This window comes from Martes martes (genome assembly GCF_963455335.1).
Source record: "Martes martes genome assembly, chromosome: X".
NCBI classification, from domain to species: Eukaryota; Metazoa; Chordata; class Mammalia; order Carnivora; family Mustelidae; genus Martes; species Martes martes.
This window is the reverse complement of record NC_137897.1, coordinates 40,699,773-40,821,668: the sequence shown is the minus strand read 5'-3', so window position 1 is coordinate 40,821,668 and position 121,896 is coordinate 40,699,773. Positions and strand designations below refer to the sequence as shown.

General features: G+C 50.3%; 7 protein-coding genes and 1 pseudogene across 19 annotated transcripts; 7 read left to right on the top strand and 1 right to left on the bottom strand.

Moving 5' to 3' along the window:
* The first annotated feature begins 23,658 nt into the window (after positions 1 to 23,658).
* GRIPAP1 (GRIP1 associated protein 1) lies at positions 23,659 to 46,920 on the top strand. Its single transcript, XM_080831347.1, has 26 exons — positions 23,659 to 23,727; positions 25,805 to 25,871; positions 25,990 to 26,051; positions 27,223 to 27,249; positions 28,051 to 28,158; positions 32,590 to 32,740; positions 33,557 to 33,741; positions 33,938 to 33,985; positions 34,673 to 34,704; positions 34,807 to 34,854; positions 35,000 to 35,099; positions 36,422 to 36,499; positions 36,705 to 36,797; positions 37,781 to 37,915; positions 38,724 to 38,819; positions 39,080 to 39,292; positions 39,423 to 39,536; positions 40,342 to 40,419; positions 40,527 to 40,622; positions 40,756 to 40,812; positions 40,900 to 40,999; positions 42,727 to 42,857; positions 44,209 to 44,331; positions 44,448 to 44,541; positions 45,276 to 45,430; positions 46,346 to 46,920. Exons 1-26 carry the CDS (start codon positions 23,686 to 23,688, stop codon positions 46,436 to 46,438), a joined length of 2,526 nt encoding a protein of 841 aa, XP_080687473.1. The 5' UTR covers positions 23,659 to 23,685; the 3' UTR covers positions 46,439 to 46,920.
* Positions 31,130 to 31,418, top strand: LOC308359991 (cytochrome c oxidase subunit 7A2, mitochondrial-like; annotated as a pseudogene). Its single transcript has one exon. The product of its transcript is annotated as a cytochrome c oxidase subunit 7A2, mitochondrial-like (transcript).
* Positions 46,921 to 50,180: 3,260 nt separating the features above from the next.
* KCND1 (potassium voltage-gated channel subfamily D member 1) lies at positions 50,181 to 55,439 on the top strand (the record flags this gene model as incomplete). Its single annotated transcript, XM_080795392.1, has 6 exons — positions 50,181 to 51,301; positions 53,011 to 53,173; positions 53,276 to 53,359; positions 53,454 to 53,552; positions 53,829 to 54,079; positions 55,214 to 55,439. The coding sequence occupies 6 exons, from the start codon at positions 50,181 to 50,183 to the stop codon at positions 55,437 to 55,439; spliced, it is 1,944 nt and encodes a 647-aa protein (XP_080651518.1).
* A 4,683-nt stretch (positions 55,440 to 60,122) lies between these two features.
* On the top strand, positions 60,123 to 88,269 carry OTUD5 (OTU deubiquitinase 5). Of its 3 annotated transcripts, none has more exons than XM_080831172.1 (9): positions 60,123 to 60,865; positions 70,808 to 70,901; positions 79,760 to 79,824; positions 79,911 to 80,067; positions 80,166 to 80,314; positions 84,816 to 85,019; positions 86,480 to 86,681; positions 86,773 to 86,886; positions 87,187 to 88,259. In XM_080831172.1, exons 1-9 carry the CDS (start codon positions 60,272 to 60,274, stop codon positions 87,309 to 87,311), a joined length of 1,704 nt encoding a protein of 567 aa, XP_080687298.1. In that variant the 5' UTR covers positions 60,123 to 60,271; the 3' UTR covers positions 87,312 to 88,259. The 3 variants fall into 3 exon arrangements, with proteins under 3 accessions (XP_080687298.1, XP_080687296.1, XP_080687297.1); XM_080831170.1 differs by having other exon boundaries at positions 60,140 to 60,865; positions 87,190 to 88,269; XM_080831171.1 differs by having other exon boundaries at positions 60,140 to 60,865; positions 70,811 to 70,901.
* A 2,972-nt stretch (positions 88,270 to 91,241) lies between these two features.
* PIM2 (Pim-2 proto-oncogene, serine/threonine kinase) lies at positions 91,242 to 95,672 on the top strand. Its single transcript, XM_080794874.1, has 6 exons — positions 91,242 to 91,478; positions 91,613 to 91,722; positions 92,456 to 92,506; positions 94,195 to 94,567; positions 95,037 to 95,213; positions 95,311 to 95,672. The coding sequence occupies exons 1-6, from the start codon at positions 91,418 to 91,420 to the stop codon at positions 95,472 to 95,474; spliced, it is 936 nt and encodes a 311-aa protein (XP_080651000.1). The 5' UTR covers positions 91,242 to 91,417; the 3' UTR covers positions 95,475 to 95,672.
* Positions 95,673 to 97,430: 1,758 nt separating this feature from the next.
* SLC35A2 (solute carrier family 35 member A2) lies at positions 97,431 to 106,718 on the top strand. Of its 4 annotated transcripts, none has more exons than XM_080795235.1 (5): positions 97,431 to 97,865; positions 99,427 to 99,609; positions 103,236 to 103,387; positions 104,294 to 105,024; positions 106,396 to 106,718. In XM_080795235.1, the coding sequence occupies exons 1-5, from the start codon at positions 97,775 to 97,777 to the stop codon at positions 106,421 to 106,423; spliced, it is 1,185 nt and encodes a 394-aa protein (XP_080651361.1). In that variant the 5' UTR covers positions 97,431 to 97,774; the 3' UTR covers positions 106,424 to 106,718. The 4 variants fall into 4 exon arrangements, with proteins under 4 accessions (XP_080651361.1, XP_080651364.1, XP_080651363.1 ...); XM_080795238.1 differs by lacking the exon at positions 106,396 to 106,718 and adding an exon at positions 106,167 to 106,343; XM_080795237.1 differs by having other exon boundaries at positions 97,691 to 97,865; positions 104,884 to 105,024; positions 106,396 to 106,716.
* Positions 106,719 to 106,775: 57 nt separating this feature from the next.
* On the bottom strand, positions 106,776 to 110,906 carry PQBP1 (polyglutamine binding protein 1). 6 transcript variants are annotated; one of them, XM_080795234.1, is made up of 7 exons: positions 110,741 to 110,906; positions 110,197 to 110,281; positions 108,328 to 108,439; positions 107,938 to 108,050; positions 107,474 to 107,737; positions 107,180 to 107,243; positions 106,776 to 106,997 (listed from the first exon to the last, which is right to left on the bottom strand). In XM_080795234.1, exons 2-7 carry the CDS (start codon positions 110,261 to 110,263, stop codon positions 106,841 to 106,843), a joined length of 777 nt encoding a protein of 258 aa, XP_080651360.1. In that variant the 5' UTR covers positions 110,264 to 110,281; positions 110,741 to 110,906; the 3' UTR covers positions 106,776 to 106,840. The 6 variants fall into 6 exon arrangements, with proteins under 6 accessions (XP_080651360.1, XP_080651359.1, XP_080651358.1 ...); XM_080795233.1 differs by having other exon boundaries at positions 110,727 to 110,863; XM_080795232.1 differs by lacking the exon at positions 110,741 to 110,906 and adding an exon at positions 110,422 to 110,591.
* Positions 110,907 to 110,964: 58 nt separating this feature from the next.
* Positions 110,965 to 114,712, top strand: TIMM17B (translocase of inner mitochondrial membrane 17B). Of its 2 annotated transcripts, none has more exons than XM_080795857.1 (6): positions 110,965 to 111,084; positions 111,932 to 112,031; positions 113,047 to 113,110; positions 113,927 to 114,055; positions 114,144 to 114,254; positions 114,335 to 114,712. In XM_080795857.1, the coding sequence occupies exons 1-6, from the start codon at positions 111,059 to 111,061 to the stop codon at positions 114,421 to 114,423; spliced, it is 519 nt and encodes a 172-aa protein (XP_080651983.1). In that variant the 5' UTR covers positions 110,965 to 111,058; the 3' UTR covers positions 114,424 to 114,712. The 2 variants fall into 2 exon arrangements, with proteins under 2 accessions (XP_080651983.1, XP_080651984.1); XM_080795858.1 differs by having other exon boundaries at positions 110,992 to 111,290.
* Positions 114,713 to 121,896: the final 7,184 nt, after the last annotated feature.

Below are 121,896 nucleotides of genomic sequence, written 5' to 3'. Positions count from 1 at the left end.
TACTTGTGATCTCTGTCTGTCAAATAAATAAATAAAATCTTAAAAAAATAATAAAAAATAAAAGTACACTAGATGGGGCATCTGAGTGGCTGGCTCAGTTGGTTGAGCATCTGCCTTCGGCTCAGGTCATGATGCCAGGGTCCTGGGATCAAGTCACACATCAGGCTCCCTGCTCCACGGGGAGTCTGCTTCTCCCTCTGCATCTGCCTCCCTCTCTCTTTATCTCTCATGAATAAATAAATAAAATCTTAAAAAAATAAAAGTACACTAGATGGAATTAACGGCAGATTAGACATTCTGAAAGAAGAGGTTAGTGAAAATGAATGACAGAAATTATCTGAAATGAAATACACAAAGGGAAAAAAAAGACTTAAAAATGATTGTTGATAATAGCCAAGGGATGCCTGGGTGACTCAGTCAGTTGAGCATCTGCCTTGAAATCAGGTCAGAATCCCAGGGTCCTGGGATCGAGCCCCACCCACATTGGGCTCCTTGCTCAGTGGGGAGCCTGCTTCTCCCTCTCCTGGCCACTCTCCCTGTTTGTGCTTTTGCACATCCTCTCTCTCTCTCTCTGACAAATAAATAAATAAAATCTTTTTTAAAAAAATAGCCAAAAGTAAAAACCCAAATGTACATCAATTGATGAATGGATCAATAAATTATGGTATACCCATACAGTGGACATTATTCAGCAATAAGAAGGTATGAAATAGGGGATGCCTGGGTGGCTCAGTAGGTTAAGCCTCTGCCTTTGGCTCAGGTCATGATCCTGGGGTCCTGGGATCGAGGCCCACATCAGGCTCTCTGCTCAGCAGGGAGTCTGCTTCCCTCTCTCTCTCTGCCTGCCTCTCTGCCTACTTGTGATCTCTCTCTCTGTCAAATAAATAAATAAAATCTTTTAAAAAAAGAAGGTACGAAATACTGATAATACTACGACATAGATAAACCTTGAAACATTCTGCCTAGTGATTGGAGCCAGTCACAAAAGACCACATATTGTGTGATTCTATTTATATGATGTATCCAGAAGAGCAAATCTATAGAAACAGAAGGTAGATGTGTGATTGCCTAGAGTTGGAGGGGAATGGGGAATGGCTGATAATGGGTAAAGAATTTTTTTGAGATGATGAGAATGTTCTAAAATTGTGCTGATTATTGCACAACTCTGTGAATATACTAAAAATCATTGACTCATACACTTTACTTATTTTTTTAAGATTTTTTAATTTATTTATGACAGAGAGAGATAGTGAGAGAGGGAACACAAGCCATGAGGGAGTTGGAGTTGGAAGCAGGCTCCCTGCTGAGCAGGGACCCCCCCCCTCCCCCCCCAAGATGGGGCTCAATCCCAGGATCCTGGAAACATGACCTGAGCCGAAGGCAGACGCTTAACCACTGAACCACCCAGGCACCCCAAATCATATGCTTTAAATAAGTGAATTGTATGGGATGTGAATTACATCTCAATAAAGCTATTAAAAAATAATACCATTTAGGGAGGGGGTAACTGGGTGATGGACATTAAGGAGGGCATGGGATGTAATGAGCACTGGGTGTTATGTAAGACTGATGAATCACAGACCTGTACCTCTGAAACCAATGATACATTATATGTTAATTAATTGAATTTAAATTAAAAAATATTTAAAATAAAAAAAGAAACACACACAAAAAAGGAAGAAAAGGTAGATTATTAGATTATTTACAAAAGAATGACAACTTAATGGATAATGTCTCAAGGGCAATAATGGAGGCCAGAATACAGAGAAATAATATCCTTGTCATGCTGAAGGAAAAAAACTTTTCAACCTAGATTTCCATAAACAGCAAAAACTATGTTTCTTTTTTTTAAGGTTTTATTTATTTGAGAGAGAGAGACAGAGTGACCCAGAGCAGGGAGGAGGGGTAGAGGGAGGGGGTGAGGAAGAAGCAGGCTCCCTGCTGAGCAAGGACCCTGATCTGGGACTCAATCCCAGGACCCTGGGGTCATGATCTGAGTCAAAGGCAGCCGCTTCACCGACTGAGCCACCTAGGAGCCCAAAACTATGTTTCCTCTATACAAGCAAGAATAAATAATTTCAGAAAACAAAAACAGAGTTACTGGAGTAAAGGGAAATTTTTTTTTTTAAGATTTTATTTATTTATTTGACAGACAGAGATTACAAGTTGGCAGGGCGGGGGCGGATGCAGGCTTCCCGCTGAGCAGAAAGCCCGATGATGCGGGGCTCCATCCCAGGACTCTGAGATCATGACCTGAGTGGAAGGCAGAGGCTTAACCCACTGAGCGACCCAGGCTCCCCGTAAAGGAACAATCTTAAATTGTCTCCTTTGGGCACATGAAAAATGATTCCAGATGGAAACCTGATATGCAAATAGGATCAGTGAACATTATGATAATGGTAAATATATCTGTAGAGGTACCCAAGGAATGATGATATAAAACCATGATATCAGACTTTTTTTGGCAGGGGGCTAGGACATAGAAGAAAATACTGCACAACAATTCAATAAAAGTATTGAAAGTTGACAGAAAAGAAAAGGAATAACATTTAAAAATTAAAAACAAAAAGGGGTGCCTGGGAGTTTCAGTTGGAAGACCATACAAATCTTCATCTCTTGGTTGCGAGTTTGAGCCTCAGTTGGGTGCAGAGATTACTTAAAAATAAATAAATAAATAAATAAATAAATAAATAAATAAATAAACAAACAGAAAAATATTAAAAGAAGGGCACCTGGGTGGCTCAGAAGGGCCCTACCCACGCCTGCCTTCCGCTCTGGTCATGATCTCCAGGTCTTGGGATCGAGACCCATATCAGTCTCTCTGCTCAGCGGTAAAGTCCGTGCCTCTCTCTCCCTCTGCCCCTCTCCCTGCTTGTGCTCTCTCTGTTTCTCTGTCTCTCTCTCCCTCAAATGGATAAATAAAATCTTTAAAAAATATATTAAAACAAAACAGGAAAAGATGTTAACATATAATTCTGATGGTAAAGAGTTCAAAATAAAAGTTACCCAAATATGGAAGAAAAAAAAAAACCTAAAGGAATTCATCACCAGAGGACCTGCAGTATAAGAAATATCAAAGGACCCTGAAACAAATAACTCATCATATGTTAATAAAATAATAAAATAAAAAATAAAAATAAAACGTTATTATTTAAAAAGCTTTCATCACAAGAAAAATTTTTTGTAGAACTCTGGTGACAGATATTAACTAAAGTTATTGTGGTGGTCATTTCACGGTGTGTACAACAATTGAATCATTATGTTGTATACCTGTCACTAATATAATGTTAAATTTCAATTACATTTCAATAAAAACATTATTAAGAATTGCCAAAAAAAAAAAGAAATGTTAAAGGAAATCCTTCAGACAGAAAGAACATGATACCACATGGAAGCCTAGATATACACAAAGGAATGATGAGCACCAGAATTGATAATTACATCGGTAAACAGAAAGACTTTTTCTTTTTTTTTTTTAAGATTTTATCTATTTATTTGACAGAGAGAGACAGTGAGAGAGGGAGCACAAGCAGAGGGAGTGGGAGAGGGAGAAGCAGGCTTCCCTCTGAGCACAGAGCCTGATGCAGGGATGGATCCTAGGACCCCAGATTCATGACCTGAGTCGAAGGCAGACGCTTAACCAACTGAGCCACCCAGGCACCCCATACTCTTTCTTACTATATATGTATCTTTAAACCATTTTTTTATTTTTAAAGATTTTATTTATTTATTTGACAGAGAGAGAGAGAGAGAGAGATCACAAGTAGGAAGAGGCAGGAAGAGAGAGGAGGAAGCAGGCTCCCCGCCGAGCAGAGAGCCCGATGCGGGGCTCGATCCCAGGACCCTGGGACCATGACCTGAGCCGAAGGCAGAGGCTTTAACCCGCTGAGCCACCCAGGCGCCCCTTATTTATGTATCTTTAAAAGGCAACATAGCTTTAAAGCAAGAGAGAGAGGCAGAGGAAGAACATCATATTGTGAGAAACACTTGTAGAAATAAAATGTAGCAATAAAATATATGGCCATCAACGGCAGAAATGTTGGGAGGGGAGAATGGAAATGTACAGTTTTAAGCTTCTTATACTATAGGAGTGCCTGGGTGGCTCAGTCGTTTAAGCGTCTGCCTTTGGCTCAGGTTATGATCCCAGGGTCCTGGGATAAAGCCCTGCTCAGCGGGAAGCCTGCTTCTCTGGCTCCCTCTGCTGTTTCCCCTGCTCGGGTTCTCTGGCTTTCTCTCTCTGTCAAATAAATAAAATCTTTAAAAAAAGAGTATATGTTAAGTTTATCATACTATACATGAAATAGTACACTAACATTTGATGGTAAACTATAATAAGGTAAAGATTAATAATACGTTAAAGCTAAATGCTAAGGCAACTACTAATATGACAGAGTTATAGCTAATAAATCAACAAAGGAAATAAGAAACTCTCATAAAAAATACCCAGTAAATTCAAAAGGCGAGAGAGAGAGGGAACAAAGAACAAATAGGACAAATAGAAAACAAAGAGTAGATTTAAACAACTATGTCAAAAGTAACAGAGCTTTGGGGCGCCTGGGTGGCTCAGTGGGTTAAAGCCTCTGCCTTGGGCTCAGGTCATGATCCCAGGGTCCTGGGATCGAACCCCGCATCGGGCTGTCTGATCAGCAGGGACCCTGCTTCCTTCTCTCTCTGTGCCTGCCTCTCTGCCTACTTGTGATCTCTGTCCGTCAAATAAATAAATAAAACCTTTTAAAAAATAAAAAAATAAAAGTAACAGAGCTTCAAAATAAATGAAGCAAAAGTTGATTGGATTGCAATGAGAAAGACAAATCCAGGAATAAAATCAGAGATTTCAGCGCTTCTCTCTCAATAGTTGATAGAACAATCAGATGGAAAATCAAGTAAACAGAAAATCAGTAAGGATGTAGGAGAACAGACTAGAACTATCAACCAGCTCGACCTGACTGACGGTTATGGAACATTTCACCCAGCAAATGCAGAATACACATTTCCTCAGGTGCACATAAAAGATTTATGAAGATAGACCATGTTCTGAACCGCGAAACACGTTTGAAGACATTTAAAAGGATTCAGGTCTTACCATGTTCTTTAACCAAAATTGATTTAAGCCAGTAACAGAAGTAGATCTGGGAAGTCCCCAAATACTTGGAAACTAAATAATACATATTTAAATAACCTATGGGTCAAAGAGGAAATCAAAGGGCAAATTATAATGTGAATTATAAAGGGAAATTTTTAAATGAACTGAATAAATGAAAACAATATATCACAGAATGTATGGGGTACAAGTATTTCTAAGCAATACTTAGAAATTTATAGTACAAAAATGCCTATATTAAAGGAAGGTTTTAGGCTCCTGGGTGACTCAGTTGGTTAAGCGTCTGCCTTCGGCTCAGGTCATGATCCCGGGGTCCTGGGATTGAGCCCCACATTGGGCTCCTTGCTTGGCAGGGAGTCTGCTTCTCCTTCTGCCTCTTCCCCACCACTACCCACGCTTGTATGCTCTCTCTCTCTCAAATAAACAAATAAAATCTTTTTTAAAAACTAGAAAAATAAGCAAAAGAAACAAATAATAAAGGTCAGAGTGGAAATCAGTGACATGGCAGATAGAAAAACAATAAAAGATATCAATGAAACCAATATTACTGAGAAAATCAGTAAAGCTGATAAACTTCTAGCCAGATAAGTCAGGAAAAAGAGAAGACATATAAATAACCAATACCAAGAATGAGAAAGGAACATCACCACAGTTTCTACAGGTATTAAATGGATCATAGGAGATACTTGTTAACCAACATTCTTTTTTTAAAAAAAAGATCTTTAGTTATTTAAGATAGAGAGAGCAAGAGAGAGTGAGAGAGCCTCAACGGGGGAGAGAGGCAGAGGGAGAGAGCAAAGCAGGCTCCCACTGAGCAGGGAGCCCAACACCGGGCTCGACCCCAGGACGCTGGGATCATGACCTGACCCGAAGGCAGATGCTTAACCAGCTGAGCCACCCAGGTGCTCTTTCACCAATGTTCCTAGCATTATTCATAACAGCCAAAAGGTGGAAACAATCCAAGTGTCCATCAACAGATGCATAGATAAACAAAATGTGGTAGATGTATATAGTGGATTTGGCCATAAAAAGGAATAAAATTGGGGTGCCTGGGTGGCTCAGTGGGTTAAAGCCTCTGCCTTCGGCTCAGGTCATGATCTCAGGGTCCTGGGATCGAGCCCCGAATCGGGCTCTCTGCTCAGCAGGGAGCCTGCTTCCTCCTCTCTCTCTCTGCCTGCCTCTCTGCCTACTTGTGATCTCTGTCTGTCAAATAAATAAATAAAATCTTTTAAAAAAAGAAATAAAATTATGACACATGCTATAAAATGGATGAGCCTTGAGGACACTATGCTAAGTAAAATAAGCCAGACACAAAAGGACTGTAGGTATTGTGTAATTCCACTTTTATGAGATGTCTAGGGTAGGCAAATTCCCAGGGACAGAAAGTAGAGTAGAGGGTTGGGGGTTGGCAGTTGGGAGAGAATGGGGAGTTATCGCTTAATGGGTACATAGTTTTTGTCTGGGTTGATGAAAAAGTTCTGCAAATACACAGTGGTGATGGTTATACAACACTGAATTTATTTAGTGCTACTGAATTATATGCTTAAATATAGTTAAAATGATGTTTTATGTTATGCATATTTTACCACAATTTAAAAAAAGAATAATAAATAGGAGAATAGTATGAACATCTTTATGACAATAATTCTGGCAACAAATTCCTTGAAAGACACAAAATACCAAGGGTCTCTCAGGAAGAAATAAATAACTTGGATAACACTGTATCTATTAAAGAAATTGAATTTGTAAGAAGACATCTGCCCACAAAGGAAATTCCAGGCCCAGATGGCTTTTTTGGGAAATTCTACCAAATAAGTTAAGGAAGAAATAATATTAATTCTACACAAACTCGTCCAGAAGATTTAAGAGGAGGGAATACTCCCTACTTCATTCTATGAGACTAGCATTTCTCATCTAAACCAGAGAATGTCATTATAAGAAAAGTACTGTTGGGGCATCTGGGTAGCACAGTCCTCTGAGCATCTGACTCTTGGTTTCGGGTTGAGGTTGTGATCTCAGGGTCATGATTCAGGGTTGTGACATGGAGGTCCACAATGTGCTCAGCGCTCAACCTAGAGTCCGCTGAAGATCCTCTCTCCCTCTCTCTCTCTCTGCCCCTCCCCACTGTGCTGTCTGTCTCTCTCAAATAAATAAATACATCTTTCAAAAAAAATAAGAAAAGTACAGTTGACGCTTGAACAACATGTGTTTGAACTGCACAGGTCCACTTATATGAGGATTTTTTTTAATAAATATAGTACCGTACTGTATATGTATTTTTTCATCCTTATGAATTTCCTTTTTTAAAAAGATTTTATTTATTTATTTGACAGACAGAGATCATAAGTAAGCAGAGAGGCAGGCGGGGGTGGGGGGAAGCGGGCTCCTTGCTGAGCAGAGAGCAGATGTGGGGCTCCATCCCACGACCCTGAGCATGACCTGAGCGGAAGGCAGAGGCTTTAACCCACTGAGCCACCCAGGCGCCCCTGAATTTCCTTTTTTATTTTTTATTTTTTTAACATTTTTTTAAATTTTATTTATGTATTTGCAGACAGAGATCACAAGTAGGCAGAGAGGCAGGCAGGGGTGGGGGGGTGGGGAGGGGAGAAGCAAGCCCCCCGCTGAGCAGAGAGCCGGATGCGGGGCTCATCCCAGGATCCTGAGATCATGACCTGAGCCCAAGGCAGAGGCTTAACCCACTGGGCCACCCAGGCGCCCCCTGAATTTCCTTTTTTAAAAAAGATTTTATTTTTATTTTTTTGACAGAGAGAGAGAGTACAAGCAGGGAGAATGGCAGGCAGATGGAGAGGGAGAAGCAGATTCCCCACTGGGCAAGGAGCCTTATGCGGGGGCTCAATCACAGAACCCCAGGACCATGACCTGAGCTGAAGGCAGAGGCTTAACCAACTCAGCCACACATGCACCTCCCTTTTGAATTTACTAGTAACATTTTATTTTCTGTAGCTTACTTTGTTGTAAGAATATGATATATAACACATAATATGTGTTAATTAACTGTTCATATTATCAGTAAGGCAACAGTAGACTGTCAGTATTTAAGATTTTGGGGAATCAAAATTTCTATGTGGATTTTCAACTGTGCAGAGGATCAGTGCCCCAACCTCTGCATTGTTCAAGAAGAGCCCATCGTAGGGGAGCCTGCTGGCTCAGTCAGTGGAGAATGTGACGCTTGATCTCCGAGTTTGTGAGCTCAAGTCCCACGTTAGGCATAGTGCTTGCTTAAAAAAATAAATGGGGTGCCTGGGTTGCTCAGTGGGCTAAGCCTCTACCTTCGGCTCAGGTCATGATCTCAAGGTCCTGGGATCAAGCCCCACATCAGGCTCTCTGCTTGCCAGGGAGCCTGCTTCCCCCTTTTTCTCTGTCTGCTGCTCTGCCTACTTGTGATCTCTCTCGCTCTCTCTCTGTCAAATAAATAAATAAAATATTTTTAAAAAAATAAATGAAAAGTTTTTTAAAAAGAGTCAACTGTATACACAAGTATCCTTCACAGAGAGGCAAAAGTTTTAATTTTATTTATTTATTTGTCAGAGAGTGAGATAGAGAGTCCAAGGGCGGGGGGAAGAAGCAGGCTCTTCGCTGAGTAAGGAGTCTGATTGTGGGACTCAGTCCCAGGACCCTAAGATCATGACCTGAGCTGAAGGTAGATGTTCAACTCACTGAGCCACTCAAGCATCCCAGAGGTGCAAAGGTTTTTAGCAACATTTTAGTAAATCAAATCCAACAATATATACAAAAGAGAATACATCAAGAGAAAATTGAATCTACTCCGGGAATGCAAGCAAAACCATATGATCATCTCAACAAATGCAGAAAAAGCATTTGAAAAAATCCACCATCCATTTCTGATTAAAAAAAAAAAAAAGCTCTTAGAAAACTAGTAAAAGGTAGTATCTCCTCATCATGACAAAGAGCATTTACAAAAGCGTATAGTAAGATCAAAACTTTTTATGTTTTAATTTTGATTCCAGTTAGTCAACATACAGTGTAATAGCAGTTTAAGGTGTACAACAGAGTGAGTCAACATTTCCATACAACACCTGGTGCTCATTACAAGTGCACTCCTTAATCTTCATTGTCTATTTCACCCATGCCCTCCACCCGCCTCCCCTCTGGTAACCATCAGTTTGTTCTCTATAGTTAAGAGTCTGAAAAAAAAGAGAGAGAGAGAGAGAGTCTGTTTCTTGGCTTGCTTCTCTCTCTCTCTCTCTCTCTCTCTCTCTCTATTTCTCCCCTTTGCTCATTTGTTTTGTTTCTTTTTTTTAAGACTTTATTTATTTAAGAGAGAGAGAGAGTGAGTGAGAGAGAGAGCACGAGCAGGTGGAGGGGCAGAGGGAGAGGGAGAAGCAGACTCCCAGGGGAGCAGGGAGCCCAACAGGGGGCTCAATCCCAGGATCATGACTTGAGCTGAAGGCAGAAGCTTAACCCACTGAGCCACCCAGGCGCTCCTTTTGTTTTGTTTCTTAAACTCCACATAAGGGACGCCTGGGTGGCTCAGTGGGTTAAAGCCTCTGTCTTCAGCTCAGGTCATGATCTCAGGGTCCTGGGATCGAGCCCCGCATCGGGCTCTCTGCTCAGCAGGGAGCCTGCTACCCCCCCACTCCTGTCTCTCTACCTGCCTCTCTGCCTACTTGTGATCCCTCTCTGTCAAATAAATAGATAAATAAAATCTTTTAAAAAATCTCCACATAAGAGTGAAATCATATGGTATGTATCTTTCTCTGACTGACTTATTTTGCCCAGCATCACACTCTCTTGCTCCATCCATGTCGTTGCAAATGGTAGTAACATCAAACTTAATGCCGTAAGGCTGAATGTCTTTTTCCCTAGATCAGGAACAAAGCAAGGATGTCCACTCTCATCACTTCAATTCAACATTGTTTTGGAGGGTTGGTCAGTGCAATAAGGCAAGAAAGAAACAAAAGATATATACGGATTGGAAAGGAAGAAACAAAGCTGTCTTTATTTGGAAGTGACATGTATATATGTTTTCATCTATGTAGAAAATCATGTGGAATCTACAAAAAAAATCACTAGAACTAATAATGACTTTAGCAAGATTGCAGGATAGAAGATCAATACACTACATTTAACTATATTTCTATATACAAGCAATGACCCATAGGGAATTGAAACATTTTTGAAAGATTTTATTTATTTCTTTGAGGTTGAATGAGTGAGTGAGACAACAGGAGCAGGGAAGGGGGAGCAGGGGGAGAGGGAGAAGCAGACTTCCTGCTGAGCAGGGAGCCCAGTGTGGGGCCGGATCCCAGGACTTCAGGACCATGACCTGAGAAGAAGGCAGACACTTTACCGACTGAGCCACCCAGGGGCCCCAGGAACTGAAATTTTAAAATAACATTCATTGTAGCATCAAAAATATGGAAGTACAAGACAGGTACATTGAGTATTGGCTGAGAGAAATTAAAGATTTAATAAGTGGAGAGATAACCAAGTTCATGGATCAGAAGACTTAGTATAGTAAGATGTAAATTCTCTCAAGATCCATCTATAGCTTCAGTGCAATCTCAGTCAAAATCCTAGCATGTTTTGTTTTGAAGAATTGACAAGCAGATTCTAAAATTCATATGGAAATGAAAAGGATCAAAATAACTTAGAGGGGAGTCTGGCTGGCTCAGTTGGAAGAGCATGCAACGCTTTTTAGAAAATATTTTACTTATTTATTTGACAGAGTGAGATCACAAATAGGCAGAGAGGCAGGCAGAGGGAGGGGGAAGCAGGCTCCCTGCTGAGCAGAGAGCCCCATGCAGGGCTCCAACCCAGGACCCTGAGATCATGACCTGAGCCGAAGGCAGAGGCTTAACCCACTGAGCGACCCAGGCACCCCTCTTTATTTTTTTTTTAAGAACATGCAACTCTTGGTCTTGGGGTCATAAATTCAAGCCCCATGATGGGTGTAGAGGTTAGTTTTTAAAAAAAAACAACTTAAAAAAAGAAACAACTTAGAAAAGCAAGAACAAATTTGGTGGACTTTCTGACTTCAAGATTCATTGTAAAGCTCTATCAATCAAGACATTGTGGTATGCGTGTCCAGACAGCAACATATATCAATGAAAGAAAATAGAAACTCCTGAAATATTATGTCAAGTATGTATGGTCAATTGACTTTTTTTAAAAAAATTATTTATTTATTTATTTGAGAGAGAGAGAGAGTGAGAGAAAGCGAGAGGAGGAACAGAGGCAGAGGGAGAGAGAGAATCTCCAGCAGACTCCATGCTGAGTGTAGAGCCTGGTGCCGGTGTGGGCCCTGGGCTCTACCCTAGACCCCTGAGATCAAGACCTGAGTTGAAATTAAGAGCCTGTGGCTCAATCATTTGAGCCATCCAGGCACCCTAGTCAATTGACTTGAAAAAGGTGTAAAGGCAGTGCAGAATGGATAACATTTTCTTTCTTTTTTTCTTTGTTTCTTTCTCTTTCTCTTCCTTCATTTCTTTTTCTTTCTTTTTTTTTTGAGAGAGAGAGAGAGAGAGACAAAGAGAGAGAGAAAGCACAAGCGGGAGAGGGGGCAGGGGCAGGGAGAGAGGGAATCTCAAGGCAGCTCCAATCCCAGCACAGAGCCGACACGGGGCTCAATCCCATGACCCCATGGCCCCACGACCTCAAGATCACAACCAGAGCTGAAATCAAGAGTTGGATGCTCAACCAACTGAGCCACCCAGGTGCCCCTGGAATGGCTAATATTTTCAACAAATGAGGGAACAATTGAATATCCACGTTCCCTCCAAAAACAACTCAGAAGAGTAATTGCTCCATTGGGGAAGAGATTGGTTGGCAAAGGGTAGGAGGGAAAATTCTGGGGCAGATGAAATAACCTACATCTGGATAAGGGAATGGGCTACTTGAATATAGTCATCATTTGTCAGGTTGCTATAAAGTTTGATTTGTGAATCTTCTGTATGGAAATTTTACCTTTAAAATGCCTGTAGGGGCACCTGGGTGGCTCTATCAGTTAAGTGTGGGACTTTCAAAGAAATATTACTTAATTAATTAATTTCACAATAAGAGAGAGAGAGAGTGCATGCACAAGCAGGCAGAGTGGCAGGCAAAGGGAGAGGGAGAAGCAGGTTCTCTGCCGAGCAGAGAGCCAGACATGGGGCTCGATCCCAGGACTCTGGGATCATGACCTGAGGCGAAGGCAGACGCCTAACTGACTGAGTCACCCAGGCACCCCAAGTACACCCCAAAACTCTTGATTTTGGTTCAGGTCATGATCTCAGGGTCGTGAGATCAAGCCCAGCATTGGGCTTCACACTGGTCATGGAGCCTGCTTAAGATTCTCTCTCTCCCTCTCCCCCTTTGTGCCCATTGGTTCTCTCTCTATATATATATTTTTTAAGATTTTATTGATTTATTGGAAAGAGAGTAATGAGCTGGGGTGGGGGAATACAAGGGAGATGAAGGGGTAGAGGGAAAGGGAGAAACAGACTCCCCCCTGAGCAGGGAGCCCAAAGTGGGGCTCGATTCCAGGACCCTGGGATCATGACCTAAGACAAAGGCAGATACTTAACCAACTGAGACACCCAGGTGTCCCTTTCTCTTTCTTTAAAAAAATAATAGGGGTACCTGAGTGGCTCAGTTGATTAAGCAACTGCCTTCAGCTCAGGTCATGATCTCTGGATCCTGGGATTGAGCCCCACATCAGGCTCCCCACTCTGGGGGGAACCTAGTTCTCCCTCTCCCTCTGCCTGTCACTCCCCTTGCTTGTGTGCATGCTCTCTTATTCTGTCAAATAAATGAATAAAATACTTTAAAAATAAATCAATAAAAATAAATAAATAAAAATCAGGGCTGCCTGGGTGACTCAGCCGTTAAGCATCTGTCTTTGGCTCCAGTCAATCAGGTCACAATCCCAGACTCCTGGTATTGAGGCCCGCATTGGGCACCCTGCTCAGCAGGAAGCCTGCTTCTCCCTCTCACACTCTCCCTGTTTGTGTTGACTCTCTTGCTCTCTCCTTCTCTATCAAATAATGAAGTCTTAGAAAGAAAGAAAGAAAGAAAGAAAGAAAGAAAGAAAGAAAGAAAGAAATCCAAAGAATATTTTTCACTTAAAAATATATAAATAAAAATTAAAATGCCTATAAATAAATATTGATCTCTAATAAATAGGTATGCTTTTGTGGAAGTGTGAGTTAACAATTCCAAAATTCCCTTTTGTATAATCTAGGCTCCAGGAAACATGTAAATATATTAGAAATAATGGGAACTAGGTACTTACTAATGGAGTTACAAATATAAGAAGGAAGTTATAAATATGGACGGAGGAAGAGAAGAATGTACCCTGAAGTATTGAATTAGAATTGAAGGTAACAAGATGATCTCCAGATTTTAGATAAGATGGAGAAAGAGAACTGTGTATGTCTCTGTGTGTGTGTATTTCCCATGTCTGTTCACAGAGAGGGTCTGAAAGCAGATATACCTCTAGCAATAAGCAATATACACACTTAAGATACAGATTTGGTTTCATTTTCCATTTTAAAGTTTTTATTTTGAAATAATTTCAGATTTACAGGGGCGCCTGGGTGGCTCAGTCGGTTAAGTGTCTGCCTTTGGCTTGGGTGGTGATCGCAGTGTCCTGGGATGGAGCCCCCGAATCAAGCTCCCTGCTCAGCGGGGAGCCTGCTTCTCCCTCTCCCCCTCCCCCTGCTTGTGCTCATTCTCTCTCTCTCTGCTAAAGAAATAAAATCTTTTTTTAAAAAGATTTTATTTATTTATTTGACAGAGAGAGATCACAAGTAGGCAGAGAGGCAGGCGGGGGTGGGGGTGTGGGTGGAGCAGACTCCCTGCTGAGCAGAGAGCCTGATGTGGGGCTCAATCCCAGGACCCCGAGATCACAACCTGAGCTGAAGGCAGAGGCTTTAACCCACTGATCCACCCAGGTGCCCCAAATAAATAGAATCTATTTAAAAAATTTTTTTAAGATTTTATTTATTTATTTGACAGACAGAGATCACAAATAGGCAGAGAGAGAGGAAGGAAGCAGGCTCCCTGCTGAGCAGAGAGCCTGAAGCGGGACTCGATTCCAGGACCCTGAGATCACAACCTGAGCTGAAGGGAGAGGCTTAACCTACTGAGCCACCCAGGCGCCCCCAAATAAATAAAATCTTTAAAAAAAAAAAGAAATAATTTCAGATTTACAGAAAAGTTGCAAAAAATTCCTGTATACCCTTTATTGGGATCCTCCTCTGTTAACTTTCTGCCACTGTCCTTTACCATTCCTTCTTTCTGTGTATGTGTGTGTTTTTGTGTCAGGGGTCCCCAAGACCATCCCCCCAGTATGGTGATTCAGCAGGATGACTTAGAAGACTCAGAATATAGTTGTACTCCTAGCTAAGGTGTATTGCCGTGAAAGGACAGATACATGACAAGATCAACAAGATAAAAGGGCACAGGTGGAATCTGGAGAAATCCTTGCATGGACTTTCTTAGGCTCCCCACCTGCCTTAAGCAAAGGGAAAAGCGGCATGGGCTGAGGTCCAGAGGAAACCAGGCACAAGCTTGTAAGAGTCCTCTCCCAGGGCGGTCACACAGGATGTATTTAATTTCTCTAGCACTGAGCTGCGACAACACGTGTAATGCTTCGTGTACCGGGGAAGCTTGTTAGAGACTCAGTGCCTAAGGTTTTCACTGGGGAGTGGTTACGAGCCCCCCTCTACCTACCATTTACCAAAATTCCAGGCTCCCTAAAGGAATGCAGGTGCTCAGCCTAAATCACATTGTACAAATGGTTTGGCACAGGGAACCATTCTTACCATTTGGAAAAACTTCTGTATCAGGTTAGGAAACTCTTTGTCACCCAAGTTACCAGATGCCAGTCAAGGGCTAACCTTGCAATCAAGTCTTTGTAAGGATAGCCAGTCTCAGGCCACTGTGTCAACTCTTACCTGTACAAAGATATATAAGAGAAAGACATTCCCCTATATAACCACAGCATCATTATCAAAATCAGGAAATTAATTCTGATAGATTCCTGTGATCTATTTTGGAAACACTACTCAAAGATTGCCAATTGTCCCAGATACCTTTTTTTTTCTTACAGATTTTATTTATTTATTTGAGAGTGGGAGAGCAAGAGAGAGAGCAGGAGAGAGTGATAGCGGGGAGGAGAGGGAGAAGCAGGCTCCCTGCTGAGCAGGGAGCCCAATGCAACTTGATCCCAGGATCCTGGGATCATGACCTGAGCCCAAGGCAGACACTTAACCCACTGAACCACTCACATGCCCCTGACATCCTTTACAGTAAAATAAAATCCTTTTTTTTTTTCTGGTACAGGATTCAATGCAGAAATCACATGTAGCATTCAGTTGTCACGTTCCTTTAATCTCCTTAAATCTGGATCACTTCCTCAGTTTTCCTTTGTTTTTCTTTTTATGATCTTGATATTTCTGAAGAGTACAAACTGTTATTTTGTAGAATGCCCCTTAATTGGAGTTTGCTTGATATTTTTTCATGATTAGATTCAGATTTGAATTTTTGCCAGAAACACCGCAGAAGTGTCCCATCTTTCTCAGTGCCTCACATCAGGAGGCAGGAAATACCAATCTGTCCCCATATTCATATGTTAACTCTGTCCTCTTGGTGAAGGTAGTGTCCACCAGGTTTCTCCACAGTAAAGTTACCCTTTTTCTCATTATAATTAAGAAGTAATTTGTTGGGGGGCACCTGGGTGGCTCCATTGGTTAAGGGTCTGCCTTCAGCTCATGTCATGATCCTGGGGTCCTGGGATCAAGCCTACCATCGGGCTCCCTGCTCAATGTAGAGCCTGCTTTTTCCTCTGCCTGTGGCTCCCCATGCTTGTGCTCTCGCTCTCTCACTCTCTCTCTCTTACAAATAAATAAACAAAATATTTTAAAATTTTTTAAAAAAGAAGTAATCTGTGGGGAGATCCTTTAATACTATGTAAATATAGCGTTTCTCATCATACTTTTGATGAGGGAGCGGGAGGCTGGCTGAGGACAAAGCAAAAGCTGGCACCTTGCACCCCCTCTCCATCCGCTCCCCTCGGTGATGTGTGTGGCATTCCTCAGGTACCCCTGACTGCCAAAACAAATAGTTAACTCACAATCCTGCAAGACAGGAGTCTCCCTTGGTTTACAAATGTCCTAGAGATCTATAAACAAAGAAGTTACATTATCAATAGCTCAAATTCCAGAGGCAAATGACTCAGTTCTTCAAGCCTTAATGTCACCCTCCCCTCCATAAACAAAACTGAAGGAGGCTGGGGTAGAAAGAAATGTAAGTGAAGATAAGTTTCTCCCTAACAGAGACAGCTTGATAGCAGGATTATGACATTCCACCAGGAATCTCCCAACCATCTTGATGTTAATGGCTTGCCAAAAGACAACATTGATCAAGCCTCTGGTATCCCTGCGCCTTGGAGGCCTCCTTTAGCATATGAAAGCTCCGTTGAAACCTCCCTTTCTCACCTTCCCCCAACTGCAGGGTACATAACCTGCCATCCCTCACAACCCGGGGCAGCAGCTCTTCCTGCCCACGGGTCCTGTCCCCGTGCTTTAATAAACCACCATTTTGCACCAAAGATGTCTCAAGAATTCTTTCTTGGTCATCGGCTCCGGACCTCAGCCCACCGAACCTCACCCAGGTTCTAGAACTTCATCACTTTCACCCACTGGTTTTAGCACCCATTGATGATTCTTGCCTGAAACAATTATTACAGTGGTGTTTGCCATATAGTAATTTTCTAATTTCATCATTTCTTCTACATTTAGTAGTTGACAACCCACTGTAAGGGAGTTTTCCCTTGTCCTCCATTCATTTATTTAAATTAGCTGGGACTTGTGGGTTCTTTTTTTTTAAGATTTTATTTATTTATTTGAGAGATAGAGAGAGGCAGAGATGGTGATGGAGATAGGGAGAGAGAGCGCAAGTGGGGAGGAGGGAGAAGCAGGCTCTCCACTGAGCAGGTAGCCCGAAACAGAGCTCAATCCTATCCCAGGACCCTGGAATCATGATCTGAGCCGAAGGCAGATGCTTAACCTGACTCATAGATTCTTCTTAATTTTTAAAAGATTATTTATTTATTTATTTATTTATTCATTTATTTATTGAGAGAGAGATGAGCAAGGCGAGGGGCAGAGGGAGAAGGAGGCTCCCCGCTGAACATGGAGCCTGATATGGGACTCGATCCCAGAACCCTGGGATCATGACCTCAGCCAAAGACAGACACTTAACTGAGCCACCCAGGTGCCCCTCATGGATTCTTTTTAAATTCAAATTCATTCAATGGATGGTAAAACAAGATGCTCCAGATTCACCTTGTATTTTCCTTGCCTCGGCCCTGCAATCAACCATTTCAAAAAGGGTCTCTGGTTCCTGTTAGTGGAAAATGATAATTAGACGAGAGAAATCAATTAGAGGTACACTAACTGGAGGAGAAGAAATAAAGATACCTTTATTTTCAGATGATATGATTTTGTACCTGGCAAAATCTACAGAATTAATGATAAAACTATAACAATAAAAGTATTCAGCAAAGTGGAGGGAAGTAAAATTAACATAAAGAAGTCAATGGCCTTCATGGGGCACCTGGAGGGCTCCGTTGGTGGAACATATGACTCTTGATCTCAGGGTTGTGAGTTCGAGCCCCATGTTGGGTGTAGAGCTCTCTAAAAATACATGAACTTTCAGGGGCGCCTGGGTGGCTCAGTGGGTTAAAGCCTCTGCCTTCGGCTCAGGTCATGATCCCGGGGTCCTGGGATCGAGCCCCACATCGGGCTCTCTGCTCCGTGGAGAGCCTGCTTTCTCCTCTCTCTCTGCCTGCCTCTCTGCCTACTTGTGATCTCTGTCTGTCAAATAAATAAATAAAATCTTTAAAAATAAACAAATAAATAAATAAATGAAAATAAAAAAGACATCAATGGCCTTCATATATACAAATAATAACCAGTTAGAGGATATAATCGTAGAGAAAACCCCACTTAAAATAGCAGCAATGAGGATAATATACCTTAAGAGGGATTTTAAATAATAATATACCTTAAGAGGGATTTAATAATAATATACCTTAAGAGGGATTTCTAACAAGAAACGCAAAAAAAAAAAAAAATCTATGGGAAGAAAACTTTAAACTGTGTTTGTCAAAACCCATAGATCTTTATAGCACACACAAAAATGAATCTGAATCTATGAAAATTAAAAAAAAAATCAACCAGGAGGTGAGGGAATCCCAGGGTGGAATGCAGACTGTGACAACATAATCTAACTGTATTACAAATAAAGGACATGATCTCACTGAAGCGGGCAGGAGAAGGCATGCTAACCTAAATAACCTTGGAAAAGGGTCCTTTGACTGGAAACCCCAATATTAAAGACAAAAGGAACCATAGAAAAACATTTAACTCAATTTTGTTTAAGTTATTTCCCACAGAGTTCCAAGTTAACAATTCTGATATTGCTAGACATGTTTACAGCAATTATATAATTACATAAATGGGTGGTGGATGGTTGGAGCCAGGTTTCTCATGTTTGGAGTGGGAAAACATAAATAAGCAAGAAGAGATAGAATGAACTATGAGGTACTGGAATATCGGTATGAATTCATGTTTGTCTTAAAATACATACAGATGGATAGATACAGAAATCATCGTAGATATGTGTACGTGCATTGGTTAGCATACATACCTCTATTTATAGGTCAAAAGACAACTGACAGTCTGGGAGAAAATGCACGCAGTATCTATAAACAGTAAAGCGTTCATATCCTCCATATACAAAGAACTCTTGAAACTTGAGGGAGAAAGGTCAAAAAAGCCATTTAAAAAAGGGCAAAGGAAAAAAAAAAAATAAATAAAAAAGGGCAAAGGATATGAACAGACAATTCACACATTTAAAAAGTATATTGACATGGCCCTTCGATATATAAAAAGTCTAATCTCACTCATAGTTGGAGAAACGCAAATTAAAACGACCCCAGGAGGATGGATGGACAGATTGTGAAATATCTGTACTATGGGATTCTATTCATCAGTAAAAAGGGGAAAAGTACTGATATACACAGCAAGTTGGATGAATCTTAAAGGCATTATGCTGAGTGAAAGGCACCAGATACACGAGTACATACTGTCTCATTCCATTTGTATAAAACTCTGAAAAAGACAAATATAATCTATAGTGACAAAAAGCAAATTAGTGGTTGCCTGAGGTATGGGGGGGTGTTAGGAAGGGGTGCGAAAGAACCTGTTGCGGGTGGTGAAAATGGTCTATATATTGATTGTGGTAGTCGTTACAAGGTTATATACATTTGTCAAAACTCACTGAACTGTACCCTTAAGTATATATATTGTTAAACAAACAAACAACAGCTCCAAAATGGAGTTGCTTATGCACATCACCAAGCGAAGACTTAATTACAGTTTTGGCTCTCCTGGATATGAACTCTTACACCATTCCATCAAGAATCACCCACTCATGGGGCGCCTGGGTGGCTCAATGGGTTAAGCCTCTGCCTTTGGCTCAGGTCACGATCTCAGGGTCCTGGGATCGGTGGCATCGGGCTCTCTGCTCAGCAGGGAGCCAGCTTCCTCCTCTCCCTCTGCTTGCCTCTCTGCCTACTTGGGATCTCTCTCTCTCTGTGTCAAATAAATAAATAAAATCCTTAAAAAAAAAAAAAAAAAGGAAGCACCCGCTCGGCACTAGTTTGGTGGTCTTTCTGACAAACTTCTGCCATCCCCTAAAGGAAAGTAATCTTGCAATAACCAACCTGGGCTTTCTGCTTGGAAAATTTCCTTATTCCTGCTCCCTTCTGGCCATAAATGTCATTTTGTACAGCTTCCCAGGGCTCTTTTCCATCTGCTAGGTTAGATACTGCCTAATTCAGATATGTTTTGCTCAAATAAACTCCTAACATTTTTAATATGCCTACAGTTTATCTTTTAACTATATATATGGGGGGAGAGGGAGAGCATCTCAATAAATTCATGAAATTACAAAAGGTAAAAAGCTCTGGCTGAAAACACTTTCCCAAAGCAGGCAAATTATTTACCCCTATGAAAATGAGGGCAAAAAACCTTCAATAAGATATCATTTCTTACCTCTCAGATTGGAGAAAAAAATTTTTAAAGGTTTTACTTATTTATTTGATGGGGAGAGAGAGAGAGAGAGAGAGAGAGAAGGAGCACACAAGCAGGGGGAGTAGGAGAGGGAGAAGCAGGCTCTCTACCAGCAGGGAGCCTGATGTGGGGCTCAATCCCATGACCTTGGGATCATGACCTGAGCTGAAGGCAGATGCTTAACCAACTGAGCCACCCAGGTGCCCCTGGATCAGAGAAAATTTTAAAAAATGACAGTACAGTCTCTTGGAAAGGCTGTGGGAAACAGGTTGTCAAATACACTGCTAGTGGGAATGAAATGGGAACAGCTCTTTGGGGAAGAAATTTGGAGACACCCAACAAAACTACATCTGTACTTCTTGGTGCAGCAATCCTAGTTCTATGTATTGACCCTAAATATATGCCTCAGATAATACAAAATTACATACACATACAAGGGCATTCTTTTTTTTTCTTTTTTAAAGATTTTATTTTTTATTTGATAGAGAGAGAGAGATCACAAATAGGCAGAGCGGCAGGCAGAGAGAGAGGAGGAAGCAGGCTCCCTACTGAGCAGAGAGTCCGATGTGGGGCTCGATCCCAGGACCCTGGGATCACGACTGGAGCTGAAGGCAGAGGCTTAACCCACTGAGCCACCCAGGCGCCCCTACAAGGGCATTCTTTTTGGCATTGTTTATAATTGCAAAGTATCGGAAACAACCTACATGGGCAAACATAGGCGAGTGGTTAAATTACGATACATCTACAAGTTGGGGTACCATGTAGCTGCAAGAGAGACAATAGTGTCAAACGACAAATGCAAAGCACGCTACCCTTCACGCATGAAAAATAAGATAATATACATATATCTGTTCATTTGAGCAAAAAGAAACACAGAAAGGCTAAACCAGAAAGTAAGTAGACTGGTTACCTCCACAATGGTGGGGAGGGGCAAAATGGAATTCTAATAGAAACAAAGGAATCTGACGGTATTTCAAATGAATCACACAGCCTAATGGAAGGGGGTGAGGAGGAGGAGAACTAACCCAAGTAGTTCTTGATCACAGTATTTGGACTATCATCAGATTGAAGACAAAAGGAACTGCATCAAATAGTGAAGCTTGTTAAACCCAGTATTTTGACTATTAGACTGTTAGACTATTACATTATTTGACTTTAGACTGCCAGGAGCCTAAAGACGAGAGACTATAAAACAACTATATTGACCTCTAGTTGGTAGGTTTGTTTTCTGCAGTCTTACGATTTAGCAATTCTGGTTACCTAATGGGTATTATATGATTGCACAAATAAGCAAATTCGTTGTGGATACTGAGAGTCCAGGTTTCTTTTCACTGAAGAAGGAAATCTTACAAATACGGAAAGTGAGACAACTAGAATGAACCTTGCATTGGTGGGTTGACATGTAAGGTATTAGTAATGAATTTATGTTTTCAAAATATAGATACCTATAGCAAAATATGTAAATAGATATGTATGGCTAGATGGAGAACACATACATGTATTTCCTAGCTTTGTACACTGGGAGGGCCTAGAAACAATTACACCTCAGTAGCAATGAACACTTTGTCAACTGGCACTGAAAATAAGGTCAGACTGCACTCAGCCATCAAAAAAAATGAAATATTACCATTTGCCACGACCTGGACGGAACTGGAGGGTATTATGTTAAGTGAAATAAGTCAAAGAAAGACAATTATTATTTGATTTCACCCATACATGGAATTTAAGAAACAAACCAGGGGACCACAGGGGAAGGGAGGGAAAAGTACAATAAGGCAAAAGCAGAGAGGGAGACAAACCATAAGAGACTCTTTTTTTTTTAAGATTTTTTTAATTTATTTATTTGACAGACAGAGATCACAAGTAGGCAGAGAGGCAGGCAGAGGGAGAGGAGGAAGCAGGCTCCCTGCCGAGCAGAGAGCCCGATGTGGGACTCGATCCCAGGACCCTGGGATCATGACCTGAGCCGAAAGCAGAGGCTTTAACCCACTGAGCCACCCAGGTTCCCACCGTAAGAGACTCTTAACTCTAGGAAACAAACTGAGGGTTGCAGGAGGGGAGGTGGGTGGGGGGCTGGGGTAACTGGGGGATGGACATTAAGGAGGGCACTTGATGGGATGAACACTGGGTGTGATATGAACTGTTGAATCACTAAACTCTACCTCTGAAACTAATAATACACTACATGTTAATTAATTGAATTTAAATTTAAAAAATAAGGTGAGTCTGGAGCATCTTATAATGACAACAAGAAAGTGCAAAACAAAAACAAAAACAAAACGATGGGGTCATGCCAAGGGGACAGGGAAGTCAACTTGAAGGAGCTCCCGCTGGCCAAATCTGGGACAGTTTGAGCACCAAAGGAAATAATGATAGTGATTATAATTCATTGAATAAAATAAGTCTGTACAGATATACATACATAAATGGGGGAGAAGAGAAAGCTCTTCCTTACTGTAGAATAGCAACTAATAAATACCAAAGGAATGTTGGTGTTAGAAAATCATCACTGAATACTGAAGCCAATGATTCAGAAATTTTGCATAGAAAGAACGATAAGGAAAAGGTGGTGAAACGTAAACAATGGATGAATCTGGGTAAGGGGACCTGGAATTTCCTTGTACCATTCTTGCTTTTGGGTACATTTAAAATGATATAAAAATTAAGTTACCGTCCCCCACCAAAGAAAGATAAAATAGAGTATGCTAGTATTGATGTCTCTAAACATGCTTTCTAATGTTTCTTTTTCCCAGATAAAAAACTACTGCTTGGGTAGTGGGGTTTGTATAGGGAGCCAGAAAGCACAAGAGAGGCTTATAATGCATTTTACTACTTATTTGGATGTTCCTGGGGCTTCGCCATCCTGTTTTTTTGGGTTTTTTTATACGAAGCTTTTTCTTTTGATTCACTGCCATTCTTTCCTTTTGGGTATTTTACATTTATTTCTGGCTAGGCCCTTTACCTAACAGGATGTAAAGCGTCTTGTTAAGAAAATCAGCGTCAAATCTTACCAAAAGAAAAAAAAAAGCCAAGGGCTTCACCAGAGGCGGGATTTCCCTCTGGGGTCACTCGGAGGAGGGCGGGAACAATACCAGCGCAAAGCTTCCGCTTTCATTTCTAGGGTTATAAGTCAACCATTCTCATTAAAGGAGTACGGCGGAAGGGTGATTTTCTGTCGGCAAACTCTTCCCTAGCGACGAGTCCACCAATGACATAGGGATGCCACTGTGTCGCATCACAATGGGTGGTCTATGAGACCTCAAAAGCCAGATCAGATGACCTAGTTTGCGGTAAAACATTAAATTGCAGTTCACCTGACCTGTCAGTTTCACTCTCTTCTCTCCGTCTCCAAAATACTGAACTTCCGGGGTAGACTCCTCCCCCTCCATTCCTGGCCAGTGGTTTGATCCGACGCTAATACTGACAGGAGGGACGAACTGCATCTGCGCAGAAGGCTGTAGGGGGGGCGGGGGGAGGAACATGGCGCAAGCTCTGTCTGAGGAGGAGTTTCAGCGGATGCAGGTGCCGCTCGCCGCGAAAAGACCACCGCGCTAGGCGACGGGGGGCGGGGTAGAGAGAGGTCGTGCCACCGGCTCTGAGAAGGGTTTGGTTGTGGTGGACCTTGGGTCTAGGGGGTTGGTCTGGGGAAGGGAAACTGAGGCTCTGAGGGGTGAGACTCTTGGGTTCGGAGATACTGTTGGGTTCTGAGGGGTTGGCGTCTGTTAGCTTTGTGGGCGGAGGAGAGCGTCCTAGAGTGGCCGATACCTCACTCAGACCTGGAGGGGACGAGACCTTTGGCCCGTGCAGGGGACACCATGGGTCGGTGATGATAACATTGGGTTTTGAGAGGAGATCCTGAGAGGGCGAAACCATTTTGTCTGGAGAGGAAGGAAACAGGCATTGGGCCATTTGCGTCATGGTGGGGGGAGCCCTTGAGAGGGCAGTACCATTCATTATCCGGTGGAAGGTGGAAATGTTTGTGGGAGATACCACTATGCCAGGGAATTGGGCAAAGACCCCACATGTTGTCATTGTTCTGGAGGTGGAGATCCTGTGTGGGTGCTGGTAGTGGATCCTAAGAGGGGGCACAACCTTTGGATTTAGGTTAGGGGTGATCCCATTAAGCCCAGGGTGAAGAGGACCCCGAATGGATAATACCATTAATTCCTGTTGGAGAGAGGACCAAAAGAGGTTAAAGAGTGATAGCTTGGACCACACAGAGAGGAAATCGTTGCACTTTGGAGAGGTACCCCAGTTGGGTACCCTGACCACTCGAATTCTTTTGTGGACAACTCTGAATTGGGATGCAAGGCGAGAGTAGGCCCTTGTTGAGAGAGTTCCTTACTGGGAAAAACCATTGGATTTTGTGTTTGGGGAGACTCTGAAAGGGGGGAAGCCCTGAGTAGGATCCTGTGGGAGGAGAGGGGAACTCTGAGTGCCGATAGGTGATCCGTTGATACTTGAATGAGATAAACCAGTTGTTCCTGTGTGAGGGATGCTTAGGGTGAAAGGGTGAGATCACGGGAGGGTGAAAGAGGAAGTTACAACCTGTAACTTGTGAGGGGAGATTCTAAATGAATAAGAGTAATCCACTTGGCCCATCCAAGGTTTTGTGGAGGAGAGACCCTGAAGGATGTAGGGCCATCCCGTTGGATTGTGACTGGGGAGTTCTTGAGGGATGTGGGGGACCCTTGAGTGAGGAAGATTGATTTAATTGGGCCATGAGTGAGGGAAAAGCCATTTGGCTCTGACGGATAAGGCTTCTGTGTGGGTGCCAAGGGTGTACAAATTGGATCAAGACAGGGAAATACAGATCATTGGATCTGGTAGAGTAACAGGGGCAGGAAAGATTCTTTAGGGGCCAAGCCCTTTGACCTTAAGCAGACCACCAGGGGGTGAAGGCTGGTGCCATGGGAGGAGAGAAAGATCCTGGTGTGATAAGGGATAATAAGTCTGGGAAGAACTGGCCTCACTGCCCTACAGGGCTGTTAGGAAGGGGTATGCTGTTTGGAGTGGCCCATACTTCACTTTCCCTTAATTCTTTAAAGGGGTTAATTCTAAAGAGCCTTGGGGTTGAGGACCCCAGGCACCTCCCAACTTAGTGTAAGTTGGACAGGAGAATACCAGGCCCTCTTCCCTTGAAAGGTCGGAGGAGTACAGGCCCCTGCCCCCTATGCTCAGGGCCCTCCAAGTCTGGCCAGGCGCATAGACAATACTCTCCTATGACAGAAAGATAGACCAGTGTTTAGTGTCTGATGAGGTCAGCCAGGATTAGGGGGGAGAACTTTATCCTGTGGGCATGGGGAGCCCTGGGATACGTGTGAGCAAGAACTTGACTGCATCAGTGCTCTGTCTATGGCCTGAATGCAGAGGGATGGAAGAGTGAGACTGGCTGTGGTTCTAAGTAGAGCTGGAGAAGGTGGGACAGGGGCTGAGGGGCTGGAGGCTCATTTAGGATGTAGCGTGCATAGGTCTTAAGGAGTGACTAGAGGCACAGGGAGGGCAGTAGGGTCTGTGGGGCTCAGGGGATTAGTTCCCTCATGGTGAAATTAGGGGCCCATTCCTAACCAAATTGTTTCCCTTCTCTGCTTCCCCCAAGGCTCAGCTCCTGGAACTCCGGACAAATAATTACCAGCTTTCAGATGAATTACGCAAGAATGGCGTTGGTGAGCTAAGAGGGTCTCATTAGGTGGGGGTGGCTTTGAGGGACAGAGGCCTGGCAGGAAGACCTTTCAGCTTCCTGCCACTGACTGAGGCTGAGACTCCCTGCTTTCCCCACACCAGAGCTCACCAGTCTTCGACAGAAGGTCGCCTACCTGGATAAGGAGTTCAGCAAAGCTCAGAAGGTACCTCCCTCCACCCACTCACCCACCCATGCTTCCCTGTAACCATCTGACTCATTCATCTATCCAGGGAGCACCTACAGGGAACCAGGCTGAACATTACATGCTGTCATCAGTCATTCAGAAAACTCTAATGGCAGTCTCTTTAGTTTGCTAATTTTGTCTAATCCTGCTTAGTTATTGATTAATATTAATTTGCTCTTTTTTATAAAGATTTTATTTATTTATTTATTTGACTGAGACAGTGAGAGCAGGAACACAAGCAGGGGGATAAGAGAGGGAGAAACAGGCTTCCCGCTGAGCAGGGAGCCTGATGTGGGGCTCGATCCCAGGACCCTGAGACCCTGAGACCCTGAGGCTTAACCGACTGAGCCACCCAGGCGCCCCTTAATTTACTCTTAATGAATTTACAGTTTCAATTACTCAGTCTAATTCACTAACTTCTAACAAAATAGTCACATCCATAGGTGAATCTGCCTTGAATCTGCCTTCTGTCCTCCACTCACACTCCTGCCTTGTGCTCCCACTTTCCATCTGTGTCCTGGTCCTGTTGGTAATGTGAGACTAGACCTACCTCTCAGATCATCTGAAGATGAAATAGTGTATAACCTGTTATGGCCCCTCAAGGCATTCAAGGCCCTCTTTAGTCTTTTTCTTCACTGCTCTTTCCCCACACGTAGCTCAATGTTATGCACTCCATAAATATTTGTTAGATGAAAGCATACATAATGCAGAAAATCTGGCAGTCAGGAAGCTGGGCTTCTCTTTGGTATGGTGCTGATTGCAGAATGTGGCAGTGCCCTCAGCTGCCCAACAAGAGAGCAGCAGTTTTCTTGGTGCATGGGAGGGATCCACGTAGATATGTTTGGACCCACGTAGCAATGCAGCCACAATTTTTGAGCCTGGAAACCCAGCCCTTGAAGGGTTAAATACTAAGACTCATGAACAGTCTCAAGAGCTAAGAGGAAGGCTTGTGAGAGGGGTGCCCTTCACTCACTCACTCCATCATTCCCGTGGACTACAAATTTCATGCAAGTTCTGTGGTTGAAGATGCTCCCATCCCCCAACCTGTCATCATTATCCCCCCTTGACACTTGCCACAGTGTCTCCATAAACTAGTGAGGGAGTCCATCTCCATTCACCTTCTCTCTCTTCCTACCCCCCTCACCTTTAGGCACTGAGCAAGAGCAAGAAAGCTCAGGTAAGGGGACCCATGGTGAGTGAGTATGTCTGGGAAACCGAGGGGCGATATTTCTGTTTGCTGAGATCTCCTGGTACTGGCCTTTCTTTCTCTGTGTGTGCACTTGAATCTGTGACTGCCTCATTGTCATATGTTTGTATGTCTGTCTTTATTTTCCTGTGTTTGTCTCACTCTGGACCTCTCCATCGTTCCTTCTCCCTCTCTGGCTGGCCTTCTCTCTGAGTCTCTCTCTTGCCTGTCTTCCTGTTCCTCTCTGACTGTTGCTTCTCTCCCCAACCTTCCATTTTTCTCTCCCTTACCTGTGCCATCATTTCTCTCTTCTTCTTTCCCTTTCTCTCTCTGTCTGACTCCTTGTTTCTTTCTCCCCCTCCTTTCCTTTGTCGCTTCCTCATTTCTTTCCCTGACCCCCTCTCTTGCTTCTGTTCTGTTCTCCCTCCCATTGATCTCTCTGTGCCTATCTCTTTCTTCCTGCCTTTTCTTTTTTCTCTCTTCCTCTCCGTCCCTCTCTCCTTCCCTATCTGTCTTCTTTTCCCCAATCTCTCTCTACCTGTTCTCTCACCTATTCTATCTACCATTCTCTTTCCTCCCACTCTCTCCTCTCATGTCCCTCTCTCCCCTCCCCTGTCCCTCTCTCCCCTCCCATGTCTGTCTGTCTCCTTCCCTGTATCTGATTTCACCCATGTCATTCTCTTTATCCTATGATCCCCCGCCCCCGTCATTTTCTTCCTCTGTGTTTCTTTGCCATACCTCTCTGTCCTTTTCTACCCTTGTTGGAGACCTGGCCCATATCTGCCACTGCAGGAAGTCGAAGGGCTACTGAGTGAAAATGAGATGCTGCAGGCAAAGCTGCACAGCCAGGAGGAGGACTTTCGTTTGCAGAACAGCACGCTTATGGCAGAGTTCAGCAAGGTACTCGTGCCTGGGACAGCTGAGCGGGATCTGAGGGGTAGGGGCCTCCTGGACTGAAGCTGGAGGGCTGCTGAAGGTGGTTGGACAGAGGCTGGCCCTGGATCACTGTCCATGGTGCTGAAACAGATCCTAGATCTGAGCTGGGGGGCAGTGATTTGACAAATGGGGCCGCTCCCTGTGCTGGGATTAGAAGTCTGCAAGCCCTGAGGACAGCTGGTTCCAGACCAAATCACTCCTTTTCTTCAAGCTTCTAGTCCCTTTGTGTATATTTGGTAGCTGATGCTAGGGAGCTCCAGGTTACTAGAGGGTCTTAGGTAAAGTTCTTATGCTTAGCATGAAATAGAAAAATGTTCTAGCTGCTTCCCTTTTCTCTTCCTTCCCCTTCATCTGACCTGAGCCTGGAGTTCTACTTCTTCTAGATAATTTATCCCAGGTTGGATAATTCTATCTCCTCACAGATTTTAGTGTTCTGGCTGTTCCTAAACCTACTAGGGAGTTAGAGATATTAGCTTTTGTTTCCTAATCTATCTTCTGTGTCCATGGTCAGGAAAGCTCTAAGGGGAACACCTGGGTGGCTCAGTTGGTTAAGCATCTGCTTTCAGCTCAGGTCATGATCCCAGGTTCCTGGGATCAAGTCCCACATCTGCCTCCTAGCTCAGCGGGGAGCTTGCTTCTCCCTCTGCCTGCCACTCCCCCTGCTTATGCTCTCTTTCTCTGACAAATAAATAAATAATCTTTAAAAAAAAAAAAAGAAGAGGTGTCTAAGGTTTTAGTGTGTTTTAAGGAACAAATTCTCATGGCAACAAAAATGGTATTTCCAGGACTTCATGTGAGAATCTAGTTCTTAAGACCTTAAAAAACAAAATATGAAAACAATCTTTAAACAGGTACAGTGTCAGGAGAAATGATTTGCCAACTAATAGTTAAGGGCTGTAAGGCCTAGATTAAACTCTTAGCTCTACCTTTTGCTAACTGTAACCTTGAGCAAGTCACTTGACCTGTTTGCTTCTTGGTTCCCAGATGTTTAAATCAGAAATGATAATGACAGCACCTGCCTTGTAGGGATTTTTGTGAGGATTGAATGGACTTGTGTCTAAATGACTTATAACAGCCTTGTACATAGTATTGGTTATGTAGGTGTTAGCTACTTTAAAAAAAATTTATTTATTTATTTGAGAGAGAAAGAGGTAGAATGAGTGGGAGGAGGGGCAGAGGGAGAAGCAGACTCCCCGGAGAGCAGGGAGCCCAATGCAGGATTCGATCCCAGGACCCCAGGATCATGACTGAGCCAAAAGCAGACACTTAACCGACTGAGCTACCCAGGTGCCCAAGGTGTTAGCTAGTGATAATATCTTATTATTATTACTGATTGATTTTCCCGCTAAAATATTTTTTGACTATTTAAAAGTCTTGGAGCCATCCTGTGGCCCTGCTCTGCCTCAGCCCTTACTACCACTTACCTGCCCAATTCCCATAGCCTTCTTGCTGGTCTCTTCACTTCTGGTTTCTCCTACCAGCCCATGCCCTAGAGGCTCTCCTGACCTGCAGACCTTATCACATCACTCCTTTAAATAGCAGCTCCGAGTGGGTCCTTGACCCTGACTGTTCAGAACCCCTGGTGCTCAAATAATAGCCTACCTCATTTCCTCACTTCTCATTGCTTCCTGCCTCCAGCCTCAGTGGTATCATGGTCCCTTTAGGGTGAGGCAGGGGCAGGCATTCTTCCATCAATCCAACTTGTGTTTCTCAGCACCTGCCCTGGACCAGGTATAAAATCTCCTTCCCACTCCCCTCTCCCTCCCCCTGGAACTGGTAGTGCTCACAGACAGAGCTGGGTTCAAGGCCTGCCTCCACCACTTACTTGCCAAGATACTTCAGCTCCATTTTTCCTCCAACAAATAGTTATTGAGCACCCCCAGCATGCTCTGCATTCTGGAGATAGTTGGAAGCAGCACAACCTGGCCCCCACTCTTGAGTAGCCTACCTTCTGGATGTGGGATGGGGAGAAAGAGAATGTTTTCTTTTTTTTTAACATTTTATTTATTTATTTGACAGACAGAGATCACAAGTAGGCAGAGAGGCAGGCAGAGAGAGAAGGGGGAAAGTAGGCTCCCCGCTGAGCAGAGAGCCAGATGCGGGGCTTGATCCCAGGACCCTGAGATCATGACCTGAGCCAAAGGCAGAGGCTTTAACCCACTGAGCCACCCAGGCACCCCAGAAAGAGAATGTTTTTAAAAATGATAATAGTGGCGCTTGGCTGGCTCAGTTGAAAGAGCGTGTGACTCTTGATCTCAGGGTTGTGAGTTCAAGCCCCATGTTGAGTATAGAGATTACTTAAAAATAAAATCTTAAATAAAATAAAAATTAAAAATAATACTAGTATAGGTAACTGACAGGTAGTGCTTACTGCATGCCCGGTCATGTTCGATGTGCTTTATGTTATTCAGTCATTCATTCTTTTTTTTTTTTTAAAGATTTTATTTATTTGACAGAGAGAGACACAGCAAGAGAGGGAACACAAGCAGGGGAGCAGCAGAGGGAGAGGGAGAAGCAGGCTCCCCGCTGAGCAGGGAGCCTGATACAGGGCTTGATCCCAGGATCCTGGGATCATGACCTGAGCAGAAGGCAGACACTTAACAACTGAGCCACCGAGGCACTGCTCACTCATTTATTCTTAAAATGGGCCAACGAGATATTGTTAAGATCCCTACTAAGCAAATGAAGAAAACCGAGCCCCAGAGAGATGAAGCCATTTGTCTCAAGGTCACATGGCTAAAGAATGGCAGAGTAGAAGTTCACATCCAAGCAGGCTAGTTTCAGGATCTGTGCTTGTGACCCTACGTTACAAAATAAAGTGTAATCATCAATCACAATTTAGAATCCAAACATCTGCCCAGTTTTAAGAAATTAAGAACATCCTAGGTCAGGTGGGGAGTTTCTTTCTTGGTGGTTGGTTGTCAAGGTGGGTGGGTATTAACTGAGCCAAGATGCTGCGGAATCTGCTGGCTCTTCGTCAGACTGCCCAGAGGACCATAAGTACTGCTTCATGCAGGCAGTTTGAAAATAAAGTTCCAGAGAAACAAAAGCTATTTCAGGAGGATAATGGAATTCCAGTGCATCTTAAAGGGTAGAGTAGCTGAGGCCCTCCTGTCTAGAGCTACTATGACGCTTACAGTTGGTGGAACAGCATATGCCATATATCAGCTAGCTATGGCTTCATTTCCCAAGAAGCAGGATTGACTTCAGTTTATCATCTCAGCAGGCAGTTGGGTCAGTTTCGTTCAGTTCTCTATGGACCAGTAACTGATAAATGAGTTCTTCTTTGGGGATCAATACTTAATGACTTATCCTAACTGCCAACAATAAAGCAGTCTTTACCACGAAAAAAAAAAAAAAGAACATACTAGGTCAATTTAATCATGATTAGTACTAGGTAAGAAAGAAATGAACAGAGCGCTGTGCTGGAGAGTTTCAGAATTTGTGTTGGGGGATACCACTTCAAGGGTGACATTTGAGCAGAGCACCGAAGGTTGCAAAGGAGCCAGTCATGTGAAGAACTAGATGAAAGGAATAGTGTTCTGGGTAGAAAATATCCCAGGCAAGAGAATAAAAATTCTCTGTGAGCCTCAGTATTCTCATCTGAAAATGGGGACGAAGGATCTTGTTTTTTAAAAAAGATTTTATTTATTTATTTGACAGAGAGGGAAGGCACAAGCAGGGGAAGTGGCAGGCAGCGGGAGAGGGAGAAGTAGGCTCCCTCTGAGCAGGGAGTCCGATTTCGGGCTCTATCCCAGGACCCTGAGATCATGACCTGAGCCGAAGGCAGATGCTTGACTGACTGAGCCACCCAGGTGCCCTGGGGACAAAGGATCTTGTCTGGACCCCTGTGAGAACTCTTTTAGCCAGGAGTTGAGCAAGGGGCTGGCCTAGTTTTATTCGTTTTGCATGTTTCTCCAAGGCCGAGGGCTGACGATGAGGAGCTGTGGGTAGTGCCGGCCCTGGAAATGCCCCAAAAGCTGTCTGTGCCTAGGCTCCCAGACACAGACCCGCCCTCACAGAAGGGGTCTGGCAGTGGGGCTATTTGTGATGCTGACATCCTGGACCAGCAGCTTCCAGATGGAGCCTGCCAGAGGTCTTGGATTATGACTGCAAGGTTGCGATGATTGGGCAAGCAGAAAATTGCCCTCAGTGGCCTCTGCCCTCTTAGACTTGGCCTCTTAACAGATGGGTGAATTCAGTCATTTGACATTTGTGCCTCAGTGTCCTTATCTGTGAAGTGGGGATAATGAGTTACGACGGCACCCTACCTAATGCAGGGGCATTATGGGAATTATATCAACTGTAAAGTGCATCTGCCAAGTGCTAGGTATATTGCAGCCAGTATTGTTCTGATTCTCTGCTTGTCTGCTCCCTCACTCCTCCCCTGTTCAGCTCTGCAGCCAGATGGAGCAGCTGGAGCGGGAGAACCAGCAACTGAAGGATGGGGCTGCCAGGGCAGGCACTGCCCAGGCTGGGGGTCTTGTGGATGGCGAGCTGCTGAGACTGCAGGCGGAGAACACGGCCTTGCAGAAAAATGTGGCAGGTGCAAGCAGGCCCTCCTTGGGGATGTGGGGACCTTGGGGATTGAGTAGGGTGTTTTCCCGCTGGGGGAAGGGGAAAGGCTTCAGAATCAGGCTGGGCCTGGCTGTGAACCAGCATATAACTTTGGACAAGCCATTTCACCTCTGAGTCAAAGCTTCCTCATCTCCAGGGTGCTTGTGGGGATGTCCACCACGTGGGAGACTGAAGTAGAGCTAAGATGAGGTGGTATCTTTCTGGGTTGAGTTCAGTGCCTGGTACCTAGCGAATGTTACATATTAGCAGATTGGACACCAGAAAGGAGTTCTTTGCTAAATGGAGTGAGTGAGTGAAGGAGTTTTCGGAAGACTCTGAGCCCAGATTGTCCGCGGGGTTTGGGAGGAAGGCTCAAAGGAGTGTGGGAGGGTCCCAGCGTGGGGGTGTTTGGAGAGCAGCTGAGGACTGTGGTGTGGTAGGTGCTGATTTGGTGATCAGGAGGGAGGCTTTGTAGATTTGGTTGAGGATTAGTTGGTTACAGGATTCAGCTGTAAGTAGCAGGAGTGGAGGGTGGTGATCATCACCTTGGAGGACTGTGGGTGGGTCCTGAGGGTTAGGGGGTGGAGCTTGGGGAAACTGGAGGGGATTTCAGTGGATGGGAGAGCTTAAAAGATTTGTGAGGAGTGTGGATGGACCTGAGCCTTTGTTTTGTAGGCACTTGGTCATTTGGGGCAGGGTCTCTTCTGCCTGAGGGATCCAAGGCCAACTCTTCCATCTGCTTGTGGCATGGCAGGGGTCTTCAGAGAACACTTCCTCCATCATCTGTTTCTGTTCTACCCACCAGCCCTGCAGGAGCGCTATGGGAAAGAGGCTGGGAGATCCCAAGCTGCCAGTGAGGGCCAAGGGGACCCCCCGGGGGGCCCCACCCCCACTGTCCCGGCCCCCATGCCACTGGCAGAAGTGGAGTTGAAATGGGAAATGGAGAAGGAAGAAAAGAGATTGCTCTGGGAGCAACTACAAGGCTTGGAGGTGATTCTGTGTCTGTTGGGGCTGGGGTGTCAGGACGCAGGCAGATGCCCTAGGTCTGCCTGCGGTCCCACGGAGATGTCTGTGATGTCACCAACTCGTGGGCGGACAGATTAGGGAGGCAGGAGGGCAGGGGAAGGCACAGGTCTTACCTTCCCCTTTGCTCATATTAACTCCCTCCCTCATCCTTCCCCTGCAGAGCTCAAAGCAGGCAGAAACATCCAGGCTGCAGGAGGAACTTGCTAAGGTGGGGCTGCTGAGCTTTCCCTGGACTTTGTCCCCGTACAACTCCCCACCTGCCATGCTTCTCCTGGCTGGGAAGAAGGACCAGAGTACCCCCTCCCACCCCCGCAAAGCCTGAGTTTCCTCATCTGAAATGGAGAGACGCACATTTGTGTCTCACAGTTGCTTTCAGTATAGAATAGGGCTAATGGGGTTCCTCTGTCTCATGGATGGCCAGCCCCATCCCTCCCTTCTGAGTCCTCCCAGCTCTCCTTGTTCATCTGTCCATGCATTCAAGCATTTATAGACCGCTGGCTCTTAACTTGGATACTGAAGATCAAGTGATGAAGCTGGCAGTCATGATCCTGCTTTCCAGGCCCTCCTGCTGCAGCCATTCTACAACACGGCTGTCAGTCCATATGTTGGGGGTGTAAATGCTGGCCTTTGGAGCCTAGGGGAACTGGGTGGAGATCATGTTGTTGCTCCTGACCACCTGGGCAACCCAATTACTGAACCCTCCCGAGACTCCATTTCCCCATTTATAAAACCAGTAATCCTCGCTTCTCAGGACTATTTCGAGGATTCCACAAGATAACATAAGTAACTTCCAGCTTTCGAAAAGGACTTAGTGAGAAATGTCTATAAATACTAAATTTGTTTTTGTCTTTACTAATATGTTATCAATTGTCTGCACCCCCGTCCCGCCAACCAGCTCTCTGAGAAACTGAAAAAGAAACAAGAAAGGTAAATTTTTTTTTCCTGAGTGGGGGGAGGGGTTTGGGGGGACCAGCGGGTGCAGGGGGACCAACTTGTGGAACTGACCCATGTATGTCTCTCTGGGACCAGTTTCTGCCGTCTGCAGACAGAAAAGGAGACACTATTCAACGACAGCCGGTAACTAGCAGGGGTGGGCATATGGGCAGACAGTGGGGACAGTGCCCCCAGCAGGACTGCCTAAAGGCCACAGGGGCAGAGGTGGGAGATAAGGCCTCAGGCCATGGTCAACAGTCAGGTCAGCGCCCCCCCCATCACCCTCCAGGAATAAGATTGAGGAGTTACAGCAGAGGAAGGAAGCGGATCTCAAAGCCCAGTTGGCTCGCACTCAGAAGCTGCAGCAGGAACTCGAGGCTGCCAATCAGGTGAGCGGCTGGATTCGGGGGTTGCTGAGGTAAAAGCCAGGGCTGGGGGTCCAGGGAACCCTGAGGTCTGTGGAGACTAGTTGGGGAATCCAGTAGTTCCTGTGTTGGAAATATAGGGACTGGATGGGTCCCAGGAGCTAGGAAAATGGGAACTAGGGAGCCCCGAGAGTCTTAGGAGTTGGCCTATGAGTCTGCCTAAATCAGAGATCTCAGGGGGCTAAGGACTTGGGGGGTGTGTGCCAAAGTTCAGATGAATCAGAAACTCTGCGGGATTGGAGGCAGGAGTCTGGAGGAATCTGTGGTCACTAGGGACTGGGGCCAGGAGCTGGAATGAGCCGAAACTCCCTGGAGGTTGGGGACTTTGAGACCTGTGGGAGCTGGATAGATACAAGACTTTTGAGGGTGGACAGGTGGGCCTAGAGGCTGACTGTATTTGAGGCCCTCAGGGGCTGGGGGCTGGTTTGGAGGGCTGAGACAACAGGTAAGTGGGATCACTTGGGCTGAGTGGTCCTGAGACCTCTGGAGGCTGTGGATAAAAAAAGTTGGTGAGTCTAAGATATCCAGAGACTGAAACAAAATTTTGGGTGAGTCTCAGGGTCCCAAGGGTTAGGGGCTAGAGGACTTCTAAGCCTCCAGACTTCCCCCTAGAGCAGGTGAGTCTGAGATCCCATAGATTAAGGGACACGGTGGTTTGTGGGTCTAAGGTCCCTTAGAGCTGGGGACAGAAGTCTGGGTAAGGCTGGGTCTTCAGTTACCTGGGTCTTGAAGATCCCCAGAAACTAGGGACAGGAGTAGCTGGTGGGGGGTGGTGGTCAGTCAGACCTCACCAGGAGGTGGAAACTAGGAGACTGTATGGGTTTGAGACCTCTAGGGTTTGGGGCTATGAGTTTGGGCAGACCCTGAGACTCTCGGGAGCTAGAGACACAGGGCTGGAATGTGTCTGAAACCCCTGGGTGTTGGGGTCAGGAGTGATCTGGGTGAAGCTGTAGTCCCTGCAGGCTAAGTTTGTCCGAGAATCCTAGGGCATCTGAGCTAGAATCTGGGTGAGAGTGAGACCTCTGATGGAAGTGGTTGGGGTGAGATTGAACTACCCCAAAGCCTAGGTGGTGTTCTAAGATTCTTAGACCTGGGATATGGGATCTGAGGCCCCTGGGGGTATTAACTACGAATTCAGGTGAGCCTAAGTCTGATGGCTGGATAGTCTGGGACCCTCACGTGCTGGGGATATGCTGTCAGGTGGCCAGAGAGGCGGTCTGTGCGGTTATAAGCACATCAGGGGAGGCTGAGGCCTGGAATGGGCTCCCCTGACCTGGTCCCTACAGAGCTTGGCAGAACTGAGAGATCAGCGGCAGGGGGAGCGCCTGGAGCATGCAGCAGCTCTGCGAGCCCTACAGGATCAGGTACGTGCTACCGGGCAGCTTCTGGGAGGTGGGGGGGTGCCACCGCAGCATGTTTTACACAAGCAGGGAAGGCCCCAGGGGTTCTGTTTCCCCCTGGTTCGTGGTACGTGTGCCCGTGGGTGTTTTCTTTCTTGGCCGTGGGTGGGTCCTGCTCCCCCCCCCACCATTCTGGACCCACTCTCACCTGGTGTGGGGGTGGGGCCAGGTGTCCATCCAGAGTGCAGATGCACAGGAACAAGTGGAAGGACTTTTGGCTGAGAACAATGCCTTGAGGACCAGCCTGGCTGCCCTGGAGCAGGTACAGGATACCTGGGAGCCCTTGCTGGACCCTCTCCAGCTTCCCGTCTCCTCCTGCTTCTGATCCACATTAGGGCAGGGCCGTCTGGATCTCATGCCATTCTTCTGCCTCTGTTTCTGCTGAATCCTTTGCTCCTTCCTTCCTTCCTTCCTTCTTTCCTTCCTTCCTTTCTTCCTTTCAGGGAGAGAGATTGAGAGTGAGAACTGGAGGAGCAGCAGGGAGTGGGTCAGGGGGCAGAGGGAAAGAGAGAGACAGAGAATCTTAAGCAGGCTCCATGCCCAGCCCAGAGCCTGGTGTGGGGCTCGATCTCACAACCCTGAGATCATGACCTGAGCCAAAATCAAGAGTCAGACGCTTAATCCACTGAGCCACCCAGGCGCCCATCCCAGCTTCTCTTTCCGATGGCTTCCATCCCTCTTTTCTCTGGCCACTCACCCCTGCTTCTCTTGCATTTTCTAGTTTCTCTCCTGTAAAGTATAAGAAGTGTACTAACCTTACGTGTACATTTGATGAATCCTATCTGTCTGGCAGTCTGTCTGTCTGTCTCCATGTGACTACCACCCAGATCAAGATGTAGAGCATTTTCAGCAGTCCCCACAAGGCCCCTTTTACTCCTTCCCAATCGATACTTCCCCAGAAATAATCATTCCACCGACCTCTAGCGACATAGATTAGTTTTACTTGTTCTTTAACTTCATGTAGTGGAATCAGATGCCCATTTTCGTGCCTGGCTTCTTTCCTGTGAGGCTCATCCATATGTAGCACTGGTCTGTTCTTTCATCTCTGTTTACTATTCTGCTGTGTGACTAGACTACTTTATCCATTCCCCCGTTGATCTCTTTTTCCCTTTGAAATTCTTTCTTTCCTCCTGGCTCTCTTCCTGCCTCCCTCCTTGTCTCCCTGGAACCAGGAGACTCAAACCCTGTGGCTGGCCCCCGGGGGGCCCTTTTCACTCTGCTTCCCCTCACCCCCATTCATCCCAGATCCAAACAGCAAAGACCCAAGAACTCAATACACTCCGGGATGAGAATGCCGGGCTGGCGGCTGATTTGCAGCAGCGGCAGACTGAGTACGAGGACCTCATGGGACAGAAGGATGACCTCAACTCCCAGCTGCAGGTGACATCTCTGGCCTTGACCTGGCTTCTCCTAGTTCCCCCGTGTGGGCCCGGGGGAGCCCTCCGTGAGGTGCAGGTGGGGGAAAGATGGGAGTCGGGAGGATCTGGGTTCCAGTCTGGTCTCCTAACTCACTAGCACCTTGTGTCCTAGACTGTGTTGCTCTCCTTCGCTGACACTGAGCATCTTCAGTTAGACAGGATAGCCATTCTGAGCCCATGGTAGCAACTGGAATCATAGTGGCTTAAATCAGATAGAAGGCTAGTTCTCAGTCATGGAAGACTCCAGGTGGGCTGTCTAGGGAGGGAACGATGGCTGCGCCACAACCAGTGACCCAGGTTCCTTCTACGTCGCCACCTTCAATGCAAGACTTCTGTCTTGGTAGCTAAGACACTTGCCCAGGCCCCCACTTAATCATGTTTGTTTTCCATGTGGAAGGAAGGAGGAAAGAGCGAAAGGGCCCAGCATGACCCTTTCCTTTATGAGTATAACCTACCTCATGCTCACCACTTCCGCATACGGAAATTAATCAGTGAGGCCATGCCTCACTGCAGGGAGGCAGGGCAAAGTCAGCTCAACAGCCATGTGTCCGACTACGGAATCTATCGCTAGGGACCGGGGCAGGGCAGGGGGCAGAACACATGAAACACAGATGCCATGAGCAGCGTCTGCCATGTTTCTCATCTAGAAATGGAGAGAACAATACCAACTTTACTGGGGTTAAGGGAGACCCGTCCACCAGAGGTGTCCTGGGCAACGATCATCTGCTGGAGGCTCTTTGTCAGACTCCTCTCTTTGGTCCCATCATTAGGAGTCACTGCGGGCCAATAGTCGGCTCCTGGAGCAACTTCAAGAAATTGGGCAGGAGAAGGAGCAATTGACCCATGAGCTGCAGGAGGCTCGGAAGGTGGGCAGCTCTGCAAGGTGGAAAGCAGGGCTGGGGAGGGCTTGGCCTGGTCTGTGGGGAGGGAGCGGGTGGTGCAGGCCAACACCTGGGAACAACAAGGGATAGAAAGTGACCGGTGCCATGAGGATAGGTGAGTGACTTAGCTTGGTCTGTGGGAATGGGGAGGAGGCTGAATTGGGCTCTTTTGCTAGGTCTGGGGAGAGGGTAGGGGCCCCAGCTAATGTGGAGGGAGGAGGCTGACAGGCATCACCTGCCTCCAGAGTGCCGAAAAGCGGAAAGCCATGCTGGATGAGCTGGCGATGGAGACGCTGCAAGAGAAGTCCCAGCATAAGGAAGAGCTGGGCGCGGTCCGACTGAGGCATGAGAAGGAGGTGCTAGGGGTGCGTGCACGCTACGAGCGGGAGCTCCGAGAGCTGCATGAAGACAAGAAGCGGCAGGAGGAGGAGCTCCGTGGGCAGATCCGTGAGGAGAAGGTGGGTGGGTGGATGGCGAGGTCCTTCTGTGTCTCAAAACTCAGGGAGCACAGCATTGCTGATGGGTTCGGGGCTGGCGCGGGGCCCCCCTCGTCTGCCCACCTTGCCCTGACAGTCTCCCCTCTCCCAGGCCCGAACACGAGAACTGGAAAATCTCCAGCAGACCGTGGAAGAACTTCAAGCTCAGGTACATTCTATGGATGGAGCCAAGGGCTGGTTTGAACGACGCTTGAAGGAGGCCGAGGTGAGTTGGTGGCTGATGAGGCACAGAGGGCTGGTGGGGCGGTGCAGGGTGGGGGACACCCATGCCACACCAGGGGAGCGGGATTGGTCAGGCCCCAGAACTTTCTGAAGTGCTCTGGACTTGGCTAGCCCCGCAGCCCCGCCATCTCCATGGTGGCCTTCCAGAGGGGATCAGGGGACGGCCACCAGGGAGGCAGAAGGCCACATGTGCAATTTGAAAAGGCATCCCTTCCTTCCAAACCCACTTCTGTTAGGAAATTACTGTAATATCCTGATTTTATGCGAACAAGGACTTTTACTGCCGTTGTGGGGGAGAACTCTTCATAACGCCCAAGGGGAAGTGGCGTGCAGTAGTGAGGAGTGCGGGGGCTGGAGGCGGCCGCTTGTGTGGGCTTGAGTCCTGGCTGGGCCGCTTGCTCCTTGTGGGCAGCTCACCTGGCCTGGGGCCTGTGTGCTTCATCAGTAGTTAAAAAAAAAAAAAAGGAATAATCATAGTACCGGCCACATGGGTGTTATGGGGAGATTACATAAACGGAGTCAATGGACATGAAACCCCTACAACATTCTTGGTGCACAGCAAGTGTGTGTTTTGTGAAATCAAATCAAATGAGGCGCGCGTGTCGGTCTGTGGCGCAGACAGCGCAGCCCTAGACGTTCCCCGTATGTGACCCGCCTGAGGGCGCGCGGTGTCCCCACAGGAGTGGCTCCTGCCTGCCTGCAGACACCTGCTGCCATCACGCCCCTCACCGGCCACAGCATCCTGGGGGTGTGGGGGGGCATGGCCGGACCTGACCCTTGTCTCATAGGAATCCCTGCAGCAGCAGCAGCAGGAGCAAGAGGAAACCCTCAAGCAGTGCCGGGAGCAGCATGCTGGCGAGCTGAAGGTGCCCGTGGCCCACCGGCATCCCTCTCTCCCGGGGGCGGGGGGCAGGCCCTGGAGGGAGGACGGAGGCTGCCCAGGCAGAGGCCTGAGCTATCCCCTGGTTTGCAGAGCAAGGAGGAAGAGCTGCAGGGAGTGCGGGATCAGCTCCAGCAGGCCCAGGAGGAGAGGGACTGCCACCTGAAGACCATCAGCAACCTGAAACAGGTCCCTTGTCCCCTGCCCCCCCCACAATGTCCCTGACACACCCTGGGCCTCGCACAGAGACCTGGGGCGGGGAGGGAAGGCACCGCACCCAGCCTTTCTGGCTGCCACCAGCCGTGCTTTCTCTGCTCCACAGGAGGTGAAGGACACAGTGGACGGGCAGCGGATCCTGGAGAAGAAGGGCAGTGCCGCGGTATGATGGGGAGATGGCCAGGCACAGGCCCTTGCTCATGGGACCACTGGGCCTCAGCCTGCCTCTTCCCCTCTCTCTTCCCCACAGCTCAAGGACCTCAAGCGGCAGCTGCACCTGGAGCGGAAAAGGGCCGATAAGCTGCAGGAGCGGCTGCAGGACATCCTTACCAACAGCAAGAGCCGCTCTGGTGTGGACCGGGAGGGCAGGGGGCACCAGGGTGCTTGGGGGGCAGGGTGCAGGGGAGGTTTCCAGGGCCAGGACTGCTTGCTGCACCTCGCTCCACCGGGCTCTCCCGCGCTTGCTGTCCACCTTGAACTTGGTCGTTTGGTCTATCTGTCTCTCCTCTTTTTCTCTTGCTCTCTGCATTACCTCTTTCTGTCTCTCCTCTTGGTCTCTCTGTACCACTTTGTGCCACTTTTCTCTGTCTCTGTCTTTCTCTCCCTGCTTTCTTTCTCTCTCCTTGTTCTCCTGCTGCTTTTTTCTTCTCTGTCCCTTTAACTCTCTCTCTCTCTCCTCTGTCTCTGTCTGGATCCCCACAACCCTCTCATACACATCCCCACACCTCACTTGGTATCTCTAAATCTCCTGTATCCATTCTCTCATTCTGTAAATGTGGACTGAGCCCCCATGCTCACGTCCAGGTTCCTTGATAGGAAACCCCCCCAAAACTCTGTTCTCCGGGAGCCCAGGGTTGAGCGAGGGAGACAGACTTGCATTCAGACAGCAACACTGAGGCTTTCTCACTATGTGGCTTAAATCCATGTTCTTTCTGCCACTTCGGGCAGAAGATGCAACCGGAAACCTTGAGTTGCTTTGGACTTTTTTTTTTTAAGAAGGAAATGGCCTATAAATATGTTTAAATAAATAGATAGGATGCAGTGGTTAGGGCTCTGGTGCATCTCCCATATCACAGGCTCAGAGAAAACTTGCTCCCTTTTCCCCCTGCAGCCACTGGCTCTTGCTGGAGACCCTTGGGGGGAGGGATGTCAGCCCCCATCCCTGATATGTAGAAGCAGCTGCAGGAGCAGAGGCCCAAGCTCAGTGGGCCTGCTCTAAGTGACATGGCAAAAATGAATCTATCTCTCACCCAATCTCTCTCTGCCTGAGGCATTCTGTCTCCTGAAGTAACCTCTTTTTATTTTCTTTAAGATTTTATTTATTTATTTGAGAGAGAGAGAGAGAGAGAACATGAGCAGGGGGAGGGGTAGAGGAAGAAGCAGACTGTCAGCTTAGCAGGGAGGCCGGTGCAGGGCTCGATCCCAGGACCCTGGGATCATGACCTGACCCGAAGGTGGACGTGTAACTGACTAAGCCACCCAGGTACCCATGACCTCTCTTTGTAGAGGGGTTTAGTTTCTGTTTTGCTACAGATTAATATATGAATCAAGCAGATTCCAATGGTGGTGCCATACATTGTCCTTGTCCATTAGATGAAATGAGGACTTAGGGTCGTGGTTACATGTCTGTCTCCATCTTTCCCCCGCCTTGTCTCCGCTGACTTGTATCCTTATGCCCCGTCTCTGTTGGCCTCTCTGCTGTGGCTCTCTGCCTGTCGGGTTTTCTCTCTGCGTGTGGGTGTTGCCCCGTGCTCTCCCCAGCTGTGGGTCCCCTTTGTGCACACCCCAAGTCCAAGTGCGGATGTCCCTTTATGCCCGGACGTGTCCACACTGCCTATTCTCTCCTAGCCTCATCACCTTTTTTTCTCTTCTGGCGTGTGTGTTTGCCCGGAGAGGCAGCTCCGCTTTCCATTTCTGCCTCTCCCTGTCATACTGTCTGCCTCCACCTTTCCCATGCCCGAGTGTTACTTCGCCTCTTTTCTATCTCTGTCAAATCTATTTCTGCCTCTTCCTGCCAGTTGCTTCCCTGGGACCCTGGGGGATTGGGACTCAGGTTTCTCTTCCCTCTCTGCCCAAGGCCTCGAGGAGCTGGTTCTCTCAGAGATGAACTCGCCAAGCCGGACCCAGACTGGGGACAGCAGTAGCGTCTCCTCCTTTAGCTACCGGGAGATTTTGCGAGAGAAGGAAAGCTCAACTGTTCCAGCCAGGGTAAGAGGCAAAGAAGAGCCAACAGCCCAGCTTCTCCCACCCCAATTCTGGGGCCCTCCTTTTGCCCTCCCCTGCAGCCATCTACCTTTGTGGGCCCAGCACGCACATTTTCTTACCAACTTTTCTCTAAGCTCGCCAACTCAAATTCAGATTGCCAAATGCGGGATGGGCAAATTATTCTCTCTTATTCTCTCTGTTCCCTCAACTGTGAGCTAATTCCACCTTTCCTGGTGTCATAAAATATGTCACTCCTAGCAGGTACCTCACCCAGGTAGGAGGTCCTTTTTCCCAACTCATGATCATCACTCGTTACTGTCGTCTGTTGTGTCAGCTTCCTGGCTGGCTGCTTCTATTTGGAAATCATTTGTTATTATTCCATAAGTAGTATGTGTGCTGTGTAGAAAAATTTTAAAAACACACAGAAGCAAAGATTTTATTTTAAATTCAAAGAAACTACACCTTAACCATCCAGAGATCACCACTATAAACCCTCGGTTCACACCCTTCTAGATCTTGCTCTTTTAAAAAATATATATTTATTTTAGAGAGAGACTGAACAAATGAGGGTAGGAGGAGAGGGAGAGAGAGAGAATCTCAAGGAGACTCCATGCTGAGCTCTGAGCCCGATGTGGGGCTCGATCTCATGACCCTGAGATCATGTCCTGAGCTGAAACCAAGAATCAGATGCTTAACCAACTGAGCCACCCAGGTGTCCCTCTCTTTCTTAAACCTAAATGAGATTATAAAGAACCTGTTTTTGTCCAGCTGCTTTTTATCCTCCTGATCTTGTAAATGTTCATCTCATCTGGTAGTTTGACCTTAATCAGATTTCCCTGGTTGGCCCCAACATAGCGATTGCTGGTTTTATGAAAACCAACGCTCAGTTTCAGATCACATGTTGCATCTGGTTGCTTTATGTCCTTTATGTCTCTTGAGTCTAGTGTGGTCCATTGTTTTTTGTGTTCTTTTGTTTGTTTGTTTGTTTTCACGACACCAACCTGTAGAAGAAACCAGCCAGTTGACCCGCAGAAAGTGTCCCACCTTTTCAGTTCTCCTGCTGGCTTCCTAGTGGTATCACTGAGCTTATTCCTCTGCCCTCTAGTTTTCTGGTCAACTAGAAATGAGCCCACATTTGCTACAGGCTCTCCCTTCATCCTCAATAAGGAGATGATGTGGTGGTTCCTGTATCCCCCTTTCGACCAAGGAGATCCAGAGTCCACCGTGGGTGCTCCACTCCCACTGCTGCCGCCCCCCTCCCTGGCTCCCCCATCGGCCCGTGATCCTTTCTGGGACAGGCAACAGTGCTGAGCCTGGGCTGGCCTCTCCCCTCCTCCCCTCCCCTTCCCTGCAGTCCTTGTCCAGCAGCCCTCAAGCCCAGCCTCCACGGCCAGCGGAGCTGTCCGATGAGGAAGTGGCTGAGCTCTTTCAGCGCCTGGCAGAAACGCAGCAGGAGAAATGGATGCTGGAGGAGAAGGTGCCTTCCGCCTGCTTGTCCTCACTTGGCACACCCTTGGCGGGGAGGCTGGGGCGGGGGTGGGGTTGTGTGGCTGGGCCCCTTATGATGTGCAAACATTCTGGGCTGGCCCGCAGGTGAAGCACCTGGAGGTGAGCAGTGCCTCCATGGCGGAGGACCTTTGTCGGAAGAGCGCCATCATTGAGACCTATGTCATGGATAGCCGGATCGGTCAGTGCCTCCTCCCCGGCCTTACCCCCGTCTGGTCTCTGACCTGCTGCCTCCTTCCCCACTGTCTCCTCTCCTCTCACGACTCAGCAAAGGTACTGACAAGATCACAGCTGCTGGAGGGGAGAGCAGGACCCACTGCTCTTCCCTTCTGTCTGAGTCTTTGTCATCGCTTCCCTCTCCTTTCTCCAGTGTGGTTCTCTGTCCCCTCTCCCTCCCTTCTCTCCTCTCCCCATCTCTTCTTTCTGCTGTACCCTTCATCTCCTCTCACTGCTCCTACTGCCTGTCTGGACTGTGTCTGTTCTGGAAGTTTCTCATCTACGTATGTACCCCTTCAGGGATTCTTATCTTTTCCTCTCCCACTTTCTATCCTCTTTCCCCCCTCCCCTCCGTCTTTGTTTCTTCTGCTCCTTTCTGTCACACCTTCTCCTAGCCCCATTTTTCCCTTTTTAGTCAGAAGAACATGGACTGACGCAGGCCAAGCACTGTGTCTGTGCTACGCATGCAGTCAGAGGCCTCTTGCCAGCTTCCCAAGGTGGTTATTACCCCCATTTCTCAGGGCCGCACAGCCAGGAAGTGATGGCCAGGTTTCACACGGCCGAGCCTCCGCCCCCTACCTCACTCGGCTTCTCCCCACTACTTTTTGCTCCCTTCCCTGTTTCCTGCTTCTCTGCCCTGTCTCTTTCGTCTCTCCTCTGGCTCTGCCGAGGGGGGGTTCTCAGCCTGGGCCCTTGCAGATGTGTCTGTGGCGGCAGGCCACACGGACCGCAGTGGGCTGGGCAGCGTCCTGAGAGACCTCGTGAAGCCAGGTGACGAGAACCTTCGGGAAATGAACAAGAAGCTCCAGAACATGCTGGAGGAGCAGCTCACCAAGAACATGCACTTGCACAAGGCAAGTGTGGCCTTCCCATCTGTCCACGTAGCTGCCTGCCTCCCATGCCAGCTGGCCCCCTGTCCCGTCCCCCTGTCCCCACCCCCCACCCCGTCATCTGCAGGCGCCCAGACCCCACCCCACCCCACCCCCACCCCATTCACTGACCATCCTCACCTCCCCACCCTCTAGTCGGTCGGCTCACCTACTCTCCCTTGGGCCTTTTACTCTCCCCTCTGTCCCTGCACCCACCTGCTCATCTGTTCCTGCACACTTTCACCCAGCTCACCCCTCAGCCCGCCCTACTTGCCCATCTACTCATCTGCCCCGTGTCTTTCCTCCCATTTCCTGACATACCTCCCTCTCTCTCACACTTACTCATCAGTCACCCCTTGTCTTACCTTTTACTCACCTGCCTAGTGACCCGCCCGCCTGCCTGTTGTCCTCCATCCATCCTCTGAACCGTCCCTTAGCCCACCCGTTTGCCTACCATGGATCACCCCATATGTCTTCTTGCCCATCCTGCCCCCCCAAATATTTCCCCCATTTCTGAGGGAGTCAGAAAGGATGCAGACCCAGCCCCTGCCTCTGAGAAGGGAGCGCACCATTTAGTAGAAAAGCCAGTGGCAAGGGAAAGGTGGTTTCCTCCAGCCGTACCACACCAGTGGGAGATCTGTGATTTGCTCCTATATCCGTATCCCTGGGTCCCCCTCCCCGGGGAGGCTCCCTACCCCCGCCCACCACCACCCCTGACACACACATCTTTTCCAAGCCCAGCCCACCGCTGGGGCTCTGAGCCTCTCCAAATACCTTCCCATGCCAGGCTAGACATAGCAGGGCTTTGATTAATGAGGTGGGAAGGAGGACACCCCAGGTTTGCTGAGGGAGCTTCCCCAGCTCTTTACCCTGGCCCCTGATGGCTCATTTGTTTCTTAGGACATCGAAGTTCTCTCCCAGGAGATTGTGCGGCTCAGCAAGGAGTGCGTGGGGTCCCCTGACCCAGACCTAGAACCAGGAGAAGCCAGCTAAAGATCTGCAGGCTGCAGCTGCTCCCTCCCCTCCCCCCTCCCAGGACAACTTGCCCTTGGGCTCTGGTGGGAAAATGGGGCCAAAATCAAATAGGTTGGGAGACTGCACATTAAAGGGGCTGGAGGCCTGATGGTTGGTGTTAGTGACCCTGTTTTAGGGCAGAAGCCCTCGGGGAGTGGGGATCCTGAGGGGAGGGGCAGGGATTTCTCATCTTTCTTGGCCCTGGCTCCCAGAGGCCTTTGCCTTCACCTCTGCATGAGCTCTCCCTCCCCAGAAACCAACTCTTTTTTATTTTATTTTTTAATTTATGTCTGGAAGCCTGGCTACTCTGCATTTGGGATCGGGGATGTTTGGGTGGGGCGCGGTCCTTGTTCAGCGTTCTAGCAACATTGTGTGTGTGTGTGTGTGTGTGTGTGTGTGTGTGTGTGTGTGTGTAAAGGCTGCAGCCAAAATACCATCTGGCCAGACGGGCCCACCCACTGACTGTCTACTCTCATTCTTTCCAACCGGGAGGGATGTGCCGGGGATGGGGAGGTCACACCATTGGAATGGGGAGGGAAGTCTGTGGCTTCAGTCCTACTCTCCTTCCCCACCCTCCCCCAACTGTTGCCCAGTTACCGTGGGCCCGCCCCTCCACCAGAGTGACCCAGAAATATCTATACCAGATATGTATGTGGGTGGGTGTGCGGGGGGCATGGGTGTGGGTGTGGGTGAGAGTGGGCTGAGAAGAGGATAGGTAAGTGGTTAGAGGGACCGGTGGATAAGTAAGTGGAAGGTTGCATGGATCAATGATGGGGGAGGTTGGGAAATACATGGGCAGAGGGACAGATAGGTGATCAGATAAATAAATGGGTAGATGGATAGATTGGGGATGTAAGTGGACAGATGGATGGCCAGGGGAATGGATGGATGGGTGAGGAAGGGTGAAGAGTAGGTAAGTAAGTGATGGGCAGGGCTATGGATGGACAGGTGGATGGGTGCTGGAGGTACTTAAGGATAGGGTGGCAAATAGGTGGATGGGGTGAATATACAAATGGGTGAGCGAGTGGGTGGATGGAGGGATGGGTAGAGCACTGGGTTGTGTGGGTGGGAGAACGGATGGGGAGCTGCATGGTGGACTGGTGGAGGGATGGAGAAATGGACAAATCAGGAGCGTGATTAGTGAGCAAACTGAGGCTTACGCAGGTGGGTAGATTGGTTGAAAGGGGAAAGCTGGTCCCCCCTTAGTGCTCGCACCACACCTTTATTAAAAATGAGGCTTCCCCTGTACACAGTGCCCAGTGCTGTCCCTTCTCACATCACTCCATTTGATGCTCCCCACGACACTATCAAGTTGGGCTAACTCCATCAGACAGCCGAGGATACAACCCAAGGCACTTGCTAAAGGACACAGCAAGTCAGTAGCAAAGCTGGGGTTCAAACCCATCCGTGGGCCTAGGCACTCGGTACCCAGTGCTCTGTGCCAACCGGGAGCAGAGTCCTCTAGAGGAGGAGGTGTGAACTAAGGCTGCTGGATGCGGAAGGATGAGGCAGGCTGCCCCTCAGAGTGGGGACCCCCTGGGAGACAACGTGGTATGCCTGTCCCCAACCTGGGTTGCCCCCATCCACACCCCTCTTACCCCCTATTTCACATCTGAAACCAGGATGGTGCTCCAGTCCCACAACAACAGTCTTGATCGGAGCTGGGCTCTAAACCATGCACCCGCCCCCCAGAACATCTTTGGGGGCCTGGCCATCTAGAGAAATGCCCCCCCACTCGTCCCTCCATCCACCCTCTTCTCCAGCCCTTCTCCAGCATGGGGGCAGGGAGGGGACACAGCGCTGCATCATTCCACATGGCACTGGGCTCTGGGGCCATTAACGGACGACTCCCCATCGATCGGATCTGCTAAGTGCTGCTGATTCAGACGGGTGGGGGTGGGGGCCCCTGGGGGCAGAGGGGGTAGGAGCTGGGCAGGAAGAGGGGGGAGTCCAGGAAGGAGGTGGGGAGAACTGGCAGAGCTCCCTGCCACCCCCATTTTCCAGATGACGCGACTGAGGCCCAACCAGCTTTGTAGGAGGCGGAGTCTCCCCAGGGTCCCTCTCAGGCTGTCCTAGGGGAGGGGGCTCTGGGAGCCACGAGGCCCCTCCCTGCCTCTCTCTGTAGCTCCCGGCAAGCTCAGAGGGGCGGGGAGAGAGAGCCAGAGGAGGAGGAGAACTCAGGCAGCTCTGCAGAGGGGGGCAGGAGCTCCGGTGTTTGGTACCCCCAGCCCCAACGCTGTGGCCGCTGCTGCAGCGGGGACACAGGTGAGGACGGCCATTTGGGGAGGGGGAGGGGGCCATCCACAGCGCTGTCCTTGTCCTTCCCTGGTCCAGCCCCCACTCCCTAGCCCATCCTGGGATAGTCCCCAGGGCTTCTGCCGGACCTCGTCCTTCCAGGGACCCAGCCCCCTCCCCCTGCCTGTCTGCGCTGGCTTCTCCTCTCCCGGGCCTGGCTGTGGCTGCTTCTCCTCTTCTGCCGCCGCTGTTTCCACTGCCCAGCACACACCGCCAGCCCCTTGGGGTGTGGTTTCCCCAGACCAGCCCCTAACGGTGGGACACAGCTTCGCCCCGGCCTCCCCCATCCGCACACCCCCTCTTCCGCAAGGCCCGCCAACCTCCCCCTCCCCTGAGACACACCCAGCTCCCTTTAACATCCCACCCAGCCTTCCAACCCATTTTGGGGGGACCCCCTCCTCTTATCGTAGTCTTTATCCAGCCTCTAGGTGCTCTGGGGCTGTGCCCAACTTCCAGTTGAGCCCCAAGGGGCTTCCTCAGGCCCCTTTCCTCCCCCCAGGAACTCCTGAGAGGGTGGACCAGACTTTCTCAGCAGCACCCCATACCCCTCGCTCCCAGACACCTCTCAGGCTCTGAAAAATAACCTAGCCCCATATCTAACCCTTCAGATGCCCTACTCCCTTCTCCAGTCCCTCTAGGGGGCCCCACCTGGCCTGCCTTCCCCAGAACTCCTGTAGAGTGTAGACACCCCCCCTCAGGCTATTCTTGGCTGCTCTAGGCACTCCCAAGACACCTCGCAGCCTCTTTACAACCTTCTGGTTCTATAGCCACCTCTTCTGTGCACGAACCCCTTTCCTGGATCCATGAGGGAGCTCCGGTCCCCTAATCTTTTCCCCAGAAGTCTTGAGGGTTCAGATGACCCACCTCAGTTTTCTCAGCCCCTCTAGAACCCCCCAGCGCCCAGACACTCTTGGCCTCTTTTAAACACCTCTGGTCTCGTTTCCACCTCTCTGGAAGCCCCAGTCCCTTCTCCGCACCTACTAAGGGGTCCCAGCCCCATCTTCCCTCAGAACTCTTGAGAGTGTGGGCAACTCTCCCGCGTTTCTTGCCCCTCTAGATACCCCATACATCTCCCAGGCACATGCTGACCCCTCCAGAGCACTCTGAGTCACTCTAAACACTCCCTAGGCTGCTTCTTGGCCCCTCCAGGCGCCCTTTTTCTGCTCCTTTCCATGTCCCCTGGCTCCTCCTTGGTTGGTCCCTCAAGACATCCCCCAAGTCCCCCCTGGGCCCTCTAAATGCCCCCCAAGGCCCTACCCGTCTCTCTAGTTCCTCCTGGTTCCTCTCGGCCTCTGTAGACACCCCCAGTTTGCTTGTGCGAGTGGCCCAGGGCCTCTCCAAGCCCCCAGCATCCTGGAGACAGCCACACTCTCCTAAAGGCCACCCTCCCCCGCCCCGAGTCTCCGTGGGCCTGGGGCGCGGCAGGATGGCGGCCGGCGTGGCCACGTGGCTGCCCTTCGCAAGGGCCGCTGCGGTGGGCTGGTTGCCCCTGGCCCAGCAGCCCCTGCCCCCTGCGCCGGGGGTGAAGGCGTCTCGAGGGGATGAGGTTCTGGTGGTGAACGTGAGCGGCCGGCGCTTCGAGACGTGGAAGAACACTCTGGACCGCTACCCAGACACCCTGCTAGGCAGCTCGGAGAAGGAATTCTTCTATGACGCGGACTCGGGCGAGTACTTCTTCGATCGCGACCCCGACATGTTCCGGCACGTGCTGAACTTCTACCGCACGGGCCGCCTGCACTGCCCGCGGCAGGAGTGCATCCAGGCCTTCGACGAAGAGCTGGCTTTCTACGGTCTGGTGCCGGAGCTCGTGGGCGACTGCTGCCTCGAAGAGTACCGGGACCGCAAGAAGGAGAACGCCGAGCGCCTGGCGGAGGACGAGGAGGCCGAGCAGGCGGGCGATGGCCCTGCCCTGCCTGCCGGCAGCTCCTTGCGGCAGCGGCTCTGGCGGGCTTTCGAGAACCCGCACACGAGCACGGCGGCCCTCGTCTTCTATTACGTGACGGGCTTCTTCATCGCCGTGTCGGTCATCGCCAACGTGGTGGAGACCATCCCGTGCCGCGGCCCCGCGCGGCGGCCCCCGAGGGAGCAGCCCTGCGGCGACCGCTTCCCCCTGGCCTTTTTCTGCATGGACACGGCCTGCGTGCTCATATTCACGGGCGAGTACCTCCTGCGGCTCTTCGCCGCCCCCAGCCGGTGCCGCTTCCTGCGGAGTGTGATGAGCCTTATCGACGTGGTGGCCATCCTGCCCTACTACATCGGGCTTTTCGTGCCCAAGAACGAGGATGTCTCGGGCGCCTTTGTCACCCTGCGTGTATTCCGGGTGTTCCGCATCTTCAAGTTCTCCAGGCACTCGCAGGGCTTGCGGATTCTGGGCTACACACTCAAGAGCTGTGCCTCTGAGCTGGGCTTTCTCCTCTTTTCCCTTACCATGGCCATCATCATCTTCGCCACGGTCATGTTTTATGCTGAGAAGGGCACAAACAAGACCAACTTCACTAGCATCCCTGCGGCCTTCTGGTATACCATTGTCACCATGACCACCCTCGGGTGAGTGCAGACCCCGTGTTGGGAGCTGCCTGATCAGTTACACTCACCTTTCTCTGTAAGAGTAAGATCTCTTTTTTCTCGATTTGTGCTTCCGCCTGCTCTTCTCTGAAAACAAAGGGAGTTGGACTAATCTCCAAATCCCTTGCAGGTCTGACAATGCCTTCACTGTCCAGGTCAGGAGACTTGGGTTCCAAGGATTGTCTTAGCTGCACTTTTTCTGTTGACCTTGTTCTCTTTGGGCCTGTTTCCCCCCTGTGGCAAATGAGAAATGTTGATCCCTTCGTCATCTAGAGGGGATTCTGTGACCTCACGGTTGTGAAAGTTCTCTGAAAAGTTTCTGGTGTAGGATACCTAGGTACTGGCGTTCCACCACCTCCTTTTTCCCACCTTGAGGACCCATGTCTCTCAAACCTCCAGAATCATCTGCCGTATGGGGTCCTACCTCTGTGACATTGTGATTCCTTGATGTTCTCCAGGTCGAGGTATTTTCAGCATTATTTTTTTAGTGTCAGTCCTTGAGAGGGAACGAGTTGGGATAAAGGCATCAGATGGAATCACCAAACTCATGTTGTTCTTAAAGACATTGTTCAGGGCACATACCGTGCTGCTCCTCTAAATTTCCATTGCTGGAATTAGGTGTACAGTTGCTTGGGATCTGTTGAATGGGTGAAGTGGGCTCGCTGGGGCTTTAGCAGAGCTACAGAGAAATGGCTTTCAGTTTTCTAAGGAGTAGAAACTAATTCTGGTTGGAGGTTCAGAATCGGATTGACATAAAAATACTGAGCCCTGAGAGTGGGTTGGCACTGGGTTCTTGAGTGCCTTTTACCCTAATGAGTCCTCACAGCAACCCCGAGAGGGTGGACAGCTGCCTGTGTCTCATAGTTGAGGACACAGTCTGAGATGACACATCACAGACCAGAAATGGCCAAGTTGGAGAGACTTTTAAATGAGTCAAAGAAATAAGGAACGGCCATCCTTGGGGGGGAGGGGGACAAGGACTGAGAGAAGGCCTAGAGGCTGGGACTGCAGAGGGGAGGGGATCTCACTGGTCCCGTGTTCAGAACAAAAGTATGCTGGGCGATCTCGAGCAAGTCAGCTGTGGAACCTCCCTAAGCTTGGGTCCCCCCCCACCCCGACCCCGTGACACAAATGGGTAAGATTGGCATTGCTCCATCCCCAGGGAAGAGGAGATGGCATGGAGAAAAGGGAGGAGGGAGTTTCAAGGCTCCCCCTATTTTTTCATGGGAGGAGAGTTTCAAGGCTTCTTCTGGGGTAATAAGAAGGGGTTCTACCCAGAGAAGGTAAGACAGATGTAAGCAAAACCAACAGAGCACCGCTCCCGGGACTCAGAGCCCCTCAGCTGGCTTGTGGTGCTTGGACTTTCTCCCCAGGAGACTATATTTACTGCCTCTGACTTCTTCCTTCTCTCCTCTGTTTGGTATTAATAGATTTCCAGCTGACTCAGATGCTCGGTGTGCAACTCAGATGGGGGCAGCAGATGGTAGGGGCCGAGGGCCAATTTCTCCCTTGACCCCCACCGGTGGCCAGAGAGGTCTTTCCCCACATTTTGCAGAGCGGGAAACTGAGGCTCAGAGAGTTTCAGTGCCTGGCCAGGGTTGCAGAGTGTGTTGGACTGGATGGGATGATGTGGGAGACTGAGGGCTGTGTGGGCACTCTTCTTAACCTCGGCTTCCCTCCCCTGGCCCCAGCTATGGAGACATGGTGCCCAGCACCATTGCTGGCAAGATTTTCGGATCCATCTGCTCCCTCAGCGGTGTCCTGGTCATTGCGCTGCCTGTGCCGGTCATCGTGTCCAACTTCAGCCGCATCTACCACCAGAACCAGCGTGCTGACAAGCGCCGAGCGCAGCAGGTAACAGCCTCTTCCCTCAGAGTACCTCCTGCTCCCCACGCCCCAAGCCAGTCTGCTCTTGTGTCTACCCACCTGAACTTTTGTCTCCTCCCTTCTCTGTAGAAGGTGCGCTTGGCAAGGATCCGGTTGGCAAAGAGTGGTACCACCAATGCCTTCCTACAGTACAAGCAGAACGGAGGCCTTGAGGTGGGGAGGGGCCTGCCTTGGGGTTGGGTGGGGGAGAGAGCAGTGGCGGGAGGAGGAAGGTTCTGACCTCGTCCCTCTGCTCCGTCCACCCCAGGACAGCAGCAGTGGGGAGGAACAGGCATTGTGTGTCCGGAACCGTTCTGCTTTCGAGCAACAACATCACCACCTCCTGCACTGTCTAGAGAAGACAACGGTGAGGCCTAAAGGTGGGGTGGGGGGGCAACAGAAGGAGGGGCCTTCCTCCGCAGCCCAACCAGTTCCCTCCCTGGGATGGGAGGCTCACTACTGATTGTGGAAATCCCACAGGGCTTCCTGGAAGAGGCCCCAGTACAGCTGAGCCTTGAAGGGTGGGCAGAGGAAGGGAAGCAAGAGATACTTCCAGAAAGGAGGGAGTGGCCTCAGCAAAGGCCGAGGGCTGGGGTCAGTTCCTGTGTGCTGCCTCGTGACCGTGCCTCCCTTCTGCCCACAGTGCCATGAGTTCACAGATGAGCTAACCTTCAGCGAGGCTCTAGGCGCTGTCTCGCTGGGGGGCCGCACCAGCCGCAGCACCTCCGTGTCCTCCCAGGCAGTGGGGCCTGGCAGCCTGCTGTCCTCCTGCTGTCCCCGCAGGGCCAAGCGCCGTGCCATTCGCCTTGCCAACTCCACGGCCTCAGTCAGTCGCGGCAGCATGCAGGAGCTGGACACATTGGCAGGGCTGCGGAGAAGCCCTGCCCCTCAGAGGTAAGCACCCCACCTGCTGGCTACCCCTGGGGGAAGCTCAGAGCTGAGACCGGGTGGTGGGGTGTGCGGGGGATGGCGGTTTGAGATGTCCTGACTTCTGGCCCAGCAAGCCAAGCTCAAGCCCGGACTCCTCTATGCAGGGAACTTGGGCTTCTCTTGCCTGGAACTTGTTCTTCGTTGGTTCTTTCAGCAAACATTTATTGAGCACCTACTATATGCCAGGCACACTTTCAGGCACTTTGGAGTTCACTGTAGGAGTTTACAAGTTGAGTTCATTTCAGACAGCAAAGAGAACAAACAGAGATCCTTGACATTCTGGAACTTATATTCTAGTGGAATGAGACCGTTAATAAACAAGCACGTACACAATGAGGTGTGTTAAGTACCAAGAAGAAAAATAAACTGGGGATGGGGGACAGGGTGTAGAACGGGGTATGGAGAAGCTTTGCTGAGGTGACACCAGAAGAAGGTGAGGGAGGGAGCAAACAGCCTGTGCAAAGTCCCTGAGGCAAGAATGGATCTGCGTGTTAGAGACACAGCCAAGAAGCTCCTGTGAGTAGAGTGGAGTGAGTGAGGGGGAGAGTTGTGGGAAGCCAAATCAGAAAGGAACAGGACCAGGTCATGTAGCTCTTACACTGATCGTTATGAGGGTCTAGCATTGTAAGGAGTAACCATGATGGAGTACATTTTGGTATATATGCTCCTTATGTTCCGGCCACTATGTGGAACACTCTGTAGCACTTTTTATCTCATTTAATCTCCATGGTGACCCTATGAGGTAAGAAATACTGGTATTTCCATGCATGCTCATTATGTTCTGGGCTGAGCACTTTATAGCACTTCTAATCCCATTTAATCTCCACAAGGACCCTACAAGGTAGGCAACTCTGTTATTCCCATGTTACAGATGAAAGAGAGAAGAGGGATTTAGAGGGGCCAAGGTGAGACTGGGATTTCAACCCAGGACCACCTGACCCCAGAGCCCTCACTGGGCACCACCCTAATGGGGGATGGAGGCAAAGCATTTAGAACAGAGCCAGGGACCCAGCAGGCACTCATTGCATGTCACAATTGCTGTAGCAAGTATTAAGAGCACCTTTTAAGAAGCTTCCACCTCCCTACCTTTATGCACAGCCGCTCAAGCCTCAATGCCAAGCCCCACGACAGCCTCGACCTGAACTGCGACAGCCGGGACTTCGTGGCTGCCATCATCAGTATCCCTACCCCTCCTGCCAACACCCCAGATGAGAGCCAACCTTCCTCCCCTGGTGGTGGCGGTGGGGCCAGCAGCACCCTCAGGAACTCCAGCCTGGGCACCCCTTGCCTCCTCCCGGAGACTGTCAAGATCTCTTCCCTGTGAGCGGTGGGTCCGCCTCGATTCTTGGGGCCCTCTCGATTCTTGGGGACTCCTTTCCAAAGCCATATTTTGGGGAGGCAGGGAGGGACAGGCCTGGGGACCCCTTCTGCCCCTCCTCCCCCCACTGAGAACTATGCAATGGAGTTTGATGGAACGGCTCACCTGATGAGGAAGCAGCCAGGGAAGGGGAAACTTTCCCCACCCCCGACAGTTTGTCCTGGGGCATGCTGAAGTGCTGGGCTTCCTCAGGCCCCCCCGGCCTCCTTGCCCCAGCACACTGGGGCTGGCCTCTCTCCTCTAGCTGGCCTCCTGCATGCTCCTCCTGTTGGGCCCCTGGGGCTCCCACCTGACATCTCAGCTCTGGCCTGAGAAGGAGAGATGAGGTTCCCTCTTCTCTCTGGCTGGGCTGTGGAGGTTTGGGGGTTCAGAGAAGAGAACCTTCACCTTGGAGCTGGCCTCTAGGAGTTTTCCCAACCCTCCGCTGAGCCCAACAACTCCCTGATTCTTAAGCTTGGAATGCAACCACAGGCTTCCTGGGCTGTGGCCTCAGCAGTGACCTGCCACCCCCCGCCTTGGCTCAGGGGTCAGGCTGCCTCTCCCAATACACACAGATAGCACAAACACCACTCCCCTTTCCTGGCTGCTGGAGATGGGTCCCTGCAACCCCGTCCTGCGCTGGGCCCCCAGCAAACTGTAGCAATAGCAGCTGCTGCCGTGACGTTATGCAAAGGCTCTGCCCAGGCTGCTGCAGCATTTACATCTGCCCTAACCAGGGGGGCCACCTCCAACCCCTCTGCCCCCTTCTCCCCTGGTTTGCTTCCCTCTTGGGTTGGGCTGGAGTCTGGACTGGCTGAGATAAGAGCCTAGCAGCCAGTGAGAGCTGGGCTGTGTTTGGAGATCATAGATGATTCCAAGTTCTTGGGCAGGAGTCCAGAAGCGTCGGGGCTGGGGCCTGGGTTAATCCTAAACTCTGAGAGTTGTAGGGGGCAGGAGGAACTTCTTGATCTCTTCCTCCTCCTCCCCCGCAAAGCCTTTTCACATATTCCTCTCTCTTTTCCCTCTTGGGTCACCTTCCAGAACTCTGTGTCTGCTCTCAGGCTGAAATCTGGCATCATCTCAGGTTCCCTGTCCCCAGCACTGTCCCCGTGGAGCTGGTGGCTGACAAAGATGTAGTTTCCATCAGTCAATAAAACCTGAGAGGAGAGATGAGGATGAGTACCTCCTGGCTCTGTGAATTTGGAGGCTGGGTCGGGCTGGAGGGTGGAATGTACACTGGTTTCAATTCCTTTCAACCGGAGAAGGGCAGGTTGTTGTCCAGGTTCTGGAAGGTCAGTGGTTGGTGACATGTTCTGGAAGATGGGGATCTAGGAGGAATTAAAGAGGGTGGTTTGAAGACCTGAATCTACAGCCAGTGAGGCAGGCCAGGAAGCCCTGAGATATGCCCCTAGGACTCATCTGCTCCAGCTCTCTTACTCACAGAAGGGGAAACTGAGACCTAGAGCAGCACACACTTGTTCAGAGGAGACTTAAACTCCAGGCTTCCTGGCAGCCAATGGCTCTGAACTGATTCCTAATTAAAAGCATCTCTCAGGGGCGCCTGGCTGGCTCAGTCAGTAGAACATGCGGCTCTTGATCTTGGGTTCCTAAGTTCAAGCCCCACATTGGGCCTAGAGCTTACTTTAAAAAAAAAAAAGAACTCAATATTTTAAAAGAGGAAGAAGAAAGAAAGCATCTCTCAAGTTTGGCAGCTCACCCTTCCTTGTGGACATCCCCTGCACTGTCTCTGCTGGGCTACTGGATACACTTGGCTAGTGTGTGACTGAGCTTTGTGGAGCACCAAGAAGACAGACCTTGGATTGGGGTTGACCTGGGTTCCAAGCCCCGGGTGAGAGAGTCACTACAACCTTCTCTTGCCTCAGGTTGCTAATCTGTAAAATAATAGCCATTTATTCACCAAATATTTATTAACCGCATACCATGTGCTAGCCCTAGGGATACAAAGATGGGCAACGTAGACATTGTCTATGATCGACAGAGGTGAGCATGGAGGGCAGACAATTAAGCAATTACAGTCTAGTGTTGTGGAACTAAGACTGATGGGATTGCAGAAGCATGCAGATGGCAGGAGGACCTAACCCAGCCAACACCCAAAGAATGAGGTGGAGTTAGCCAGGGAAAAGGATAAAAGTTTCAGGCAGACAAGAGAGCATGTGCAATGACCTGGAGGTTAGGGGGCAAGCTCGGGGCCTTCGGGGAACTGAAATTACTCTGGTTCAGCTCGGGAGGAGAGTGTGAGGCTGTGGTGAGAGTAGGGATGTGGAGATAGGCCAGATCACAAAAAAGCCTTTGAAGCTATGATACAGATTTTGGACTTTATCCTAAGGATAACGGGGACTTCTGAAGGCTTGTAGACAGGAGAGTCATCATGAGGTTTGCATTTCAGAAGGATTGCTCTGCCTGTGGACAGTGGATTCTAGAGAAACAGTCCTGGCGGGAGGAAGGGTGGTGAGGAGGCTCTTGCGGTAGTCCGCTTGGTGGGTGATGGTGGCTTGGACCATGTAGTGGTGGTAAGAGTTGGAGAGTTAAGAGGTTGAGAGGTGGAATTGACAGGACTTGGGATTGACAGGCATGTGGGAGTTGAGGAAGAGGGAGCAGACGAGGTTGACTCCCAGGTTCTGGCTTGGGCAAAGGCTGAGTGGGGGGCACTCACTGTCAAAAGGAACATCAAAGCTGTTAGCACAGAGTGCCAGGTGCAGAGAAAGTACTTCGTGAAGATTAGCTACAATGATTATCCCAAATTCAATTTTAGACATGTAATGCTGGACAAATATATAGTAGGAAATAGAGGTCAAGTGAGAGGATCATGAGAAGATTCAATATGGTAACATGCCTAGGCATTTGGCATAGTGCCCTGAACACAGTAGGCCTAGGAAACGTGAGTCCTCTCTCATGAAGTCTTCAGAGCAGAAAACACAACATGCCATTTGTAACTGACACCCTTCAAGGAAGAACTTCAACCAAGGTCAGCATCTGAAGGAACAAGGTTAGATGGCATTCAGAAGAGCTTTCTAATCATCTTTCAGTCAACATGTACGGCTTGACTCCCAAGACCGGCAGCAAGCCCTCACCTCTCAAAACAACTTCTTGGTTCATAAACCCATCTGAACGCCATAACTATTCCCTGAGGTAGTCTGGGAAGGCATTATCATTCCTATTTTCCATGGGTAACCTCAAATTTAAGACACAGTGACTCGCCCAAGATCATACAATTGGTAATGGTCCATCAGGGTCTGGAACTGAGGTCTTCCTGACTCCAAACCCTGGGATCCTTTTCCTTGCACCAGTTGATATTCAAACTAATTTATTGAGCACTTACTATGTGCCAGGCACAGCACTATACCCTTTGCAGACATTAATCGCTGATCCTTAAATCATAATTATCATTCTCATGTTACAGAGGATTAGAAATTGCAGATAGGGGCGCCTGGCTGCCTTAGTCCTAAGAGCATGGGACTTGATCTCGGGGGTTGTGAGTTCAAGCTCCACGCTGGGTACAGCAATTACTAGAAAAATAAATAAATTCTTTTGAAAAATTGCGGATGGGGTGGATGTTAAATGACTTGCCAAAGAGCCCTCAGACAGGAGGGGCAGAGCTACGATTAGCTTGTAGCTCTCCAACTGTTCAGTACCAGGGATTTTACCAACCCCCTTGCAAAGCACTAACTGGTGACAGCGCTGGTTCATAAACCTTTGCTCAATCCAGGTAAACTCAGTTGCTGAGGGGGGTAGGGGGCGTCGGAAAGGCGTGCTGCGCTTGCGCACTAGCCACAGGGGCGGGGAGGTCAACGCGAGGGCGAGAGCACTGCGGAGCCAAAGAAGGCGTGTCTGCTTCCCAAACACCCAAGGTCCCCACGGTGCACTTCTGCCCCAGGGTTGGCCGGCCCAAAGTGAGTGACAGCTTCTCTTAACCAGTCACCGCAGAACTCGGCCTGTTACCAGGGTGAAGTGGCGCCCGCCTCCCCACCAGACGTGGATTTACAGGTGGGTGGGACCGGAACTGACGCTTCAGGGGAGGGCTATGCTCTGGGAGTGTTGATATTTTCCAGTCAGTCCGGCTGACTGCGGCCAAGTTGGAAGTCTGGCAGGGAGGCGCTTTTAAAATTGTCGTGCACGGGGCCGGCTACGCTGTCCTGTACTAGTACCCCACCCGCGAGTCAGAACCTCGGGGAGAGAAGAACGCGACGGGACGGACGAGAATAAAGGCAAAGAACGAGAGCGACGACTTTGACTGAAATCTGAGACAGAGAACACGGGAGGGCGATCGCTCGCATCTGATTGGTCCGTGGGCGTCATCGAGGACCCACGCAGCTGCTTCGATTGGTTGGTGCCCGCGATTGTTGTGGCGGCGGCGAAGATTTTGCCCACGTACTTCCGAACGAGAGGCGGGGCCGTGCCCTGGCGCGCTTGCGCAGCGCCCAGGGGCCCCACCCGGTAGTTCAAGAACCTGCGAGGGGGCGGGGCGAAGAGGTGCTTGTTTTGGTTCTGTTTCTTTTGAAGCGGCAGGCCGGAACGAAGGAGTGTAGCAATAAACTTGTTGGACTTGGAGAGAAGACTACGACCAACCCGCTGCGGTGCCTTCATCTAGGACTTAACATCCGGGTTCTCCTGCCGTGTGACCGGCGCGCCACCGACCGTTCTCGAACCCGTGCTACAATCTCTTTATCCGGGTCCCGCCGATCCCGTCGTGCTTCGCGCACCACAGTAGCCCCCTCATCCGGGTTCTCTCCCAGCGTGCCCCGCGCCGGGTTTGCTGGGGGGTACTTGGCGGTGCCGCCATGACTATTCTCCCCAAAAAGAAGCCGCCGCCTCCCGACGCCGACCCCGCCAACGAACCGCCGCCGCCCGGGCCGCTGCCCCCGGCGCCGCGCCGCGGCGGGGGTGTGGGCGTGGGCGGCGGCGGCACGGGTGTGGGGGGTGGCGACCGCGACCGTGACTCGGGCGTCGTGGGGGCCCGTCCTCGGGCCTCGCCACCGCCTCAGGGCCCGCTACCGGGGCCTCCGGGAGCGCTTCACCGCTGGGCGCTGGCCGTGCCGCCTGGCGCCGTGGCGGGTCCGCGGCCACAGCAGGCCTCTCCTCCTCCTTGCGGGGGCCCTGTTGGTCCCGGCGGCGGCCCCGGCGACGCGCTGGGTGCAGCCGCGGCGGGTGTGGGCGCGGCGGGTGTGGTGGTGGGCGTGGGCGGAGCCGTAGGCGTTGGCGGTTGCTGCTCAGGGCCGGGCCATAGCAAGCGGCGGCGTCAAGCCCCCGGGGTCGGAGCGGTTGGAGGGGGCAGTCCAGAGCGTGAGGAGGTCGGCGCGGGTTATAACAGTGAAGACGAGTATGAGGCGGCTGCAGCTCGCATCGAGGCTATGGACCCCGCAACCGTTGAGCAGGTATGGGCTGGGGTAACAGGTGAGTGGATATGGCGGGTGGGATCCCCAGCCTGGGTAGGGACTCCAGGAAGGCTGTTTGAGACCGTCCCGAGGGACCTACGTATTCTCCCGGATTCTGGCATTCTCTGGTGGTGGGGGCCTGAGGCACCCTCTTCCCCACCCCACCCCCCCAAGGACTTGGGGGTTAGAGTCCCCAAATAAGATGGCGGACTTAAGGATTGAGTCTGTGGTCTCTTCTGGGACCGACCCAGAGCCGTCATTCCGGGTCCTGAGACCTCATCATGTAGGACCATTAGGTGGGATTGCCTCCTGAGAGGGGAGTCTTATGATTCCAAGGGACCTTGGTTTGTGTTCCGTGCCTTGAGATTTCCTTTCCTCTGGGATAAGGGTCTAAGACTCCTCCTCCAGGGAGCACAGGTAAGGTGGAGACCTCAGGGGAATTTTGAGCGTTCCCGAGTTACCTAAATCCTTTTCAGGGGTCTGATACCATCTGTACAGTTCAACCACCCCGCCCCCCACCCGATTCCTTCTCAGAGGGACACAGCCCAGGACCACACAGCAGTGAGACTTTCTTAAGGGTCTTAAGCCTGCCTTCAAGGGCCCGAGACTCCCTCTTCTAGAATCAAGAGCCTGATACGTAATGTGTATATATATTTATATATATTCTATTTAGAGAAGGGGATCTTCTGAATTTTTCTCCAGGGAGATACGATTTCTTTCAGGGAGAAAAGATTCTCTTCCCCTTGAGGACGAGAGCCAAAACTAACACTCAGGGACCAGAAACTACTAAGGTCCATGAGATTCGTCCCTTTTCTAAGTGACAAGGGTCTGTGCTTCCTTTCAGTGGTCAGAGACCTCGTTGGGGCCAAAGAGTCTGAATTTGAAATTCTCTGTAGGAGCTTAAGCTTCTTTTAAGTGATAGGCCTTTAGCTCTTCTCTCCCCCAACCTCCCCAGCCTGAACCTTTCTTCAAGAAAATAAGCCTCACAGTTTTGGGCACTTGAGCCCAAGGTCCCCCGTTTGTGGACAGGGGCTTACAGAGACAGGATCTGAAGACTCTTTGGGGAAAGGGATACCCCCCACATAGAGGTCCCAGGCAAGATGAGGTCTTTAGAGGTCCTTTCTCATCAGGGATTGGTATCTGAGTGTTCGCCTTGGTGGGGTCTCAGACACCTCCCAATACACACAAACACAGGGATATGAGAAAGACTGAAACACATCTTGGGTACATAACAGGCCCTTCTCTCCCTCCAACAGGGATCTGAGCACCCCCTACCTCAAGATCCTGAGCTTCTGCTTTTTTTTTTAAGATTTTATTTATTTATTTGAGAGAGAGAGCGCGAGCTGGGGTGGGGGGTGGCAGAGGAGCAGAGGGTAAGAGAAGCAGACTCTGCTGAGCAGGGAGCCTGACGTGGGCCTCATCTCAGGATTCCAGGAAAACAACCTGAGCCTAAGGCAGATGCTTGACTGAGCCACCCAGGTGCCTTGAGCTTGAGTTTCTTGTCAGGGATGTAAGATCCCTGCTTTGGGAACTGTAGCCTGCTACCACTCTTCGGGGAACATGGGCAGGATGGAGTCCCAGAGATGGAGCCTGTGCCCTCCCCATGGATCTAAGTCTGCCTTCAGGGCTTGAGACCCATTGTGCAGGACGCTTGAGCTTGCCCTCAAGGATGAGACCCATACATACCTCAGTGACTGGTGTGTCTTTTAGAAATGAGGTCTGGGCTTCCTTCTCAAGGAATTTAAGGTACTCCTCAGGAACAGAAAGACTTCTTCCACCTTGGGCCCCAAGTTCCTAGGGAATAGGGTCTTGGGTCTCCCCCTAAGAGTTTAAACTTTCTCTTTGGTGGGTGAGACAATTCAACCCACCTTAGAATCTGAGACCTGATTCTGCCCTGAGAGTTCTAATTGTCACTTCACTTCAGGTAGCATATATATACCCCAGTCACAGGGACCTTTTAGGGACATAAGATACTTTTCCTTGGGGACTTGAGCCTCAGACCACTTGTGAACTAAATCCTGAGAACTACCCACTACTCTTGGGACATGGGTAGGATGGGATTCTGAGGAAGAGTCTGAGCCTCTTCAGCGTCTCAGGGACAAGAGATCATCTTAGGGAGGGGCTTGAGGTCCCCTTTGGGTATGAGACTCTCCACCACCCTGCAACCAGGCAATCCTTTCTCACCAGTGAGATAGACATGCGGTCTTCTCCAGTGTGTCCTGAGGCCTCACCCATTGAACAGAAAGACCTAGGTGCTCTTCATAGTCATAAGAACCCCTTACCTGAGCTCCCTGAGGCCAGGACGAGGGTCTCCCTACTTTCTATGAGAAGGTTGCCAGGTACTGGGGATGTGGTAGCTGAGGCGTCCCCAGAAGAACTAGGAGATACTCTGAGTCTCTCCCTGACCCAGCTCTGTTTGCTTCTCATTTCCAGGATCACGGAAATGTTTTGAGCTTCCTGAATTGTTTTCATCAAGCTTTGTTTTCACCAGAGACATCCCCACTCCAGGGAAATTCTCTACCCATATTTTTCTTCCCCTTGGTTCAGATAAATCTTTCTGTACTTCGCAGGGGCCAGGGCCTTGTCTTGAGCACCCTGTCCTTTCTCCCTTTCTACCCTTGAGTACTACAGGTAGAATCAATTTTCTGGGCCCACAGGGTCAGGGCCAGGAATTGTTTCTCCTCCTGGTTGGGGGGAGTCTGCCTTTTCTCCACAGAAATGGGAGTGCTACGTCCCTGGTCCCAAGGACGTAAGGGAAGAAAGCTGTGTGCTGCCATGGTGACTAGAAAGACCTCTCCTTACACCCCTTTCTCATCACCTAGGCTCCCTCCTTCATACTTGTTTCCATAAGAACATGGAAGTGAAGGTCTGTGGCTGCATGATGTCTTCCCAATGACAGAGGAAAGGCTTTACCTGTCCTCACACTTCTTGGGACAAAAGGAGAATAAGATGCTTCTCACTGTCTCACCTCCTCCAACTTGGGACTTTTGGGGGGATGAGAAGAGGGAAGATTATCTTCCTGCTGCTCCAGTCTTGGTCCTGAACTGTCACCTGGGGCATTTGTAGCCTTGGAGGCCCATTAAATCTCCTGGGAAGGAACAGAGTTGTTGAGAGGAAGCACAGATGGTGAATCCGTGTTCTGACTACTCGGACTTCCTGTTCAGTCAGATGCTGTGACTACTGTAGGACTTTAGGAGCCCTTTTGGCACCCTGGGGTCCTGGTGCTGGGGAGGTGGTAGTATCAAAGGTTTCCTTTTCCAGGCATGGCTGCCTTACTGAATCAACCCCGTGAAAAGAGTGGCTTGTACGTCTCCTGAGCTTGAGGACTTCACAGAGCGTTTTCAGCGGGGGATGTGCATGCTCCAGTGGTGGGAGAAGCTGGACCTGGCACTGTAGCCAGGGTACTTAGGTTCCCAGGGTTCCTCTCTGGCTCTGCTGGAGCTTTGCCGGATGAACCAGAATAGCTAGGGCTATGTTCTCCGGGTCTCCGTTTCCTCATTGGTCTGGTAAAGAGCTGGTGAAGTGTTGTCTAGCTTTGGGATTTTAGGGAACTCAGGCCAAAGCCCTCTGGACCTGGAGGTGACAGAATAGTGGGTGTCTTCTGAGGAAAATCTGGATTCCTCTCTCTCTCTCTGTCTCCGTTGCCCCTTTCTTCCCTCCCTGCCATCCAAGCTTGGTGGGCAGGACAGGTGTCTGTTGAGTGTGAGGCTCAGGGTTGGCAGACAGTGATTTTTATGTCCAGCTGTGTTATGGTGAATAAGCTTGGGGGTTGCCTGTCAGGGGGCCTACTGGATGGTGTGGAGGTAGTGTGGAAGAAGTTTGGGCTTTGGAGCTGGGCGGGCCCGAGTTCAAACCCCAGGATCTCCTGCTTGGCTGTTTTATGCTTTAGGCAAACATTCAGCTTCTTTTTCTCCAAAAGGCCACCCATGCCCAGGGTTATTGAGTGTATGAATACCAGACCTGGCCCACCTCAGAGTTTGGCTGATTCTTTTCTTGCATTTGCCCCAGGATCTTCTGGTTCTTCCTGGAATCCTTTTAGTAGCCAAGCTTTGGCATCTAGGAACCTGCTGATTCCTTTGGCGGGGAGACATTCTTATAGCAGGAAGTAGTACCCGGGCTGTCAGGGTTTGAGTTCTATATCTTCAGGCACTTCCCCTATCTGGGCCTCAGTTTCTCCAGTCTTAAAATGGGTAATAGGAGGGAGCTTGGACTCCTTTCTCAGAAGCTAGTTGTCATCTCTTAATTCCCTGCTCCACATTCCCCTTACCCATTTTGAAAGTGGTGAGGCCCTTTGGCTTGTTGGGGGTATGCTGCAAAGTTTCAAGCAGTGTTTGGCTTTTTTCTCCCCTGCTAGTGCTATAGGCCCTTGGATTTGTTTAATTTTAACGGCTTTCTTGAGGTATCATTCACACACCATAGAAGTCACCAATTTAAAGTGTACAGTTCAGTAGCTTTTATTTTTTATTTATTTTTTTAAAAGATTTTATTTATTTGACAGATCACAAGCAGGCAGAGAGACAGGCAGAGAGAGGAAGGGAAGCAGGCTGAGCAGAGAGCCCGATGTGGGGCTCGATCCCAGGATCCTGGGATCATGACCTGAGCCGAAGGCAGAGGCCTTAACCCACTGAGCCACCCAGGCGCCCCCAGTTCAGTAGCTTTTAGTGTATAACAGAGTTGTGCACCTACCGCCATGATCAATTTTAGAACATTTTTTATCACTTGCCAAGCAACCCTGCACTGTCACTGTCCTCTAGTCCCGTCATCCCCTCCCAGCCCCCAGCAACTACTAATCTACTTTTTGTCTTGATTGATTTGTCTATTCTGAGAGGTTCATATTAAATGGAATCGTACAATTTGCAGTTCTTTGTATCTGGCTTCACTTGGCATATTCTTTAATTGCCTCCCATGTTGTAACATGCGTCAGTACGTCGTTTCTTGTTGTTGCAGAATAATAGAATCTTCGTTTTTTTAATGCACCTCCTCTCCCCTCTCCCCCTCAGTGGCCCGGCAGTAGGTTCGGGGGCCTTGTTCTTTTCCCATTCCTTCGCCCTGGAGAGCTTGTGTTGCTCCTAAGCAGTGTGCCTGTTTTTCATTGGATGGGTTGCCTATGTTTTGCCCATGGAGCTGAGCCAGTGTTCCTGGGAGTTTTGGGGGGAGAGAGGGGTGGTCTTGGCATCAGGCTTGCTGGGACAGAGCTGTGAAGGCCAGAATATTAAACACCTCTTGGCCCTGGGCTCTGAGAAGACATCTGCCCGAGAGCTGCTACTCCTGCTGCCATCTTCCCCTGCCCCCTCCCCTTTCAGTGGCAGTTCATTCATTGATAGGCAGGGTCAGTAGCTTCCCAGACTCGGAGGGGAAATTCCAGGCCCCTGCTGCCTTCATCCTCATCCTCTCCCTGGGGGGATGCTACAGAGGTGGATTCTGTGGGACTGGAACCACGCCATATTGCCTCATGGCTCCCACCAGGGAGGGCTTCAAGGGGGGTTTGTGTTTGTTTCCTGTGGCTGCTGTGACAAATTACCACAAACTGAGTGGTCTAGAACAACAGAAATTTATTCTCTCTCAGTGCTAAAAGCCAGAAGTCCAAAATCAGTTTCAGTAGGCCAAAGTCAAGGTGTTGGCAGGGCTTACTTGCTGTAGAGGCTCTAGGGAGAATCCAGTACTCTTTCAGCTTCTGTAGGCTGCTGACTTTCCTTGGCTTGTGGCTGCATCACTCCATCCTCTGCCTGTTTTCACACCATCTTCCCTGGTCATGTGTAGTCTCTTCTTCTGTGTCAGGACTTCATCTGCCATTCTATGGACGCTTGTGATTCCATTTAGGTCCTCAGATACTCCTGAGATAATCTCCCCATCTCAAGATCCTTAATTTAAATCACACAGCTGAAGACCCTTGTTCCTTACTAAGTAGCATTTACAGGTTCCAGGAATTAGGGCCTGATATCTTTGGGTGGTCGTCATTAGGCCTCCTACAGGAGTGTTCTTGTTTCCCTCCAAGGGAGAAGAAGAGAACCTATTAAGTACTTTCCTACTGGGCAAAGTCCTGTAACATTTGAGTCTTTCCAGTTACCCTATTATTGGGAAGCTTGTTATCCCATTTCACAGATTGGAAAACTGTGGAGTTTTCAGAGTGGTTCATCACATGACTGATAATTGGTGGAGCTGCTTTGGAATGTAAATCAGTTGGTTCCCACAGTCTGCTTCAACTTCTCTTGGGCCTTTGGACCAGTAGGTTGCAGAGTCTTGCACCTGGGATCCCCTGATGTCAGAGAGCTTTGCCCAGCTCCCTTGTGGAGGCTTAGGAATGTTGAGGGACTCGCCCATAGGCCCAGCAGTGGGCTCGTAAGATTCACGGTCTGGACTTCTTTCTCAGGCCAGAGTATTGATGCAGCTTAAACTTACCAATGGAAGGGTTAGCCCCCATCTCTCTCTCCCACCAGCCTTTTCTTCCTGGACCACTTTCCTGAACAACTACCAAGTCGGCCCCTTTCCCAGAGGCTTCTGTCCAGCCAGGGGAAGGAGGAGTCTAAGCTAGAGGCTTCTGGGACTCTAAGCTCTTCCTGGAGCCCAGGACCATGGCCTCCCCACTTTCTCTCCCCAAAGGGAGAGGCAGGGTTTCAGCCAGACCCAAAGCCCTTAAGGCTGCTGGTGCCAAAGCCAGTGGGAGGATCATGATTTGGCCTCCAGATCTAGGCCCAGATCGCTCCAGGACCAAAGCCCTACTTGCGTAAAGCGTATGCTTGGCCTTCTTCATTTTTAAGGACAAACCAGGACTTTCCCAGGATGGGCTGCCAGTTATGTCTCCATATTGTGGCTCGTGAGGGCCTCCCCTATTGCCTCTGTACTAGGCTCTGCTGGTGCCCAAACCCCAGCTCTTTTTGCCTTTGTCAAATGAGGGTAATGCTCACTACCACCTGGGCTGTGGTAAGAACAATTAAATGAAGTCACCTTTTGCATCAGGCACCTGGCACGGGGCAGGCATTTGGCTAATACGAGTTCATATTTCTTCCTGGCCCTTCCCCTCTTGCCTGCATAGTCCTACCCAGGACTTTAGTTGTGCCCGACTCACTGCTGAGCCTCAGGCATCCCTGGTGCTTTGTGGTAGAAGTGATTTTTAAAAAATTAATTTATTTAGGTAATCTCTACACCCACCTTGGGGCTTGAACTCACCACCCCAAGATCAAGAGTCTCATACTTCTCTGACTGAGCCAGCCAGGTGCCCCCAGAAGTGATTTCTTACCCAGTTAACAAGCATTTCTGGAGGTCTCCATGTTTTAATCCTTCTGTCGGGTGGCACCTCTTCTCTGGTGCCTGCCTTCATGATTGGTTAGGACCCTTCCTGTGTGTTTCATAGCACCGTGTTCAGCTCTTTCACTGCCCTGCTCACACTTGTGTATGGTCATTCCCTGTTTCCCCATCCCCCCCCCCAGCAGTTTGTGAGCTTATGGAGGGTAGAAACCAAGTCAGATTCATTTCTCTGTGCTCGTTGCCAGGCTTACTACAGTCAGGGTCTGATTTGACAGCTACTGGTAGACCCTTGTTGGAGGAGTAAGTAGGAGCCCCCTCTCCTCCTCTTTGATCCCCTTCCCCCTCAATCTCCTTTTCCCCTGCACTTGAGGGCAGGAGATTACTATGTGCCCTTCTTTGGAACTTCTCTTTCTGCCCAGTGTGGGCCTGTAGTCATAGTTGCAGCTTCCCTGCTGGTGACCCCTGGCTGGGGCAGGTACCATGGTGTTGGGAGATGGCTGTCCCTGCAGGGGACTGAAGTGTGCTGTGGCTGAAGTGTGCTGGTCCACAGCCTCTGGGGTGGGAGAGGCACATGCTGGAGAGTTCTGCACAAACAAGAGTCTCCATGCTGTCCACGGAAGCCCATTAAGGGCTTCCAGGTGCCTTTGTCATCTCTGGCAAGCCAGCCACACCTCCCTAATGGTGGGGCTGCTGGGCATTCCCTCATCACCCCCCTCTTCACCTCCTTCTGTCCAGCCACTCCCATGGGACTTGCTGAGAGCCTCTCAGTTGTCCGTGGTCTCTGTGCCAGTCTTGCCCCTTCTGTGGCTGAGGACCTGTTATTTACGAAGCCTTTTCAGGCCCTGAAGCTCCTTTGAGCTTCTTGAGATAATCTCCCCAGGTAGATCATGTATCTGTCCTTTGATAGGAAACTGAGGCTTGGAGAGTTCAGGTAGTCCGTCTGAAATCACATAACAAGTGAATGACAAGGCTGGGTATTGAAAAACACTGTTTTGGTATTGGAATGCAGAGCCTCCGAACCTTGTACTTCCTACTCTGCTGGGATTTTCGCTCACCTGAGCTGGGGAAATGTGGCCTGCAGTGAAGTGATCCCCTCTGTCTAGTCAGAGTTAGCCCGGATCCTCTAAATCCCTGGGCAGGTTGTGTCCCAAAGGAGCAGGTTTGGGATTCCTGGTCCTTAGCCTAGATGCTCTTGAAGGCTGGTTTCTTGTGGCCAGCAGAGGGCGTGAAAGGCCTGGGAAAGGTCTGCTGCTTCTGGTTTTGTTTTGAAATGGAAAACGTTTTCAGTGACAAGTGGACATCATTTCTTTTAATCAACTTAATTTTTTAGAGCAGTTTGAGGTTCGCAGCAAAACTGAACAAGAGTTCCCATATTGAACAGGGAGTTCCCACAAACCCCCTGCGCTCACACGTGCATAGTCTCCCCCATTATTAACACCCCCCGACCAGAGTGGTGCATTTGTTGCAGTCAGTGACCATGTAGGACACATCATAATCACCCAGAGCCCACAGTTCACAGTAGGGTTCGCTCTTGGCGTTGTATGTTCTGTGGGTTTGGACAAATGTATGACACGTAACCACCGTTAAGGTACCATGCAGAGTAGTTTCACTGGCCTAAATGTCCTCTTTTCTGCCTATTCGTCTCTCCATTATTTTTTTAAGTCTCAAGATACGTGTTTGTACAGGCTCACTGAACCTGAACCTTTGGGGTCAGATGTGCTTTGGAATTTAGGGAAATTTCAGAGTTTAGAAAAATCACCTGGTGTGTATACTATGTGTTATGTGACACCTCTGGTGGGGTCAGTGGTAGTACCTCATAACCAAATTGCTGACTGTTTCTGCGTGGAAGTGTTTGAACATTCACCTCCAAGTGGGAGAAATAGATTCTCGCCAGCTCAGGTCAGGTCAGGTAAGGATGGCAGATGAGTTAGAGGAAGACTTTGGTTTTCAAAGCTTTTTGAGTTTTGGAGTTTTGGACAAGGGATTGCATGCTTCTCATGAGAAAGGTGAGATAAAAATCACCTGTAATACCAGCTTTTAGGGATATTTTGTTGTACGGTCTTTCAACTTTCATGTGTTTGTATGCGCATAGATATATATGTGAAATATGTCCAGTTATAAGTGAGATCATACAGTGTATGCATTTTTCCTTATGCGATATATCTTGACATTCCCTAGCTATATGTAGGGCTTGGGATCTAGGCTGTAGCCAGTTACTCCCTCCTCAACATCTTCTGTACCTTAAGTGGTTAGAGGGTCCCCAGGTGAACTGGTGAAACTCCTTGAGATAGAGCAAGGTCCATCCCCACCTAACCTCTACCTCTCACCCCCACCTCCCCACCCCACCCCACCCCACCCCACCTCATACCACCCTGCCTCCGGGTACTTGCCATGTCTGGGCCGCTGGCTTCCTGTAGGGGCCCACTGTTGGATTCCCAACATGGTCAGCAGGGGCAGTCAGAAAACAGATGAGACCCTTCTGGAATCAAGTCTTCTGCTTACACAGTGACTAGTTCCCTAAAAGAAAGGGTCTCCTCCTCCTCCTCCACATGCATGGAGTGTCAATCAGGGCTAGGGACTTGACCCTGCCCAGTGTCCTCTCAGCCAGTTAGCTGGGCCCTTCGGGAACTAGAGGGCAGGGTCCTGGGGAGGGGGTCCAGGCCTTTCCTGTTGTTGACCCCCACGTTTTCCCTCCAGCAGGAGCACTGGTTTGAAAAGGCCCTGAGAGACAAGAAGGGCTTCATCATCAAGCAGATGAAGGAGGACGGTGCCTGTCTCTTCCGGGCTGTAGGTGAGTCTGTGTCTCAGCTTTCAAGGGCCTAGGGCTGCCCCTGAGCTGTTTCTAGTGTTTAGGAGTAACCCCTGAGAGGGGGTTGGGGCTTGAGTGTACTGGTGTTTCGGGGACTCCAGACCTCAGCTTCAGGTCAGTATCTGGCCTCTATCCTTTGGTCATGAGGCAGTGCGGTGATGTGAAAGTGATAATAGTGACAATAATGGTGATAAAAAATAATGTTACTTAGGAACAGATTGCATTGTCAGACACTAAAGGAAACCCTTTTTTATTCTTTTCCAAGCTAGGTAAGTGTAGTAACTACTGTGGTTTCCATTTGTCAGAAGAGGAAAGCAGCTTAGAGCAGGGAAGTGACTTGCCCAGGGTCAGAGAGTAGAGTTGGGAGTCCCTGGGTTGGGTTAGTCCATGCCCCATGTTCTTAAACACAGCACACTGCTGTCACCCTGAGGTCATAGAATTTTTTAAAACTTACAGAAAAGTAGAATAGTGAATGCTCATGTACCCATCATTCATCTTCAAAGTAGTCATCACATGGCCAGCCTTGTTTCATCACTACCCTGCCCATTCATTTTCACTCTCCTGAAACAAGTATTTTTAAAGCAAGACCCCAGTGTTGGATCATTTCATTTGTAAATATTCATGTATGTTTCTCTGACAGATAAGGATTTTTTCTTTCCTAACATAATCCAAGTGTCATCCTACCTAACAACATTCATAATTCCTTAATAACATCTAGTATCCAGTCTGAGTGACATCTTTGAGGTCGCTCTGTCTCTGAATCTGTGACCCAGCAGGTAGCCCTAAAGCCTTGTGCTAGTGTCCAGGGGAATTTGTGCATGTGATCTGACCCTTTTATAGGGTCTGTACTATCTACCAGGGAAAAGGGCCCTCTGATAGGAACCTTGAAGTAGGAGTCAGAAGCCCTGTCTTCTAGTTCGGGCTGTGATTCAAAAACTCCCATTTTCCCATCTGTTAAATGGTACTGATTCTGAAGTGCTCCTTGAGTCCTTACAGGGTCTGCTATTCTCTCACTGTGTAACTAGCCCCATGTCTACTGGTGGCCTGGACCAACTCCACTTCTGACTGTGCCACTGATTCTTGGTCTGAATTTGGGCAGGCAGCTGTTCTCCTGAGCCTGTTTCTGAGGCCATAACAGAAAGCCAAAGACCCAGAGATTTAATGGATCCATGAGATCCCTTACAGTAAATCCCTTTGGTGCCTGATACCTGGTAGACCCTCAGGGAACAGTAGCATTGGTGAAGACTGAATGCTGTTTTCAGTGGCGTCTAAGAGTCACAAATGTTTGTTGAATAAGTAGAAAAAGTTTAGGTGGATTGATTGCTTACCTCTCCATTCTACCAAGTGGAAGAAGCTCAGGCAGTAGACTCTGCTGGGCTGGGAAAATCCCACCCCTTCTATCCCTGTGACTCAAGCTTGTGTTCTTCCTGGGATGTTTTCTAGAAAAAGAGCTGGGTATGGGGCATCTTGGACCAAAGGAAGGCAAAGAAAGAATAGTTCAGGGCCTATTAGGTGCTGCCCTGTGCTGAAGCCTCAGGCTAGAAGTAGGGCAAACAGGGCTACTGGTTGAGTGTAAGAGAATGCAGCTGGGCACCTTGGTCCCAGGTGACCTTTGAGGCAGCTGTTGGGGCCGGTAAGGACCTGGCTTGTGTAGTAACTAACCCATATTAACAGCAACATTTCATGTGTGTCCATCTGGCTGACCTCTCCAGACACCCTCTGACACCTCCCCCCTCAACAAGGTCCTTCCAGTAAAGAGCCTGAGCTTACAGGAAGAGCTGACCGCGGCAGGTTGAAGGCCTTTCCCTATCAGCACTATGGCTACCCATTTCCCCCAACTGGGCTGCCCTTGGCTTTTCTTTGTAAAACCTCAGAAGCCCCATGGCCACTCCCTGGAAGTACGTGGCCCCTGGGTCTCTAGGCCTAATCTGGAGGTTTCCCTGGGGCAGAGTGCACAGGATATGTACCTGGGAAGGGGACTCTGTCTTTGGGCTTTCTGCTGTCCCTCTGATTCCAGCCTAGCTTGTGTAGTTACCCTGAGCTCTGGTGAGAAGGCCTACAGGTTCTAGTTCCTGCCACGCATTGCATGGTGGAAGGAACACATAACTGAAGGCTGGAGTTGGAGGGGGGATTGCACACATAGAGGCCACAATGTTGTTCCTTGACCCTGACTGTTTGCTGGCATTCAGCTGGGTGCTTCAGATTCATCTGCAAAATTGGAATCATTATCCTGTGAGACAAGTGAGAAGATTGAAACTCAGGAAAGAGAAATGACATACTTAGGGTCATTAGTGGCAGAGCTGGCATGGGATCCTAGAGGTATCCAAAGGACATGTTCTTTCTATGATCTTGGTAAAGCCCTAGCTTTTCAGCTTAGCTGTGGACTGGCTGGGTGACCTCAGGTATATTCCTTGACCTCTCTGGGCCTTACTTCCCCTAACTAAGAGCCTGTAGTCCTCTACTGTTGGGAATCCTGAGGCAGGTGGCTTTGGGTGTCCCTCGTGGGAACCAGTATTCACTGCTTTCTCTCACAATGGTATGTTGGGGACTTGTGAGCATCAGTGAAGGAGTGGAAGTAGGAGCCCGAGTTTCTAGGTATCCTGTGGCCCACCCTGCCCCTGCTAGGCTCAGATAACCTCTTCCTGGAAACATGAGTCTGCCTCTCTCTTGCCCTCCCCCCATAGGACTTTGACTCAGCAAAAACCTCTGGCCCTGGCCTCTGTGGGCAAAGTGGAGGCCACACATGCATCTGCATGGGCCATGAAGAAGCAACTGGGGCTGTACATGTTAGAATGATGGTTCAGAAACATTAGCCTGGACCATCATCGTTGGGAGGGATGGATCTTTGATTAATTTTGAATGCTTTATAAGTGGGGAAACTGAGGCCTTACGAGAAAGCCAGGACCCTGTTGTCTAGATCACATGGGTAGTATCAGAGCATAGGTGTCTGAGGTTGAACTAGGCCAGAAGGAGAAGATTCCCATGGACTCCCATGTACACCAGTTTCCGTTGGGCTCTTTCTGCCTTGCTTCCTCAGTTTCCCCATCTTTGCTGTGGAAATCCTTGAGTAGAAGAGCGGGCATCTCAGAGACCAGGCTTTCAAGAGGACAGAGTTCTGTCTCCCCACAGTGAGGGTGTCTCCCCCACTGAGGTTGTGCCATCTGGGGCCAGGGGCCAGGTGCATACCGCAGCTGCTTGACAGGCAGGGGAGGCCTTTTTCCTGGCTCATTTCCTCAGTGGGGCCAGGATTCCCACTGGGCCAGGAGTGGGGAATAGATCAGGTTCCTGTCTCTCCCTGCTGCTGTGTGTACACACATTTGTGTGGTTTGTTTTTAGATTCCCTGCAGACGCCAGGCTTCCTTTTCTGTCCTCAGCAGAACTTGCTGTGGCTCTTCTCGCAGGCAGGCGGGCAGCGACCTGGCAGGGAGGCCGTTCCCAGGTGCCTCTAAAGCAAATGGTAGGGCCCTGTACTTAATTAAGCTCCAGGTAGCCCAGGCTTTCCTGTCTCACTTCTCCACATAACTCTTTGGCAAATAGTGACTATTTTAGGGTGCCTGAGGAGGAAGGATTACAGAGGTTTGAGGGACCTTCCCCCAGGCAGTAGGGAAAGGAGGTTGAGGCAAGTCTGTTAGAGCTGTTGACTATTCCTCCCTCCCATTAACCGCTGGCAAAGTGTAGGAAGGAGGTGAGGGTCCTTGGTTTATACAGCTTTGCCTCTCATCCAACCTTTAGTCTGGGTTAACAGTAAGGGCAGCTACTTCTCGAATGTAGTAGGTCTCTGTAGTGGTGAGGGTAGGATGGGTATTTGGCCTCAGGGAACATCTTTTTTTTTCTTTAAGATTTTATTTATTTATTTGACAGACAGAGATCACAAGTAGGCAGAGAGAGAGGAGGAAGCAGGCTCCTGCAGAACAGAGAGCCCGATGCGGGGCTCGATCCCAGGACCCTGGGATCATGACCCAAGCCGAAGGCAGAGGCTTTAACCTACTGAGCCACCCAGGCACCCACATCTTTTTTTTTTTTTTAAGATGTCATTTATTGGATGTGAGGGCGATCTGGCTGCGACATCTTTCACCCCACTGATCGCCAGGGTTGATTTGGCTGATCTGGCTGGCTAGGCGGGTGTCCCCTTCCTCCCTCACCGGCTCCATGTGCGTCCATCCCGAAGCTGCGTGCTCTGTTGAAGAGGACGACCTTCCCGGATAGAGGAGAGGACCGTTCCTCGGTCAGGGGTATACAAGTAGCTGCGCTCCCCTGCTAGAACCTCCAAACAAGCTCTCAAGGTCCATTTGTAGGAGAACATAGGGAGTCAAGCTTCCAAGACTCCAGACACATCCAAATGAGGCGCTGCACATGGCAGTCTGCCTTTCTTTAAAAAGAAAAAAAAAGAATGTTGTTTGTCAGAGAGAGAGCGTGTGAGTGCGCACGAGGTGGGGGAGTGGCAGGCGGAGGGAGAAGCCGGCTGCCTGCTGAGCAAGGAACCCCATGTGGGACTCCATCCCAGGACCCTGGGATCATGACCTGAACAAAAGGTAGACGCTTAACAGACTGAGCCACCTGGACATCCCTCAACAGGGCAGTTTTTTTCATTTTTAAAGATTTTATTTATTTATTCATTTGTTTGTTAGAGAGCGCACGTGCGCACACAGAAGCAGGGGGTGCGGCAGGCAAAGGGAGAAGCAAGCTTCCCGCTGAGCAAGGAGCACCATGTGGAACTCAGTCCCAGGACCCAGGGATCATGACCTGGAGCGAAGGCAGCCGCTTAACGGACTAAGCCACCCAGGCGTTCCCCTTAGGGAATATCTTTGGCAGGATCTGCTGGCTGTGTGTGTCTGTGTGTGTGCACATGTGCGTTTCTGTGCTCGTGTCTCAGCGTGTTCAGAGAAAGGACAGACATAGGGTGTGGGGGGAGGTAAGGTTTATGCTGACCTCTCTGTAATTTCTGCCCACTCCTAGGCCTTTCCAGGGTTCCAGCTGATTCCTGCTTATGCTGGTAGGGAAACTGAGGCAGACAGAATCAGGCCTTGCACTGGGCAGGCAATAGCTGGATTGGGGGTAGTGGTAACATCATCTGGAGCATCAGTGTTTAAAGTTACAAGGTAGTCCTTGGGAGCCTGGCCTTCACCCTTCCCGATGTGTGACCTTGGGCCAGCTCTACCACGTTTCTGTACCTCAGTTATCCCTCCTGTGTAAAGTAGGGCTTTGTGGGGTGAAGATAAAATAAGTTGGAATGTGAAAAGGGCTTGGTGGAACCAGTTGGGGTATTGTTCTGAGGATTTCTGAGCCCTCTTTGGGTTGGGGACAGAGGTCAGATAGTGGGGGACCCCTTCAGCTGGACTCTGGGAGGGGAGAGCAGGTGCAGATTGCCCACAAGTGCAGCGTCAGCAAGAAGAGGAGTTTCGGTTTCTATCAAAACAAGTTCTCTGAATTCCCCTACCTCTGCGGGTCCATTGGGCCCTTTCCCCCGCTTTGGCCCCCACAGGGAAGTCCAGCCCAGCCCCTAATCCCATATGCCAACCTTCTAGGAGGAGGAGGGCTTTCTGGAGGACAGAGGTGGGGCCAGCAGAGTCAGACAAGCACTGCCTCAATGAGGAGGACTTCCTGTGTTTAAGCCCTTCCCTGGATTGTTATCCCACCTTAATATCATTGAAAAGATCCTCTCTCCCCCACTGGGAGGTATTATTGCTCGGTTCCCTTGGTGTTCAGATAGGCACATTTTCTTTCACATTGATGATCCCAAAACTAGCTTATATCTATAATCAGTGAGGTGGGTCATGCTGCCCACCCCCAACAAAGGCTGTGATTTAAATATATGTACAGTACCACCTGCCAGTGCATCTTAGGATCGAGGAGAGAAGGGGGTATTTGAGAGGTAGGTAGGTATGCAGAGAAAGTCATTTAGGGACCCTGTTTTGTGAAACCTATATTATTGATTTGATGTAATTTGGTTGCTAAAGATTTGCACTATGGACACAGAAGGTAGGCCTGTGGACCTTTGGATTCAGTAAAGGTAGACAGCCAGCCCTGCCTGGGTGAGGAGGGACAGCCTAGACTCCTTGTTCGGGGCTTTCCTCTGGCTGAGGAAGTGCAACAGAAATGAGGAAAAGCTTAATAAGTGGTTCCGGTGACATTCTGAGTGACTTGGGGATGATTAGCTATCTGAGAGAGTCATTGTCCACTCATGACAAATAAGAGCCCCTAGGTTCATTTCTTAAACACCTAGTGCATCGTAGGCATTTAGTAAACCTACCCCTCGTCTTAACAGCCCCCTGTGAAGGAAAGAGTAGTTACTCTCCCCACTTCACGGATGAAGTCACTGTGGCCCAGAGAGCTTGAAGGCCTTGTCAAGTGCCACACAGATAGGAGGCAGCAGAGCCTTTCTGCTAGGCAAGGGCCAATGGCAGGGGAATGAGGGGGCCTTTACGAGCTTCCCTCAGCTCCCTTCTCTGTTCCAGTCTCCGCTTTCCTCCATTTTCTTGCATCTCGCATCCAGCTCAGGTAGATCCATCTCCCAGGAAATGCCTTTTGGTCCTTCCAGAGGAACATCTCAGCCATCTCCTCCAGCTTGGCATGCCAGCCCCTATTTAACCCCTTTGCCGCCATCTAAGTTCCTGTTTACTGCAGCTGCTGGCCGCACTGCATCCTCAGCACCCCAAGCTTGTTCTACATAAATAGCTCTCTGCAGCCACAGTGGGCTCTGTGGTCCTGGCTTCTAAGAAAGGTGGCAGCAGGGGGCCCGCAGCCTGTGCGCAGGGCACGTGACTTGCTGGAAGTGCTGCTGTGGAGGGGGAGGGGATTGTGGCCGCAGAACCCACATCCTTGTTTACATGGGTGAAGGGGCTACCCCTTCCCGCCTTCACAGCTCCCCTCCCCCTCAGGTGTCTGCACCTCCAAGAGGAGGTGAGACAGGCATGGGGCCCATTTTCTATCTCAGAGCTGCCCTTTTTTCTTTATCTCACAGAATCCTCCAGGGAGGGAAGGGGAGGGCAGTGAAGGCATTCTTCTGGCGATTCTTCAGAGGTAGACTGGCTGTCATGGAAGACCTTTGCGGTGTTCCTGCTGGACCTGCCCCTGCCCTGGTGCCCCAGGGAGATCCCATCAGAGCAATAGTCATTTGGGGAGACAAAGGGAAATTCCCTCTTCATCTAGAATGGACATCAGGCGTGCCTTGTCTTCAAGCCTACTTTAATTTCCCAGGGGAAGACTCTGGCTCCCTTAGCCTGTCCATCCACTCAGCAAGCTGGTCCCAATTTCCTGTACTGTATCAGGCCCTGAGCTGGGGGGACTTGGGTGTGACTTGGTCTTGGCCCTCAGTGGGAGTCAGAGTGGTCAGGCAGGGGAAGTTTGCACACACCTTTGATAAATCTGGTGATAGAAGTGCTCTGGAGAGTGGGAGGGCTGGGGAACTGTATAAAGAATACATGGGGACGCCTGGGTGGCTCAGTTGGTTGAGTGGCTGCCTTTGGCTCGGGTCATGATCCCAGCGTCCTGCGATCAAGTCCCACATCGGGCTCCTTGCTCAGCAGGGAGCCTGCTTCTCCCTCTGCCTCTGCCTGCCACTCTGTCTGCCTGTGCTCACTCTCTCTGGCAAATAAATAAATTAAAATCTTAAAAAAAAAATACATGGGTGTTTGACACATAGGCAGCCGAGGAGGATGGAAAGAATGCCCTGAAGAAAAGAGGAAATGGCATGTGTCAAGATCCTCAAGTAAGGCAGGGGGGAACCTGGTTCTTTTTTTTTTTTTTAAGATTTTATTTATTTATTTATTTGAGAGAGAGAGAGAGAGCATGAGTGGAGGAAGGTCAGTGGGAGAAACAGACTCCCTGCTGAGCAGGGAGCCCAGTGTGGGACTCGATCCCAGGACTCCAGGATCATGACCTGAGCTGAAGGCAGTTGCTTAACCAACTGAGCCACCCAGGTGTCCCGGGAGCCTGGTTCTTATTTTGACTGAAACCCTGTGACACCTAGACCTCTTGGGCCACAGGCAGGCTGCCTTTCCCCGTTTAAGCTTAAGTTATGTTCATATTTGTGTCTCTTCCTAGATTAGGTGCTTCTTACAGACAGGGCTGGATTTTACTAACCTCTGTCCCCTTCACAGTACCCCACATTTGAGGCCCCACTCTTGGTAGGGGACTCTGATTTACTGAGTCTGTTCCAAGCCTAGTGCTGGTCACCTTAGACGCATGATTTCGTTGATCCAGGGAGTTAGTTACCTGCTTGTTCCTGTTTTGCACGTGAAGCCTGTGAGGCTCAGGACACTTGGGTTGCTTACCTCTGGTCGTTTAGCTCACTAGTACCTGGCAGAACTGGGCTTGGAGCCCAGTATTTATGGTTTTTTCTTTTTTATTTATTTATTTTTAACCACGAAGGCCATGCTGGCTCCCGAGAGTCAGGAAAATTGTATTCTAGAGTTGAATTTGTCAGACTGACTTGCTGGGTGACCTTGGTGAAGCCATAGACTGTCTCTCAGCCGTAGCTTCCTCACGTGAAGAGTGAAGGGGGAGTGTGGAATTGCTGGTGCTCGAGGCCACTTAGGGGACTTAAAATGTTTGTTGACTTGTCTGAGTGGCCAGGCAAGCCCTGGACAAACTTGTCTGCCTGAGAGGCCTGTGGTTGCATTCCTCTCACCCGTACTGTCCTGTCTTAGAGACTGTCCCTGCCTGCCTCTTTTTTCCATGATCCCATTCCAGCCCACAAAGCCAAGCACACTCCAGGCCACAGTATGGGAAAAGGAGTTTTCTGGCCCCCAGCCCTCCACCCCCAAGGATATTCCAGGACTTCAAACTCTTGTCTGGTGACAGCTCTTGACCCCTGCCTCTCCTTTCTTCTGTCCCCACAGCTGACCAGGTGTATGGAGACCAAGACATGCATGAGGTTGTGCGAAAGCATTGCATGGACTATCTGGTGAGACCTCGCGGAGGCCTCGGGGTGGGGGCAGAGTGGGGGTATCCCCTCCCCGCACAGACCTGACCCTCTGATCTATTCTGCAGATGAAGAATGCTGACTACTTCTCCAACTATGTCACAGAGGACTTCACCACCTACATCAACAGGAAGCGGAAAAACAACTGCCATGGCAACCACATTGAGATGCAGGCCATGGCAGAGATGTACAACCGGCCCGTGGAGGTGTACCAGTACAGCACAGGTACGTATGTGTTGGGTAGGTGAGTGGCTGACTGCTCCTGGTCCGAGCCCACCCAGCCCAGCCCACTGTGGATGCTCCTTCCTTCTCTTTCCCTGCAGAACCCATCAACACATTCCATGGGATCCATCAAAACGAGGATGAACCCATCCGCGTCAGCTACCATCGGAATATCCACTACAATTCAGTGGTGAATCCCAACAAGGCCACCATTGGTGTGGGGCTAGGCCTGCCATCATTCAAACCCGGGGTAAGTGGGTCCCCGTGCCCAGGATGGCTGCTAGATAGAGAGGCCAGAAACCTCTTTTGAGATCTCAATTCTGCCCTAGCCTTCAAAAATGACATGGCCCCTGAGTTGCCCCTGAGCTCTCACCTCTGTAAAACTAGGAAGTTACCCAGAGTGATCTCTCAGGGCTCATTTCGTACTCTCCATTTGTGTGTCTGAGCTGGCTTACCCATCTTTCATGCCTGTTGAGGATTGGCATTTTGGGATATGGAGGCACATCTGGGCACTGTGAACCTGGGCTTGGTATGGGTAGCTTGGCACCTGCATTGAGCATCCGAAATGCAGCAGTTCTAGACAGCAGTGGTCATAGAGACTTGAAGTGCAGGCCTGGCGCAACTACTTACTGGCTGTGGGACTTCAGGCAGAGTAACGTGGGCTGGCCGCTCGGCCGATACAGAACGTGCCTGACACTGGGCCTGATGCCTACTAGGTGCTCACAAGGTGGCAATACCTTTTCCAGTACATGCTGACAGATTCTCATTCTCTTTCATAAACAGTCATCTTCTGGGGATTTTGCTGTCTTCTGTTCAGGTTTCACTTCCTACAAACAAAGTGCCCCTGCCTCATTTTAGGAAATGCACACCCTAACACCAACACACCCTCCAACATAGTTTTTTTAAAATTTTGTTTGTTTTTTTTTTAAAGATTTTGTTTGTTTATTTGACAGATCACAAGTAGGCAGAGCAGCAGGCGGGTGGTGGGGGGGAAGCAGGCTCCCCGCTGAGCAGAGAGCCCGATGCGGGGCTCGATCCCAGGACCCTGAGATCATGACCTGAGCGGAAGGCAGAGGCTTAACCCACTGAACCACCCAGGTGCCCCTTAATTTTGTTTTTTAAGTAAACTTTTATTAATTTATAACAGTTTTAGATTTATAGAATTATTGAGTTTAGATTATTTCTGTATTCCCCACTGTTATGAATATGAGCATAGAACATTTGTCACAATTAATAAACCAGTATTGATGTATTAACTGAAGACCATGCTTTATTTAAATGACCTCAGTCATTCCCTAATGATCTTATCTGTTCCACAATCCCATCCAGGACACCTTACTACATTTAGTTGTCATGTCTCGTGGCTCCTCTTCGTTCTGACAGTTTCTCTGAATTTCCTTGTTTTTATCTTTGATCTGTTTACAGACTCTAGTTTTGCCTTTTCTAGAATGTCATGGAATTGGAATCATAACAGTATGTGGGTTTTTTTCAGAGTGCCTTCTTTCACATAACAGCACATATTTAGATTTAATATTCACCCATGACTTTTTGTGGTCTGATTACTCGATTCTTTTTTTTTTAAGGTTTTAAGATTTTTTTTAAAGTTCTATTTTTTATTTTTTAAAGATTTTATTTATTTGAGAGATAGAGTGAAAGATACCATGAGAGGGGAGAGGGTCAGAGGGAGAAGCAGACTCCCTGCTGAGCGGGGGCGTCTGATGTGGGACTCGATCCTGGGGCTCCAGGATCATGACCCAAGCCGAAGGCAGTTGCTTAACTAACTGAGCCACCCAGGCACCCAAGATTTTTTTTAAGATTTAAGATTTTTTTTAAGATTTATGTATTTGAGGGGCGCCTGGGTGGCTCAGTGGGTTAAAGCCTCTGCCTTTGGCTCAGGTCATGATCTCAGGGTCCTGGGATTGAGTCCTCCATTGGGCTCTCTGCTCCGCAGGGAGCCTGCTTCCTCCTCTCTCTCTGCCTGCCTCTCTGCCTACTTGTAATCTCTGTCTGTCAAATAAATAAATTAATAATCTTTAAAAAAAAAAGATTTATGTATTTGAGAGAGAGCACTATTGGAGGGGCGGAGGGAGAGGGAGTAGGAGCAAGAATCTCAAGCAGACTCCGCGCTGAGCGCACAGCCCAACCTGGGGTTCAATCTCTCGACTCTGAGATCATGACCTGAGCCGAAATCAAGAGTCGGAAGCTTAACCGACTGTGCCACCCAGGTACCCCACTCGCTTCTTTCTTTTTATTTTAAGATCATATTTATTCATTTGACAGAGAGCAAGCACAAGCAGGGGGAGGGGCAGAGGGAGAGGGCAAAGCAGGCCCCCCACTGAGCAGGGAGCCCAGTGTGGGGCTTGATCCCAGGACCCTGGGATCATGGCCTGAGCTGAAAGCAGATTGCTTAACTTACTGAGCCACCCAGGCGCCCCAGCCCTACTCATTTTTCTTTTTTTTTTTTTTTTATTAAAAAACTTGTGAATGCCTTAAGGATTTTTTGTTTGTTTGTTTGTTTGTAGACTTAATTATTTAGAATGGTTTTAAATGTACAAAAAAAAATTGAGAAGGTAGAGTTCCCGTGTGTCCTCTTCCCCCTTGCACAGTTTCATTTTTATTAACATTGGATGACTGTGATACATTTGTTACAATATATGAACCAATAATGATACATTATTATTAACTGAAGTCATCCTCTCTCTTTAGGCTCCCTTGTCTGTGATGGTTTCTCACACTTTAATATTTTTGATGACCTTGACAGTATTGAGGAGTACTGGTCAGGTATATTGTAGGATGTTTCTCTTTTGAAATTTGTCCGATGTTTTTCTCATGATTAGACTGGGGTTATGGGTTTTAGGGAGGAAGATCACAGTGGTAAAGTACCAGTCTCTTCACATCATATCAGTGGTATATACTTGATTTATGACTGTTGATGTTGACCTTGACCCCTGGCAGAAGTAGTGTTTGCCAGATTTTCTCCACTGTAAAATTACCCTCTCCCCTCATTCCTTTTTCCATACTGTTCTGTTTGGAAGAAGTCATTATGCACAGCCCACACTGTAGAAGCTCCATCTTCTTGAGGGTAGAGTATCTACGTAAATGATACAGGATTCATCTGCAAGGGAGATTTGTCTCTTGTCCCCCATTTATTTATATCACTATGGACTCAAGTGTGTTTCTTTTATATTTTGAGTTATAATCCAGTACTATATTTATTTTGATGCTCACATTGTTCCAGTTTTGGCTGTCAGGAGTGCTCTCAGTTGGTTCCTGCATCGCATTGACATATTCCCATCATTGTAGTGGTGGGTTGGTTTTTTCTTGTTTGGTTTGGTTTGGTTTTGGTTTGTTTATTGTGTTTCATTTTGCAGCACTTTCTTACTTTCTGGCACTATGAGGTGCTCCCAGTTCATCTTGTATATTTCTTGCCCAGTCCTAGAACCAGCCATTTTTCCAAGGACCTCTGGTTCCTTTTATTGGAATATGTTATTAGAAACCAAGATCCGGGTGCTGACTGAGCTCCTTACTACTGGGGTGTCCTTGCTTCTAGGCCCTTTCAGCTGACAGAGCAAGGAGATAGATCTGTGTATACTAACCCATGTATACATTTATCTAGAAATATTTCTTATGTAACCATCCATATCTCTGTGAAGCTACAGTTCTTAACTGATATCTACAACTGATAAGGTACCTCATCAGTTTTAATTTGCAATTTTCTGATGACAAATGGTGTTGAGCATCTTCTCATGTGCTTATTTGCCATCTGTATATCTTCTTTGAGGAAACTGTGTGTTTAGACTTTTTGCCTATTTCTAAATTGGCTTGTTCTAACATAGAGTTTTACATGCTTTCTGGACTATTATACATAGGTAAAAAAATTACATTTTCCATCATAACTTAATGCACACATTGGGTGTAGTATATGTATTTACACTAAAATAATATTAGCATTTCACTGAGCAATACTGAATGCCTAGAATATGCTCTGGTATTTTTATCACTTCATTTTTTAATTTTTTAAAAGATTTTTATTTATTTATTTATTTGACATACAGAGATCATAAGTAGGCAGAGAGGCAGGCAGAGAGAGGGGAGGGAGAGAAGTAGGCTCCCCACTGAGCAGAGATCCCAATGTGGGGCTCGATCCCAGGACCCTGAGATCATGACCTGAGCCAAAGGCAGGCTTTAACCCACTGAGCCACCCAGGCGCCCCTACTTCATTTTTTTAAATGCTGTTGTGTCTCCACACCTGACAAAAAGCACTCTCCTACAATGTCCCACAATTCATAACACCCTTTCCCATGATGATACCATCCCCTTGTCCCCTTAAATGTCCAAATAATCCCTTCACCCTGTGCACACTCAGCTAACTTCTCAGGTGATCTTTTCTCCTTGTCCCATCTGGGCATAGGTGAGGAAGGTCTCAGCATTATGAAAATGGGTCATCACTGGGTGAGGCATCTTTAAATTCCAGCACCTGGCTGCCCCAGACAAAGTACTTCACTCAAGGTGTCTTGGGGTTGGGAGCAGGGCTTCTGAGTATAGGAGTTTGGAATGACAAGTCCCACTACCGAAGCCAGCCTTCCCCCAATTCTTGATGAAAAGGCGGCCTGCTTGGGGGTCCTTATAAGAGTACCTGCCTTCCTGTCTCCTCTCTTCTGGGCCTGTAGGCCTACAATCCTGAGCCGGTTCTGGCTCCTGGCCAGAGTTCAGAGTGTCACCCCACATCCTTGTTCCTCCCTGCCTTGCAGTTTGCAGAGCAGTCCCTGATGAAGAATGCCATAAAAACATCAGAGGAGTCATGGATTGAACAGCAAATGCTGGAAGACAAGAAGCGGGCCACAGACTGGGAGGCCACAAATGAGGCCATTGAGGAACAGGTGGCTCGAGAATCTTACCTGCAGTGGCTGCGGGATCAGGAGAAACAGGCCCGCCAGGTCCGCGGCCCCAGCCAGGTGAGTCCTGGGCTCAGATGAGGCCTGGCCAGGAACCCCTTATTTCACATGTTCTGCTCCTGTACAGACAGAAGAAATTAAGCATTTTGACATCTGGAAGAGAAGGAAGCTCTCAGCTCATTCTGTACCACATCTTGGCCTTAGTCTTGGCATTGTGCCTTAGAACTCTCAACACCTTTGCAGAACAAGCTCTTAAGGAGTGAGGGAGGCCAGCCACTGGCGGTGACGTGTGGGATTGATGGATAGGTCCAGAGAGATAAGCTTTTGTTGAATGTCCTTATATGTCAGGCTCTGTGCTGAGGATGTAAAATTAGGTCTGGCCTATTCCACTCTCAGTGATCCCCTGTCTACTGAGGCAGACAGATATATCAGTGAAGCCCATGACCCTGGCTGGGAGACCACTGGACGTGGGGGCTCTGGTCAGTCTTCGCACAGGAAGATTGGATTTTTAGGGCAGGGATGGGGCAGAGCAGCCAGGCATTTGAAGAATCACAAGGAGTTTAGAGTGGTGGTAGATGTTGGCAAGAGTTGAGTAATTTCTACAACTATTAATTGCAGGTCTGTGCCAGGCACTGTTCTCAGTGTGTGAGGGTACATTGATGAGCTGGGCAAGCCCAGATACCTGTCCTTGTGGTGCTTACATTTTTGCAGAGTCGAACAAAAGAAACAGTGAACATAATAGATGAGTTGAGAGGTGGGGCAGTTGAAACACGTAGAGCAGAGTGAAGGGAATGAGTAGGGCTGAGAGGGAGCTGAGAGTTCACAGGATAAGAGAGTATGGTCAGGGTAGGCCTCAGAGCAGTCGAGATGTGAGCAAAAGCTTGCAGGAGGTGAGGCAGTTAGCTTAGCGCATGGGCCAGGCCAGGCGGAAGGCCAGCCAGAGCAAAGCCCTGAGGGAGAGTGCATCCCTGGTGTGATCTGGGAGTGGCTCGGAGGCCAGTGTGGCTGAGCAGAATGCAGTACTCAGAGGGGGGTGGTGCCGGATCCAGAAGGGGCTTGTGGGCTGTGCTGAGAACTTTGGCTTTTACTGTGGCTGAGGCAGAAGCCTTTGGGAGGGTGGTGAGCAGAGGAGGGACAGGATCCCCGTGATTGCTGAGTGCAGCATGGAGTCTAGGGAGTTAGGGGGGAGAAGCAGGGGACCGGTCAGGTGGAAGCTACTAGAGAAGTCCCAGTGGCGGCGGCTGGCGGTGTTGGCTTGGGAGGAATGAGGAAAGGGCATAGAGTCTGAATGTGTTTTGAAGGTGGAGGTACAGGTTTCCTGCCAGATTGGCTATAACAATGTGAGGGGGGCATTAGGGAGCTGGCCTTCATCCTGCAGTCTGCTGTGTGACTAGGAATGATGGTGGCCTACGTAGAAACTGTGTCACAGCCAGGATGCCAGGAGCGAGCCAGCCCTTCGGGATGGGGCAGAGGAGGCTCATGCCTGGCGTCAGTCCTTACCTCCTCCTTCTGCACTGCAGCCCCGGAAAGCCAGCGCCACATGCAGTTCTGCCACAGCAGCAGCCTCCAGTGGCCTGGAGGAGTGGACCAGCCGGTCCCCGCGGCAGCGGAGTTCAGCCTCTTCGCCCGAGCACCCTGAGCTGCACGCCGAGCTGGGCATCAAGCCCCCTTCCCCAGGCACTGTCTTAGCTCTTGCCAAACCTCCTTCACCCTGTGCACCAGGTCAGTGACTTGGTGACAGGGAAGCATGCTGGGGTTAGGAGGTGTTGCCTAGGTTGTGGGCACCCTGCCTCTGACTGTTCCTCTGCCCCAGGTACAAGCAGCCAGTTCTCAGCAGGGGCCGACCGGGCTACTTCCCCCCTCGTGTCCCTCTACCCTGCTCTGGAGTGCCGGGCCCTCATTCAGCAGATGTCCCCCTCTGCCTTTGGTAAGCCTCCTCTATCTAGGGGCCAGGGCCCAGCTGGGAGTTGGGGAGAGATGGAAGAAGCAGGAAGTCCTGAGAGGGGGCTTCTAGAGCCTCTGGCCCTCTCCACAGGAAAAGGGAGTTTTTCAAGCCCAAGCGATGTGTCCAGAGGAAATTTGCGTGGGATTTCATAGGCCCAGAGGAGCCCTCTCTGTAGAGAAAGAGGGGCCTGGATGGGATCTCTCCAGAGCCGGGATCAGCAAAGGGTGAGGAGAAGGTGCGCTGGGAGTGCCCCATCATCCTTTTCCTCTTCGTCTTGCCCAGCAGGTCTGAACGACTGGGATGATGATGAGATCCTAGCATCGGTGCTGGCAGTATCCCAACAGGAATACCTAGACAGTATGAAGAAAAACAAAGTGCACAGAGATCCACCCCCAGACAAGAGTTGATGGAGACCCAGAGACTGGAGACCATCTCCCAACCCCCACCACTCCTGCCCTCCGGTGCCGCCCCACCTTCTTTGGCTTTCTTCCCTCTTGCCTTCTTCCCTTTCCCCCTCCTTCTGCTCCTCCCCACTTCCCTCTGGCTGGCCCACCCCTGCGCCCCCTCTCATCGCTGCCACCACCACCATCACCCGTCTCTTCGCCAGCTGACGTGCCCTGTTGCCCCCTGCACAGCACCATCCCTGCATTCCACAGGGGACTTGGGCAAGGGTGCCGAAGGTAGGCGAGAGGCACACAGACAAACCAACTGGCAGCCAGGCAGCCCCCGAGGAGAGACATTCAGACAGAGGAAAGTATCCTTGCCCCCCATTCCTTCCAAGATCAGAAATACTTGTTACCCCACTTCCACAATGATGCTGGGGAGGTGGGAGGAAGAAGTGGGAATTCCCCTTCCCAGTACCCCAAGAATGTCTGAGCCTTCAATGTTGAATTTTTTCTTTATTAAAATGTACTTTTATCTTATAAACTCAACCAATCCAAAATGTAGACAATAGCATTGGCTCTGTGAAGGCGGCATCTCTCTGGTTTGGGAGCAGGCAGGCCACGGGGCACAGAGGGGGTGCAAAGATGTGGTTGCCATCTCTAGCCTTCAGCTCTGTGAAGGTGGGCAGGGTCTAGAGTACAAGCTGGGGCGGGGGCAGGGGCAGGTGTCCCGTGGGCTTTGGACAATGAGATTCTGGCCTCGCAGCATTCCTACTGCTTCCACACCACTGCCACCGCCACCAGTCTCTGGAATCTTGGGGTGGGGGGCACCTTTGAGGATCGAGGCTGCTGCCGCCCAGGATTTGAGTGTGGGGAGTGGGAACAGCCTCAGCAGATGGGGCACCCGTGCCCTGCAGGTGTTGACAAGATCCACCATCTGTAATGTCCTTGGCACAATAAAACCAAATGTCAGTTTCCCCTGAGCGCCTCTGTTCTGTGTGGGGCATGGGGTGGGTGGGCCTCCGGGCAGAGGCGGTGATGGCATAGGCCTTGGCTTGACCTCTGAGGGCTGCATGCTCTCCAGTAGGGTATGTCTGTGGGCCCAGTTTGTTCATATTTGATTCATTCTTACTAAACCAACTTCTGGACCTTTTCCCACCAAGAAAGCTCCATCTTATTTGCACATGTAGCCTGCCCACCCTGTGTTCTGGGGTGTGATGGGAGCAGAGAACTAGGAGCTTGAGGGCTGGAACTGAACTTGCAACTTTTCTGCCTGCCTCCTTCCCTATGTATGTTTGCTCTTTCCTTGTGCTCCTTGATGCGGAAATGCTTTGGAAAGGCACACGATGCTTCGTATCAACATAAGTTCAGTGGAATCAACTGGAGGGGCCTCCCTTGTTTAACTAAGGGATGGTTAAACCCTTTCTTTTTCATGTTCCCAGTCCTCTGACACCCATGCCCCTGCCTTTCCTTGGGGTAAAGCCAAGGCAGAGAAGGATGGCTGACCCCCAGGTCTTGTCAAGAGTGTGTTCTGCTGTGCCTCACAAGCGGGGCCCCTGTGGAAGGATGCGTGTCCAGCTCTGCCACCAAAGGCATGGCTGGCTGGGTGGCCATCTTGTGGGGTGCCTGTGGAATCCACATTGGTCAAGCATGCACATGTTGGAGAGTTGGTTGGGAACCCACCCTGGCTTTTTATAGCTTTGTGATCTTGGTCAAATCACAGGCTGAGTTTCAGGGGTCCCACCATGTGTATGGTAGGAGTGATTAATGTCTACTACCTCATGCTCTCTCTGGTTGTGAGCATTGAGAGAGAATGCACATGGTCAGCATATAATAATGTCTGGTTTCATGGTGCCTGGCATGTTCTGAGAGCCCAGAGGTTAGCAAGTAGTATTTATTTACCTCATTTTGAAGTTTTTACACCATTTACCCCCCTGCCTACCTCTTTTTGCCACCCTGTCCAATTTCACTGGCCTCTGCCTGGAATTTGCCCTTCCCCATCCTGAGCCCCCAAACTTGTCCTTCAAGATAGGTAGAGTGTCACCTTCTGAGAAGCCCTGTGTGACCTCATCCATATTCTAACCTCTATCCACAGATAGATCTTTACTCCTTCCCCAATAACTCTGTGATTCATTTCCTGGGCAAGGCCTGTGATGCCTGACTTAATTTGTGTTATCTCTAATATCTGCACCCTTGCTGGGACCTGGTAGGCTTACAGTAGCCCCCTAATAAATACTGGATGAATGAGGGAGAGTAGATGTGTGTATCTGTTTTTTGGGTGTTTGTGTGTGTGTGTGTATGTGTGTGTGTGTGCACGCATGCGTTTGGTGAATTCAAGTCTTCACATGCACCTCGCAATGTCTAGTGTGTGTGATGAGGGCTTGTTTCCAGGTGTGTCAGATGGTGACTGAGTGTGGGACTCTATCTCTGACAGTTTATGTCTGTTTCGGAGACAAGTGCATGTCTGCATGGGTCTGTGACAGCGCATCTGCAGTTTCTTTCTGATGGGGTGGATGTCCGTTTGTATTCCTGTGACAGATTCTGGGTAGCTATTTCTGGGCAGTTTCAGTGACAACGCTGCATGTTTGCTCGTGTGTGTCTATCCACGTCTGTTTTTGTGACGCTGCCTATCTATGTGGCTCTGTCGCATAAGTATTTATGTCTGCCTTTGGAGCAGTACTTGTGTGTCTGGAGCATCAGTGTGTCTTCCTGTGACAGACTCAAGGTCTCTCATTTCTGGGACAGTACAAGTCTTCCCCTGACGGTGCATGTCTGATGGTGCCAGTATCTTTGTGACAAGTTTTGGTGGTGTGTCTGACAAGACATTTCTGTGTCATTGTCACATGGCAGCGTCGGTCCATGTGAATCTCTGGAGTGCCTGTCTTTCCTTAACAGTGTTTCACTGGGTGTCATTCCGGGACATAACTGGCAGCATGACTGCCTGATGGTAGATGTCAGGCTCTGTGACAGATGTCTGCATGTGTGTCTAGGACAAGTTTACATGAATGCGTCTATCGGTTTTGTGTATATCACATGGTACTTCTGTGTGTCTTGAATGCATCTCTTTCTCCGGCGTGAGGATCGACTATTTTTCCCAAATTTGTTTTTCCCAAATTTGTGACTGAGGGTATTTTACCACCTGTCTGAGTTCTTTCCGTCCCTGTCTCTACCATCATTCTGGCTCGCTAGCACCCCACCCCCACCCGAGCTCCACTTCCCTCTGCCATTCCAGATTCTAGATGTGCTGACTGGGCTCGCGGCCAGACCTAGCCAGGTCTGTCCAGGTTAAGGGCTCCAAAACACCCCGCAGCCCTCTGCCTCAGGGTGTGGGAACGCTGTCTTTGACCAGCGAGTCTCCCGCGGTGGTAGTCAGGGGGGTTTACCCATCCCTGGAAGCTGAACAGGTTCTTCCAGGATTCTTGGCTTCAGTTTTGGGGCAGAGGCCTCTAGTCACCTAGAGGGCTCTGGTCCTGGGTGAGGAGCACTCTTTGGAGACAAGGTCCTGGGTAGCCACAGGCCCAGATTCTTAGAAGCCCGGCGTGGCATTATCTCCGCGCTAATCTCGAAGCAGCGGCTGCAAACCAACTTCCTAGGAAAGGAGGCGGTGCAGTTATTTTTTTAAGTTTATATCTATATATACACATACACACACATATATAAAAACAACCCCGCGCAACAACCAAAACAAATGCGGTTGCTGCAAAGGGATTCCCAGAACCGGTTTCCTCTTTGCGCGCGCCCCCCACATTTGCATGCGGGCCCGGCCCCCGCGGAAGATCCGGGCATGCATTTGCATAAGGGGGTACTTGAAACGTTGAGGGTGGTATGCAAATTAGGACTGGCTCCGATTGGCTGGGGTACAGCAGGTGCCGCGTCCGGATTGATCAAAGCCAAGTGGGCGGGGCTGTCGCCCGGGGCGACTCTCTCGGGAGGCGCGTGCCCCGGCTCAGTAGCGTTGGGGCTGGCGCGCGCGTCGAATCTTAACGTTGCGCTGTTTTGCGGGAGCTTTTGGGCCATCAGCTTCTTTGCCTTCCACCCTGGCGCCCCCAAGTCCTGGCTCCCCAGCCTCGCTACCCCGGGCATCCACGCCCTGCGGGCTCAGCGGGCTCAATCTGCGCAGCACCACCTCCATGTTGACTAAGCCTCTGCAAGGGCTCCCCGTGGCCCCCGTGACCCCCACGCCGCCTCCAGGTGAGCGAGGCTCCCCTACCGCGACTAGGCCGGGCGGGCTGAAGTGGTTGAGGGTGGTGCGGGGGGAGGGGGGAAAGGGTCGCGGCAGGGCTCAGCACGCAGCCACCCTGACTTCCTCGCCTCCGCCTGCGTAGGAGGCAAGGATCGCGAAGCGTTCGAGGCCGAGTACCGACTCGGCCCCCTCCTTGGTAAGGGGGGCTTTGGTACCGTCTTCGCAGGACATCGCGTCACAGACCGACTCCAGGTATCAACCACGAGGGTCTTGGGTGGGTCAGGGGTGGTGTGTGTGCGTGCGTGCGTGCGTGTGTGGTGTGTGTGTGGCAGGGGTGGGAGTCCGGAGGCTGGGATGCTCATTGACCAGGGGATGAGCCGACAATGTGTGCGTGGTAGGGTCATGAGGACCAGGATCCGGGTTGGTGGGGGTGCCCGAGCGCGCGCATGTGCGCGCGCTTGTTTGTGTGTGTGGCGATCCAGGTGGGTATGTGGGGGAGAGGGGGTTTCAGGGCAGGGATGCTGGAGGTCCAGGGAGTGAGACTGAGGAGTGGGGGGGTCGTGAGGACTCTAGACCCTGGGATCCAGGGGATGTGTATCTGTGTGGGAAGGTAGAGAGACCCAGAGCTGAGATTTGGGGGATTTCGAGGGCAGATGTCCAGTGTGGAGTCCTTAGGACGAGGAAACCAGTACAAAATTGGAGGGTCTTGGAGCTGGATGGGAAGATTGAGAGCTTGGGGTATTAGGAAATTAAGAGCCCAGGATCTGGAGTGAGGGGTCCTGAAGCCTGAGAAAAGAGAACCCAGGGCCAAGGATGATGGGAGAGGTAAACTCGGTTCTGGGGACTTGGAGAGCAGGGGAGAAGCTCCAGCTCATTTTGGGTTGTGGTGTAGCGAGGTTGGTACCCGAAAGACTAGAGTGAGGGTCAAGATTGGGGGTTTCAAAGGGTCATCTGGTGGCCCCCTCACCTCAGCCCCCCTCTCCAGGTGGCCATCAAAGTGATCCCCCGGAATCGCGTGCTGGGCTGGTCCCCCTTGGTGAGTATCTCTGGAGTCGCTGACCTGGCGACGCCATCTCTGAAGATGGAACTCAGCAACCCCTTGCCTTTCTAGGGCTTGTATGATTCCCTGGGCCCTGTAACGGTGAAGAGAACACTCCTACCAGCCTGTATTTACTCCCCTCTGGTGACATCCACACCTCCATACAGTTCTGACTCACCCCAGCTCGCCTTGGGCCCTGGATTCTCCCCCTCCAACCCTCCTTTATCCTCCTCCCTCCAAACACAGGCTCAGGGGCTGCCCGCAGGGCATGCTGGTGGGGAAAGAGGGGCATAGGTCACTGGTTGCCATGGTGACGGTGGCTGCTTCTCTTGGGCCGTTAGAACGCTAACGGACAACAGGGCGGGTCTGGGCAAGTTGTAGGGGTGGGAGCGCCCCCTGGCGGACTCTGGGGGAGACTGCGCCTGCGCAGGTTGTGGGACCCGGAGGGAGAAGGTGCGCCTGCGCAGTAGCGAAAGTTTCATCACCGTGAGAAAACCTGTCTGCGGCTGTGCTAGTCAGCGTACTGGCCGGGAGAGGGCCCCACCTCAGGCAGGAAGGCTGATTCTGGCTGTCTGTATGCCCTCACCGGGCTTCTGGCGTAGGGCGGCTTTTGTGGCCTAGCACTTATGCCTTTTATTGAGCAAGGACTGTGTGTCTCAGGTTTTGCTTCATCATTAAAGTTTACTGTGTTCCCAGTCCCACTAAGTACTTGCGTTCAACACAGCTCTAGATGTTCAGTGACAGTGACAAAACATCACATGATAGTATTACTGAGTTCTTACTTTGTTCCTTTGCAGTTAATCACTTTTACCTACTTAACAAATGTATATATGTGCCAGGCACAATTTTAGGCATTTGACAAAATATTACATTTACTGAGAGCTTATTTTTTGCAGGGTTCTTTTCTACTAATTGCTTTTACCTATTTAATAAATATGTATTAAACCCTACCCTGTTCTTCCTTACCAGGCACTGTTATAGTCAGTGAACAAAACAGACAAACCATTATACAATAATAGTATTTTTGTGAGCTAACTCTGTGCCAGACTGTGCTATAAAGTGCTTTCAACTATTTAACAAACATTTATTGAGCACCCACTGTATGTAAGGCACTGTTCTAATCTCTTCTCAGATGCCAGTGAACAAAAGATAGACTATTACATAATAGTGTTCATCAGTTGCTCCTTCAGCAGAAAGCCTTTTTAAAAAAATATATTTTATTTGTTCATTTCAGAGAGAGCGTGCATGCACGTGCACACCAGAGTAGGGAGAGGGGCAGAGGGAGAGAGCATTTCAAGCAGACTCCCACTGGGCTGAGCATGGAGCCCAATGTGGGACTTGATCCCATGATCCATGAGATCACGACCTGAGCTGAACTCAACCGACTGAACCACCCAGGTGCCCCAAGAAGGCCTTTTTTAAAAAAACGACTTTCATTTACTGAAATATTTACTCAGTTCCTATAATGTGCCAGATGTGCATGGGCTTTTGGCTCAAACGACCTTTCTAGTGGCTGTGTTTGAGCCCTTAACACAGGGAAACTGAGGCTCAGGGAGGGAAGTGGGCTGCTGAAGGCCACACAGTCCAAAGACTGAGGGGCTATGATTTAAGTTCAGGCAAGAAGTCAGCCTCAGAGCTACTGGCTTGACGTCTGTGTTCTCTTTTCTCTTCCCTTCCCCCCACAGTCAGACTCAGCCACATGCCCACTGGAAGTGGCATTGCTATGGAAGGTGGGTGCAGGCGGTGGGCACCCTGGCGTGATCCGCCTGCTTGACTGGTTTGAGACACCAGAAGGCTTCATGCTCGTCCTCGAACGGCCGTTGCCTGCCCAGGATCTCTTTGACTACATCACAGAGCAAGGCCCATTAGGTGAGGGCCGAAGCCGCTGCCTGTTTGCCCAGGTAGTGGCAGCTGTTCGCCACTGCCACGCCCGTGGAGTTGTCCATCGTGACATCAAGGATGAGAACATCCTGATGGATCTCCGCCGGGGCTGTGCCAAACTCATTGATTTTGGCTCCGGTGCCCTGCTTCACGATGAACCCTATACTGATTTTGATGGTAAGTCTTCACTAAATCTTAATGGGGGGGTTAATCTTTTATCTTTATGGTCCCTTGATCTTTGACCTCTAGTGCTGAGGTACCCCGTGCTCCTTGATCTATATTGCACCTTTATAACGTTCTTGAGTTTTAATATTGGGGGCTCTCAAGCCTTGTCCTCTGCTAAAGTCCATCTTCTGACAGTGCCCAGACCTGGTGAGGGATTCTGTTATTATCCTGAGTGTTCCTTTTCTGTCTGGTAAAGGGATCCTACTGTTACTTTTAAGGGCTTTTATTCTGTTGAGGCCACTCTGCTGTTACCTTAATTGTTCTTTTCCTGATGATGAGACTCTGCTGTTATATTTAAAGAACTCTTCCGGTTAGGGGACCCTGCTCCTGTAGTGTGTTCTCTTAATTCTGGTGAGGGGACCATATTTCCTGGGGGGGGAGGCATTACTGGGGAGTGGTCTAATCTCTGGCTTGTGTGCAGGGACAAGGGTGTACAGCCCCCCAGAGTGGATCTCTCGTCACCAGTACCACGCACTCCCAGCCACTGTCTGGTCACTGGGTATCCTCCTCTATGACATGGTATGTGGGGACATTCCCTTCGAGAGGGACCAGGAGATTCTGGAGGCTGAGCTCCACTTCCCTGCCCATGTGTCTCCAGGTGAGGCCTTCACCAGTCCTAGCTCAGCGGACTCCATCTTTCCAGGGCCTAGTGTCCCCAACTGACCACTAATCTTCTGTGTGCTTCTGATCCACAGACTGCTGTGCCCTAATCCGCCGGTGCCTGGCCCCCAAACCCTCTGCCCGACCCTCACTGGAGGAGATACTGCTGGACCCCTGGATGCAGACACCAGCTGAGGATGCACCCCTCAATGCCCCCAAGGGGGGGCCCACCCCTTTGGCCTGGTCCCTGCTGCCCTAATCCTAGCCAGGCCCCCACTAGTTGGAATAGCCGTCCCATGGCATGCCACAGGGATAGATGGACATCTGTTGACCTGGTTATACAGGTCATTAAAAATCCAGTGTTGTTAGGGTCAGAGATTGGGGATCAGGGGTCAGGAGACATAAACCAAGCCTGCCCACTCCCCATCCCAATTCTGCTAAGAAGCCTTCCTCTCAGAACTTATGGTCTCTTATTCTGGAGGGCGGGGGGAACTTCCTTATTTCTCATTTTGCTAAGGGTGTTTATTTGGTTGAGGTTCCTTCCATTCTGAGCCCCAGGACTCTTATTCTGATGAGTTGTAACCCCTACACTGGCACCTCCTGCTACCACCACACACACTTAGTTCAAATGCTCTCACTTGGGCAAGGGTGCTTTCCTTCCAATGCCCCAGCAGCTCTTATTTTAGCAAAAGGACCCTTTCCCCTAGCCCAGGGTCCTATATTCAGTCAAGCTGCTTGCCTACCTCAGCCCAGGGTTGCTGATTCTGGGGGAGGTAATGCCCTATTGTTATCCCAGGACTTTTTTTTAATTATTTTTATTATTATTACTATTTTATTTTATTTTTAATTTTATTTTTTATTTTTATTTTTTTTTGGTGAGGGGACCCTACTCTGTTATCCCAAGTGCTCTTATTCTGGTGAGGAGAACCCTACTTCCATGATTTGGGAAATGGGAGATGGACACCACCAGAGTCCGCTAGGACGGGGTGGGTGGTTTTTGGGGGGATGGGGTGGGGGAAGTCAAGTCTAGTTGTTTGTTCTCCTGGGCCCCCCCTCCATCTTTTTTGGATTCTTGCTGCCTCCTTCTGAGCCAGGATTGTCCAGTCGCTAAAATGTAAATACTTATGTATTGGTGGGAGGGGAGCTCCAACTATGTCCTCCTCTTCCTTCTCCCCCTGCCTGGATTATTTAAAAAAGCCATGTGTGGAAACCCACTATTTAATAAATGTTATAGAATCAGAAGTGACTGGCCATTTGTAGATGAAGCAAGGAAGCTCACTATTTGATAAATGTTCTAGACTCAGAAGCGACTGGCTATTTGTAGATGCAGTGAGGCAATTATGAAGCATCTACTGTATACTGAGTCAAGAGGAGGTGGGCTGGATCGCTCCTCTGCTCTTGGGAGGGCTTAGCCCTGTGGTACTGTCCTAAAGCTGTTTTATGGGTTGGTCTAAGCAGGACCACAAAGAAAAACATGATTTCCCATATTCCAGCTCTTAGGTAGCTCCCAGGATGTGCAGAAGGGCTCCGCTGGAGATACTGTAGACCCTGAAGATGTTTGGGATATGTCCCCAGTCAAAGAGGGCTTGCTCGGCCAGAGAAAACTGCCTCCCCCCAATGCCGGGGGAGGAAATAAAGCCCTTCTCCCATGGGAGAAAAGGCCTTTCAGGTCACCGGTGAGGGAGGGGCCGGGCACCGACAAACTTTCCCAGCCCTTCCATGTTTCCTGGTAACATCCGGGGTGTAAGTAACCCGTTTTGCCCTTACCTTTTTTCACCTCTCCCTTGCTCTCTTGTTCATCCCTCCTCTCTCATTCTTCACCTCAACGTCCCCGCCCTAACCTTAGCTGTACCCTCTCTTGCTCCTCTTTCAAAAGCTAACCTGAAAGCCTCACCTGGTGGCTTACCTGTCCCCTTCGCACTCCTTTTCCTCCTCAACAGGGGCTCGCTTATCCTCCCTACTCTCAGTCTCCCCTCTCCAACACCTCGCTTGTGTGGCCTCAACTGCTCTGCTCGTTTGCCCGCCTGACCCTCACCTGTCCCATGCCGTCAGTCTAAATTACCTCCCAGCCGCCCGCGTACTCTCCGGGGGGCGGGGCCTCGCCGGGAGGTGGGCTAAAGAGGAACTTCAGTCCAACCAGGAAGGTACTCAGGAGTTTTGGTGCGGAAAGGGCGGGGTCATCTATAGAAGCTGCCAATGAAGAGTTGAGATAGAAGAGGATCAGCTGAGCCAATGAGACAAGGACACACGATGGGCGGGTGATCTAGAAAGCGAGATCAATGAAGTCGAGGGCGGGTCTAGTAACGGGAATGAGCCAATGAGGCTCTGTAGAGACAGCTAGAGGCTGAGTCGGCAGTGTGTTGGGTCTGCCCATCCGGACGGAATCTGGAAATCCCGAGGCCGCGGTCTTAGGTTCACTGTCCGGGAGCGGATGAGGAAAACCACTGCTCTGGCCAGCCCCTCACTCGCCCCGCCCCTACCCCGGAGGCCTGGAAGCGGAAGTGACGGATACGGAAGTGCCCTGCTGTTGCCGAGGGGACGGGCCAGGCAGATGCCAACATGGCAGCGGTTGGGTCTGGCGGTTCTACCGCGGCTGCTGGGCCAGGGGCGGTCTCCGCGGGGGCGTTGGAGCCTGGAACCGCGAGTGCGGGTGAGACAGGCAGTGGCCGAGCAGGCGGTGGCCGGGCGAGGGTCGGGATCGCTGGGGGGTCAGGAAGGTTCCTCACTCAAGCGAGAGGGAGCATCCCGTATGGACCCACCTATGTGTGTGTGGTGGGGGGTGGAGGAGGGAGGACGGAACGGTCCACTGTGAGTGTGTTGGAAGGCGGGGAAGAGACCATTCTGAGGGTAACTGGAGGGGGTCCCTTCCGCATATGGAGAGTGGAGATCTTTCTGAGTCTGGGGGGTTATTGCCTTTGGGGAAGGCTAAGACCACTGAGACCATTTTGAGTTTGTCGGAGGGGGGGTCCGTCCTTAGAGAAGGGAGAGAGCATTCTGAGAGTGGGAAAGTTCTTCCTTATAGAATAAAGAGGCTGTTCTGTGGGTGGTGGTTTCTTCCTTATAAAGGGATAGGGGCTATTGTGAATTAGGGTGGGGCGGGTCCTTCCATACCCGACTTTGAGGGTCCGTTTTGAAGATTGGGATGTCCGTTATAAGGAGATAGGACTGTTCTGGTGGGTCCCTTCCTAATGCTGGTAGAGTTCATTGTATATTGGAGTGAGAGGGTCCTTTCTTACATGGCAGAGAAAAGACATTCTGAGGGTGTGGAGCCCTTCTTTATAGCGGGGAGAGTTCATTGTGAGTGTGAGTAGAACAAGGAATGATTCCTTGGCTGGAGGTAGGGAAGGTGCAGTGGTTGGAGGATGACTGGGCCATGTGGAGTATAGGGAAATACTTCCTTATGTCCTCGAGGGAATCACACCATTCTTGGTACAGTAACCATTTGTTATATGGGGTCCAGTCCTAGGGGCTGTGGAGGAATTGTTTCTTAAGTTTGTGAAACCATTCTGTGTCAGAGGGACTCTGGTGGTCATAGAAGGTAGGAGTTGGAAAGACCATTTTCAGTGTGAGGGGATGGAATAATGTCTTAGATGGGAGGAAGACTGTTCTTTAGGGGGTGGACATGCCTTATATAGTGGTCTCATTCCCTGTATTGAGGTATCATTCTTTACATAGGACGACCCCTCATTAAATAGAAGCATCATTTCATATAAGTCTGTGGTTTGCTCACCCACATAATGGAATCCTTGTAGCTCGCTCAGAGATCAGAACAACATAGGGATCTGCTGAGGTATTCCACATAAATTCTTTACCCCAGCGATGGGTAGACAGTTAGCACTCAATAAATGTTGAGAATGTGGTTGGTAGTCCATCTTGGGGTGGAGTTGCTTCTCACACAGAGGAGGGAGAAAGGGGGCCCAGTGTGTTCAGCACCTGCTCCAGCCATTTCCTGATACCTCAGCAAGGATTCCAGGTATGGGCTGGATGGGGCGAGGCCCACTTCCTCCTTTGTGGCTCTTCCTGCCTGTTGAGGTAGCAGAAGTAGATGGGAGTCAGACCCTCCTTGGGTCAGGATAGGGAGGCAGAGAGAGGAAGTGGCAGTGGCTAGGAGGATCCTGGTTGAGAAAGGAGTGAGGGGGAAGGTGGTGGTGTGGCTGTGTCCTAGCAGCTTCTGACCCCTTCTTCCCCCTTGCTCATTGAATTTCCCACAGCTCACCGGCGTCTCAAATACATATCCCTAGCTGTGCTGGTGGTCCAGAATGCCTCCCTCATCCTCAGCATCCGCTACGCCCGCACACTGCCTGGGGACCGCTTCTTTGCCACCACTGCTGTGGTCATGGCCGAAGTGCTCAAAGGTCTCACCTGCCTGCTGCTGCTCTTCGCACAGAAGAGGGGTATGAGCCAGCAAGGGGGGTGGTGGTGCTGCACTGGGGTCAGTGGTGGGACTTTGTGTGTGTATGTGTGTACACCCATGCCTACATGGAGGGTTTGCTGGGGGAATATCACTGTATCCCTGTGTCTGAAACCGCCTGGGGAGTGTGTAAGTGCAGCTAATCTGCTTTATCCCTCCAGCCCTACTTTTACACCCCTGATGCCCGGGAAGTTGGTCTGCGTGGACTGTAGGAGTGAGACGGTCTGTGCCCATGAGGTAGCAGGCGACCCTTACAGGGTGATTCACTTATTTCCCTTTAACTTTGCATTATGGATCATTTTAAACATATACAAACTTGGAGAGAATAATAAAATAAAATGTCCATGTACCCATCACCCAGATTCATCAGTTGTCCACTCATGGCCCCTCTACCATTAAACAGCATCAGTGATTACCCACTCACTGTCCATCTCCCTGTCTGCCTACCTACCCACTCCCTGCCTTACTTTACTGCAGTGTGTCCCACACGAAGTACATAGTATTTTTTTTTAAAGATTTTATTTAATTTGACAGACAGAGATCACAGGTAGGCAGAGAGGCAGGCAGAGACAGAGAGGGAGGGAAGCAGGCTCGCTGCTGAGCAGAGAGCCCGATGTGGGACCCGATCCCAGGACCCCGGCATCATGACCTGAGCCGAAGGCAGAGGCTTTAACCCACTGAGCCACCCAGGCACCCCGTAGTATTTTGAAGTAAACCCCCACCCCTACCTTATTGTCTTGAATAAATATTTTGGTACATTAAAAAAAAATAATTGCAGTATCTAAAAATTATACATCAAAAAATGAACCATAAAAGAATCAAATACCCAGTCAAGTGTTCACACACTTATAATGGCTTCTCAAATATCAAAAATTTTTAAGAATTTGTCTCAGTCAGGTTTATATAAGGTCAGTGTCTTGCAATTGGTTGGTGTCTTCTAGGTCTGTTAACCTTAGGGTTCCCATCCAGCTCTGTGATGGGCAGTTAATTTCTTGAAGAGAGCAGGTGGTTCGTCTTAGAGACTTTGGACAGCCTGCAGTTTGCTGCCGGCCTCCTAGTGGTATCATTTAGCATTTTCCTCTGCCTTTTCTGTACTTCCTAGAAATTGGATTTCTATACCAATTTAAACATCTCCCTAAAAGCCTGCTTTAAAACGTTGTCAGTTGTTTCTCTACAAAGGCCGTGCCAGGGCTCCCGGTGGGGCTCAGTCAGTTAAGCGTCCGACTCTTGATTTCAGCTCAGGTCATGATCGCAGGGTCTTGAGATCGAGCCCAATATTGGGCTCTGCACTTAGCAATGGGGAATCTGCTTGAGATTTTCTCCCTTTCCTTCTGCCCCTCCCCCCGCTGTGGGCACGCACACCCTAATAAGTAAATAAATCTTTACAAAAATAATTAAAGGCCTTGCCTGTGTAAAGGATACAGATGTCTGTTCCAGCTCTGCTCTCAGTATTTACGATGAAGAAAACATTCTTGCCCACTCACTAGCTCCAGGGCCCTGGGAGGCAGAAGTTTGGGAACCCATCTCTTCTGTCCTTTCTTTCCTTTTTTTTTTTTTTTTAAGTGGACGTGTAGCTGACATACACAGTTAACCATTGAATAACACAGGTTTGAGCTGTGCAGGCCCATTTAGACGCAGGTTTTTGTCTAATAAATACAGTATGGAAAATGTATTTTCCTTATGATTTTCTTTTCTCTGGCTTACTTTAATGTAAGAATACCATATATGATACATATAACATACAAAATGTTCTATGTTCTCTGTAAGGCTTCCAGCCAGCAGTAGACTATTAGGAGTTAAGCTTGGGGGTTGGGGGTATCAACAGTTTATGTGGATTTTTAACTCTCTGGGGGGTTGATGCCCCAGCTCCTGTGCTGGTCACTGGTTAACTGTAATGTTTTCTTAGTTTCAGGTGTACAACATACTGATTCAACAATTCTCTACATTACACAGTGCTCGCCATGATAAGTGCTCTAACCATCTGTCACCAGACCGAGTTATTACCTTATTATTGGCTGTATTCCCTGTGCTGTACTTTTCTTTGTGTGTGTGTGTGTGTGTGTGTGTGTGTGCTGTACTTTTCATCCCTGAGACTTACTTATTTTTATAACTGGAACTTTGTACCTCGTAACCCCCTTCACCTATTTCACCCATTTCCCACTCCCCTCCCCGCCCCCAGCAACTGCCAGTTCTCTAGGAGTGTGTGATTCTGTGTCTGTTTTTGTGGTTGTTTGTTTTGTTTGTTTTTTTTTAGATTCCCCAAGGTGGTGAAATCATTTGTCTTTCTTGGTCTGAGTTCCTTCTCTTAGCATCATGCCCTCGAGGTCCATCATCTGCTCTGTCCCCTCCCCCACCTTCTGTTCTGTTCTCAGTTGATTCTGAGACACTTTCAAGTGCTCACTGCGGCAGCCCCTGCTCTGGCTGCGTCCTGCCCTCAGGGGGGCTGATATTTGGGATGGGGAGAAGCAAAGAGCTGCAGATTTAAAACCACAGGCCTCCACCTCAGATCTACAATTTCAGCCCCTCGCCCCACGTTGTGGTTGTTGTTTTTTCTCTTGAGTCAGTTTTGTGGTAAAACCTGGCCTGACCCCACGTGGGGCTGTTTGTGTATCTGTGTTTTTAATTTTTCTCATTTGGTGTGAATGTTTACACAAGTCGCCACGGAAATACGAACATGTGTGATTATGGCATGCAGCCCCCTGTATGTGAGGGCTGTGTTACGTGTTACGTGCCAGATTGCCCGTGCTACTTGTCTGACGCCTGGAAAATGTCCAACACCCAAACCCCTGGGCCCCAAGAGTTGGGGTTAAGGGGTTTGAGATGGGTAATTACTCCCGGGACGAAGGCCGGGCAGGGCCACGAGCCGTCAGTGCAAGTTCCCTGTGATAGCCCCGTGCATTGGCTTTCCCCTGCGATAGCCCGGTGCAGTAGGTGGGGTTTTCGCAGAGGAGCAACATGCAGCTGAGCCTGAAAAGGTAAACTGTAGAGCTTTGCAGAGGCCTGACTCTCCAGGAGGGTCCTGTCTATCACGAATCGGTGCGAGCAGGCCCCAGCCAGCCTTGGCTGCTTCTTTGTCCCGCTGCCGCTGTTGCCTGTGACCCAGGTGGCCCAGTCCTTGCGTGTCAGGTGGGCAGAGCAGGAGATGGCTCCTGCCCTCAGGCAGCTCGCAGGCCAGTAAGGAGCTCTAGGATAAGCGTCATAGTTGAGTCTCCAACTTCCCCTCTGGTTGGCAGTCTGCCTTCCTACTCCTAAGGCTTCTCCTTCACAAGCTAGTTCCTGCTGACAATTTCACTGGCTAGACGGGTATTGAGTGCTTGCCCTGAGTGGGCCTCCTGTCCGGGGAGCTAGGCTGTACACTGAGTGAGGACAGCCTGCGAGCCTCAGCTGCGCACAGTCCAGGATGGTGGTTTTGTGTCCTATGAAACTGCTGGCCATGAGGCCTGCTGGAGCGGGGGGGGCTGCGCTGTGGGGAAACTGAGAGCACAGACCTCATTCGAGCCCTCAGGAAGTCAGAGTGTGGTAGGGAGACGCAGGGCCCAGCCCAGTCCTGGCCTGCAGAGGATCTGCAGTGCTCAGGAGGGCTGTCCTCCCCCTCCCCGTGCACCCCAGGTAACGTGAAACACCTCGCGCTCTTCCTCCACGAGGCTGTCCTGGTGCGGTATGTGGACACACTCAAGCTTGCGGTGCCCTCTCTCATCTACACCTTGCAGAATAACCTCCAGTATGTTGCCATCTCCAACCTGCCAGCTGCCACTTTCCAGGTGAGCTGCATGCCCAGCGTGGCCTCGGAGGAGCCGGCTAGGGTCGGCGAGGTAGGAGGCCAACGAGGGGAGGACTGCAGAGAGCTGGGGCCGTGTCGCCTTGGCTCTCCCTCAGTCTCAGTTCTTCATCTGTGAGAACTGGGAATGGGGACGGGAATGCCTCCTCACCAGGTTGCTGGGACGGCTAAAAGAAATAATATCTGGGAAGAGCCCTTGATTGGCAGTAGGCAGGCTTTTGGCTGTTTCCAAGGAGGCCTTGGAAAACGGTTCAAGAGCCTGGATTCTGGGGCCCAAATCCCACCTCGGCTACTACTTCCCAGCTGTGTGATCTTGGGCAAGTCACTTGACGTCTCTGTGCCCTAGTTTTCTCATCTTCCCATCGGACATTACAATAGCGCCCACCTCATCTGGGAGAGCACTGCACGAATGGATTCACATGCAGTGCCCAGAGGCACAGTAGCACACAGCCGGCACTGTGTCAATGTTTGCCGATGTTATCATTGTGGCTGATTGGCTTGCATCAGCACCTAGTTATCAGCCTCCCCCCTCATCAGAGAGCCTGTCACTTGTTCACTCACCTGCCACGTGAGCTGGTTCGCAAACAATAGCTGTACTCTGCAGATGGTGATGTCGGGGCCGAGACAGGGCAAGTGCCTTGTTCCTCATCACACAGCCAGAAAATGGGGTTGGGGTGCGGACTTGGGTGTGGCCCGGGACTTCCTTGTGGAGCTGTGGACTTTCCGGGAAGCACCGCACAGGGCTGTTTAGCGCCCTGCCAGTCAGCTCCCAAGGGCTGGGTGTCTTTCTGGTCGCCTGCCCTGCCCTGTCCCTGCACTGGGCACATTGTGGGGTGGGGGTGGGGCGGGGAACAGCCCTTAGCACCTCCCGCATGCATGCCACACGCAGGTGACGTACCAGCTGAAGATCCTGACCACGGCGCTGTTCTCCGTGCTCATGCTGAACCGCAGCCTTTCGCGGCTGCAGTGGGCCTCCCTGCTGCTCCTCTTCACGGGCGTTGCCATTGTCCAGGCACAGCAAGCTGGTGGTGGGGGCCCTCGGCCACTGGACCAAAACCCTGGGGCAGGCCTGGTGGCCGTCGTGGCCTCTTGTCTGTCCTCGGGCTTTGCAGGCGTCTACTTCGAGAAGATCCTCAAGGGCAGCTCGGGCTCCGTGTGGCTGCGCAACCTGCAGCTGGGCCTCTTCGGCACAGCGCTGGGCCTGGTGGGGCTCTGGTGGGCCGAGGGCACTGCCGTGGCGCGCCGCGGCTTCTTCTTCGGCTACACGCCGGCCGTGTGGGGCGTGGTGCTCAACCAGGCCTTTGGCGGGCTGCTGGTGGCTGTTGTTGTCAAGTACGCCGACAACATCCTCAAGGGCTTTGCCACCTCCCTATCTATCGTGCTGTCCACGGTCGCCTCCATCCGCCTCTTCGGCTTCCACGTGGACCCGCTGTTCGCCCTGGGCGCGGGGCTGGTCATCGGTGCTGTCTACCTCTACAGTCTGCCCCGAGGTGCAGCCAAAGCCACGGCCTCTGCCTCCGCCTCCGGGCCCTGCACGCACCAGCAGCCTCCGGGGCAGCCGCCACCACCCAAGCTGTCTTCCCACCGCGGAGACCTCAGCACGGAGCCCTTTCTGCCGAAGTCAGTGCTGGTGAAGTGAGGGCTGGTGGCGGTGGGGGGTGAAAGGGAGGGGGACTGGGTGGAGGGTGTTGGGCATCTGCAGGGACCTGAGCTGCCACTGGGCCTGGCTCCCCTGGGACTGGAAGAGTGTTTTCTTCCAGGTCATGGAGACTTCTGGAGGGGCATGGGACGGGGTGGGGCATCACACGAACCCTTCCTCGCAGACTGGGCCCCCCTCCGCTGGAGGGGGCTTTGAGAGCTGCCTCCTCTGCCCCAGCCAGCCCCTTTCGGGGACTGGGTTGGCAGTGTTGTCATTCAAGGCCTTTCTTTGCCTGCCTGCCCTCAGCTGGAGGTGTCCTGTCTTCTATGCCTGGGAGAGCCCCTCCTAGCAGCCCCTCCACCTTTGTAAGGACAAATCGGACAAAAATGTTACAGCTCTTTTAGTGATGGATGCCTACCTGTGGGGTTCAGCTTCCTGTAGCTTGAGGCCTTCTTGCCTCCCTCACAGCCGCAGTGGATCATGTTAGCAATTCGGGTCTTTTTTGTACGTGGCCTTGGGGCAGCTTCCCTGACGGGAGACCCTTGAAAATGGGCCTCTCGTGGGCACCCTGGAGAGAGGCAGGGGCCGGAGCTGACACATGTTGCATCAGCCCATTCCTGGGGAGGGTGCAGTGCAGTGGGGGCTGTTTTTTTTTAGTGGTCTGGGAACTTGTGGTGTAATCAGATAATTAATGATCCAGGGTGCGGGGAGGGGGAAAAGGTCTTTGGAGTGGCTGAATCTCACTGAAATCTAGGACACTCTCAGACGCCGGATGCAGGGTTCTTTTCCGAGACATCCCAAAAGGGAAGCTAAAGCTGCCGACCACACCTCTGATAATGCACTGGCTGTATGAGGCACTCTTGCTCTGTGACAGGGTGAGGGTGTCTTAAAATCGCTGAAATGTGGAACCTGCCCCCTGCACTCCCTAAAGCTTATTAACCCCTTAACTGTCTCCCAGGATGTGTGTGTGTGCGCGCGCGCGCACACACGCACGTGTGCGCACACACACACACACACACACACACGGGGGAGATGCCTGGGCTATCTTTGCTCTATGTAAATAGGGTCGTTGGATCTTTATTTTTGATTAATTTGTTCTGATTTTTTTGGCTTGTTTTCTAAGGAACTGTAATGAACAAATGTCAGGAGACCCAATGCCAAATAAAGATGTTGTATTTATTTAGTCCACGTGTAGCTTTCTGACCCAGGGGACTCACTCTGTCTGCATAGGCTCTGTTACTAACCCCCGGACTACCAGCCCCACTACTGCCACCCTTGCTTGCTCAGGGCGCCCGCCTGCCAGCCCACACCAGCTGTCTGTGTTTCTCTCTCCCTCCCCATTCCCACCACAGGTTGCTCACCAAGGTGAAGGGTTCGTAGCCGCTGGGATCGAAGACGCTGGCCTGGCCTCCTTCTCCCCTCTTGCCCTGGCCCAGCCAGGACCAAACTCTGATCAGTATTAGGGGTGGGGGGAGGTAGACACTGAACCCCAACCTGATCCCCCCACCCCCACCCCCCGCTCCCACGCAGGGGGAGGGACACAACTGAACTCTGGTAATGAGGGCATGGACAGGATCCACCTCGGCCTCCAAGCCCCCCGTCGCCCTCATATCCTTGCCACTCCCGCACTATCTTAGGTGAGTTTTTGCAAATAAAATGTGTTTCACATCTTGCCCGCCTGGGTTGGGAAGCCTCAAGAGCGCATGGGAAGGAAGCACTCAGGCCTCATGGGCACGATCCATCGAAAAGCTTTTATTAAAAACCCCGGGGGGCAGGGGGGTGGCGTTGCGGGAAGGTTCAGTCTTGTTGCTTGGTTCGGGAGGCCTCAGCGTTGGCCCGGAGCACAGCCCCCGGGGATGGGTAGGGGCGCTGCTGAAAGAGGGGCCCTGCCGCTGTCGTGTCTGCGCCCGTCTTGGCCTCATTCCGCTTGGGGAGTCCTGTTGACCATGTGCCCCTGGGGGGGAGGGGGTTAGGAAATAGGGGTCAGGGGTTGGGAATATGGGATGCAGTAGGCACTCCCCACCCCCAACTCGCAACAACTGACAAATCGGGGAAGCAGACAGGAAAAAAGGAATGGTCATCAGTGCAAGGGACTCATGAGGGAAAGAGAAGGGCTCGTGAGGGCTTCTCCTTTACCGGGGTGCATCCGAGTACGAGCTGGGGTCCATGGGGTCTAACTCTTCATCCTTCCGGCTTGCCGCTGAGGAAACAGGTGGCAGAGTAAGGTTTTCAGTAGAGACACAAGGAGCCCGTGATCACCAACCTCCCCCATCCCAGGGAGAAATGGGGTGCATGGCTGCCGTGGCCCACAGCACCCTGTCCCAAGCCCCAGACTCAGGCATTCGCATGAGCAAAGGGAGGGCCTCTCTTCCATGGCTCGTCCGTGGTGCCTCACCTGCCTCGGGCCCCTGGCCCCGCTGTTCAGCTTACCCTTCTTGCTCTTTGGGTAGGGCGCCAGCTCCTCCCTGCGATGATGGCGCCGTTCTTTGCTCTCTTCCCGCTCTGATTTGTCATACCCGCGATCCCGATCCCGATCCCTGTCCCGCTCTCTCTCTCTGTCCACTTTGTCATAACTACGCTCCCGGTCTCTGTCCGACTTCTCGTGGCCCCGGTCCGACTTCTCGTGGCCCCGGTCCGACTTCTCGTGGCCCCGGTCTGACTTCTCGTGGCCCCGATCCACCTTCTCCTCAGCATCTGGGAACACAAAAGCCTTGAAGTGACCTTTCTCCTCCAATCTCCGGCCCCAGCAGCCTCTGCCTTCAGTAACTGCCCCCCCCCTTGCCTGGGGTTTGATCTGCCTGTCTCACCTGCCCCTCCCCAGTCCACTGTCATTTACCTTACCCCTCCCTGAGAACTGCAGGACCATGGAGGCACCCTTAGGTCCGCCAACTCACCTGCATTACTTGCCCTGAGCTTCTTGGCGGATTTGGTAACGACGGAGTTGGGGTCATGTGGGGAGAGCCAGGACACGAGGTCTGTGTCCACATTCCAGTAGTAAGGGAGCCCGCTGTGGGGCAGTGGGAGGGAAGCAGGGGAGGGAGGGAGGGGGAGAGAGAGGACGGGAGAAGGAGGGAAGGAGGGAGTGGAGGAGTGTCAGCACAGGGGTCTTATAGCCTCAACTCCTACCCATCTCTTGTAACTGCCCCATGTCAGGACCCCAGAGGGAGGACCCCCAGACCTCTTCTCTGTGTTTCCCATTTACCCCAAGGCCAGGGACAGCACAGGAAAGGTGAAGTCAGATGTCAGATCCCCCACCCACCCCCACCCCAGTTCCCCAGGCTCACCAGGAAGGGTCAAACACCTTGTACCAGCTCGGTGGCAGGCCCTCCAACCGGGTGGCCTCATAGTCTACAGGGTCATCATCATAGTCCTCAGCAATGATCTCTTCCTCTGGCTCTGGCAGAATAGCGGGGTGGAGGAAAGCAGTAAGGACTAGAGGGATTCTCATCTTACAGCCGGAGCCTGGAGAGACACTCAAATTCACATGAACCACGTGTGTGTGTGTGTGTGTGTGTGTGTGCGCGCGCGCGCGCACCAGGTCTCACCTTCTGTGGCGAATATCACATTCCAAATCCAAGTGTCTGAAGATGAGGGGATTTGCCAAAAAATGTACCTAAATCTCTTCTGTTTCTGGATTCAGATAAAATCTGGGATTTGATGCTATCACCCACACCTATCTGATTTCAGAATTTAGACAAGGATTCATCATACAAACGTATCCTCCAGTTCCCGAGGCTCAGGAAGCATGGGACACCATGCTATCCAAATCTATTTGGATAAAATGAGTTTGAACAGTAACGGGTTGTTCTGAAAATAAGTCCAAATCTACTCAGCTTCCAAAGCCTGGCAAATATCAGGTTTCTGATCTTGTATATTTTTTTAAATTTTATTTATTTATTTATTTGAGAGAGAGATATGACAAGTAGGCAGAGAGGCAGGCAGAGAGAGGGGGGGAAGCAGGCTCCCCGCTGAGCAGAGAGCCCGATGCGGGGCTCGATCCCAGGACCCTGAGATTATGACCTGGGCCGAAGGCAGAGGCTTAACCCACTGAGCCACCCAAGTGCCCCTCTGATCTTGTATATTGAGCAGCAAGTCTGGATGGCAGGGGATATATCCAAACACTGCTCTGGGTCCATTCAGTTCCTAGGCTTGACATATAGCAGGCCTACAGCAGCTGTCAGTTACTATTGGCAAAATAAAAGAGGTGAATGTTGTTAGCTTGGTACGTGACCCTCAGTAGGCCTAGCACAGATTTCAGCTGTGGCTGGAACTAACAATGAAATGTACATGTCAGCAGCAGCATACTGCCTGTCACACAATAGGCCCAAAGTAGATGTAAGCTATAATCACCAGTATCGTTAGTAAGATATATATTCCATCAGCACAGGGCCTCGTACTCAACAGGCTTACAATAAATGATCAGTGATCATTATCAGTATTATTAACCACAAGATCTATGCGTGGCACAGTTGCTTTTAACAGATGGCCTTTATCAGTAAGGTGAAAATAAGATGTACTTCCCAGTGCTTAGCACACTGTACCCAAAACAGATGCCCAAAAAACCCCCCTCAAAAACAAAAAACTACCACACCACATGCCAGCTTTTACTATTACTGACAATGAGGTGGAAATCTTAGCACAAGCAGCCCAGGAGGCATAAATGATAGATCCTATCATTATTTTCTACTGTTAGCCATAATGCATATGCCAAGCACTTGGGCCCAAAATACATGTCGGCTATGGATACGGTGAACAATAAGTTACAGATCACCAGCATAGTGCCTGGCACCACTGTAGGTAGGTCTAAAATAATGTAATCATTAGGGTAAAGAACAAAGTATCAGCATCCTGCTACGGTCTACTAGGATATTTTGTAATACCTTCCACGGATTGCTTGTTGGATTGCACGTGGCACACAACAGAACCCCAAAAAGGCCTTCGCTGTCAATATTAAGCACTAAATATGCATTCCCCACCCCCACCCCCGCCCGCGGTAGGAATGAATGTCAGGAAGCCATATTGTTAACAATGCCCGCCACCCGACTGATTGGTGCGCAATAGGGTCCATGCTAGGTATGAAGTGGCAGTTATCAACAACAAAGTGCCTGTCAAGCCTGCCACATGGTAGGCCCATCTGCTTTTAGCTCGCTCACCGGGCTCCAGATGTTTGAGGATGCCTCTCTTGGCCAAGCGGGTCTGCAACGCAACAGGCAGCGGCATAGTGGACAGCAGACAGACCTAGGGACGTACGGATGGACAGGCACATGGACACACACACACACACAAAAACCACCAGCTCAAATGAGGATTCAAATCCCGATCCTAAAATCAAGCGCCTCCTCCCAGCATATACTCCAACTGGACCCCCACCTACCTACCTGCACGGATAGCTGGCCGAACCGAACCGACGCACTAAGAGGTGGGAAGATAGGTGCAATGCCACCCAAACTCCCACCAACCCCCGCCTCGAGGCTGGGTGTTCCAGGACCCAGTTCCCCTCCCCGGCCCAGGCTCCGCCCACCGCCTAAGGGGCCAAGCTCAGTTCCACCCCCCTGCGTCCCAGGAATGGGCTCACCCAACGTCCCCCACAGACTCCTGGGTGGGAGGAACCAAAGCTCCGGGATGGGGGAACAGAGCGCAGCACCTCCTCCTGCTGCAAAAGATGCACCCACCCCGACATTACCAATACAATCTCACGAGTACTGGAAGGCTGTCAGATGGGCAGGCTTTCTCTTGTAGCTGCTAGGATCACCAGAACCACATGAATGCCTTCTCTGAAAGCACAGAATGAGGACCGCCCTCCCCAAAGCTTGAAAGAACGGGGCGACGTTCAGGCTGCAGTACAGATGACGCAAACCCGGGTGGCCAATGAGAGCGCGGCCCTGGCCTGACAAGCGCGAAGCGACCCAATCGCTGGGCTGGAATAGGTGGAGCGCTCAGGCGCCTGTGCGCATTTGCCGTGGGGGCGTGGCCCGCCGGGGTTTAGTCAGGACTGCGCGGCCGGACGCCGGCGCCATGGAGGAGTACGCGCGGGAGCCTTGGTACGGCGGTGGGCACAGGCTCCGGGACTGTTGCTGCGGCGCCACGGCCAGTTGTGGGAGGCGGGCGGGAGAGGCGCCGGCCACACCGCGCCACGTCCCAGACTCGGGACATTGTTAGACATTTGTGGTCTCCTTCTGCTTCCCTCCGCTTCGTTCCTCCCACTCGGGCGCCGTTAAGAGGGGCCGCCGCCGTGTGCCTGGAGAAGGTGCGGTGCAGGACCAACCACTCCCAAGTTTCCCCTGACTCCGTTTCCCCAGTCCCTCTTAACGGAAAGAGCCATGCTGGTCGAATCCATTCCAGCCCGGGGGTGGTGACGGTTGTCGAGCGGAAATCCCCAGAGTTACCTTGCGTGGCTTTACCCTGGTCGCTTCAGTGAATGGGGGCGGGGCCCGGGTGAGCCTATGGTGGACGAGCTGGGTCCTCCCCCCCCCTGCACCGTGGGCTCTTGGTTTTTCCCAGTTGGGGCGGGTTAAAAAAGAGGGAAGAGGGCGGGGTTTGGTCGGACGTGTTCATTGTTGGAGACGGGGGTGCGACCCCGTCCTGCTTTAATAACGATATTAGCAAATGAACACTTTCACATCGCTGATCCAAACGTGCTAACTCTGCCTGTGTCAGTTCGTTTACTGTTCAGGAGTAGGGAAGCTGTTGGTTGATTCCACGGTTGGCCACGAGGGGAGGGGCGGACAGGGCCAAGCACCATTTGCCAAAATGAGGGGGAAAATAATATTATCTGAAGTGCTGCTTCCCATTCGAGTGACTTGGCTTCTCCCAGTGGGAAAGAGTCCATGCAATATGGCAGGGGGAAGAGGGGCTCACTTAATCCCACCCTCCCCTTCCGGCCTGCAGCCCATGGCGAATTGTGGACGATTGCGGTGGAGCCTTCACTATGGGTGTCATCGGCGGTGGAGTCTTCCAGGCCATCAAGGGCTTCCGCAATGCCCCTGTCGTGAGTCGTGGCCTTCCCTGGGTGGGGCGGGGGACCTGCCCTGCCCACCCCACACGGGATACTGCGCGGAAAACCGCTTGGAGCTGCTGTGACTTACTCATTCTGGTTCCTGCTAGCTTACTATGTGCCAGGCCTGGCTCCAGGATCTGTGGTTTGGGGAGAAATGGCAAACATGGCCCTGTGTCCCTCACCCCCAGCACCCAGCTGGGTTTTCTCTGTGGAAATAACTGTGCTGTCAAAAAGATCCTCATCAAATCCTAAATGTATGTGCAAGGCCAGAGAGATTTTCCCCAGAGGCAGATTACCTGGATACAGGGAAGTGCCAGGAGTTTAACTGACAGAAGGACAGCCTTAAAGTTAAGAAAATGCTTTTAACGTAACCTAATCAGTGTTCTTTTCTCTCTCTCTCTCTCTGCCCACCCTCTTCCAAGATCTTACCAAACGTCATGGCTTTAAATGCCATCCATTTGCCAAGGTCTCTGAAATTTATCTATCTACTCCTGTCCCTCCCCTCAACTCCTGGAACTCTTTCCTGGATCTTTGCCCAGATTTCCTGTTCTCATCCTCAAGGTCTCAGCACAAACACCCCCTCCTTTAGAGTCCTTTCCTGACCCCTCAGCCATTATCATTTCTCTTGATCCCATTTCCTCCAGGGTCTGTATTGCTATGTGAAGCTATCTTGTTGGTCTGTACCTCTGCCGGGCATCTGTCTCTCCCACTGTAATGTGAGCTCGGAGAGGGCAGGGGCTAGGTCTCTCTCATTCATTATCCCTCCATTACAGCATGGTGCCTGGCACTTAGGTGCTAGGGATCATTGAATGAATGAGAACTTCTCAGCCCACAGCTGAGAACGCCCATGTTAGGGTGCTCACCAGCCTCCGAGTTCCTGGTCCCTGCTCCACGTCTCTACTCCTGATACCCCTGACCCATCACGTTTCCTCTCTTAAAAGCTATAAACCCTGCGTGCCAGGGGCCTCATCCCTGTTCTGACTCCCCGCCTCCTCACTTTTCCCAGGGAATTCGGCACCGAATGAGAGGTAGTGTCAACGCTGTGAGGATCCGAGCCCCCCAGATTGGAGGTAAGAGGCTTGGAGAGACCTAGGAGATGGGATGCAGAATTGGCAGTGGTCATTCCTGTGGTTCTAGACTGCAGATTGGGGGTCCACATTTCCAGCCCCAATTCTGCCTGCGACTTCAGGACAGTGATGTTTACCCATAATTGAATACGGAGGGGCAGGAGTATGGATTCCAGAGTTTAAATCCAGACCCTGGATCTTCCCTGATGGCATGACTTTGGGTTCGTGGCTTCACCTCTCCGAACCTCATCGGTAACATGGGGATGGTGACAGCAGTAACCACCTAAATTGTTTTGTAAGATAGGTCATGTACATTTATGTCATTTACAGAGGACTTGCTAAGTGCTGGTTGCTTAGCTAAGCCTTTTAACCATGTTAACGAATTTAAGACTTCAAAAGTCAAATTAACATATCAGTACCTAGAACAGGTCCTGGCGCACAGCAAGGCCTCAATAAACACTTTAATTATCACAGCGTTAACCAGCTTTCATAGCCTCTTTTGGGCTCCCTTAAACCAAGATCGGAAGTCCAGTTCGGTGTGATGCTTAGGAAGATCAGAGTTGCTCTGTGAAAAGCCATACAGAAGAGAAATCTGTTTGTAAACACTTGTCAGACCCCTACAAAGGTGAGGGGAATGCCAGTGGCGATCAGAGATCGCTTGACAAAGGGGCGCACAGGGAGTATCCCCTAGGAGTTTACTCTCTGCCTTTGTGTCTGGGTTTTTCTCCCCATCCGTTGCCAGAACCTTCAGGCCTTGGAAGCCCCCAGACCCAACACTGGATTTTGAGGCATTCTGATTCAGCCTCTGTCTCCCTACAGGTAGCTTCGCGGTGTGGGGGGGCCTGTTCTCCACCATCGACTGTGGCCTGGTGCGCCTGCGGGGCAAAGAAGACCCCTGGAACTCCATCACCAGTGGAGCACTGACCGGGGCTGTGCTGGCGGCCCGCAGTGAGTACCCTGGCCCCCAGCCCCCGAGCCCCTTCCACCTTGTTCTGCCTGCCCTCACCTCTCTCTCCCTGTCTCTTCCCTCTCCCAGGTGGCCCACTGGCCATGGTGGGCTCGGCCATGATGGGGGGCATCCTCTTGGCCCTCATAGAGGGTGTTGGTATCCTCCTTACTCGCTACACGGCCCAGCAGTTTCGCAACGGTGAGTACCTAGCAGACACGGGTCAGGGAGAGGTGCGAAATGCATTGCCTCCCACCCTTACCTGATTCTTTCCTCTGCAGCACCCCCGTTCCTGGAGGACCCCAGCCAACTGCCCCCTAAGGAGGGTACCCCAGCCCCAGGCTATCCCAGCTATCAGCAGTACCACTGAGGAAGTGACCGCCTGTCACCACCACCATGGGAGCTCTTCCTCCGTTCCCTCCCCGATGATCTACCTCGAAGGGAGGGCTGGCTCCCAGTTGGCCCTGGGACCCTCCAGAGAGGGCCTCTACTGTGCTCCCTTGTCCCAGGGTTGGGGGTGGGGCACCCCAGCTGCCCTGAAGGATGGGTCCCCTTCTCTATCAGGGCACCCCAACCCCGAATTCACATGTAACAAGTTCTCACCCCAGCCCTCTTTTCCTGGCACCCTGATGAGTATTTAAAGCCCGTTTTGAAATGCCTGTGTTTGTACTCCTTGAGCTGCGCATGGGAGCCCCTTTTTATGACAAGGGGTAGGGCCCTCTTCGGGGATGCAGAAGCCCTAGGTATTGTAGTCCGCAGAGAGTGTTTGTGGGATGAATGAGCAGGAGAAGGAATGAATCGAGAAGTGAACAGGTGCATGAATAAGGGGGTGTGGGGACCAAGTGATGAATCATAGGCAGACGGGAACATTGTGGGAAAGAAGTGAGTGAACAGAAGAATTACTGGGGTGGGGGAGGGTGTAGTTTGCACCTTGCACCCCGACCCCTCCCTCCCATGCCCCCACTGCCAAGGCTGGGAAATCTGACTGCAGTGAAGTCTGGCTTTCTGAATCCCACTCACCCCATTTGTGAGTGTGATCTCTCTGTGGCCTCGCCATGGACCTGGGGTGGAAGTAGGGGTCAGAAAGATCCAGCTTTCTTGAGGAAGGTGCCCTCTGTCAGTCTCCCCTTCTCTACCCCCGAGCTACTCCTTGATGATGCTCAGCGTTGCAGTTTTCTTAAGAGCAACCATAAAATAACCAGAAAGGAGTTTTCATACTGGGGTGAGGGCGTTATGGGAAAGAGATTTTTCTGGAGGGACATTGGCCCCAAACACTGTCTCTTCTACACAAACCCCTACACATGTGGGGCCAACACTGTCACCACTGGGGTGCATCATGGGGGACCTAAGAACAGTTTCTTTTAGTGCAAGCCATTACAAAGAGGTGGAGATGTCCTTAGACAAAATTGCTTCCTGGGGGTGAAAGTACAGAGGCCCAGACCTCCCAACAGCCTGGATTCCTCCATAGGAGCTGAAGTGCCACAGGGCCAGCTTGAGTGCCTTGGTGCCAGCCTGCCAGCAGCCACCAGACAAGACTCCAGGGGAGCACGGTCAGGGGTTGGGGGCTGCCGGCACTGTGCACACTGCCCTTGCAGGGCCCCCACCCGGCCACGAGCTCGGAGCTCTAGGGGCGTCGGTTTCGGGCCCAGGGTCTTACAGGCGGTCATGACTTCTGGGCCGCTAACGTGGCAAGATCCCTTCTTCACCACCAGGCCCCCTTCTCTGGGCTCCCCCCACCCATATTTCAGACCCCATATTGCTCCTATCAAACACTGCCCCGCCAGCTCCTCCCAGCCTTTCCCATCGGCTATGTCACTCGGCTGTTGTCCCCACAGACCTGAATCCGCAGGCCCCGGCCCCCTCCTGTCTTTCCTTCCTGTCCTCTAAGGATCCTGCAAGCGCCTACCTCTTCTATGTCTCAGCTCTGGCTCCTCTGTGTGTGTGTCATGTGCCTACTGCATCTGCCTGGTCCCTTCCAAATGGGTGGGGCTCCTACAGGTCCCTTCCTGCTGCCCCTACCCGGTCCTCCCCAGCCTCTAGCCCGAACCTCTGCCCAGCTAAGGTCCCATGCCCTCTGCTCCTTAAGGTTCCGCCCCTGTAGGTGCACCCAAACACACGGCCCCTCTGCCTCTGGGGCCGTTCACTGTCTCTGGTCCCCCGGAGGCTGTGGGATGCGAGGGGGCGTTAGCACGGTTTATGGCATCTTTCAGGCCCTTTTGCTCTGGCTCCTCCTCAGGCTGCTGGCATTGGGGGGCGGGTGTGTGTGTGTGCATGTGAATACCAGGGCACCAGCTCAGCAACGTAGGCTCGTGGCCTCGGGGTGGGGGGCGGGTGCCAAGCGTCCGCGGAGTCCCTGGTCTCCTAGTTGGGCTTGGGGCATCTAGAGTTGCCCAGGTCCCCAGAGCTGGAGCCGGGGCAGCGGAGGAGCAGTCAGGTCGGGTCTGGGCCGGCACACAGCTTCTCTGCCAGAGAAGGAAACGTGGGGTCAACCCCAGGCAGTTTCCATCAGGAGGGACTATGGAGACTGGGAGAAGGCAGGAGTGAGACAAACACGGAGAGAAACAAGCCGAGAGACGTACCCGAGAAGAACTGGAGACATAGGAAGAGCTGGAGGCAGAGACATACAAGGGATCTATGAAAAGAAACAAGAAGCTGTGCGAGTCAGAAATGCAGGTGGTCGGGGGCACGTGGGTGGCTCAGTTGGTTAACCATCTGCCTTCGGCTCAGGTCATGATCTCAGGGTCCTGGAATTGAGCCTCCCTTGGGGCTCTCTGCTCAGCATGCACTGGGCTTCTCCCTCTCCCTCTGCCCTTCCCCCCACCACTAGTGCTTGCTTGCTTTCTCCTGCTCTCTCAGATAGATAGATTGATAAATCTTTTCAAAAAGGAAAGGAAAATGCAGGTGGGGATGTGGGAATACCCTCAGCGTCAGATGGAGGTAAACGCAGGGAAGAAGGCCAGCCAGCATAGTAGGTGTGAGCTGGGCTGAAGGGCCCCACGGACAGAGGACTAGCAGGCCGCCCTTCCCTTACCCTCTGGCTGAGGGGCCTCAGAGAAGCAGAGAGGAGCCTGACCCTGCCTCCTTTATCCCTCTGGCTCGCTCTCTCACTCTCATTTCTGATTTCATCCCATCTGCTTCCCACAAGGATTTCATGCCTCTCCCTGGGGTTCTTCCTTCCCCTCTTCTTCCTGGCTTCCCCCATCCCCTGAGCGACAAGTTGGCCTCCATCTGTCTTGATCTGTCTCTCAGACCCTCCTTCCCCATTTCTCTACTTCAGTCCCGCTAGCTGGTGGCTTGCACACTCCCCGTGGCCCCTGGCTTTGTTATCTGTTAATGTCATGGGGCAGGTGGCTGGAGGAAGTATCTGGGGTGCAAGGAAGGTTAGTGAGATGGAAAGAATCCGGGAAGTACAATGGGGTCCAGCCCTGACAGCAAGGTGGGGAGTCACTGCCTCAGGCAGAGCCCCTGAGATGCTGGGGAGAGAGACACAGGGAGATTGAGACATAGAATAGAAAGAATTGGGACAGAGCCCACAAGAGGGACCAAGACAAAGGGAAGCCAAAGTTTAAGGAAATATCAAAGGAGAGACAGATGCAGAGAAAGCAATATCAAAGAGAAAAAATGGTAGGACAACTGAAAGGACAGGAAAAGAGAAAATATGAGAAGGGAGATAGACACAAAAGATTGGGAGAGTGAGCCAGCCAGTGGGAGCAAGGGAGAGAAAGGAGCAGAGAGAGTCAGAACAAAACAAAGAAGTGAGAGAAAGGGAGACACGAGAGTGGGACACACATACCCTCTTACCCTGCATCTGGGGCTTGCTGGCCTGGGTGTTCTTTCTTTTTTATGTAAGATTTTATTCGTTTATTTGGGGGAGAGAGAGTGAGGGAGCACAAGAAGGGGAGGGGCAAAAAGGGAGAGGAAGAAGCAGACTGCCTGCTGAGCAGGGAGCCTGATGCAGGACTCTATCCCAGGACCCTTGGATCATGACCTGAGCTGAAGGCAGCCGCTTAATGGACTGAGCCACCCAGACGCCCCTGTCTGAGTGTTCTTATTTCCTTTGTTTTCTTAGTGGCAGCTGGAGAACAGGGCCTGGCTGGGCAGGACAGCTCTGCCAGCCCCAGCACCCCAGGTCATCAAAGTGGGTGGGAGGAGGGCAGCATCCCCTGGGGATACACTTTTGGACAGCAATGCTGTTGTCTCGGGTGGCGTCAAAGAGCTCATTTGGGGCCAACCCCCGCAGCTGACCAATGGGAGTCATCTACGGGGAATCTGCAGTGTCCTCAGAATGCCCGCAAGCACAGAAGAGGAACAGTGCGCCAGTGATCCCTTCTGGGGGGACAGAGGAACCTTCCTTTTGTTACCCTCCTTATACATAAGGGGAAATGGAAGGCACCAAGAGGTATGGCTATGCTGCCTGAAAGTGGCAAAGCGGACATTTGTACCCGTATGTATAGTGCTTAGAGTTGGAGACGTGTGTTGCACCATAATGTCCGACACATCATCGATCAGCACCACAGGTGCCCTTTGAAGCTTTTCACAGGCCAGCGGAACAATTTCTGAGCCCCCGTTGTTAAGGTAATAACGAAGGACTCAAGGAACGACTTGACGGAGAGCCGGCTGGCGGCAATTGTGGGCCTTCACCCAGGCATCTTCTGAGAAGGTCCTGCCTGTTCAGTTTCAGAACGTTCATCAGAGTGTGTGCTTTTCTGTATGTACATCTCACGGAAGAGTTAAATACGAGCTAGAGCCGCATGGATCAACATGGGTCATTCTCGAGCCTGCAGTATGACACAGAAGAAGGAAAGCCAAAGACTGCTGTGTAGAGTACAATATTTGCAGTAAACACACGCGGACAATATATGCAGTTCATGGGTCCCTGATGAGCTAATGAAAGAATAAAAAGGCGCAAGGCAACGATCAATAAGAAACTCAGTGTTGAGACCACGTCAGAGGGCGGAGGCAGGATAGAATGGACTAGAGGGGCGCCCCGGTGGCTGAGATGACCATCTGCCTTCAGCTCTGGTTATGATCCCGGGGTCTTGAGATTGAGTCCCCGTGTCCGGCTCCCTGCTCAGCGGGGAGTCCGTATCTCCCTCTCCCTCTGTCCCTCCCCCTGCTAGTGCTCTCTCATGGGTTCTGCTCTCTCTCAAATAAATTTAAAAATAAGTAAAAAAAAAAAAAAGGAACAGAATAGAGGGAGCTAACCTAGTAGGTTTCAGCTGGAGCTGAAATATATATTTTTTTAAGATTTTATTTATTTATGAGAGAGAGAGAGCATGCACACACAGTTGGTGGGCAGGGGCAGAGGGAGAGGAAGAAGCAGGCTCCCCTCCGAGCCGGGAGCCCAACGTGGGACTCGATCCCAGGACCCCAGGATCATGACCTAAGCCAAAGGCAGTCACCTAACTGACCGAGCCACCCTGGTGCCCTGAAATATTTTGTTTCTTAAAGGAAAAAAATTGGGAGCAAATGACAAAATGTTAAGAGTTCACAGGTGTCCATTATATTACTATCTTCTGCAGATTGTTGTCCATTTGAAGAGATTTCATAATTTAGGAGATGAAAAAATCCTACTTGCATTAAATTGAATATGTAGATTAATTTGGGGACCCATTTCTCCAGTGTTGATTCTTCATGCCTGGAACACAACGTCTCTTTCCATTCACTTAGGCCCCTTTTTCTTTTCTTCTGTAAATCGGTAGAGCTCATACTTTTCTTGCTCAAGGTATTCACAGGAAGTTGTATTTTCTTACCACGATGAACAATGTCCTTTTCTATTACATTTAAAAAATTTTTAAGTGTCTGTAAAGGAAGGACATTCAGTTTCACATTCAGTCTTGTTTCTGGCCACCTTGCTCACCTTTCTTATTAGTTCTAAAAGTGTTTTAGATGATTTTCTTGGATTTTTTAAAAAAAGACTTATTTAGGGGCGCCTGGGTGGCTCAGTGGGTTAGGCCTCTGCCTTCGGCTCGGGTCGTGGTCTGGGGGTCCTGGGATCAAGGCCCGCATCAGGCTCTCTGCTCAGCAGGAGCCTGTTCCCCCCCACCCCCCGACTGCCTCTCTGCCTACTTGTGATCTCTGTCAAATAAATAAATAAAATAATTTTAAAAATTAAAAATAAATAAAAATAAAAATAAATAAAAAAGATTTATTTATTAATTTTAGAGACAGAGCACAAGTCAGAAGGACCGAGTGGAGGAGAGAGAGAGAGAGAGAATCTCAAGCAGACTCCCTGCTGAGTGCCAAGCCCAACTCAGGGTTCGAGCTCATGTTCCTGAGATCACAACCTGAGCAGAAACCAAGAGCTGGAAGTTCAACCAACTGAGCCACCCAGGCGCCCCAGTTCTCTTGGATTTTTTTTTAATATTTTTTAAAGATTTTATTTATTTATTTGACAGACAGAGATCACAAGTAGACAGAGAGGCAGGCAGAGAGAGAAGGAAGCAGGCTCCCTGCTGAGCAGAGATCCCGATGCAGAGCTCGATCCCAGGACCCTGGGATCATGACCTGTGCAGAAGGCAGAGGCTTTAACCCACTGAGCCACCCAGGTGCCCCTCTCTTGGATTTTTTAAGCAAATAATGTCCTCAGACTTCAGCCAAAGACTACCAGGAACACACTAGTGATTCAACAAAGTTGGGTATATTAGCTCATTGCAATCAGGGGGAATACACACCGTGAAGAATCCTTGGGCATCTCAGTTAAGGAAAGACCTTACAAGATTTGGGTTTGTGTTAGATGTGTTTGTGTCGAATCCCCTGACGTGACAAGGGCTGCACTGTGGCTGTTTAAGGTTCCGAGCAGGGTACATACACAGGTAGTTACCAAAAACAAGATGATGATTAGTTTCATAATAAGTCCTCATAATAAGTCTTCATAAGGGGTGCCTGGGTGGCTCAGTTGGTTAAGTGGCTGCCTTCAGCTCAGGTCATGATCCCAGCATCCTGGGATCGAGTCCCACATCGGGCTCCTTGCTCTGAGGGGAGCCTGCTTCTCCCTCTGCCTCTGCCTGCCACTCTGCCTGCCTGTACTCTCTCTATCTCTCTGACAAAGAAATAAGTAAAATCTTTAAAAAAATAAGTCTTCATAATAATTAGTCTTCATAATAAGCCTTGGAGACCGGGGCCTAAATGACCGGGCCACACTCAGGCCATGGAACCATGTCCCAAAATCTAACTGGTCTCTACAGAGCCAGGCGGCTTTTTCTTTTAGCCTCAAAAGAAAGTGTTCTACTTCACCTGTAGTATTTCTGTAAGTGCCACAAAAAGTGTTCCCTGAGCATCATCTCCCCATTTCCCTTCCCCTTCACTAGCTGAAAAGAAATCCGAGGTTATGAAATGGCTTGTGACAGCTCTGGCTAACGAATTTACATTTAAGTTGGTTAGTTGCACTTCTAGAATAGAAGTTGTGTCATGTGTGGCATCTGCTAAGGTCAGAGATGAGTTTGGGACCAGTTTTTCCACAATTATTTTCCCTACCATGGAAAACAGCAGCTGCCATGAAGAAGAAACCAGCTATTTGATTTTTTTTTAAAGATTTTATTCATCCACTTGACAGACAGAAATCACCAGTAGGCAGAGAGGCAGGCAGAGAGAGAGGAGGAAGTAGGCTCCCTGCCGAGCAGAGAGCCCGATGCAGGACTCGATCCCAGGACCCTGGGATCATGACCTGAGCCGAAGGCAGAGGCTTTAACCCACTGAGCCACCCAGGCGCCCCTATTTAATTTTTTAAAGATTTTATTTATTTATTTGACAGAGAGAGAGAGAGAGGGAGGGCAAGCACAAGCAGGGGGAGCTGCAGGCAGAGGGAGAAGCAGAATCCCCGCAGAGCAAGGAGCCCAATGCA

Excerpts from the sequence above, each read along its gene's own strand:
- TIMM17B (XM_080795857.1), top strand. The coding sequence starts at position 111,059 with ATGGAGGAGTACGCGCGGGAGCCTTG. Across the intron at positions 111,085-111,931 it reads GAGTACGCGCGGGAGCCTTG|CCCATGGCGAATTGTGGACG; the intron begins GTACGGCGGTGG and ends TCCGGCCTGCAG. Across the intron at positions 114,056-114,143 it reads GGCTGTGCTGGCGGCCCGCA|GTGGCCCACTGGCCATGGTG; the intron begins GTGAGTACCCTG and ends TCCCTCTCCCAG.
- PQBP1 (XM_080795231.1), bottom strand. The coding sequence starts at position 110,263 with ATGCCGCTGCCTGTTGCGTTGCAGACCCGCTTGGCCAAGAGAGGCATC. Across the intron at positions 108,440-110,196 it reads CCTCAAACATCTGGAGCCCG|AGCCAGAGGAAGAGATCATT; the intron begins GTGAGCGAGCTA and ends CTATTCTGCCAG. Across the intron at positions 107,738-107,937 it reads GCTCAGGGCAAGTAATGCAG|ATGCTGAGGAGAAGGTGGAT; the intron begins GTGAGTTGGCGG and ends TTGTGTTCCCAG.
- GRIPAP1 (XM_080831347.1), top strand. The coding sequence starts at position 23,686 with ATGGCGCAAGCTCTGTCTGAGGAGGAGTTTCAGCGGATGCAG. Across the intron at positions 33,986-34,672 it reads TGCAGGAGGAACTTGCTAAG|CTCTCTGAGAAACTGAAAAA; the intron begins GTGGGGCTGCTG and ends CCCGCCAACCAG. Across the intron at positions 40,623-40,755 it reads CCATCAGCAACCTGAAACAG|GAGGTGAAGGACACAGTGGA; the intron begins GTCCCTTGTCCC and ends TCTGCTCCACAG.
- OTUD5 (XM_080831172.1), top strand. The coding sequence starts at position 60,272 with ATGACTATTCTCCCCAAAAAGAAGCCGCCGCCTCCCGACGCCGACCCC. Across the intron at positions 85,020-86,479 it reads AGGTCCGCGGCCCCAGCCAG|CCCCGGAAAGCCAGCGCCAC; the intron begins GTGAGTCCTGGG and ends TCTGCACTGCAG. Across the intron at positions 86,887-87,186 it reads GATGTCCCCCTCTGCCTTTG|CAGGTCTGAACGACTGGGAT; the intron begins GTAAGCCTCCTC and ends CGTCTTGCCCAG.
- PIM2 (XM_080794874.1), top strand. The coding sequence starts at position 91,418 with ATGTTGACTAAGCCTCTGCAAGGGCTCCCCGTGGCCCCCGTGACCCCC. Across the intron at positions 91,479-91,612 it reads GACCCCCACGCCGCCTCCAG|GAGGCAAGGATCGCGAAGCG; the intron begins GTGAGCGAGGCT and ends CCGCCTGCGTAG. Across the intron at positions 94,568-95,036 it reads ACCCTATACTGATTTTGATG|GGACAAGGGTGTACAGCCCC; the intron begins GTAAGTCTTCAC and ends GCTTGTGTGCAG.
- SLC35A2 (XM_080795238.1), top strand. The coding sequence starts at position 97,775 with ATGGCAGCGGTTGGGTCTGGCGGTTCTACCGCGGCTGCTGGGCCAGGG. Across the intron at positions 97,866-99,426 it reads GCCTGGAACCGCGAGTGCGG|CTCACCGGCGTCTCAAATAC; the intron begins GTGAGACAGGCA and ends AATTTCCCACAG. Across the intron at positions 103,388-104,293 it reads TGCCAGCTGCCACTTTCCAG|GTGACGTACCAGCTGAAGAT; the intron begins GTGAGCTGCATG and ends TGCCACACGCAG.